Here is a 131152-nt window from a genome sequence, read left to right on the forward strand (position 1 = left end):
ACTATATAATGGTACTGTGAACAATTGAATGTACACTTTACATGACTGCATGGTATGTGAATATATCTCAATAAAAGTGAATTTAAAAAAAAGAGAGAGAAGAGTTACAAATTTTTAATCTCCAAAATGTGTACTTTCATACACAGTTTGCTCCCAGTGCTACTTCAGACCTCAAAAGGGAGTCATATGTCAAAGACTGCTCTATAATCTATATTCCTGTCGTTTGATCATCATTTTTTGGAGTTTTGTTTCTAATCCTTGTTTTTTAAACTTTCTTTTTAGTTACAAATATACAGCTCAAAATTTCCCATTCAACCACTTTCAGGTATATAATACATAAGTATTAATAATATTCACCAATATTCATTACTCCAACTTTTTCAGCACCTCAAGCAGAAACTCTGCACCCATTAGGCAATAACTCCCTCCTCCCACTCATCCACACCCCATTCCCTGCTAACTTATAATGGACTTTCTGTCTCTGTGAAACTTACTTTTTCTGAGTATTTCATATAAGTAAGATCTTACAGCATTTGTCTTTTTGTGTCTGGCTTATTTCACTTAATGAGATGTCTTCAAGGTTCATACATGTTGTAGCATGAATCAGAACGTCATCCCTTTTGTGGCTAAATAATATTCCATTCTACGTATATGCCACATATTTTTTATCCATTCATCTGTTGATGGACACTTGAGTTGCTTCCACCTTTTGGCTATGTGAATACTGCTGCTATAAACCTTGGTGTACATTTATGTGTTTGAGTCTTTGCTTTTAATTCTTTGGGGTATACACCAAGAAGTGGGTTGTTGTTTTTTTAAAAGTTGACTTAATTTTTGATCATTAATTAATGTTGGAAGAGAACATTTTCCATAATGAAAAATAAACTTAAGAATTAATATAGTCCTGTTTTGTAGGAGTTTTTAAATACGTTTTTTAAAAAAACAGCTAAAATGCTATTAATTGAACTACCCAGACAAAATGTGTGGGAGGCATTCTCTCTGAAAGCTGAATAGTTTGGGTTAGCAGCTTGTTCACCCTGGCCTTTTCAAACTTACTCTTATTTTTCATCAAAATTTCCTCTGTCAATTGGCAAACTTCAAAGTATTTTTTAAAAATTTCTATGGTGACAAATTGCAAACCAACCTAAAAAGGAGTCATGCTCTTTTTTCTCTCTACGTGTTTCTCTCTCACACTTTCCTGAGAAAAGGTCATGAATATTTCATCAAACACAAAAGAGAAGACTTCCATAAATATGCTCATTTTAAAAATTATAAACATTGATCTTTTATGCAACTGTTACTAAGTTCTTTTAATGGAGCACCTACTCAGGTCCTTTGTGACTCTGGTTTTCATAAGTTCTCTCTCCCCACATCTCCCCACAGGAAGAACATTTAGTTTCTCAAAGTCCTCACAGTTGAGTTCATAGGATTTGGAAGTACAGAAGCTTCTCTCCCCAGCAACTGCTAGTTTCCTAAATAGCTTTTCCATGATCACCTGATTTCCATCATCTTATATTATAACATTTCAGGGATACTTAATATTTCTCATTCCTGCCACTTACTGGGTTCCTTGGGCAAATTACTTAATCTCTGTGAATCTGTTTGCTCTTCTGTAATAAAGGAATAATAATACCTATTTTTGTGAGTCATTGTGGAGATTAAATATATAGGCAATAGATGGTACCTATTATTATTATTATTTGCCTTTAATATATCTAACTACCTTACTTTAATAGACAAGAGTGGTGCTATTTCAGTGAATTGTTAGAAACCTGAATAACGCCCGCTTCATGGGCCTCTAGGTGTGCTTGTCTTTTAGGCTGGAACAACCAGGCTCCCCATGAGGGAAGTCAGAAAACCTCTTCCCAGTGTCCTTAGCACCTTCAGGAATGACTTGCGCGGAGTGCTGGTGGGCCCAGGCCTCTGCCAGAGTCCCTTGGTGGTCAGTGGTCACACTGTGGACTGACTGGGATTGGACTGTCAGCGCCAACATTTACTTGTCATGCGACTATGACAACTAAGATTATTAAATCTCAATTTCCTCTTCTGTAAATTGGAGATGGACTGTACTTGTACTCCCTCCCTAGGGGTATTGTAAGGATTAAATAAAACAGTGTAGTGAAGCACTAACTTAGTGAAATTCAAGATTCTCAATATCCTTCCTGTTAGCCCCAGTCCAGGTGGTGGTCACATGAATCAAAAGTGACTCCTGCCAGGTTGTAGAGCTGCTGCCTTTTCATTCTTGGCAATTGCACCCTTTGACCTAGGGGTCAAGGCAACCCCACCATGACTTATTTCTGTTCTGAATATTAAAGCTTTCCTATACTGAATCCACTTAGATTAGACTTCTCCTCTGCCTGATTATCCAACAAGATAACCATTGTTACTGGTGCTCACTCACAAGTTTTTATGATATAAACACTGAATGGATTTGCACTATTAATAATAATAGCTATGACTTATTGAGAGCTTACTGTGTCAATCACTTTTCAAGCATTATCTCATTTAATTCTGACATTGACCTTATTAAGTGCTACCCCATTTTACAGATAAGAAAACTGAAGCTCAGAGAGGTAACCTTACTCAGGTTTACAAAGCTAGTAAGTGGTAGAGCCTGCATTTAAACTAAATAGTTTTAATCTAAAATGTGTAGTATAATATATGAGCTTTGTCAAAAGTTTAATTTTATACTAAATTAAAGTATAAAGTTAAATACTTTATAGATATAATTTGCCCCAGTGATGAAAGGCTTTTGGCTAGTGTGGTTGCTGGTTGCCTGCTGGTGCTTTGTGGGCACCCCATTGACTTGGTCCCAGGTGGGGACTTTGCCATCCAATTTTTCTTTGATCTCAGAAACTGGACCCAGCCAATGTAGTTTACATTAAAATCTTTCTACGGGAACCTGCAAAGAAAATAAATGGGAATTCTAAAAACTCAATGGTAATCTAGAGAATTACACAGTATTTAGAAAATAGGGCATTCTGTTAATCAGCTATTCAAGTTAAATCCTAGGTGTCAGTGTATGAATGGAATCTTAAATACCAATTTTCAAAGAATCTGCACATAAACTGGACATATTTTCAGCTTTTTTTTTTTTTTTGACAATTCAGAAGTCATGGGTTGTATCACAAGGTCCTTATGAGGCATATCAATCACACTGTAAACTACCTGTGAAGCAGACAAGTACAATTTAACTGGGATTTACCATTAAAACAACATTGGATTACAGAGTATTGCATTTGATTATAGGCTGAAAGTGTCCTAAATTTTTAGTTCCATATTTCATCCTACTTAAACCAGTCTCCATAAGAACCCCCAATAAGTGAAAACTTTGTGAATATTTATTTGTCTACAATAGTTTAGGTCAGATTCATTTGTGAATGTGTTCTTTTCCATTGTCTTAACCTTTGCAACTTTCCTTCAATTTGATACACTGAACTGTGGGTTTATAGTGTGGATTCAAAGGTAAGAACTGTGAACATAGACATGGGCAAATTGAAAAGTCACTGGGATCTGTCAAAAATTGGCTCAGGAGTCCTCAGGAGGAGCATCAGAGAATCTTCCTACACATCAGGGTCCCTCTTTTCTTTTCCCTTTTTCCAAGTGTTTCTTTGCTAATCCCAAAGAAACTCTCCTGCTTGTACTCTTTGGAGTATTTCTTCACAGGTCTGTTCTTTTACCTTTCTTAAGGTTGGATTTAGATTCACCAAGAGACTTATGTCCAAGTCATCACTTTCTCTATCCTACTTCCCTAGAGGAGGTCCTTGGTAAAACCAGCTCCAGCTCTCACTCTACCCCCAATGGACTGTGCCAGATCAGGGAGCCAGTCCTCTGGCAGGTAAGGCAATAGGAACCTCTACAGATACCTCTAGAGTATTGACATTCTGTCAACAATGTTAAACATATCTCCCATGTATCTAATGACTCTACAAGCACAAAGGTGATTCCTCACATCAGCACATGTATAGATTTCATTTGGTTACAGTATAAAATCTGCTTCTATCTGCCAGCCACATAGTTTATTGACCGTACGGATGGTCTTCTTACTGATCAAAATTATTATAGGCAGGAATGATGTGGAATTATAATTCAAACCTCAATGACCACCCACCTCTGATCAAGGAGTCCCTAATGGGTGGCCTCTGCTATATTCATTTCTGTGGAAAACAGAATTCTAAGGATATCCCCTGTGCCAGTTTGAATACATTGTGTCCCCCAAATGACATTATCTTTGATGTAATCTTGTGTGGGCAGACCTATCAGTGTTAATTAGACTGTAATTCTTTGAGTGTTTCCATGGAATGTGCCCCCCCCAACTGTGGGTGATGTCTCTGATTGGATAATTTCCATGGAGGTGCTGGCCCACCCTTTCAGGGTGGGTCTAAGTTAAATCACTGGAGCCATATAAAGGAGGAACTCAGAAGGAACTCAGTTCAGCTGAGAGTGACATTCTGAAGAGGAGCTACAGCCAAGAGGGACACTTTGAAGAAAGCACAGGAGCTGCAGATGAGACACAGTTTGAAGATGGCTGTTGAAAGCTGACTCTTGCTCCAGAGAAGCTGAGAGAGGACAAATATCCCAAGTGCAACTAAGAGTGACATTGTTAAGGAACTGCAGTCTAGAGAGGAACATCCTGGGAGAAAGCCATTTTGAAACCAGAACTCTGGAGCAGATGCCAGCCGTGTGCCTTCCCAGCTAACAGGGTTTTTCTGGACACCATAAGCCATCCTCCAGTGAAGTTACCCAATTGCTGATGTGTTTACCTTGGACACATTATAGCCTTAAGACTGTAACTGTGTAACCAAATAAACCCCCTTTCATAAAAGCCAATCCATCTCTGGTGTTTTGCATTCCGGCAGCATTAGCAAACTAGAACAGATTTTGGTACCAGGGAAGTTGGGTGCTTTTGCTGTCGAGTTTGCAAATACCAAACATGTTGGAAGGACTTTTTAAATAGATAAGGGGAATATTTGGGAAGAATTGTGAGGAGCTTAATAGAAAAGGCCTAAACTGCTTTGAAGAGACAGTTTGTGGAAATATGGACTCTAAAGATACTTCTGATGAGGACTTAAGCAGAAATGATGAATGTGTTGTTGCAAACTGGAAGAAAGGCGATCCTTGTTTTAAAGTGGCAGAGAATTTGGCAAAATTGAGTCCTGGTGTCAGATGGAAGGAAGAATTTGAAAGCGACAACCTGGAATATTTAGCTGAGGAGATCTCCAGACTATGTGTGGAAGATGTACCCTGGCTTCTTCTTGCAGCTTATAGCAAAATGCAAGAGGACAGAGATAAGCTGAGAAATGAACTCTTGGTTTCAAAGAAACTAGAAATTGCTGGCCTGAAAAACTCTGGGCTTCCAAGGGGTGGAATCCCAGAAGCTACAGCCCGATGTGAGGATGCAACCAAACATGGAACCCAGCCACCATTTCAGTACAAGTCAAGATTGGAAAAGGAGTTAAGCAGAAAGGATTTGTGGAAAGTCCTATTGTCTGATGGCTTTGATCCCTGTGTGCTTCATGCAAAGCCAACAGAATTTTTGTGAGATCTTTACAGACAGAGATGCTGCCCATCTGGACTGGAGGAGACAGACAAGGAACAAACTGAAGGAAAAATTTCATCAAAGACAGAGCCATGGAGGTTGAGGTCTGGAGTCAAGAGGTCTCAGGCTGGGAGAGCGGAGCAGCTCACATGCATGGAAAGGGTGAGTTTGCCCTGGAGGTCAAGAGTGGGCCTTCCACCTCGATGCTCAGGAAATGTTCTGCCATCCCAAGCCCCAAAGAGGGTGGAGCACATTCTCAGGGAATTGGGGAGAGCCTGGCTGCCACCACACTGTTCTGAAGGGGCTGAGCATGTGCCCGGGAGATGGAAGGGAATCTGGAAGCTGCCCTGATGTTTGAAGAGGGTGGGGCCAAGAAGGTGGTCTCCTCAATGTGTGGATATGTTGGAGCACTCACCCAAGCATTTGGAGAGGAAAGGGCTGCCTCAAAGGCCCTTAGGAAGGGTTAGACTCCCACTCTCTCAAGCCCCAAGGATGCAACATCATTCTGTAAATGACTCTCAGACTTTGAAATCTAATGGAGTTTGTCCTGCAGGTTTTAGGAACTGTTTTGGTCCTGTTTATCCTGTTTTCCCTACTGTTTCTCCTTATGGCAATGGGAATGTTTATCCTATGAATGTCCCTCCTTTGTATACTGGAAGCACATAATTTGTTCTAAGTTCACAGATCCACAGCTAAGGGAAAATTATGCCTTAGGACTGACCACACCTATAATTGATTTTGATGGGATCTTGTACTTAACTATCATTACTGAAATGATTTAAGTTTTTGTGATAATGTGATGGGGATGAACGTATTTTGTATTTGGAAAGAATATGTTTTTCTGGGGTCCAGGGGGTGGAATGTGCCTGTTTGAATGTATTATGTCCCCCAGAAAAAGCCATATCCTTTGGTGTAATCTTGCAGGGCAGACGTTTTAGTGCTGATTGGATTGGAATCCTTTGGGTGTTTCCATGAAAATGCACCCCACCCAACTGTAGGTGATAACTCTGATGAAATAATTTCCATAGAGGCATGGCCCCACCCATTCAGGGTGGGCCTTGATCAGTGGAGCCATATAAATGAGCTGACAAGCAGAAGGAACTCAGTGCAGCTGTGAGTGACATTTTGAAGAGGAGCTACAGCCAAGAGGGACACTTTGAAGAAAGCACAGTAGCTGCAGATGAGACACAGTTTGAAGATGGCCATTGAAAGCAGACTCTTGCTCTGGAGAAGCTGAGAGAGGACAAATATCCCAAGTGCAACTAAGAGTGACATTTTTGAGGAACTACAGCCTAGAGAGGAACGTCCTGGGAGAAAGCCATTTTGAAACCAGAATTTTGGAGCAGACACCAGCCACATGCCTTCCCAGCTAATAGAAGTTTTCTGGACACCATTGGCCATCCTCCAGTGAAGGTACCCGATTCCTGATGCATTACCTTGGACACTTTATGGCCTTAAGACTGTAACTGTGTAACCAAATAAACCCTCTTTCATAAAAGCCAATCCATCTCTGGTGTTTTGCATTCTGGCAGCATTAGCAAACTAGAACATCCCCCCAAGAGTATTCAACAAACACTAATATAGGTATTGCTGTAAAGGAACTTTGCAGATGAAATTAAGGATACAGATCTAAAATAGGGAGATTATCCTGGGTTATCTGGCAAACTCTACCTACACAACTGATCACTTAAAAGTAAAGTTCTCTCTCTGGCTGCAGTCATATAGAGATGCAGCCAAAGAAGAAGCAGAAAAGATGAGCCCAAAAGTGGCTGGGGGGCAATGTCAGAGAGACAAAGAGCATGATAAGGATCCAACTCACCGTTGTTGGATTTGAAGATAGAAGAAGGAAGCCATAACCCAAGGAATGTCGGTGGCTTCTGGAAGCTAAGAACTACCTTCTGTTAACAGCCAGCAAGAAAAAGAGGACATTAGTCCTACAACCCCAAGGAACTGAATTCGGCCAACAACCTAAATGATCCTGGAATTGTCCAAGAGCCTCCAGTAAGGAAAGCAGCTCTGCTGACACCTTGATTTTGGATTTGTGAGATCCTAAGCAGAGCGCACTGAACTTCTGACCTAGAGAATTCTGAGATAACAAACGGATGTTATTGAAGCTGCTATCATAGTGGAAATTTATTACAGCAGTGTACTTGGTTGAATAGTACCACCCAAAATTCATGTCCACCTGGAACCTCAGAATGTGGCTTTATTTGGAAATAGGATCTTTGCAGATGTAATTAATCAAGTTAAGATGAGGTTGTAGCAGATTAGGGTGGGCCCTAAACTCAATTTAAAAGCCAGGCCTAATCAGGGAAGGCAGCCAGGTGACATCAGAGTCAGAGATTGTAGTGGTGCAGCTGCAAGCCAAGCAACACCAAGTGTTGCAGCAACAACTAGAAGCCGGAGAAAGGCAAAGAAGGATTCTGCCCCCTGAGACTTCAGAGGGAGCATGGCCCCGCCGACACCTTGATTTTGAACTTCTGGCTGCCGGAACTGTGAGAGAACAAATTTCTGTTGTTTTGAGCCACTCCATTTGAGGTAATGTGTTACACCAGCCTTAGAAAACTAATAAAGGCAGTAATTGAAAATTAAATAGTTTCTCAAATAAAAATTTACTAATCTCCAGTTAGAACTTCATTTACTCCAAAATGCCCTATTTGGTTATTTTATTAAAGTTATCTTTGATCCGGTTTCTCACCTTTATACTCCCTTTCGCTAGGATACAGAAATGGGCCCAAAAAGTCCATATTTACTCTAAATTGGAAATCCATTTTCTTTTCAGGGGAAAGAGTCATATTGAACTCTAATTATGGGAAGTTTTTCTGCCATCTGCTCACTATTAGGCTACAGGAAAGCCATGTGGAGCAGAAATGTGTGCTGCATTCAACATAAAGCCAGTCGGTTTTGTGAGGCAAAGGAAAAGTTTTAAAATCCTGTCGAATGCATTTGACTCCCTGATTAGGCCTGGCTTTTATAGGAAAGAAACCCAATTTTAGAAATGACCTTTAGGTCACTAAGTTGAATGTTGGAAAGGATCAAATGCCTCATAAAAGTTCCAGGAATGTATACAATATCATTCTTATAAAAGCTTCCAGTGGAACTAAGTGAATTCCATCAGAAATGCCAACTAACAGGTATGGTAGACCTTAAGGAAGTCATGGTTTTTATCTTCAGCCATTTTTGTCAGTGCCTGGAAACCATTTTGACAACTGTGATGAGTCTAAACCATAGTACCTACGTGCGTCTTGAAAGAGCTTACCCAATATAAGAATGTAACAGGACTCACTTTACTGGAATTTATGCTGACATTGGCCACCTCTGGAAGTAGCAATAAGTATGAAAGCCTGCGGCCCCACAAGGACAGACTCACTGAGGAAGGGACAGATTTAGGAAAACAAATGGATGTGCTCTGGAACTGAACACAGCCTGCATTCCCACCACAATTTCTCTTTGTGATAATATCAATAACCATGGATAGGGAGACTTCCTGGGCTCTGAGCTGCCCTCCATCTGTTAAGGTGGAGCTGCTATTAGGCAAAAACAGTTTGAAGTGGGCATGGCCCTCAGTTTGGACATTCTGCATTTCTGTTCACCAGAACTGACTAGAAATTAACCAAACACACTGTTCTGGTTTGCTAATGCTGCCATTATGCAAAATACCAGAAATGGATTGACTTTAATAAAAGGGATTTATTAGGTTACCAAATCACAGTTCTAAGGCCATGGATGATACCTTCACTGAAGAATAGCCAATGGCATACAGAACACCTCTGTCAGCTGGGAAGGCATGTGGCTGGCATCTGCTGTTCCTTTGCTCCCAGGTTGCGTTTCAAAATGGCTTTCTCCAAAATGTCTCTGGGCTTGTCTCTCTTAGCTTCTCCAGAGCAAACTCAGTGCTAGCATCTCCAAATGTCTCCAAGCATCTGCTTTCAATGGCCATCTCCAGAATGTCTCTCCCAGCTGCTTTTGGAGCATTTTGTCCTCTCTTAGCTCCTGTGTGTCCTTAGCTTAGCATCTCCAAATGTCCATCTGCCTGCAATTCTGAGAATCTCTAAGCATCTGTAAGCATCAGCAGCATCTGGGTTTCCTGGCTGACCATATCCTGGGCATTTTTGTCTCTGCTTTCTGTGTGAGCTCCCTTTAAAGGACTCCAGTAAATTAATCAAGACCTACCCTGAATGGGCAGGGTCAAATCTCCATGGAAACATTTGATCAAGAGGTCACATCCTAATCAAAATATTAATGACACTGCTCCCACAAGATTGCAGTAAAGAATATGGTTTTTGGGGGGACATAATATATCCAAACTGGCAAACACAGTTTATATTTCATGTGCAGTTTTAAAAAGTAATCTCTATTGGCATGTGTTTTACTTAAAATCCTATTTTCTGAAAAAGTTGGGGGGAAAAAAAAAAAACTTATTGCAAAGAAGCAAAATCAGCCAATCACCTGTCAATGGACTAAGACTCTAAAATCTGGATTCCATTTAATTTCCTATTCATGTTCTAGAATATGAAACTGAACAACGCACAGACTTTGGGGGCTTAGGTTTACACTCTTATACTCTCCTTCTACCATTTAGATGGCAGATAAAAAATGTGGTTCTTGAGGGTCCAGACTTCCAAGTCAGAAAGATCCTGGTTCCAGTTCCAGCTCTGCCACTTAGTAGCCATGTGCCTTTGCATTACTTAGCCTTTCCAAATTCTAGTTCCTTTAACTTGAAAATGGCTATAATAATGATATCTATCTCATAAAGATGGTGTAATAACTAAATAACATAATAAGTTTAGCACAGAGCCTTGTACAGAGTAAGCGATCACAAATTTTAACTATTATTATTATTATAATATTAAATAGGACTGGCAGATACCTCCAGGTAACATATGCAACACATCTTTGTAAGGCATTCCAATTCCTTACCAACAGGTTTACATCATCAGAACCAAATGGTTCCCAAATAAAGTGCTTCACTCAAACTATTTCAAAAAAAGCAAGTCTCATTGGACACACACATTCTACCTCCATGACTTTGTAGTACTGACATGCCCTAACCTGTAAAATTGCCCTTCACTGCATGACTTCAAATAACAATGCTTTAAAAAGAAAGGAAAAGAGAGAGAGACAGTGACAGGTGAGAGAAAAGCAGTTAGTACAGGACCAAGCCGACAAACAGAGGGCAAACCAACAACATTTGTCATTGTCATCACCACCTGGCCTCATTTCTAAGGCTTAGAGGCCACTTTGGAAAGCTCTGTTGATTAATTGGGTTTCTGTCACCTGCGAAGTCCACAATAGTCAATCTGGAACCTGGATTGAACCCTGTAGTCCTGATGCTGATGCTAGGAGGAAGCTGCCTAAAAGCCAACAACAGCCAACACTAGGAAGACGACGAGGCGTCCCTGCAAAGTGCCGGCAAAGGGAGGACGATACCTATTCTCCAAGGACCGAGGCATTCTGTCTGAATCGGTCAAGGAGCTTTTCAGATAACCAAACTTGTCAAGCAAATGGAAACATAAAAAAGTGGTTTTATTATATCTGGGTTTGTCACTGGTGAGTGTAATCTCACACATATGTTGGCAAAGAGCACTACATTAAATAAGAAGCAAGAATTTCTTCTTTGCCTCCATTCTATAACTATGGGAAGCTAGACATAAGAATGCAGTGGATTGTTTACATAAACCTTCGTATGAAACCTCATATGTGCAAATCCTATATGTGGATTTGGACCCTGCCTCTGTGACCTTGATCTAGTTGATTACACTTCCTTGAGTCTCAATTTCTTCATCTCTAAAATAGTAATTTTATTCATATTCATTCATTTTGGAATATATATATACATATATAGTGGTAAAGAATTAAATGAGATCTTAAGTGGGAAAATGGGAAAGGCCCTGACTTTAGTAAGTTCTTAATAAATCTTCATGTCCTGCTTCATGTCTTATCCTGACTTCTACCAACACTTGATTATCCATCAGTTAATTACATAGGTAAAGGACTACACAGATTTTTTTCCTCACCCTCTGCTAGGTTCTTTAGGTTACTCCTGGCCAGAAGGTGAAATCAAAGAGTAGACTTATCAAGCATTTCTACAGGATATTATGAAAGAAAATTATTGGTATTGGGCTTAAATAAAATTTGTAAATTTCATTTCTCTAAATTTTCCTTGAATCCCATTAAAAACCAACCTAAATCTATCTTAGCAATATAGATATAAGGGTGATTATTATTCCTTCAGGATTCATTTGACTTAAAAACAGCAGAAATGATAGTATTTCAGTAGTGGGATCAATTTGAGTTAACTAACACCATTTTGGAATAATCATTGTGGTAGTTTGGTGCTGTTATGTACCCCAGAAAAGGCCATGTTCCTTTAATCCACTCCTGTGAGTGCAGACTGATTGTGGGTGGGACCTTTTGGTTAGATTATTTCAACTGAGATGTGACCCAGCCCATTCAAGGCGGGTCTAAATCCCCTTACTGGAGTCCTTTTTGAGAGGATAAAGGACAGAAAAAGCCAAGGGATCTTAGAGAAAAAGGCCCTGGAGGAGCTGAGAGAGGAAGTCACTGAAAGCAACGAAACCCTGGAGAGAAGGACAAGCAGACGCCGGCCATGTGCCTTCCCAAGTGACAGAGGTGTCTCAGATGCCAGGAGCCTTTCTTTGGAGAAGGCATCATCCTTTTGATGCCTTAATTCGGACATTTTCATGACCTTAGAACTGTAAATTTGTAAGCTGATAAATCCCCATTGTAAAAGTCAACCCATTTTTGGTATATTGCATTCCAGCAGATTTAGCAAACCAAAACCATAATTATTTTTAAAAAATATTTTCATATAACCTGAATTTCTTCTTTTACCTGACTTAAAACATTGTAATAACCAAATAACCAAATTTACCTTCTACTGCCATGGCCTTGAGAGTTACTCAAATGATATTTTTGTTCACAGGAGAGAATTAAATGGCCTCTGTCTAAGTGAGATATTATTCTAGTTAATTATTAGCATTAAAATTCCAATTTAGTGTTCAACACACTAATAGACAGCTGCTGTCACTGCTATGGATCAATGCCTTTGTAAAAGACAATCTCACACTAGTCAAGTATGAAATGATGTTGAAAGGTTGAATGAGCTCGTGGTACAGTGTGTGCCACGGTGTAAGGTCAGCACAGAATGAGGCCTACAGAGGTGATCTGGGGTAATGAAGTTCATTTCCATTCTGAAAATTGTGTCTATTAATAGCATTTATTGAACAAAACATAGTAAAGGGCACTCTGAGGGGTGTCGCAGGAAATAGAGGGGCTCTGGGTCCAAGGAGGACAGTCAGGGCACAGAAATAGGAATTAAGTGGAGAACAGTCTAATCAAGCAACATACAAAGATGCCTAGTTAAAAAGCTTCCCTCAGAGAGCCAGGCAAGATGGCGGCATAGAGAGGAGTGGAAGCTAAGTAGTCCCCCTGGAACAACTACAAAAAACCAGAAACAACTAGTAAATAATCCAGAATAACTGCAGGGGGACAAACGAGACCATCCACTCATCATACATCAACCTGATTTGGGAGGAATGCCCGAGATCACAGCGTAAAATCTGTAAGTAAAACCTGCGGAACCAGGTCGGGAGACCCCCTCCCCCATAGTCTGAGCTGCAAAGCCTTGTGGTGCCAGAGAGAAGCTCTCTCCCAGCAAGCGAATACAGCTCAGCTGAGCTCCAACTGGGGTTTTAAGTAGCGAGTGTGAACTGCTCACTACAGGTACGCATCCCCAAAAAACAGACAGAGGCTTTGGGTGACGACTGACCTTGGAGAGCCTTGGACTGGGTCTGAAGGGGGCTATCTATTTCTTTTTCGGCTCAGTGGAGAAAGCCCCAGCCATTTTCAGTTTCCAGGGCTGTGAAGCAGAGAAGGGTGGAGATAGCACAAGCAGAGAGAGAGACCACTGAAATGCTAATGACCTCCACCTGGGGGGTCTGTCTTCTCTAGGAGGAAAGGTGTGGGGCCCTTTCCATTCAGAACCAGACCCCAGAGCCTGGGGGAACACGGCCATACCTCCTCACACCAGTCAAGAATTATAGGCTAACAGGCGCCACCTGCTGGGCAGAAAAGCACAGAGACCTGAGGCATCAAAGGGTGGAGCAATTTTCTAAGACACACCCGCAGGGAAACCAGATACTGAATATTTCTTCCCTCCGGGACCTGAGCCTGTTCTGGTCTGAGAAAACCTGATTTGGATAACCAAGGAAACCATGCCTAGACAACAGAAAATTACAACCTACACTAAGAAAAACAAAGTTATGGCCCAGTCAAAGGAACAAACGTACACTTTAACTGAAATACAGGAATTTAAACAACTAATGCTAAATCAGTTCAAAAAGTTTAGAGAAGATATTGCAAAAGAGATAGAGGCTGTAAAGGAAGAACTGGACATGTATACGGCAGAAATCAAAAGTTCAAAAAACCTACTAGTAGAATCTATGGAAATGAAAGGCACAACACAAGAGATGAAAGACACAATGGAAACATACAACAGCAGATCTCAAGAGGCAGAGGAAAACACTCAGGAACTGGAGAACAAAATACCTGAAAGCCTACACACAAAGGAGCAGATGGAGAAAAGAATGAAAAAATATGAGCAACGTCTCCAGAAACTCAAGGATGAAACAAAGTACAATAATGTACATATCATTGGTGTCCCAGAAGGAGAAGAGAAGGGAAAGGGGGCAGAAGCAATAATACAGGAAATAATTAATGAAAATTTCCCATCTCTTATGAAAGACATAAAATTACAGATCCAAGAAGCGCAGCATACTTCAAACAGAAGAGATATGAAGAGGCCTACACCAAGACACTTAATAATCAGATTATCAAATGTCAAAGACAAAGAGAGAATCCTGAAAGCAGCAAAAGAAAAGCAATCCATTACATACAAAGGAAGCTTAATAAGACTATGTGCAGATCTCTCAGCAGAAACCATGGAGGCAAGAAGGAAGTGGTGTGATATATTTAAGATACTGAAAGAGAAAAACCACCAACCAAGAATCCTGTATCCAGCAAAGCTGTCCTTCAAATATGAGGGAGAGTTCAAAATATTTTCTGACAAACAGACAATGAGAGACTTTGTGAACAAGACACCTGCCCTACAGGAAATACTAAAGGGAGCACTACAGGGTGATAGAAGACAGGAGTGTGTGGTTTGGAACACAATTTTGGGAGATGGTAGCACAACAATGTAAGTACACTGAACAAAGGTAACTATGAATACGGTTGAGAGAGAAAGATGGGGAGCATGTGAGACACCACAAGAAAGGAGGAAAAATAACGACTGGGACTGTGTAACTTGGTGAAATCTAGAGTATTCAACAATTGTGATAAAATGTACAAATATGTTCTTTTACGAGGGAGAACAAGCAAATGTCAACCTTGCAAGGTGTTAAAAATGGGGAGGCATTGGGGGAGGGATGCAATCAGCATAAACTAGAGACTGTAACTAATAGAATCATTGTATTATGCTTTCTTTAATGTAACAAAGGTGATATACCAAGGTGAATGCAGATAAGAGGGGGGGATAGGGGAGGCATGTTAGACACTTGACATTGGTGGTATTGTCTGATTCTTTATTCTACTTTGATTTAAGGTTATTTTTCCTTTTGCTGCTTCCTAGCTGTCATTTTTTTTTGTTTCCTCTTTCTTTTGCCTCTCTACCTTCTTTGACTCTCCCTCCTGCCTTGTGGAAGAAATGTAGATGCTCTTGCTTAGTATGAGCAGAATGTTCAATTAGGATGAACTTAAATGTTTGGAAATGAACAGGGGTGTTGGTAGCAAGATGTGAGAAGAACTAACAGCGCTGAATGGTGTGTGAATGAGGTGGAAAGGGGAAGCTCAGAGTCATATATGTCACCAGAAGAAAGTTGGAGGTCAAAAGATGGAAATGTATAAAACCGAATCCTGTGGGGGGCAATGTCCATGATCAACTGTACAAATACTAGAAATCACTTCATGAACCAGAACAAATGTATGACAATACAATTAGAAGTTAATAATAGAGGGGCATATAGGGGAGAACTATATACCTATTACAAACTATATACTACAGTTAGTAGTATTTCAACATTTTTTCATGAACAGTAACAAACGTGCTATATCAATACTAGGAGTCAACAATTGAGGGGGGTTGGTTAGGGATAGGGGAGGTTTAGAGTTTCCTTTTCTTTTTCTCTTTTTTCATCTTTCACTTTATTTCTTGTCTGGAGTAATGAAAAGTTTCTAAAAATTGAACAAAAATTAAGTGTGATGGATGCACAGCTGTATGAGGGTACCCAGGGGCAAGTGATTGTACACTTTGGATCTTTGGATAATTGTATGGTATCTGAACAATCTCAATAAAAATGGAAAAAAAAAAAAAAAAAAGCTTCCCTCGACATTCAAAAGAATTTAGAGGGTCCCAGGTAAAAAGAAGGCAACAGAGATCAGAGGACTCAATCAGAAAAGCCTTTGAAGTTTGAGTAAAACTGAGAGGGAGGATTTCAGAAACAGAAATGGAGTAGATATAAATGCTTGAGACACGAATAAGCAACTTACAAGCAAAAGGAAATGTGCTGGTTTGAATCTATTATATACCCCAGAAAAGCCATATTCTTTTAATCCAATCTTGTGGGGGCAGACCTACTATGGGTGGACTTTTTGATTAGGTTGTTTCCATGGAGATGTGTCCCCACCTATTCAAGGTGGGTCTTAATCCTTTAAGAGAGCTCACAGAGAGAGAGAGAGGCTCAGAAAAGCTTAAGATACATAATCCAGAGTTTGCCCCCAAGAAAAGCTAAGAGAGAAGCTAAGACAGAAGCCCAGAGACATTTTGGACAAAGCCATGAAAACCAGCAACTAAACCCAGGAGAGGCCCAGCAGTCTCCAGTCATGTGCCTTCCCATGTGAGAAAGGAACCCCAGATGCCTTCGGTCTCTCTTTAGAGAAGGTATCGTCCTGTTGATGTCTTACTTGGGACATTTTCATGACCTTACAACTGTAAATTTGTGAACTAATAAACCCCCATTGTAAAAGCCAGTCCATTTCTGGTATATTGCATTTCAGCAGGTACAGCAAACTAGAACAGGAAGGAAATTAATTAGCTTCTGTGGAGTGTCTGTGTGAGAGAAATAACAAAAGGTTGGAATATTGGGGGGTTGAAGGAAATGTTCTATTTCTTGACTGTGATGTATACATTTGTCAAAAAGTGTATACATTTGTCAAAACTCATTGAGATATATACATACAATGGATGCATTTTTGATATGTTATACCTCAATTAGGTGGGCTTCTAAAAAAATAAATTAAAATTAAAAAAAATTAGAGAATTTATATCAACAGGGAATTAATTTCTACAAGTTTATCCTTTTTTTTTTTCTTTCACCAACTTTGAAATCAAACAGGGAGTTACTAGAGAGTATCCTTCTCAAACTTATGCTTTTGAAGTAGAGACACTTGTGAAAATCACACACTGTGAATTGGATAGAATTTAACTGTGTGCATATTTTTATGACCAATGGTACACTCAGTTTAGAATAGAGTAGTTTTAATTCTCAGCAGTTTATTAACTAGGGTGATGTCTTCTTTGTGACACATTGCACTGTGATGTATTTAGATCCTAAATCCTCAGTTATTAATTAATACAAAAGGCATAGATTATAAGCAAATACATTGCCTTTTCTGATACAAACTGTGGCAGGGTTGAAACCGTGGGCCACCAATCATCAGCATCAGCATCATTCAGTGTAAAGTGGGATGCAGCAGGTTTTAGAGAGTCAACACTCCCACTGCAATAACCAGAAGAGAAACAGACAAATTGCCAAATTTCATTTTAAGGTATCAGAATACTCTGGAAACAATGAGGTCTAGATGAACTCTAAAATCCAGGGTGGAAAAAACAATTCCTACGTGAGTTGACCATAGCCACCTATTTTCTTTCCTTGGGGCACTTGCCATTTCTGGACAAGAAGCCAGTGATTGAGCTTGGCCCAAGCACAGTAAAACCAGCAGAGCTTTTGGTGTTCACACAGATCTGGCAGAATGGAAACTAGAGGAGAAAATGCAAGGCTGGTTTTTACCATGGATCATTTGCTGTGTTCTAAGATAGCATGGAAGACTGAGGGTCCAGGGGCATTGGACTAGAAAGGCAGAGTGAAGTCTCTCACAGATACCTCTTGCTTAGTATTAAAGTTCCACTGAAGGTAAAGGGACTGCAACAATGTAACTAGTCTCCCCATGAAGAGAGTTGCCAGATTTTGAACCTACATGGGGCCAGAAGTTAAAGAGCTAACAGACCTCAAAACATTCAAAGGGTAGAAATTTCAGGATAAAGAGACAAAGATCTACCAAAAATCCTAATTAAAAGCCTGAGAAATAACAAAAATCAGAAGTGGATTAAAATTTATTCAAACTTCAACCTAGCCCTGACTCAGCCCAGTCCCTGGGTAAAGAACCAACACATGGAATAGAAGGGCAAAACTTACTTGACCTTGATATTTAATATAAATATAGACCACAAGAATAGGGCCTCTCGATCCTTCAGACCTTTTAGGTTTTAAGCAGGAGGTGTCAGAAAGTTGCCACAGGATAACTCACTCTATCTGCCTAATAGAGGAAAGGGGAAACCCTCTGGTGGAAGACATAATGCACAGCCTTTACAATTTTTTTAGACACAGTGACCAGTGTATGATAAAATAGGCAAATGAAGAGGCTGGGAAATGGGACTGATAATCAAGAGAAAAACATACAATAAATAACATACACACCAATGATTCAGATGTTAGAATAGCCAAAGACTTCAAAATAACTAAGATTAAAATATTAAAGAAAATACAGGAAAATATGGGCAAAATGGATGAAAAGATAGAAAGAATTTAACAGAAAATGGATTCTATTAAAAATGGACATTTTAGAAGAAAAATATACATTATCTAAAATTAAAAAGTAATTAGATATGCATAACAGTGGCCTGAAAATTACAGAATACAGAATTAGCATAAAGGTAGGTCAATATAAAATATCCCCCCACAAAAGCACAAAGAGAAAATAAAGAATGGCAAGAACACAACTGTTCTGGTTTGCTAATGCTGCCATTTTGCAAAACACCAGAAATGGATTGGCTTTTATAAAGGGGGTTTATTTGGTTACAAAATTACAGTCTTAAGGCCAGAAAGTGTCCAAGGTAAGACATCAACAATAGGGTACCTTCGCTGGAGAAAGGCCATTGGCATTTGGAAAACCTCTGTTAGCTGGGAAGGCACATGGCTGGCATCCATTTGCTCCCAGGTTGTGTTTCAAAATGGTGTTCTCCAAAATGTCAGCATCAGCTTTCAACAGCCATCTTCAAAATATCTCTCAGCTGTGCTGAGCTCCTTCTGTCTGAGCTTTTATAGGGCTCCGGTAAACTAATCAAGACCCTCGCTGAATGGGCAGGGCCACACCTCCGTGGAAATAATCTAATCAAATGTATTACTCACAGTTGGGTGGGTCACATCTCCATGGAAACAACTTAATCCAAAGATTTCAACCTAATCAACACTAATACATCAACCCCTACAAGACTGCATTAAACAACATGGTGTTTTGGGGGACATAATACACCCAAACCGGCACAACAAGAGAGTGTAAAAAGCACATGGAACACAGACAAAAGGTCTAATATGTGTGTATTTAGAGTCTTAAAAGGAGAGGAAAGAGAAATTGGAGCAGAAGCAATATTTGAAGTGATAATGGCTATGCACTTTCTAAAACTGATGAAAGATATCAATCTAGTAATTCAAGAAGTTCAGTAAACACCAACCAGTACAAAACAAAGAAAACCATGCTGGTACATTTTAAGGTGCAGAAAACCAAACAAAAAGAAAAATGAAATACATTGCAACTATATTATAACATTGTAATAATTATATTGACAGCTGAAATTTCAACAGAAACTGGAAGCCAGAAAACAATGAAATAACATCTTTAACATGTTGAAGAGAAAAAACTGCCAACCTAAAATACTATACCCAGTGAATATATCCTTCCAAAAGTAAAAGAGAAAAAAAGTGTTTTCTTCCAAATAAAAACTAAGGGGAACCTAAGATGGTGACTAGGTGAAACAGGGCAAAAAAACACCTCTGTGAAAAATACTAGATAAAAGCCAAAAAGTGACCCAGAACACCAGTTCCAGCAATGCTCCAGCCAGACAAGTTCTGCTAAATCCACAGGGACTGTGCATTTGGTGAAACTGGGGGTCTGCATTCTGAAACGAGTGAGTGAGCTGGCTGAAGGTCCAACAGCCGCGCTGAGGAGTGGGGAAACCATGGGTTGGCGTTTGGAGATGGACTAGTTCTTTAAAAAAAAAAAAAAAAAACGGGAGACGCTGCAGATACAGCAGTCAGAACCACGCAGTGAAGCAGAGCAGAAGTGAGCTGCGCCAATGCCTTGGTGTCTGGCTTGGAGGATAGCCCTTCCCACACCTGCTGCTGATTGTCTTGGGGCCAGGGGGGCAGAGGAAAGCCAAAAGGAGAAACAAACTGTGCCCCTTGCAGCCATCTCCCCAGCGGGCTGGGGACGCTCCTGCCCAGGGCCAGAACCATAACTCAGAGCCACGCCAAGGGTCCCAGTGTGACAGGGAATGCTTCCTGCAGCACCGTGCACACACCACAATATCAGCCATGAACAGTGGCCTTTAGTGCACCCACAGCTAATTGTCCCAGAGCTGGGAAGGTGGAGCTGTGCGAAAAGGGGGAAATTAACAAGCCCTATTCAAACATCTTTACAGCAGGCTGGGAATGCCCCTGCACAGCCTGGCGGCCCAGGGCTTCCCTGGAGGGCCAGTGCACACTTGTGATGTGGCACAGCCTTCCCTCGGGAGAGGTTTTGGAAGAGCACAGCTGAGAAGGGGGACCCACTCGGAAATCCCAGGGACCATACAACAATACCAAGGACTTGTAGGTCAGCGGCAGAGACAATCAGTGGCAAGACTGAAATGAAGGCTTAGACTCTTGCAACAGCCTTAAGTCTCTGGGAACACCTGGGAGGTTTGATTATTAAAGCTGCCCTGCCTCCCTAACCACCCAGACACACGTCCCACATTCAGGGTGGACAGCACCAACAACACACCCAAACTTAGTGCACCAATTGAACCCCACAAGAATCAGATCCCCACACACCACAAAGACAAAGTTGGGGAGAACTGACTTGAGGGGAATAGGTGACTCACGGACACCATCTGCTGGTTAGTTAGAGAAAGTGTATGCCATCAACCTGTAGATCTGACAAACTAGAGAGTGATATTTTCTATATGCTGAAAGAACCCTATCCAGTAAAGCAAATGCCAAGAGGCCAAAAACAACAGAAAATTTTAAAGCATATGATAAAACCAGATGACATGGAGAACCCAAACCAGAACACCCAAATCAAAAGATCAGAAGAGACACAGTACTTGGCGCAATTAATCAAAGAACTAAAGACAAACAATGAGAGCATGGCACAGGATATAAAGGACATGAAGAAGAGCATGGCACAGGATATAAAGGACATAAAGAAGACCCTATAAGAGCATAAAGAAGAAATTGCAAGAGTAAATAAAAAAAATAGATGATCTTATGGAAATAAAAGAAACTGTTAGCTAAATTAAAAAGATTCTGGATACTCATAGTACAAGACTAGAGGAAGCTGAACAACGACTCAGCATCCTCGAGGAACACAGAATGGAAAACGAAAGAACAAAAGAAAGGATAGGGTAAAAAATCGAAATGGATCTCAGGGATTTGATAGATAAAACAAAATGTCCAAATTTAATACTCATTGGTGTCCCAGAAGGGGAAGAGAAAGGTAAAGGTCTAGAAAGAGTATTCAAAGAAATTGTTGGGGAAAACTTTCCAAACTTTCTACACAATATAAATACACAAAGCATAAATGCCCAGCAAACTCCAAATAGAATAAATCCAAATAAACCCACTCCAAGACATATTCTGATCAGACTCTCAAATACTGAAGAGAAGGAGCAAGTTCTGAAAGCAGCAAGAGAAAAGCAATTCACCACATACAAGGAAACAACATAAGACTAAGTTGTGACTACTCAGCAGCCACCATGGAGGCAAGAAGGCAGTGGCATGACATATTTAAAGTTCTGAGAGAGAAAAATTTCCAACCAAGAATACTTTATCCAGCAAAACTCTCCTTCATATTTGAGGGAGAGCTTAAATTTTTCACAGACACACAAATGCTGAGAGATTTTGCTAATAAAAGACCTGCCCTACTTCAGATACTAAAAGGAGCCCTACTGACAGAGAAACAAAGAAAGGAGAGAGAGATGTAGAGAAATTTAGCAGACATATATAGAACATTACATCCAAAATCACCAGGACACACATTCTTCTATAGTGATCACGGATCTTTCTCCAGAATAGACCATATGCTGGGACATACAACAAGCCTCAATAAATTTAAAAAAAAAAAATTGAATTTGTTCAAAGCACATTCTCTGACCACAATGGAACACAAATAGAAGTCAATAACCATCAGAGACTTAGAAAATTCACAAACAACTGGAGGGTAAAAATGAGGGGGAAATGGAAACATTCCCAGATAATCAAAAGCTGAGGGACTTCATCACCAGTAGATGAGTCCTATAAGAAATGCTAAAGGGAATTGAACAGGCTGAAAGGAAGGGACACTAAGCAATTGACTGAAACCACATGAAGAAATAAAGATTTCCAGTAAAGATCACGTGGTAAATATAAATACCAATACTAGTGTATTTTTGATTTGTAATGCCACTGTTTACTTCCTACAGGATCTAAAATACATAAAATGTAATGATAAATCTGTGGTTTTGGACTCAATGTAAAAGATGTAATTTTTGACAAGAACTACATAAAAGAGGAGTATAGGAACATAGTTTATGTGTCCTATTGAAGTTAAGTTGGTATCAAAGAAAAACAAGATTGTTATAGATTTAAGATGTTAAATTTAAGCCTCACAGTAAACACAAAGAAATTATCAGAGAATATGACCATAGAGATGAAAAGTAGAGTAGGGGTTCCAAGAAGTGGGGGAAGGAGCAATGGGGAGTTAAGAAATGAGTGTAGGGTTTCTGTTTGGGGTGAAGGGAAATTTCTAGTAATGGATGGAGGGAAGGTAATGGCATTGCAACATTCTAAATGTGATTAATCCCACTAATGGAATGCTAGGGAGGGGGTGGAATGGGAAGATTTAGGCTGTATATATGTTTCTACAATTGAAAAAAAAAAAAAGTCTGAATAGATAATGACAATTAAATGCCAAGTATGATCCTGGATGGGATCTGAGGATGGAGGAGAGGAGGCTCAAAGGGACACAGTTGGGATATAAGAAAAAAAAAAAGGGAAATATAGAATGTAAGCTTTGTATCAGTGTTGAATTTCTTGAACTTCTTAGCTGTGCTTAATGGGTTTGCATAAAAGAATGTTCTTGTTCATGGGAAATGTATATGTGAATTATATTGTTTGTTCAAGGATGTGTGCAGCTTGCTCTCATATGTTCAGAAGACAGAGCAATAGATGATGGATGATAGGCAGGGAGGGAGGGAGGGAAAGAAAGAAATGGTGGTGTGACAGGATGTTAAAGTTGGTGGATTGGGGTATTGGGGGAGGGGGGTCAGGGTATGCTGGAGTTCTGTGTATGGGGTTTGTATTGTTTTTGCAACTGTTCCTGTAAGTTTGAATTTATTTCAAAATAAAATTTAAAAAAAATTAAAAAAACTAAGAGAATCAGTCACCAGCAGCCAGGCACTATAAGACATACTAAAGGAAGTTCTTGAGGCTAAAGGGAACAGTCCCAGATGGAAGCAGGTACTGCAGGAAAAATGAAGAAGAATAGAAAGGGCAAATATAAAAGTGTATTTTAGCTTAAAACAATACTGATAATGTCTTGTGGGGCTTATAACACATGTAAAAGTAAAAATATATGACAGCAATAGCAAAAAGAGCAACAAGTAATAAATGGAGTTTATTATAACAAATTATAACTTGTAATTTCTTGCATTGTTTGGGAAAAATGTAAGGGAGGTGTTCTATAATTAGTCAGGAATGTGTATTGAAATCTCTAAGGTAACTATGAAAACTTAATGCAAGAATGTATAATTAAAAGGCTAATAAGGCATAAAAAGTTAATAATTAAAGCTGGTTAATAGTCCCATCCCAGACCTAATGAATCAGAATCCATGGTGGCTGTCCCTAGAACCTGACTTTTTTTTAACAGTTCCCCTCCCAGGGGGTTCCTGACTTCAGCAGTTTGATAGCCATTGCAGAACTTAGCTGAAACACCCAGCAAATTCTTCATCTATAAATTGTTCATAATTGTAATTAAGTACCACATATCACAACTACACAAATCTATTCAGAGGTCACTGGAGAAAAATAAACAACCATAAGCATAAGTATTATCTAGAAATAAATACAAAGGAAGAGGGTGAATTTCCAGTGTCCAGTGTAGTGCTCTCAAAGGTACCTTCCACCTTACAACCCAGTAGAGGCAAACACATGAAGAAGAATTTTCCCATTATGCAAGGCTTTCCTGGAACGAAACCATTAATTCTATTCCAATCACAGACTGCCTTGAAGAAGGGAACCACAGCTGCTTCAAGGACAGGAATGAGGTCATCAGATTTCCTTCCTCAGCTTTGCATTCTGACAAGATGCCTGGGCCCAAAGAGTTTAGTTGATTGCCATTTTGACCAGAGTCATAGTAACTGCTCCTACTACTACCTCTGCTGCTACCTCTGTGCCCGCTGTGAAACAAACATTCGTTTAGCACTTTCATTTGTAAGGTGTATCTAAATACACAGTATTTCTTTACAGGAGTTCTAGGAAAAAGATACAATATCTTATTATTATTATCATACCCATGTTTATATATGATGAGGAAAATGCATCTCTAAATAAAGAGCCTATATATTAGCAGACTTCTTTGTTACAGTAACTAGCATTTTCAATTATAGTACCCAAAATTAATATGCTGCTGGCGCAATTATAAAACAATTTAGGCAAACAAATGTTATTTCCAAGTGTTATTCATCTTGCTCAATATCAAAAGCCGAAATCCAAAGACAAGAAAACATAATAAAAGATGGAAGTAAAGATTAGTGAAAGGAATTAAGGAGGATACATACAATAAGTACCTCAGTTTTTCATTCAATGAAGCTAGAACTATCTAAAATACACATAGGTTTATAATATGATGAGAATTGACACTTTTCACTTTAGAGATATACTACCAATAAAGTCAGCATTGAAAGCTGGGACATTTAGAAATTATTAGAAGACCACATGCAATATATGCATATGCAACATGCATAATATTCTTTGTGGCTGTCTATTTTAATATCTGTTTTCCCACTGTTAAACATAAAAGCAGCAGCCATGTTATTCATTTTTATCCCTAGTGCATAGCACAGCATCTGTTATGTATCAAGTTCTCAAAGACTATTTTCTCAATGAATAAAACTTGCCTAACTTTGCAGTGCAGTCTTAGCACCATTGTCTCACTATTGTTTCCTAATTGTCTTCTTAGTTTCTTTGAGGACAATGGCCATGCTTGTTGCTACCTCTGATTCCCCATCAGCTAGTACAGAACACAAAGTTGTTACTATAATAATTTCAGAGACCCATGAGTGGGTAGTTTCCAACTACATTATCATTGGTAATTCCAAGGAAAAGTAAAACTCATCTGCAAATAAAACTTTTTTTCTAAGAAAATATCTAATAATGATGATCATGATGCCATATACTAAATTATATATATAAGGCATATAATATGAAGGTGTGTTTAAAAATGATAGATATTTCAGTGGGTTTCCAAACGATAGAGAAGGCAGAGTAAAGAAGAAATAAAAAGAAAATAAGGAGACAATAGTGGTAATAGCTGGAGCAAATGCTTGATTTGGACAAACCACTATAAAAAGGATTTTTGCTTTTTAGATAAATGGGGACATTTGGATATGGACTGGTTATTAGATTCCAAGGAGTCATTGTTAATTTTGTTAGACAAAAATTGGCTAATGGTATCGTGGTTATACAAGAATATATCTATATTTTTAGATATGAAAACTGGAATATGTAAGGTGAAAAGACATGATGTCTGGGATTTACTTATAGTTAAAGAGGAGGTATGGTAAAAACTATTCATTGTTGAATGTGGATATAGATATGTGAGAGTTCTTCATTCTACCCTCTCCACTTTCATGCATATATGTCCATTTTCATAATAAAACCCCTTTTTAAAATACTAATGGTCAATCACATTTCACTTTGAATAGATTCCAAGAAACAGACAACAGAAAGAGAAAGGGATGTAAAATCACAGGAACAGGACTCAGGATCAGATCTAGCACCTCGGAGAAGTCACTCAACCTGAATCTGCACCTTCCTCATCTGCACAATGGAGATAAATAGTCACCAATCCATTTAAATGACTGGGTTACATACTTTTTAAACAAGCTAATGTATATGAAGAAACTTTGGAATAAAAGTTTTAAAAGTACTACATCACCTCAATAATAATGAATTAAGGCACAGCCCCCACCAGCTATATAATCCCTTTGTGCAGAACAGGAAGGGGGACCCTTCTAGGTGTTTGGATGATATAAAGACCCCCTCTAGGCTAGCATAGCCCCACAGTTGGGAGCAATGGTGCTTCTGGGTGAAGAAAAGGGTAAGGTTTGGTGGGCAGAGCACAGGCTGGATTTCTCACACACACACACACACACACACACACACACACACACACACACACACACACACAGAGTCAGTTTACAAGCTACCCAACTAGTGGCTCTAGAATTTAGTCAGTATCTTCCTTCCACCTGGGTAGAAACAGCTAATCTGAGCAAGAGACTTTGGGTGGAGTGAAAGAGGAGCAGGAGGATTTGGCAGTAGATGCCTTTCCGCTTGAGATGCCCCAAAGGGCAGTAATAGGCAAATTCATGGAATCTTTGGAGCCCTGGCCATTTGCAAAGCAGGTGAGAGCAAATACCAAGAAGTAAAAGCAGAGCTCGGAAAGGGAAAAGAGGAGGGTCAGCCACATGACCTTCGCCTCCTTCCTTCACGGTCTTGCCTTGGGCTGGTGCAAGCTCTTGCCCTTCTCCACACAGCACCGCTTTATTCTTGGAAGGTGAAAAACTGATGTGGACCAACAGACCAGACCCAGAAGCAAGAGAAACCATCTTGAGTAAGGTTTCTATTTCCCATTCTAAATGAACTTGCTCCAAATTACTAAACCCAAAGCCATTATCTCAACATCATAAACCTTATTTCTAATTAAGATGATCTATGCCTCTTTCAGCATTACACAGTCCAATTAGCAGGGAATAAGGTTATTCATATTGTGCACTGGCATACTAAAATTATTGTGGAACAAGGGAAAAATTACTTCAATTACATGCAAATATTAGTCTTCTGTCAGATTTGTTCTAAAATATGGGTTCTTCATGGTTCCACTTAATGGAATTACAGCTTCATTAAATACACTTGCTGGTAAAAATATATATATATTCTTTGGTATTTTAACAAAATGCCCCTCAATGTTTTTAAGTAGCAGCATGTATGTGCATCAGCTCTGAGTTTCACAATCTCTCATATCCCATACATGTTGTTTGCATCTAAAAATTCTTGTGACCTTATTACAGAAGGTAATTTTATCCCAGGGAGACACAAGAGACCTGGTATCACATAGTCTTTCCTATTTCTCCATAATGTAATTATTCAGTATTTTTTAAAAAGCACTATGCTTTTCATAGAAAGATGATTCTATTATGCCACAATATTAACTCTCTTCTAGACACTCAGACCAAATAAAAACTCAGGAAGATGGTATGTGGAAGTGCAGGGCTCTTGGGGAAACATACAGAAATAGGTTTGAATCCCAGCTCCACCACTGCCTTCTTAGTGACTTAACTTCTTTGGGTTTATACTTCGTCACTTTCAAAATGGGTTGATGAAGAGATTAAGATAAAATAATGCAAGCAAAACTCATGACAGAGAACAGGTGCTCAATAAATGCCAAATACCACCTTACTCAGTATCTAACCCATGATAGCGGCTTAATAAATATTTATACAATTCATTGCAAATGGGACTCCCAAAGATGTTTTTTCTAGTTATGTAAATCACAGATATTCATTCTAGAAGAGGTAGTTAAGGTTGAATCAGCAACAGGCTAAATAATAGGCAAAACTTCAAATAAGCCCGGTTGGGGATGAGGACTTCCTTGCCATTCCACAGTACTTCCGTATATCTGGGCTCTTTCCCCCACTCCGCAGAGGCTCCCAAAATGTTGCCCTTCATTGCTGTGCATTATAATCCCCAAGAAACCATAGGATTCACTGGGAAGCAATCTGGTTAAATCAGTTCTTATTTGGCAAAGACGGTCTAACCTGCCCAGGGATAATTTGCATTTTAAAGAAAGCCCAAGGTGTTAATTCCATTGGTAGAATATCAGGCAGCAAACAAAGCAGATCATTTCTTTTGCATGGGAGACGAACCTGGGGAAGAGGACAGGCTTAGGACCAGGACCGTTTAAATTATTAAAAATAAACTGCCCCTCCAGCCCTTATTGGCACAATGGGCAAAGTGGCTGCTCTTTCACGTGGTATCCTTTAGGGGGAGGGAGATTTTTACACTTTAAGTTCCCTTTCTTTTGTGATCCTTTGGCCATACTTTTTACTCCCCTAGAACCATCACTCTAAACCTAAGAAACGTCACAGTCAAAAGCACCAAAATCTAAGTTTTATCTCATAAAAAAACTTAAATGTCTTCAATAATTGGTCTTTTTTTTTCCTAAATGTGGGAATTTGTGACAAAAGAACATTATTTCCTCAGGTAAGAAATCATTATAAAATTAATTCAACGTCTAGAAACTAGGGATTGTTTGCATTATGATCATAGATATTTATTAGATGATGGAGAACAGGGCAAGCTCAGAATGGTGAAATCCACAAATAATTCCTGGATTTACTTTTTGCCATCTTTTTCAACCTGTCTCATCCAAAGTATTTTATCAAAGATGTTAATAAGCAATAAAGCAAACCAGTTTTACAAATAATAGAGAATAACACAACCCCCAAGTTGTTGTCAAGCATTATTATGACACCAACACTGGTAGAGATTTTAATGAGGAGAAAGGGGCTGGGGAGGAAGCCAGTTAGGAAAGGAAAAGTGTAAACAGAGAAAGTGGGAGACCAACAGACCTCGATAATCTATTAACTGAATGATTGATGAATAATTAATCATTTACTATTTTTCCCTAAAATAAAATCTTTGACCTTGACTTTTACAGTGGAGACAGTATTTTAATATCAATGATGTAGGAATATCTATTTCCATTTAAGATTATTGTTTCCTTTTGTTTTCCCTTAATGATTTTTTTTTTCTTTTATTTCTTATAGCTCAGAGCAGGAAGTTAACTGATAGAATAACTTAAACCAAAGTACTAGAAGACTTTGCTCAGGCTCATTTCTCCTTTAGATAAAGTTAGATGAGGATGTCAGAGGAAATGAACTTTTTGTAAATGCCAGCATTTCTTCTTGAAACATCACTCCCAGAAAAAAACACTGACTCCTCTTAAGCATAGTGAGAATGCTTCCTGAAAGCCTCTTCACACTGCACCTCAATTCCTGCCTCAGGGATGCCCTGTGGTAAAAGGAACGAGCATCACCAACACCCACGGCGCCTCGGAGTATGCTGGCGCCAGCCCCACCCCCACCTCAGGAGCTTTGAATGGCAAGAATGGCTTCCCAGGAAACTCGGTCTCTCAGAAACCAGGAGACCAGTTATCCCGGTTATCCTTCACGCTTGAGATACGCAGACAGAGCAGATGGCAGAGTCTAAGTCTTCACCTCCCTGGAGTTGGAGCATCACCTCAGGGGACCAGAGCCATCCCAGAACTGAGCAAGCTGAGCAGCCTCCCCAAGTCCTCCTCCTGAGCTGCTGTCCTCCTGAACTGCTAGAACCACCCATGACTGAACAGTTAGGTCATATCTTAGCATTCACTCTTACCACTTTGCTCAAACTCTTTTACTCCTCACATACCTCCATTCTCTTTTCCTTGCTAAGGTTGCAAACTAGTGTTTTTGAGTAAAGCTGAGTAGTTGGGTTGGACTTCTTCCCCTACGGGGCTAGTGAAGCCTCAGGAGTGGTGGCTTCCAGCCCTTCATCTCAGGTTGCCTCACCTTTTCCAACGTGTCTCTTACTGGTTTCCATAATAAATGTCTGTTATGCAACTACCTGCCATGCACTCTGCTTCTTGACTGGACCCTGACTAATGAAACTAAGTCTCAAAAATAGTTACTTGAGTGTTCCTCAGGTTTTGGCAAGTGTCTGAAAAATGGATGGTCTGGTCTGATCTCTGGACCCTTCCACAATGTCCTCTGAGGTTCCTTGTGTCCTTTCTGGCCTTTACGGGCATTGAGCTGGCATTTGCTATTGCAGTCCGTGATCTCAACCATTTGACTGCAGTTAACAGGTCCTCAAATTCTGCACTTATTCCTTCTGATCCCAAGCGTCTGCTGGCTCTCTGTTCTTGGACCATCTCCAAGTCCCCTCGCTGGGGCACACAGGGACACTGAGATCTCCTCCAGGCCACGGTTCCCCACAGCCTCAGGCTCATCTCCCCCTCTCTCCCCTTCAATCTCCACCCATTCTACTCTATTGCCCTTTCACCTTTTTAAAAAATATGGTGCCAATTTAAATGCAGGACTTCTAGAAGTTTGCAGCCTTCCCTAGGCCATGCTTATGGCAGTGGGCCACTATCACCAATTTCATTATGTCCCCTCATGTTTACACAGATGTTTCTATGCCTCAGCCCTCATCATGGCTCAACCGTAAGAGAGCGAGATAGAACAAGGATGCTGACATCTCATTTCCACCACCCCCTCTCCTGTCTATCCATCTCTTCTCTTCCTCAAATCAGAACTTACTTTTACATCTTCATCCTGTTTGTCAGGGACTTCCATATTACTTCCTCCTTCCCAATGTGTTATTTATACTCACTCCTTTCCTGGGAGTCATACTGGAAAAAAGGCAGTAGGAAAACATGATTCCAAGCTGGGGAAAGGACAAATGAAAAATACATTCATTTACTATTTTAACATATTATTCTCACTTCATGCCCCCTCTAGTAAACATTTGTACCCCCTCAAAAGACATTTACTCTTTCTGAGAAAGAGCTGGATCTCTGTTCTGTATTAATCCTCTAGGCCTGTGCCGTTCAATATGGTAGCCATTTGCAGTACATGGCACTGAGCACTTGAAATGTGGCTAGTCCAAATTAAAATATGCTGTGAGTCTATTAAAATACACACCAGATTTTGAAGACTTGGTATGAGGAAAGAATGTAATCTGTCTCATTAACAATTTTTATCTTGATTACATGTTGAAATAATAATATTTTGGATGTATTTGGGCAAAGAAAATTTATTATTAAAAATTTATCAGAAAATTTAAAAGTATACATGTGACACATATTTCTCTTGGTCAGAGCTGCTCTAAATTGCCAGCTTCATGAGACCAAGGACAGTGCTGCTTGTTGAGCATGTGCTCATGGCCAGTCTCTAGTGCATTTGTACCACATGGCCATACCAGCTGTTTACCCACATCATCGGTTTTGGTCAGTGCCCTGCCATCACAGGTGCTTCAATATATTTCATATCACCTGATCGTGTCCTAGCACAGCGCTGGCACATAATATTCATTGAATGAATGAACCAATGAGTGAATTGCCAGACCCCAGAAAAAAAAGTCTAACATATACAAGGAATGTCTGATCCAGGGGCCCTGCTGCTCATCTCATAGATACCAGGTGCACCATAAACTAAGGGTTGAAGGCTGTTTTAGAAATCCCAGTCATAGTGGTTCCTAGACCCCAAAAGGCAGATAAGACTAGATCAGATAGGTCCATAAGATGAACGACCACAAACAAGCCAAAAGGCCTGCTTCCTCCACATAGATAATACAGTGCACATCAAAGAAGAGTAGTGTGTTAGAACCCTAGTAACCAATCAGCTCAGAAGTTGATAAGCCCTCACCCACTCAAAGCACAGGATACCCGTCCCTCCCCATGTGGTTTTTTCTTTTAAAAAATGCTGCTCTCAGATAGAGAGCTGGAGCCATTTTCTTTCTTTCTTTTCGCTGGCTCCCACCTGCTTTCTTCCTCTAATAAACCTTAAACTCTCTACTTAAACCATGACTCGCTGCATTGTGTGGATTCCTGAATGACTCCGACCTAACATGAATGAAAACACAGGTGATGTTTCTAGTATCTAAAACTACTTTGCAACTCTGACATGATAGATGGTTACACAAATGCTGACATGCTAGCCAGATTTCCATTCTTCTCCTGTGATCAGGAAGACTAAGCAAGAGAGAGTGTCATATTAATGTCAAAGCACAAGCAATATAAAAGCCTCCAGCTCCAACTCTTTGGGGAGTCATTTAATTTCCTCTTTCAAATATGATATCAAATAAGTGGCAAGACTTAGTATGCATTCATTTTTGGAGGAGCAAATGGGGATGTTTCTCTAGGCACTCAGCAACAAATAAGCAAAGGGCAACTAAAGGAAGCCAACTAAAGGGAGACAGGCCAAAATAATCTAGTAACTAAACTGAGCCTGGACTAAGTGTCATGCCAAATGCTTTATTTACATAATTTCATTAAACCCACACAACAGACTCACCAGTAAATACTATCATTCCCATTTTACAAGAGGAAATTGAAGTTTCCTCTTGTAAAAAAAGAAAATTGGAATCTAAATTATTTGCCCAAGGTCAAACAGTTAGGGAATGATAAGCCAGAATTTAAAACCAGAGATTTGCTCTGAAGATACTTCAGCAGCCTCATGATCTTGCAGCTGGCCTTGAAGACTTTCTTTCACACTATAAATAGAAGCTGAAAAACCCATATTATTATTACTATTTATTACTATTATTATCCATGTCATTTGCCTGTCTATCTCCAGCAAGTCTACTCAAACTTATTGGGTTTTATATTCCTAGTATCTAACACAGGACCTGGCAGATAGTAGGAGCTCAAAAATATCTGTAATATGAATGAATGCAGTAGGCACTTGTTGACCACTTACATGCATTTTAAAAGAAATTAATCAATATTAAAGCCTTCACATCAGAGAAGGGAAGAGAACACTGACAAAAGAACAGGACTGGAAGTAGAATTTCTCTTTTCCACTTTTCAATGATAGACCCCAGAGAATAGTTATATTTTGGAGAATAAAATAGCACTCAGTGCCATGCTATGGATAGTTCTTACCCCTAGCTGCCAAGTTGTGCTTCTCTAAATATCCTTCTCTTCGTGGATCTCTCTCTGCTTCTAACTGTTTATGCTCACCTCTCCACTGGGTTCCCTTTTATATAGCTATTCCAGTTTTGCTTGGAGTTGTTTTGCTAAACTGGGAACTTTTTATTTTAATAAAATCTCCAAGGTAACCACATAACAGGTATTTTCAAATTAGAGGACTCCTAGACAGGCCGCTGGTGATGACAAACCTGGGGATAACTTCCACTCTTCCCTAATAAGGGGACTGGAAACCAACTGGTAGGTGGGCAAGCAGGACACCAAATTCCCATCTCCCAGCTGAAGTCCTGCGAAATTGTTTCTTGGCAAAAATCCTTTTGTTTCATTTACTTGACCTTATCTGTAGGAGGGGGAAGAACCATCAAATACTAACTTGAAGAATACTACGCAAAATAGTAAACACAAACATTAAGGAATAGCAGGCAGTATTTTTAATTAATTCATCTCTGAGAGATTCTACATTATCGTCATATTTCTAGAAAATAACATGTTGGTTTACAGCAAAAGCAACACCTCTAGGTTCAAAAGGCCCACCCACAACTGGAGGCCATCCTTTTTAATGTTTTCTCCACTCAACAACAAAAACTCAAATAATGAGAGGATAAGTGGAAAAAGATTCAGCAGCTAAACTGAAAATATTTCAATCCTCTCTTCACATATGACCCTTTCTGAAATTAAATATTGCAATGAGATAGCTCAAACATGGCTCAAATCCTGAATAATAACCCCCACTGACTCTACAAAGGGAGCCTTTAGGGGCAAAATTTTATATGTAATTTTGTATTTTTGATGTTTTATCGCCATCTTCTGGAAGAAAAACCTAAGAACACAAAGGGGGCGCTAGGCTTTCAGGCTTCTCGTGAAGATAATTTTCTTCAATTCTCATAAAAGCTAAGGACATTCCAAAGCCACCACCACAGTCCAAATGAATTAGCATAATGTGGGGCACTCGGGAAAGCTAAAAGACTGTTCATGAATACAGTGTCAGTTACTTGAGAATAAAGCTAACATCAAACCTCTGAGTAATGATCCTTTAGAATTGCCAATCCCCAGGGAAGGTCTGAGCGCTCATTAGTAAAGAGAAAAGAGATCCCCTTTCGCAAGGGTCAGGAGCAGTGCAGGAGCACAGAAAGATACTAAGACAATAATTTCCACACTGTTTTAAAATAATCATCCTTATCTTTGCATTTCAAGTCTTAGAATTTTGCGAAAGAGTTGTAATGATTTTAAAACATTATTAACGGGACTAGGAATTTTCCCGGATTAGCTCTTGTTTCCCCTATTAGCTCTTATTGGAGTTATTTACACCTTCGATGCAAACAATACCAAATGAATTGGAGAGTTTGACTTCTTACACAAGATTCCTAACCTTTATTTCACAAGGATAAGTTTCCACAACAAAAAGGATCCAGTGCAACACTTTCAAACATTATCTTAAAACACAATTTTATTTTTATCATTGTAATTCTTTTCCAGTGGTTTCCTTATGCAGTGAGTGAAAAGAAAAAGCATAGATAAGAAAACTGAAGTTCTCAGGAGTTAAACAGCTTGTTCCAAATCATAACAACAACAAAGCCTAAGGTCAACTCCCACTAATCATCACCAGGGAACCATCTGTTCTCTCTAAACATTTTGCCCCCTTCCTGCCCCACAGTCCTGACTCTCAGGGAGTTTTATGGTTTATACAATTTACCAATGTCCCAAAGGAGCCTGGTTTTGCTGATTTCCCTTCTGAATACCAATTATGCCAATTCGTAAAATACGGAACATGGGACACAGAATTTAGAAATTTAGACCTGGAAGGGATCTTTCTTTCATAAATGATAAAAAGTGATTTGCTGGCAATACCTGATGAGCTTGTTTCAGAAGATGGCTGGTTTGAGCACAGTGTTGAAATGTCACCCTTTCTCCCCTCACATTTATTCAGCTTCTCTTGAGGGATAAAAATCACTGTGAGAAACATCTTAAAGATATAATTCCTATCCCCAAGGAGCCAACTCTGCTGTCTGAATTTGGCTTCCCAAGCTACCAATAAACTGAAAGGAAAAGCATAATGCTCAAATAGTAAAGCTGACGTCTACAGTGAAGTCTTCCCCTTCCCTGTGCCCTGTGCTCTCTTTACAATGCATCTTGTGTAGCATGATATTTAGTAAAGCTTATTTGTAGCATCAACTACCACATGGGAACACTCTCCAAAGCTGATGGCCAAGAAGAGAGGCGACCTTGGTTTTTATGGCCAAACTCCTTCTTGAGGCAGGTTCCCTACCCACAGAAAAACAAAATATCAGCATCCCAGCCTCCTACTACACCCATGTTTAGCATCAGAAGTTCAATTTTCATAAATATCCAGAAAACTGAAAAGCTTCACTGGCATGCAACCAAACTTTCAGAATCCCTTAAGTGTATACCTAGTCTTTCCCCTCATTCTTCTTCCTCCATCACCAGGGACCATTGTTTGTGTTCAATCTTCAGCACTTTGGGATACTCTCCTGTTTATTCTCCAGCTATTTGCCAGCTGAACACTTGTTTGTGTTAAATCATAAATCCATACAGCTAAGACACTCAACCAAGAAATACGATCACACAGAACTATGTGGAAGTTCCCCAAAATGTGCCAGGCTCCCTGGGGTTTCCATGTTTCATACATGTTCTTGCTTCTACCTCAAATGCCCTCCCTTTGACAGTCTGGCTAATGCCTACCTGTTCGTTAAACATCAGCTCAGGAGCTGCGTCCTCTTCCCTCACCCAGGCATTCTGGACTCTGTTGCTTCTATGTTCCTACAAAACCCTATTTATACCTCCATCAGGCTGTCCATCAAATGTTAATAAAATTGTTTACTTGTTTTTCTCTTACCAGGTATAGGTTCTTCTGGGAAGGGATTACAGGTTTGACTCTGTATCACCAGCACTTACGGCTATGTTAAAATATAGCAAGTGCTCTGCAAATGTTTGTCCAGTGCATGACCATTCTGATGGCTGGGACACTGAGAAAGGATAGCACTATGGACAGCCAGGGCAATGCCTCCTAGACAGCTCAGAAGGGGAGAAAGGCATGACTACTTAACTTCTTCTCAGCCCCTCTCATCATTTATCTGGTATTCTAGACAGCCCCATTTCCTCATCAGCCAGTCTTTTTTTTTTTTTTTTTTTTTTGTATTCTTAATGTAATTTTATTGAAATATAGTCACATACCATATCATCACCCAAGATGCACAACAATTGCTCACAGTTTCATCATCTAGTTGTGAATTCAACACCACAATCAATTTTTGAACATGTTCATTTCTCCAACAAGTAAAAATGAAGAATAAAAATAAAAGAGAACACTCAAAGCATCCCATACGCCTTCTCCCCCTTCATTTACTTTTTGAAATTTTTAACTGAAATATATTCACATATCATACAATCATGCAAAGTATAAAACAGTTGTTCACAGTGTCATCATAGTTGTGCCTTCATCACCACAATCAATTTTTTAACATAATCATTACTCCAAAAAACAAAAACAAGAATAAAAGTAAATGTAAAAAGAACACCCAAAATATTCCACGCTTCCTTATCCATATTATTCATTGACTTTTTATCCCTATTTTACTACTCGTTTGTCCATACACTGGGCAAAGGGAGTGTGAGCCATAAGGTTTTCACAATCACACGGTAACACCATATAAGCTATATAGTTTTATGATCACCTTCAAGAATCAAGGATATTGGATTGCAGTTCAACAGTTTCAGATATTTCTGTCTAACTATTCTAATAAATGAAAAACTAAAAAGGGATATCTATATAATGAATACAAGTTACCTCCATTATGCCCTCCCAACTCCATTTGAAATCTCTCAGCCACTGAAACTTTATTTTATTTCAATTCTCTTCCTCCTTTTGGTACAGAAGGCTTTCTCAATCACACAATGCAGGGTCCAGGTTCATCCCCAGGAGTAACATTCCACATCGCCAGGGAGGTTTATACCCCTGCAAGTCATGACCCACCTAGGGAGGAGGGCAGTGAGTTTACCTGCCAAGCTGGCTTAGAGAGACAGGGCACATCTGATCAACAAAAGAGGCCCTATGGAGAGGCGGGGCAAGATGGCAGACTGGTGAGCTGTATGTTTTAGTTACTCCTCCAGGAAAGTAGGTAAAAAGCCAGGAACTGCGTGGACTGGACACCACAGAGCAATCTGTCTTTGGGCATACTTCATACAACACTCATGAAAACGTGGAACTGCTGAGATCAGCGAAATCTGTAAGTTTTTGCGGCCAGGGGACCCGCGCCCCTCCCTGCCAGGCTCAGTCCCGGGGGAGGAGGGGCTGTCAGCTCCAGGAAGGAGAAGGGAGAATTGCAGTGGCTGCTCTTATGGGAAACTCATTCTACTGATTCAAACTCCAACCATAGATAGACTGAGACCAGACACCAGAGACTCTGAGAGCAGCCAGCCCAGCAGAGAGGAGACAGGCATAGAAAAAAAACAACACGAAAAACTCCAAAATAAAAGCAGAGGATTTTTGGAGTTCTGGTGAACACAGAAAGGGGAAGGGCGGAGATCAGGCCTTGAGGCGCATATGCAAATCCCGAAGCAAGGCTGATCTCTCTGCCCTGTACACCTTTCCTTAATGGCCCTGGTTGCTTTGTCTATTAGCATTTCAATAACCCATTAGATCTCTGAGGAGGGCCGTTTTTTTTTTTTTTTTTTTTTTTTAAATCCTTTTTGCTTTTTCTAAAACAATTACTCTAAGAAGCTCAATACAGAAAGCTTCAAAGAATTGAAATTTGGGCACGTCAAGTCAAGAGCAGAACTAAGAGAGCTCTGAGACAAAAGGCAATAATCCAGTGGCTGAGAAAATTCACTAAACAACACAACTTCCCAAGAAAAGGTGGGTGTCCGCTCACAGCCACCATCCTGGTGGACAGGAAACACTCCTGCCCATCGCCAGCCCCATAGCCCAGAGCTGCCCCAGACAACCCAGTGTGACGGAAGTGCTTCAAATAACAGGCACACACCACAAAACTGGGCGTGGACATTAGCCTTCCCTGCAACCTCAGCTGAATGTCCCAGAGCTGGGAAGGGGGAGCAGTGTGAATTAACAGAGCCCCATTCAGCCATCATTTGAGCAGACTGGGAGCCTCCCAACACAGCCCAGCAGCCCATAACTGCCCTGGGGGGACGGCACTCACCTGTGACATAGCACAGTCATCCCTCAACAGAGGACCCGGGGTGCACAGCCTGGAAGAGGGGCCCACTTGCAAGTCTCAGGAGCCATACGCCAATACCAAAGACTTGTGGGTCAGTGGCAGAGACAAACTGTGGCAGGACTGAACTGAAGGATTAGACTATTGCAGTAGCTTTAAAACTCTAGGATCATCAGGGAGATTTGATTGTTAGGGCCACCCCCCCTCCCCGACTGCCCAGAAACACGCCCCACATACAGGGCAGGCAACACCAACTACACACGCAAGCTTGGGACACCAATTGGGCCCCACAAGACTCACTCCCCCACTCACCAAAAAGGCTAAGCAGGGGAGATCTGGCTTGTGGAGAACAGGTGGCTCGTGGACGCCACCTGCTGGTTAGTTAGAGAAAGTGTACTCCACGAAGCTGTAGATCTGATAAATTAGAGATAAGGACTTCAACTGGTCTACAAACCCTAAAAGAACCCTATCAAGGTCAGCAAATGCCACGAGGCCAAAAACAACAGAAAATTATAAAGCATATGAAAAAACCAGACGATATGGATAACCCAAGCCCAAGCACCCAAATCAAAAGACCAGAAGAGACACACCTAGAGCAGCTACTCAAAGAACTAAAGATGAACAATGAGACCCTAGTACGGGATATGAAGGAAATCAAGAAGACCCTAGAAGAGCATAAAGAAGACATTGCAAGACTAAATAAAAAAATGGATGATCTTATGGAAATTAAAGAAACTGTTGACCAAATTAAAAAGATTCTGGACACTCATAGTACAAGACCAGAGGAAGTTGAACAACGAATCAGTGACCTGGAAGATGACAGAATGGAAAATGAAAACATAAAAGAAAGAATGGGGAAAAAAATTGAAAAACTCGAAATGGACCTCAGGGATATGATAGATAATATGAAACGTCCAAATATAAGACTCATTGGTGTCCCAGAAGGGGAAGAAAAGGGTAAAGGTCTAGGAAGAGTATTCAAAGAAATTGTTGGGGAAAACTTCCCAAATCTTCTAAACAACATAAATACACAAATCATAAATGCTCAGCGAACTCCAAATAGAATAAATCCAAAAAAAACCCACTCCGAGACATATACTGATCACACTGTCAAACATAGAAGAGAAGGAGCAAGTTCTGAAAGCAGCAAGAGAAAAGCAATTCACCACATACAAAGGAAACAGCATAAGACTAAGTAGTGACTACTCAGCAGCCACCATGGAGGCGAGAAGGCAGTGGCACGATATATTTAAAATTCTGAGTGAGAGGAATTTCCAGCCAAGAATACTTTATCCAGCAAAGCTCTCCTTCAAATTTGAGGGAGAGCTTAAATTTTTCACAGACAAAGAAATGCTGAGAGAATTTGCTAACAAGAGACCTGCCCTACTGGAGATACTAAAGGGAGCCCTACAGACAGAGAAACAAAGACAGGACAGAGAGACTTGGAGAAAGGTTCAGTACTAAAGAGATTCGGTATGGGTACAATAAAGGATATTAATAGAGAGAGGGAAAAATATGGCAAACATAATCCAAAGGATAAGATGGCCGATTCAAGAAATGCCTTCACGGTTTTAACGTTGAATGTAAATGGATTAAACTCCCCAATTAAAAGATATAGATTCGCAGAATGGATCAAAAAAAATGAACCATCAATATGTTGCATACAAGAGACTCATCTTAGACACAGGGACACAAAGAAACTGAAAGTGAAAGGATGGAAAAAAATATTTCATGCAAGCTACAGCCAAAAGAAAGCAGGTGTAGCAATATTAATCTCAGATAAAATAGACTTCAAATGCAGGGATGTTTTGAGAGACAAAGAAGGCCACTACATACTAATAAAAGGGGCAATTCAGCAAGAAGAAATAACAATCGTAAATGTCTATGCACCCAATCAAGGTGCCACAAAATACATGAGAGAAACATTGGCAAAACTAAAGGAAGCAATTGATGTTTCCACAATAATTGTGGGAGACTTCAACACATCACTCTCTCCTATAGATAGATCAACCAGACAGAAGACCAATAAGGAAATTGAAAACCTAAACAATCTGATAAATGAATTAGATTTAACAGACATCTACAGGACATTACATCCCAAATCACCAGGATACACATACTTTTCTAGTGCTCACGGAACTTTCTCCAGAATAGATCATATGCTGGGACATAAAACAAGCCTCAATAAATTTAAAAAGATTGAAATTATTCAAAGCACATTCTCTGACCACAATGGAATACAATTAGAAGTCAATAACCATCAGAGACTTAGAAAATTCACAAATACCTGGAGGTTAAACAACACACTCCTAAACAATCAGTGGGTTAAAGAAGAAATAGCAAGAGAAATTGCTAAATATATAGAGACGAATGAAAATGAGAACACAACATACCAAAACCTATGGGATGCAGCAAAAGCAGTGCTAAGGGGGAAATTTATAGCACTAAACGCATATATTAAAAAGGAAGAAAGAGCCAAAATCAAAGAACTAATGGATCAACTGAAGAAGCTAGAAAATGAACAGCAAACCAATCCTAAACCAAGTACAAGAAAAGAAATAACAAGGATTAAAGCAGAAATAAATGACATAGAGAACAAAAAAACAATAGAAAGGATAAATATCACCAAAAGTTGGTCCTTTGAGAAGATCAACAAGATTGACAAGCCCCTAGCTAGACTGACAAAATCAAAAAGAGAGAAGACCCATATAAACAAAATAATGAATGAAAAAGGTGACATAACTGCAGATCCTGAAGAAATTTAAAAAATTATAAGAGGATATTATGAACAACTGTATGGCAACAAACTGGATAATGTAGAAGAAATGGACAATTTCCTGGAAACATATGAACAACCTAGACTGACCAGAGAAGAAATAGAAGACCTCAACCAACCCATCACAAGCAAAGAGATCCAATCAGTCATCAAAAATCTTCCCACAAATAAATGCCCAGGGCCAGATGGCTTCACAGGGGAATTCTACCAAACTTTCCAGAAAGAACTGACACCAATCTTACTCAAACTCTTTCAAAACATTGAAAAAAATGGAACACTACCTAACTCATTTTATGAAGCTAACATCAATCTAATACCAAAACCAGGCAAAGATGCTACAAAAAAGGAAAACTACCGGCCAATCTCCCTAATGAATATAGATGCAAAAATCCTCAACAAAATACTTGCAAATCGAATCCAAAGACACATTAAAAAAATCATACACCATGACCAAGTGGGGTTCATTCCAGGCATGCAAGGATGGTTCAACATAAGAAAAACAATCAATGTATTACAACACATTAAAAACTCGAAAGGGAAAAATCAATTGATCATCTCAATAGATGCTGAAAAAGCATTTGACAAAATCCAACATCCCTTTTGATAAAAACACTTCAAAAGGTAGGAATTGAAGGAAACTTCCTCAACATGATAAAGAGCATATATGAAAAACCCACAGCCAGCATAGTACTCAATGGTGAGAGACTGAAAGCCTTCCCTCTAAGATCAGGAACAAGACAAGGATGCCCGCTGTCACCACTGTTATTCAACATTGTGCTGGAAGTGCTAGCCAGGGCAATCCGGCAAGACAAAGAAATAAAAGGCATCCAAATTGGAAAAGAAGAAGTAAAACTGTCATTGTTTGCAGATGATATGATCTTATATCTAGAAAACCCTGAGAAATCAACGATACACCTACTAGAGCTAATAAACAAATTTAGCAAAGTAGCGGGATACAAGATTAATGCACATAAGTCAGTAATGTTTCTATATGCTAGAAATGAACAAACTGAAGAGACACTCAAGAAAAAGATACCATTTTCAATAGCAACTAAAAAAATCAAGTACCTAGGAATAAACTTAACCAAAGATGTAAAAGACCTATACAAAGAAAACTACATAACTCTACTAAAAGAAATAGAAGGGGACCTTAAAAGATGGAAAAATATTCCATGTTCATGGATAGGAAGGCTAAATGTCATTAAGATGTCAATTCTACCCAAACTCATCTACAGATTCAATGCAATCCCAATCAAAATTCCAACAACCTACTTTGCAGACTTGGAAAAGCTAGTTATCAAATTTATTTGGAAAGGGAAGATGCCTCGAATTGCTAAAGACACTTTAAAAAAGAAAAACGAAGTGGGAGGACTTACACTCCCTGACTTTGAAGCTTATTATAAAGCCACAGTTGCCAAAACAGCATGGTACTGGCACAAAGATAGACATATAGATCAATGGAATCGAATTGAGAATTCAGAGATAGACCCTCAGATCTATGGCCGACTGATCTTTGATAAGGCCCCCAAAGTCACCGAACTGAGCCATAATGGTCTTTTCAACAAATGGGGCTGGGAGAGTTGGATATCCATATCCAAAAGAATGAAAGAGGACCCCTACCTCACCCCCTACACAAAAATTAACTCAAAATGGACCAAAGATCTCAATATAAAAGAAAGTACCATTAAACTCCTAGAAGATAATGTAGGAAAACATCTTCAAGACCTTGTATTAGGAGGCCACTTCCTAGACTTTACACCCAAAGCACAAGCAACAAAAGAGAAAATAGATAAATGGGAACTCCTCAAGCTTAGAAGTTTCTGCACCTCAAAGGAATTTCTCAAAAAGGTAAAGAGGCAGCCAACTCAATGGGAAAAAATTTTTGGAAACCATGTATCTGACAAAAGACTGATATCTTGCATATACAAAGAAATCCTACAACTCAATGACAATAGTACAGACAGCCCAATTATAAAATGGGCAAAAGATATGAAAAGACAGTTCTCTGAAGAGGAAATACAAATGGCCAAGAAACACATGAAAAAATGTTCAGCTTCACTAGCTATTAGAGAGATGCAAATTAAGACCACAATGAGATACCATCTAACACCGGTTAGAATGGCTGCCATTAAACAAACAGGAAACTACAAATGCTGGAGGGGATGTGGAGAAATTGGAACTCTTATTCATTGTTGGTGGGACTGTATAATGGTTCAGCCACTCTGGAAGTCAGTCTGGCAGTTCCTTAGAAAACTAGAGATAGAGCTACCATTCGATCCAGCGATTGCACTTCTCGGGATATACCCGGAAGATCGGAAAGCAGTGACACGAACAGATATCTGCACGCCAATGTTCATAGCAGCATTATTCACAATTGCCAAGAGATGGAAACAACCCAAATGTCCATCAACAGATGAGTGGATAAATAAAATGTGGTATATACACACGATGGAATACTACGCGGCAGTAAGAAGGAACGATCTGGTGAAACATATGACAACATGGATGAACCTTGAAGACATAATGCTGAGCGAAATAAGCCAGGCACAAAAAGAGAAATATTATATGCTACCACTAATGTGAACTTTGAAAAATGTAAAACAAATGGTTTATAATGTAGAATGTAGGGGAACTAGCAGTAGAGAGCAATTAAGGAAGGGGGAACAATAATCCAAGAAGAACAGATAAGCTATTTAACGTTCTGGGGATGCCCAGAAATGACTATGGTCTGTTAATTTCTGATGGATGTAGTAGGAACAAGTTCACTGAAATGTTGCTATAGTATGTAACTTTCTTGGGGTAAAGTAGGAACATGTTGGAAGTTAAGCAGTTATCTTAGGTTAGTTGTCTTTTTCTTACTCCCTTGTTATGGTCTCTTTGAAATGTTCTTTTATTGTATGTTTGTTTTCTTTTTAACTTTTTTTTTCATACAGTTGATTTGAAAAAAGAAGGGAAAGTTAAAAAAAAAATAAATAAATAAAAAAGACAAACAAGGAAAAAAAAAAAAAAAAGATGTAGTGCCCCCTTGAGGAGCCTGTGGAGAATGCAGGGGTATTCGCCTACCCCACCTCCATGGTTGCTAACATGACCACAGACATAGGGGACTGGTGGTTTGATGGGTTGAGCCCTCTACCATAAGTTTTACCCTTGGGAAGACGGTTGCTGCAAAGGAGAGGCTAGGCCTCCCTGTATTTGTGCCTAAGAGTCTCCTCCTGAATGCCTCTTTGTTGCTCAGATGTGGCCCTCTCTCTCTGGCTAAGCCAACTTGAAAGGTGAAATCACTGCCCTCCCCCCTACGTGGGATCAGACACCCAGGGAAGTGAATCTCCCTGGCAACGTGGAATATGACTCCCGGGGAGGAATGTAGACCCGGCATCGTGGGATGGAGAACATCTTCTTGACCAAAAGGGGGATGTGAAAGGAAATGAAATAAGCTTCAGTGGCAGAGAGATTCCAAAACGAGCCGAGAGATCACTCTGGTGGGCACTCTTACGCACACTTTAGACAACCTTTTTTAGGTTCTAAAGAATTGGGGTAGCTGGTGGTGGATACCTGAAACTATTAAACTACAACCCAGAACCCATGAATCTCGAAGACAGTTGTATAAAAATGTAGCTTATGAGGGGTGACAGTGGGATTGGGAATGCCATAAGGACCAAACTCCACTTTGTCTAGTTTATGGATCGATGTGTAGAAAAGTAGGGGAAGCAAACAAACAGACAAAGGTACCTAGTGTTCTTTTTTACTTCAATTGCTCTTTTTCACTCTAATTATTATTCTTGTTATTTGTGTGTGTGTGCTAATGAAGGTGTCAGGGATTGATTTAGGTGATGAATGTACAACTATGTAATGGTACTGTAAACAATCGAAAGTACAATTTGTTTTGTATGACTGCGTGGTATGTGAATATATCTCAATAAAATGATGATTAAAAAAAAAAAAAAAAAAAAAAAAAAAAAAAAAAAAAGAGGCCCTATGGCTATGACTGTTAGGCACAATTATGAGTAGGCTTAGCCTCTCCTTTGCAGTAACAAGATTTATAAGGGCAAGCCCCAAGATCAAGGTCATCAGCCAGTCTTAAAACCACCAAGAATAAAACTTTGCTTGAAGCAGGTTACCACCCTGCAAGTTTTCCAGGTGTAAGAAAGGGTTAAGTTTAGCTTTCACATAAAGGCAACATGGAATACGGAAAATGGAGGCTCAGCAGCAGAACTGGCTTAAACTGGCCCTATGGTAAAGGGAAGGAGAGAGAGAGAGCCATGACATAAACCTAGAACCAGTGCCGGCTCCTTATATGGGAAAAATAACCAGGGTTACTGGAATGTAAAGGGATGTGGGGGTATAATCAAAGATGGGAACTCTCGGCGAGAAATTCCAAGTAGTTAACTCTCTCTGCTAGGCTGTACAATTCAAAATCCCAAAGGTGGGCTAGTTAGCTCTCTCAAATAGACTGTACCCTCTAGAGTATCCAGCCAATGGAGAAACAGGGGAGGGACTTGTGTGTTAGGCCTAGGATATACAATTTTGCTGTGTTCTATTGTTCCAGGCGCCTGTCACATTTCTGGCTGTGCATCCATTCTTGCAAGATTGTGAATAAGTTCTTTCTCCTCCACAATTGTGCGAGCATTTATTACAGCATTATTTCCAACACAGGCTCCTGTGGAGAACTGCCGACCCTCTCTAAAGTCCTACAATGAATAGGCCACCCCTACCCATTTGCCCAGTTCCCTCTAACATATGGGCGTATAGTTGACGCTCATGTATTGTATGAGTCTGAATTTCTTAATGATGGACTCAGCACAGACATCAGAATTTGCCTTCTCATCCCAACTCAACTCACTAAAAACCCAGGCTTCACTATTTTTTCTCCTGAAGTCATCTTTGTTGTATATGGTGTTCTGTTTCCTAAGCAGAAATTAATTAATCACTTCATATTTTAAAATTGTCACTCATTCTGTGAAGGTGCCATTACTATAACCAGAGAAAAAGGATATTCAGACACATCCCTAACTGCCCATATAACAGAGGGAAATAACTCCCAATAAGGTGCTTTGGTGTCATTATCAGAAAGAATACCAGGCTGGGTGGAATATGGACTTTATATATAGTTTCCAATATTACTTCCTATTTCAATATTCTAGATTATGAAGTTAAACGCTTACTCCTTTTACCTAATGTTTGATGATTTACAGAGATTTGAGATATAGAAAGGACAGAATGTCAACATGTATTCTATTTAAAATGCCAATTTTTGCCTATTCCTCACCAACAATTTATTCAAATCTTCCCTCTTGCAGGAAGCCTTCTTTTATAATCTCCAAGTAATTATATTTTACTCTCTATACTCTCAGCCCTACACTTTTTCCATACTATAATAATAGATGATAAATAATAAATAAATAACAAGAAAATAATAAACATATTAATAAATAAATTAAATTATATATTACAATTATAAATAAAATTATAAATAAAATTAATAAATAATATTTGTCCATTTCTTACCTACCCTCCCTTCCTCACTCTCACCCCCAGTCTCACGTGCCATCACTCAAGCAGCAGGAGCAGTTTTCTATATGTACTGTTCCCAGTCACAGAAGCCATGGCTTTCAACTGTGAGAAACAGGAAATTGAGAAATAAATGGCTTTTTGTTTTGTTTTCTTATTGTTTGGAAGGAGAGTTGTTTTTTTTTGTTTTGGTTTTGTTTGGTTGGGTTTTGGAAGGGGGGAGTTGATTGTTTTGTTTTTTCTTGTTTTGTAGTTTTAGTTTTAAAAATCTGGGCCTTAAAAATCTAAAGCCAAATTCTAGAAGACTTTGAGCACAGACTTTATACAATAAACCTTACAGTGTGATGCTATGAGCTGCTTTATTACCCCCCAAATAATGTAAGAGTTTTGGATAGAAATCAGACAAAGGAAAATCAGAGAGGATGTGACCAGGGTAATGGGTCCCTGGGAAAGGCCCAGCTCACCACCTGCTAGGCTGATTCCTGGGAGAGGGGTGGCAGGACTGTAGAAACTGCAGTGGAAACCCTGGGAAAGTTTGAGGGGATCCTGGAGCAGAAGGAACAGTTCCCAGCCTCTCCGAGTATTGTCCGGAAGAGTGTAACTCTTGTGGAGAAGCCCCACATTTGACCTGGCAGCAATAGATGAGGAACATGTGCAGGCTATTGGGTCTGAGGGAAGTCTCCAAGTCCACACTCTGGGTTCTCAAGCCTCCAAAGAAGGGCACAGAAGTGGCCGAGAACAGGCGAGCAGCCCGTAAGGGCCTCCAAGGGGATGCCAAGTGAACAGAGTGGACACGGTAACCAGACGCCGGAGCAGGATCACAGTCAACTCGAGGGACGGAAAGGCTGGAAGGGCTGACACCCAGGGGCCAGGTGGAGTGAGCCCATGACCAGGCGTCCTCCTTCCAGTGCCAGGACACGCATAAGCACCTAAGGTTATGGGCCACCTAAGACACCTGTGAGAAGGTAGAGAACTCTGAGACAGTGAGACTTAAACCAGAAGAGTCTAAGTTACCTTGAATTGGAAAAAACTGAATTTTCTATTACTCAGGGGAAATGGAAGCTTCTGAGCTAAACTGACTTCAATTTTAATGAAAGAAATACATCCTTTTTCATATCCAAATCCTTACCCAATAAAAATTAAAACCCAAAACACTATCATTCATTCATTCATCCAAATTTAAATATCTATTCCAAGCACTGTGCTGAAAACAGGAAATATAAAGAGAAATACATGTGCTCTGTCTTGAAGAAATGTGTGGTTTGGTGCAGGAGTCCCTACAGTTACCTGTGACCAGTACTGTAATAAAGGTAAATGTGTTACTTTTCTGAGGATGCTGTAACAAATTACCACAAATCTGGTGACTTAAAGCAACAGAAATCTCTTCTCTCACACTTCTGGAGGCCAGAAGCTGAAAACCCAGGTGCCAGCAGGAGCAGGCTCCCTCTGAAGGAGAGGTTCCGTCCCTTGCCTCCTTCAGCTTCTGGCAGCCGTTGGTGGCCCTTGAGCTGTGGCCACGTCACTCCAATCCCCGACTCCATGGTCCCATACCCTCCTCCTCTTCGGTCTGTCAAGTCCCCCTCTGCCTTTCTCTCATAGGGACACATCGTCAGGTTTTCAGCCTCCCCAGACATCCAGGATGATCGTCTCATTTCCAGATACTTAATTACACCTGCAAATACCCGTTTTCCAAATAAAGACAGATTCACAGTCTCCAGGAATTAGGGTGTGAACTTATCTTTTTTTTTTTGGGGGGGGGGTGCATTATCAGGGCAAAGACACCATTTAGCTCCCTGTAGCATAATACAGCAGCTCCATGTATGGCATCTAACTCTGTCTGAGGGAGAAAGGTAGTTTTCACAAAGCTGGGTCTGGAGGGATGATAGGAGTCTGAAATATGTTGTTGTAAAAAAAAGACATTCTACCTAGAGGAACTGCATTGACAAAAGAATGAAGGTGTTAAACGGAATGATGAGTATCTTGGTATTATCAGGACTTAGGTAAGTTGGTCATATGTCCAAGTTTGCCTAGGTGATTCCCAGTTCACATTTCTTGTCCAGTGTCCCCTCTGGTTTAGTGTTTTGTTCTGGATGCTTCAGAACCAGCATGGGTTTGGCAGAACTCTACTGTGTACTTCCAGCCTCTGCTGTGGTCACCTCTTAGACCTGTGTGAGGTGCATGGGCAGTGAGCAGAGTTCTTGCTTTAACGCATGGTTAAGTCTAAAAGACAACCAGCAATACCCACTCTCTTTGTCTGACACTCCTGGCACAAGGTAATCAGCACTTCCCCTTCAGGGACATTGTGCAAGTTACTCGAATTAAACAAGCAACAAGGAGAGATTCCTGGTGGTAGGTGGTGGTGGGAGAAGTACTCTGCATTTTTGTGCTTGTCAACTGCTTAGTTTACCGGCCAGTTGTACCCTGGCTCATGACGCAACCCTCAAAAGACATGCAGCCACCAAGGTCACAGAGCAAGTAGAAAATATGGCAAATTTAGGTTAGGTGGATATGAAATATGGGTGGGAAATAGAGGCTGGACAATCCTTCCAAAGAACCCATTTTGCAGTGGAATTTTTAATGAACATTTATTGTATATAATAAATTCACAGCTCTTTCTCTTAATATCTGGAAATGCCATTTTAATTTTTTTAATAAATCCTTTCAACAACAAATTCCAAAGGGGAGAGCTCATATTTAATGGGAAATCAATTACTGAATTTTTATTTCTAAAGAAATTTGATGATGAACATATAAATTGCACAAAAGGTTTTTTGACATTTTACCATCCTCTATGGGGACCATCAGAAGATGCATCTCTGCTGAAGAAACCTCAGCATGCCCTTCGAAAGTGAATATTTTAATAAGACTGTGCTGGACAAAGACAATTTAACACATGCTACTACAGAAGAAGGCTTGACATAGCACTTTGTGAAGCGTTAATTTTCATTTAGATAAAAGGACCATTATTATAAAGGGAACTTTGCTTATTTTCAATTCCACATTTTCTTGTGCCCTATATAAAAAGTTAAGCAACAACAATTAATGGGTTCCCTTCATCAGCAAAAGAATTTCACAGTTAAATGGTATCAGTTTTACATCACAGTTATCAGAGGCTTCAAATAGAACACCCATCAAGTTAATTCCAATAATGCTTTGAGCTTTTCATGCAATTCAGAGAATTAAAGTAAACCACTTGGAAGTTGCCTCTGTCAAAGGTGAGACATCTGACATTACTATGGATGCTGTTATAAATTCAGTTTAAAGGTTCAACACTGAAGACAAATTTTTACAGTTATAATACATCTAAAAATAATACAAAGTTTTGGTAGAGCAAAACTATCTTAGTTTCCAGGATGCTATGACAAATACCACACACAGTGTTGGCTTAAACAATGGGAATTTATTGATTCACAGTTTCTGTGGCTTCCGAGGTTTCCGAGGCTGGCCATCCTTTGCGTTCCTTGGCTTTCTCATCACATGATCATGTCGTCTCCTTTTCCTTCCAGGCTCCAGCTGACTTCCTGCTTCCAGCTCCTCCTTTTCTCTCTACATCTGAATTTCATTCAGCTTTTAAAGGACTCTGATAATATAGATTAAGGCCCAACCTCATTCAGTTGGCCTCAACTAAAAATACCATCTTCAAAAGGTCCAATTTACAATGGGTTCACAGCCACAGGAATGTATTAAGATTAAGAACATGTTTTTTTCCTGAGGTACTTAACTTAATTTGCCACAACAACACTGTGATAAAAACAATATTTACTAGATTAAGAAATCCACAGAGCAGAAAATATATAATTCATACATAATATGTAAATCTGTCTTAAATAAGTTTCCATATTCTGTCAATCAAAATAGGGTTACTTTTACATATGTGAAGCAGATGATGTTTAATTAAAAAACTTTTCAGCATGGCACTGTTTTCTCTGTTTGCTGCCTGTTATCAATTGAGTTTTAGAAATACACATCCTTCAAATAAATTACTTTTTAAATGAACCTAAGTGGCCTACAATGGTATTGGACCTTTTTGCAAATAAATTCTCTGAATTTTGGTTGCATTTATTAGAAATCATTGGAATCCTTAATCGGAGCATTAAACAAATGGAAGACCAAAAAACTTCAGTTTTTGAAGCTTTTATGGAATCACAGTAATTAAAACAAAGCTTACAAGCAGAGAGGTAATTAAATTTGTCTTTACAAAAGCAAGTAAGGAAATAAATTTAACAACAAAAATTCAAATGGTATGCAAGATTTAATTTCAAAATCCTACAATTACACTTTAGAATATTTCAACTTTGGGAAAACTTTTTTAATGGAACTCCTATTTTTAATTGGATAAATTGACATTCTGTTACAGAATAGAATGGAATGCCATTGAGAGGCCTATACTTTTGCAGCATGTAAATTTCGTGAAACATTCCAAAAAATCATAAAGACGTTCTTTTTAATGAATTTTTTCTTATAAAAATATTTGTCCAAAAAAGGTATTTTGGATTGAAACAAAAAGTACCTGCAAAGATATCTAGGCTGAAACATTAACCCATTTCAACACATAAAAAATTAGAATTACAAATATCCTCCATTTAGCAGAATTTGTTCTGAGGTTACTAATCACCTCAGTACTTGCAGTCTTCAGAAAAAAAAGTCAGTTGAAGGAGACAATAATTTACAATTTATCTGCAACTTTGAAGAAGAATCTAGACAATTCCATGGAAAATTTTTAAAACATATTGAAAAACAGTATTGTTTACTCAAAAAAGAAAGAGAGAGAGAGAAGCAGCACAATGTCTTGTTCTTAGAGATAGATACAGCTAAGAAACTAAAGAACAGTAGTATGATTCAAGGATAATTACTATGCTTATGTTATTTTTAAATAATATTCAGATAATCAATATTAAGAAGTTTATCTGATTTACTACACAAAGACATTATTTTTATATTTTTAGGAAGATTTTCTTTTAATGTAGTTTTTTTTACATTTTGTTAACATATATCTGTATTTTCTTTAATTCATAGTCATTCTCAAGTACAGAAACAGATTCTGCTACAGTATCTAGTTCCTCTCCACTACTTAAATTACTTGTTAGCACCATTATGTATTGCCTTGTGTATTTATATTCCTACAGCAGTAAAACTAGAAAAACATTGCATTTACAGATTTGTATAATTGGCATGAATAGAATTGCAAAAGTAGTTACATGACAAAGGCTTACAAAATTTTAAACCTTCATATTCCGGAAACAAGATTTGCCATTTAATAGTAATCATAGTCTTTCAACCAGAGGATGTTCCTTAAGGGGAAAACTCAGGTTTAAACCCAAACATACCTATATCGATCCTTGGGAGCAGTTTAAGAACTTAAGGCTGAAAGTCCCACATTGTGCTTGTCATCAGCCCACTGTTTTCCTGCCTGGTAGGCTCTGGAAGTGACTATTCTACCACTTTGTGCAGTCGATTCTGAATGCTATATCCACTGAACCCAGGGTCACCAATCAGTACTCAAGTTTTGTAGGGTCAAAAGCACTTCTTCAGCCATTGAGGAAGACTGTCTGCAAGGTCTTCATCATAAAACATATCGCCAAGAAGAATAAGGTCCCACTTGCCTTGCTCTTAATCAAAAATGTTTGGGGTTAAAATGGGAAAAGGATTCAGCTGGTTCAAGTCACAATTTACTGTAATAGCCATTCCTGCAAGAGGCCCATGTCGTTGGCCTAGATCCTTGATGCCCCACTTGATACAGATCAAAAGTGGTGGATTCTCTGCCCAATGTGCTCAAGTGACCAATTTCTGAGACACCACTGTTTCAAAGAGAGAAAGAGTTTACTGCTAGGCATGAAGCAAAAGATCAGATGGTCTATCAGCCTAAAATATGTCTCCCCAAGCTCCAGAAATTCTGGTAGTTCTATGATATCAAAAGATGGGCAGGTTTTAGGATAATGAGCACAATGGCTCCAGATGATGTAATTAGAGGTGATCTAATTTAAGAGCATGCACAGGTTGATTACATGCTTAGTCAGAGAACATATGTAAGAAAATGGCAGCCTTATTATGATGATGGGCATGATTTTTAGCATTTTAATGAGGTCGGTTAAAGTTTAAAGTTTAAGCTACTGCACATGTCAGGCGGGCCCATTTTGGTTAGATCCAGCTTCGGTTATCAAGACAACTTTAGAAGTGGGTTGGGTTAGTTCCTGGTTGACCCAAGGCCCTTGATTAATAAACCTTACTGGCTGTTTTTAGTGATCATAAGACTCTAAAGTTGAAAAACTGGATAAGTGAGTACAAATGAGGGTCAGTCACAAGGTTTTTATAATCACAAGGGCACAAGATAAAGTCTATACAACTGGATTACAGTTCACAGATTTCAGGTATTTCCCTCTGTCTATTCTAATCTACCAAAAAGTAAAAGGGAATATCTGTATAATGATTCAGTAATCTTAATCATTCCATAAATCTAACTTCTCAGTTACACACTCATTTTAGCAGCAATAGCTGTAGCTCCACCTCCACTCCCAAGATCTAACACAGATTTTCCTCTGACAGTGTGGTGTCAGGATTATCTAAAAGATATCTGGCTCTGCTAAGATCACACTCGGAAGCTAGAGCAATGCAAGGCAGACAGGCACCTGTGCAGCTCATTTCCACACGTTCTTTACCACGGTGCCTCAGGCTCCCCAAGGCAGAGAACTTAATATAGTGTGTTTTTGTTGTCTGTGAACAATTCAGATTGTTCACATTCCATACAATTATCCAAAGATCCAAAGTGTACAGTCAGTTGCCCACGGTACCATCATACAGCTGTGCATCCATCACGACAGTTAATTTTTGTTCAATTTTTAGAATATTTTCCTTACTCCAGAAAAGAAATAAAGACGATGGAAAAAAAAAAAAAGGAAACTCAAATCCTCCCACACCCCTAACCACCTTCCCTCCATTATTAACTCATAGTATTGGTAAAGTACATTTGTTACTGTTGATGGAAGAATGCTAAAATACTACTAACTGTAGTATATAGTTTGCAATAGGTATACTTTTCTCCCTATATGCCCCTCTATTATTAACTTCTAGTTATAGTGTCATACATTTGTTCTAGTTCATGAGAGAGATTTCTAATATTTTTACAGTTAATCATGGATGTTGTCTACCACAAAATTCACTGTTTTATACATTCCCATCTTTTAACCTCCAACTTTCCTTCTCATGACATACGTGACTCCAAGCTTCCCATTTCCACCACATTCACACACCATTCAGCACTGTTAATTATTCTCACAATGTGCTACCATCACCTCTGTCCATTTCCAAATGTTCACGTTCCCCCTAGTTGAACATTCTGCTCATAATAAGCAACTGCTCTCGATTCTTTAGCCTCATTCTATATCCTGGTAACTTATATTTCATGTCTATGAGTTTACATATTATGATTAGTTCATATCAGTGAGATCCTGCATCCTTATGTTCTGACATATTTCACTCAATATAGTGTCCTCAAGGTTTCTTCATCAACCCATTTTTTTAAGATGGTTTTGTTCACACACCATACATTCCATCCTAAGTAAACAACCGATGGTTCCCTATACAGTCATGTATTTATGTATTCACCACACTCACCAGTATCTATATAAGGACATCTCCATTTCTTCCACAAAGAAGCAGGAAGAGTTAGAGAAGGTAGAGAGACAAAAGAAAAAGAAAAACAAAAGAGGAAAAAAAAACATGACAGCTAGGAAACTACATAAGGAAAGACAGTATTAAACTAAAGTAGAATAAAGAGTTACACAGCATCACAATGCCAAGAGTCCCATACCCTTCCCTATGTCCCCCTCTTATATGCATTTAGCTTTGGTATATTGCCTTTGTTACATTAAAGGAAGCATAATACAATGTTTCTGTTAATTATAATCTCTCATTTGCATTGATTGTATTTTTCCCCAGTACCACCCCATTTTTAACACCTTGCAAGGTTCTCCTTCACATAAAAACATATTTGTACATTTTATCACAATTGTTGAGCAAGCTAGGTTTCACTGAAATATACAGTCCCAGTCTTTCCTCTTTACTTCCAGTGTCCCATATGCTCCTAACCTTCCTCTTTCAACCAGACTCACAGTCATCCTTCTTCAGTGTACTTACTTTGCTGTTCTACCACCACCTAAAATTGTATTCCAAACCTCTCACTCCTGTCTTTTCCTGTCCATCTGTAGTGCTCCCTGTAGTATTTCCTTTAGCACAGGTATCTTGTTCACAAGCTCTGTCATTGTTTGTTTGTCAGAGAATATTTTAAACTGTCCCTCATATTTGAAGGACAGTTTTGCCAGATATAGGATTCTTGGTTGGTGGTTTTTCTCTTTCGGTATCTTAACCACTTCCTTCTTGCCTCCATGGTTCCTACTAAGAAATCTGCACATAGTCTTATCAACCTTCCTTTTTATGTGATGGATTGCTTTTCTCTTGCTGCTTTCAGGACTTTCTTTGTCTTTGACATTTGCTAATCTGATTATTACGTGTCTTGGTGTAGGCCTATTCAGATCTATTCTGTTTGGGGTACGCTGCACTTCTTGGTGCTGTGATTTTATGTCTTTCATAAGAGATGGGGAATTTTCATTGATTATTTCCTCTATTATTGCTTCGGCTCCTTTTCCCTTCTCTTCTCCTTCTGGGACACCCATGATATGTACATTCATACATTTCATGTTGTCATTCAATTCCCTGAGACATTGCTCATATTTTTCCATTCTTTTTTCTATCTGTTCTTTTGTGTGTAGGATTTCAGTTGCCTTGTTCTCCGGTTCCTGAGTGTTTTCTTCTGCCTCTTGACATCTGCTGCTGTATGTCTCCATTTTCTCATTCATCTCTTGTGCTGTGTCTTTCATTTCCATAGATTCTGCCAGTTGTTTTTCTGAACTTTCGATTTCCACCTTATATTCACCCAGTGTTTTCATTATACACTTCATCTCTTTTGCCATATCTTCCCTAAACTTTTAAAATTGATTTAGCATTAGTTGTTTCAATTCCTGTATCTCAGTTGAAGTGTAAATTTGTTCCTTTGACTGGGCCATAACTTTGTATTTCTTAGTGTAGGTTGTAGTTTTCTGTTGTCTAGGCATCTGCTTTCCTTGGTTACCCCAATCAGGTATTTCCAGACCAGAACAGGCTCAGATCTCAGAAGGGGGCAATATTCAGTATCAGGTTTCCCTGAGGGTGTGTCTTAGAAGATTGACACACCATGTGAGGCCTCAAACTGCTGTGCTTTTCCTAACCTGCCCTGCAGGTGGTGCCTGTCAGCCTGTTGCTCTTGACTGATGTAAGGAGGTGTGGTCCCCTTAGTACTTAGTTTCTGTTTTGCCTGTTTTCCCCCAGGCTCTGGGGTCTGGTTCTGAATGGGAGGCCAGTAGTAGGGCTGGGCACCACCTCCTTCTCTTAGGGAAGATACACCCCCTAGGGAGTTATCTTATGCATCTGAATTACTCCCTTGTCTCTCTGACTCTGTTAGCTCCACCCCTGTCTGGGCCAGAGCGCTGTGAACTGAAAATGGCTGAGGCTCTCTCCACTGAGCCACTTGGGATGACAGAGAAAAAGGGGCAGAAAGCCCCTTTTCAGGGCCGGTCCACACTCCCTTCTCCCCCCCCCCCCCCCCCCCCCAGTTTCACCTGCTGGCCAGAGATAGCACCTGGTCCTCTGTGCTCCCTCTCCTGGCACAAAGAAGTCCTCCAGCTCTTTAAGGTCAGTCATCACTAAAAGCCTCTGTCTGCTTGTTGGGGATTTGTAGCTTGTATTGAGCAGTCCATGTTTGCTAATCAAAACCCCAGTTGGAGCTGGACTGAGGTTATATTTGCTTGTTCAGAGAGTGCTGCTCTCTATCACTGAGGTTTTGCAGTTCAGGCTGCTGTGGAGGGAGGAGGCTTCTGGCTCAGGTGGACAGTCTTTACTTACAGATCTCATGCTGTGATCTCAGGCATTCCTCCCAATCCAGGTTGGTGTATGATGTAAGTCACATTTGTCTCCCCGCAGTTATTCCAGATTATTTACTAATTGTTCCTGGTTGTTTATTAGTTGTTCCAGGGGAACTAATTAACTTCCACTTCTCTCTATGCCACCATCTTCTTTCTCCTAATATAGTTTTTAATAGAACTTTTTTGCAGGAACTATTTTGACAACTTTGTTGGTCAATAGGTAAGTATTTCAAAAATTATTTGATTTTAATTATTCTTAACAATCTTTCTTACTCCCAAAAATGTCCCACTTTGGTTAGTAAATTAGATTCTCACCTGAGCTCAACCTCAGCACAAACAGTGTGGCAGCACATGAGGGCTAAGGCAGCTTTTTAGGCCACACTAAGAGATCTGATTATATGTTAACAGCTTGAGGAAGAGGCAGAGTACGACATGAGAGGAGTAGGTGGGCAGGACAGACAAGGTGTCAAGATCCTAACCCCACTCCAAGCAGAGCAGCTCAGCTTATAGCTGTTTTACATATTGGATTTCCATGTAAGCTTTGATTTGAGGAAATGGTTCTATAACTAAAAATAACACTGCTGTAGGCAATGGTAATCAGGGAAGAATTTTAAGCAAGGAAGTAACATGCTCAAGTTTGCATTATTTAAAATGTCACTTGGCAACAGGCATGAGGATAGACACTTATGAAAAGTAAACACCTGGAAAACTAAACACCTGGAAATGTGCCTTTAGCATATGCACATTGAGATTTAATGTTGTGCCCTCATTTGGTCTTTTACAAAAGACCAAAAATCCTGTTTCCAAGGTCCCTTGTATAAGGATCTACACATTCAATTGTGATTATAATTCCATGAGAGGGAAGATTCTATCTTTTCAGACAATCTAATTTGCTTTCAATTACAAATCAACAAGAATCATATTACATAATGCGTTCCTTTTTTTTGCCATAGCTGCTCGGGTGCTCAGAATTAAATTATATGTTTGACTGTAGCAACTAATATAATCTAGATATTTGTGATACAAATTTTTCCTGTACTTTGTCTTTGTTTGTTTTTTTTTTATTACCATTTCAAATGACCCTTAAAGGTCCTGAATCCAAACCACAAATAATAACTATAATGGGAGCTAACATTATATGGGGCTTATATGTGCCAGGCAATGTTCTAAACTCTTTACATGTTTAGATGTCACTGAAACTAAATATGGAACTATCTCTGCCTTTGGGATTAGTGAATTTATTTATAAAACATAGGTGTCATCAGATAACATCCATTTCCCTTTATCACCTGTATAAGTTTGCTAATGATTTCAGTACTTGAAACCCACCAAAGCATTGAAAAGCTGTAGCCAATTTCAAAAAATCCTTCACTCCAATGAATTAAAAACCAAACCACAAGAGAAATTACCTTTCAGATTTTCAACTCCCTCTTCTGTAAAATAAATATAAAAATAATGATACATAACAAGGTTGTAGGAGGTTCTAATGATGAAAAATGATGTAAAATCATGTTGTAATTTTCAATGTGCTATACAAATGTTATATACTGTCATTTTGCAAAAGAATCAATGAGAAGTTTTTAATTTTTATCTTACATCTCTGTGCTGGTTTGGATCTATTATGTCCCCCAGAAAAGCCATGTTCTTTAATGTAATCTTGTGTGGGCAGACTTATTAATCTTTATTAGGGTGTGAAATTTTGATTGAATGTTTCCATGTAGATGTCACCCACTCAACTGCAGGTGAGAATTCTGATTGTATTATTTCCATGGAGGTGTGGCTCCCCCCATTCAGGGTGGATCTTAATTAGATCACTGCGGTCCTTTAAAGAGGGCTCACACAGAGAGGACAAAACATCCCACGAGAATCTGAGAGAGACATTTTGGAGAGATGCTAAGAGCCAACACAGACTGTGATGCTTGGAGATGCTTGGAGAAGCTTGGAGATGCAGATAAGAGATAAGAGATGAAGCCCAGAGTTTTCCCTGAAGAAGTTAAGTGAGGACCCCTAGAAGCTTAGAGAGAAATGCTCTGGGAGAAAGGAGCAAAGATGCACAGGAGCAGAGAGAAAGGTGCACAGAGGAGAGAAGACAGAAGCCAGAGACATTTTGGAGAAAGCAATTTTGAAACACAACCTGGGAGCAAAGGACAAGAAGATGCCAGCCACATGCCTTCCCACCTGATAGAAATGTTCTGGACACCATCAGCCTTTCTTCAGTGAAGATATCCTCTTGTTGATGTATTAGTTTGAACACTTTTATGGCCTCCAAAGTGTAAATTTGTAACCTAATATATCCCCTTTGTAAAGCCAATCCATTTCTGGTATTTTGCATAACAGAAGCTTTAGCAAACTGGAACAACCTCCCATGCAATACACCAGCAAATCAATCCCCAAAATCTGTCCAAACTTTGATCACTTTTCAGTACCCCACTATGCTGGTTTGAAGCTGTTATGTACCTCAGAAAATGCCGTGTTCTTTTAATCCATTCCTGTGAGTGAAGACCTATTGTAAGTAGGACCTTTTGATTAGGTTTTTTTCTCAATAGAGATGTGACCCACCCAATTCAAATGGGTCTGAATCCTTTTACTAGTGTCCTTTTTGAGAGGGTAAAACAGAAAAAGCCCAGAAAGCACAGAGAGAAACACCCAGAGAAGTTTGGAGGGAGCTTGGAGAGAGAAAAGCCCAGGATAAGCTAAGAGAGGACCTACAGATGCTCAGACAGGAGGCCATGGAGCGAGGAGCTGAAAGCAATGAAATGAAGGAATAGCAAACACCAGCCACATGACTTGTTATCTAACAGAGGAACCCCGGATGCCAGCAGCCTGTCTTCAGAGAAGGTATCTTTCTCTTGAGGCCTTAATTGGGGCATTTTCATGGACTTAGAACTTTAAATTTGTAAAATAATAAATCTCCATTGTAAAAGCCAACCCATTTCTAGTATACTGCATTCTGGCAGCTTTAGCAAACTGAAACACACATCATGGCCACCCTGGTCCAGGCTACCCTCATGCCTCACTAGGACCATTGCCACAGCCTCCTAATGGGTGTCCTGCTTTGGACCCTTCTCCTCCATAAGCAAACAGATTGATTCTTCTAAAAATGCAATGCAGCCCTGAACAAGAAGGTGGTGGGAGAATCTTCTGGGCTCTGTCCACCAACAAAAGCTTTGAACAGCCAATAAGAACTGGTAAAACATCTTTCTCAGGGCTCCAGGAAACAGTTAAAGGACTTCAGTAGTAGGGCAAGTGCTGAATCAAGGAAAATGATTCTAAAAGTAGTAGGATCTTGTGGTGCCCTGGCTGGCCCCTTCCCCACCACTCACTGGCTTGGTGGAGAGCCTACCCATGCTCCCTGGTCCCAGTTCCAGAGTGAGCAGAATGGCTCTCTGAACCTGCTGAGAGCATGTGGCCCAATCTGTGTGGTGATGGCCTAAGGGACTCACTGTTCCAGAACTTGTGTTGCATGTAGAAGGCAGCCCAGAGAGTTCTCCTACAGAACGCTGTGGGAGAGCAGTCAAGTTGTGCTGCCTAGGGCAAGGAATTGCTGGTTTTAGGAACTACAGTCTGTGACAGGGACATTGAGAAAACTTTTTCTTAAGGAAGAGGGGACATTCGTAATCAGGTAAATGGTGGGGGGTGGGGCACAGTTCCTAGGGCCACACACACATGCTCCAAATAGGATACATGGGCAAAAAGGAACAGGAAGATCCCTATGGTTTGGGTTGAAGCTATTCTCATACAACCCATTGTATGGATATGCCCTAAAGGAGAGCACTGCAAAGATTGGGAAAGTTGTTTTCATTTTTGCCTTCTTTTTTTTTCCTTAGCTCCTGGCATACACAGTCACAACACTAGCTGGATACAAGCTTAAGGAACAGACACCACTGAGTCTAAATTAGAGCAATAACATATTAAAATATAGAAATGTACAGGTTAAAAATACAGAGAAACAGGAAGCAATGCCCAGGCAAAGAAGAAGATTAAAGCATTAGAAACCATCAACAAGGAGGACCAAGACCTGGGACATACCAGACAAAGACTTTTAAAATATGACCCATAATATGCTTAAAGAGCTAAAGGAAAAAATAGACAAAAAATTAAGGAAATCAGGAAAACTGCAGATGAACATAAACAGAATACCAATAGAAAGATGGAAATTACAGAAATGAACCAAATAACTGAAGACCACAGTAACAGAACTTTCAAATTTCTCAGATGTGTTCAAAAGCAGATTGGAGCTAGCAGAATGAAGAATCAGTGAACTTGAAGGTAAGACAATGGAAATCATTCAGCCTGAGGATTAAAAAGCAGACAGAATGAAGAAAAGTGAACAGAGCCTTTGGAACCTGTGGGACCCTATCAAGCATACCAATATACACATTATGGGAGTTCCAGAAGGAAAAGAAAAAGAGAAAGGAGCAGAGAGAATATACAAGGGAAATAATGGCTGAAAATTTTCCAAATTGAATAAAAGACATGAATGTACACATCCAAGACACTCAACAAACTCCAAACAAGATAAACCCAAACAGACCTATGCAGTGGCATATTATAATCAGTCTGTCAAATGCCAAAGATAGAGAATTCTGAAAGCCACAAGAGCAAAGCAATGTGTGACATACGAGGGAGCCTCAATGAGATTAAGTGCTGATTTCTCATCAGAAACCACAGAGGCAAGAAAGGCAGTGGAATGATGTATTTAAAGTGCTGAAAGCAAAAATTAAAAATGGCCACAAAGAATTATATATCTGGCAAATCTGTCATTAAAAAATGAGGGTTAAGACATTCCAAGTTAAACAAAAGCTGAGGGAGTTTGTCACCAATAGACTGACCCTACAAGAGATGCTAAAGAGAATTCTGTAGGTTGAAAGAAAAGGACAACAGACAATAGATTGACGCCACATGAGGAAATAAAGATCCCCGGTGAGGGTAATGACAAGGCTAAACATAAATGTCAGTACTACTGTGTTTTTGGTTTGTCTCCACTTTTCAATTCCTGTAGGATCTACAAGGCAAATGCATAAAATGTAATGATAAATCAGTGGTTTGGGACTCAATGCATAAACATGTAATTTGTGATAAAAACCATGTAAAGGTTGGGGGATGGTGGTACATATGAATATAGTTTGTATATACTATTATAGTTAAATTGGCATCAAAGCAAATGAGATTGTAATAGATTTAGGAGGTTAAATTTAAGACCCATGGTAACTACAAAGAAAATATAAGAAAATATGTAAGCTCATAGAAAGAGAGACACTAGAGAACAGGTTGCCAAATGCAGGTGGAATGGGGAGTTAATGCCTAATGAACATAGACTTTCTGTTTGGGGAGATAGGAAAATTTTAGTTATGGAAGGTTTGGTAAGGCTATTGCAATACTGAGAATGTGATTAATCCATTGAATGGCATGCTTGGGAGTGGTTGAGATGGGAAAAATATATATTGTATATTGTATACAGTATATATGTTTCCACAATTAAAAATAAAGAAATAATAACTAGAGACAATGTAATGCACTATCCTGGGTGGGACCTAGTAAGGGAGGAGAAAAGGCTCAAAGGAATATTATTGGGAAATATGAAAAAATTGGAATATGGACTATAGGCTTTATATCAGTGTTAAATTGCTTGATCTTGATAACTACACTCAGGGTGGGTACATAATTGAATATCCTTGTTCTTAGGAGATGTATATGGCAGTATTACATGTTCAAGGAGCATGCTATATCCAACCTACACTCAGATGTTCAGAAAATGGAAGATAGATAGATAGATAGATAGATAGATAGATAGATAGATACAGCAAATGTGGCAGAAAGTTAAAAATGGTGGAGCTGAGTATCTGGGAGGTGGGAGTAGGGGTGTGGTGGAGCTTCTGTATGGGGTTCATATTATTTTTGTAACGGTCTTTTAAGTTTGGACATATTTCAAAATAAAAAGTTTTTTAAAATACAATGCAGATCATACCACTCCTTTGCTCAAAACCCTCTGTGGTAAGCAGAATAATGGCCCCCACAAAGATCTCCACATCCCAACTCCTGGAATCAGTGAATACCTTGCACGGAAAGAAGGGCTTTGCAGATATGCTTATGTATCTTAGCATATTGAGATGGGGAATTTATCATTGACTTGTGGGGTGAAATCATAAAAGTCCTTGTAAGAAGGAGGCAGGCATGTCAGGGGCTGAGAAGGAGGGGTGACAATGTAAGGTAAGGTCAGAGAGACACTGTTGCTGGAAGGAGGCCACAAGCCAAGGCAAGTGGGTGGCCTGTGGAAGCTTGAAACATCAAGGAACACATTCTCCCCTAGAGTCTCCCCAAGGAATGCAGGGCAAACATCTTCACTTTAGCCCCAGATTTCTGACCTCTAGGAATAGGATACATTTGTGTTGTTGTAAACTGCTAAGTTTGTGGAAATTTGTTACAGCAGCAAGAGGAAAGTAATATACTCTCCAAAGGCTCACCATACCCTCAGAATAAAATCTGAAGTCCTCACCACAGCATACCATCTTGCAGCTTCACACTTCCTCTCTGATTTTATCTCCCATTACTCTTCCCCTCACTGTCTCAGTCCCAGCCACACTGGCCTCACTGCTGTTCCAAGAATATCCTGGCTCTCTCTCACCACAGGGCCTTTGCATTTGCTGCTTCCTCTACCTGAAATGCTCCTCATCCTTGTGTGCTCCCTCACCTCCTTCCCTCTGCTTATATGTCACCTTCCCTCTCTCCTTCCCCGCTTTATTTTTCTTCCCAGCCTTTCTCACCCCTTGACATGTTATACATTTGTGTGAATTTGTGATCATTCTCTCCCCTTGCCAGAGTGGCTTGGCTCACTCCCATGTCCCACTGCCTGTGACAGTGCCTGGCACGTAGGGACTGCTGATTGAATGAATTATTCAAAACTGCTGCTATGTTGTGCTTCTGAAGTTATTTCCACTTAAACTTTTCAGCCTCTTTGTCTCTGAGCAAACAAACAGTGAATCCACTAGGCTCACCCCATGTGGCTCTTACAAAAAGTAAACTGGAAGAAGGTGAGTTCACAAGGCAGGCAGCAGCACAGACCTCCTACAAACTTCAGAAACATCCAAACCGGAGAATCAAGAGCACCATGAGCAGTAGTTCAGAGGCAGACTGCTCCTGACCAGAAGAAACAGTCAGGTTGTAATGACAGCTCTGGAATTATAATTAATCTCAAAAGCCTGGCTGGGCAATTAAACATAGTTTGGAACTAGATGTTAAAATATTTTAACACACTATCACACAGAAGTAATAAAAGGGGGGCAGGCTTTGGTCATTTATAAGTAATGCAAAATTAATCATAGTCTTCAAAAGCTCTCCCCTTTATCACCTTAGATTTAATCAATAGAGTGTGATTATGGGTGACCTCATATGTAATGGAAATTACAGTTTGGGTGGATAGGCTGGAAACTGCAGCTGAAAGAACACCATTTCTCAATCCCTTGCTGCTATGATGTTTTCCTTCAACCTAAAGTCAGATCATGCTCCACATGTGAATGCAGGTGGAAATATAAGGGCTTTTGCTTTTATTTTTGTTTAACCATAAAAATCATTAACTGTATTTTTATGTTGATCTGTATCACCATACCCATAGGCTTAGGACTTAGAAAGCCAAACATAAACAAAGGACAGAACAGATATATCTCTAGCTTAAACAGAATGTCTTCAGCTGCTTACCATTTGTGGACATGTATCATTTCAATAAATATTATAGAATGTAGAATAAATTCATCTCACATCTTGGAAGAGATTTCCATATTCCTCAAATCATCAAATTTTAAGCTGCTATTGTAAGGGGAGAAACCCTTATGGCCTTCCTACATACACCCAAGGGAAGAGTTACAGCTAATCTGATTGGTCAGAATCCAAGATAATCATGGAGTAAGTTTATTAATGGTGCATTAAATGTAAATAGCTATTTGGCCTGCACAAATCTTAGCTCCCAGTTATTCTCTATCGCAGGAATATTCACTGAGTCAGGGCTACCGCTGGGACCCAGAGGTCTCACTCTTTCCAAATGCAGGCTTCAGCCTGTTAGTAGCTGATGAATTTCTTCTACCACAAGTTCAGGAAGGGATAGTAAAAGATTGCAAAATTTAAATATAATTGAAGGAAGCAAGGAGGTCACATTTAGACTTCAAACCTAATCCTAGAACCCCTTCAACTTATACCATTGGAATACTGGCCTGGTCTCCTCAATAATGAAGTAGACTTTTGTTTCTCATCTGCTCTTGGAACTTATCTCTCTCCTGAAGTTTTCTTGGGTCTCTCTTAATAAATACTGTTAAAACTCTGCCTTTTTCTCTCTCAGGGTTTCCTGGGTCCCTCTTGCCTAATATGATTAAGACTCTGCCTTTTACTATCACTAGACTATATAATTTCCCCCAATAGTGTAAGGGAAGAGATAGATAAACTTTGAAATGACCCACTGGGTTCCTTAATGAGCTCCATGAACACACTGTCATTGCACAATCTGGCCATCAGTTGGGCTCACTCATCAAATACCCCACTATCTTAAATTTAAATTCCATAAAATTACATTACAGCAAAATTACATGTGCTTGCTGCTTGTGAACAGTCAAAACTGTTCATGTGAAATGCAAGAACACGAAGGATCCACTGTTTTATTTTCAAAAACGTTGACATTCTATAGATTCCTGCAGCTGGGTTATGTCGCTGTTAAAAGCACAGGCTGAGGAGATAGGCAGAATACTGGATCCATCATTCACAAAGCATGTGGTCTTGAGCGGATTCCTTAAGACTTTGTGTACTCTGTAAAGGGAACAATGATAAAATTTACCTGATAGGATTTTTGTGACGATTAAATAAAAGCACTTGCACAATGCCTGACACATAGCATGCACTCAGTAAATGTTAGCAGTGATTGATATATTGTTACTATTATTATTTCCTTACCAAATGAATCTCAGCAAATATGGTAATGATAAAGACAACAATATTCTTTAAATATTACCATAATTTAGAAATGCATGAAAAGCTAAAGCAATCTTGTAGTTTTACATGAGGAAATAGCATATATGCTATACAAAACAACCAACCAGTCATTATGACGTGCTCTCCACTCCAACATCCTACTCCAAAATCTCAGAAAGAAAAAAGTATTAACTGACTGAAATGCACTAGAATATGAAGCATGCAGACCTGTGCATTAGTTTTCTATTGCTGCATAACAAATCACCACAAATTTAGTGCCTCAAAACAACACAAATTTATACTTTCACAGTTTCCAAGGGTTAGGAGCCCAGGTACAGTTAGCTGGGTACTCTCTTTAGGGTCTCACCAGGCTGAAATCAAGGTATCAGCTGAGGCTGTGATCTCATCTGAGGCTTGAGGGTCCTCTTCCAACCTCACTGGTGTTGGAAGAATTCAGTTCCTTTCAGATGTAGGGCTGAAGTCTTCATGTTATTGCTGGCTCTTGACCAGGAATTACTCTCAGTTACTAGAAGACATGTGTAGTTGCCTGCCACGTGGTCCCCTCCATAGGCAGTTCATAACATGGTTGTTTGCTTCTCTGAGGCCAATAGGAGATTCTCTGACTTCTAGACTCTCTTTTAAAGGGCTCACCGGATTAGTTCAGTCCCACCCAGGACAATTTCCTTTTGATTAACTCAAAGTCAACTGATTAGGGACCTTAATTACATCTGCAAAAATCCATTCACCTTTGCCATATAACATAACCTAATCATGGGAGTGGAACCCTTCATATTCACAGGTCTTACCACACTCAAGAAAGGGATCACACAGGGCATGTATACTACGGGATGGGAACCTTGTGAGCCATCTTACAATTCTGCCTGCCACAACCTGGAATAAAATACTAAAACTGTAAAACCCAGTTCACAGATTTGTTTATTGTATGATAGTATAAAAAATTACCTTATATTTAAATGAAAATTAAAACCAAGAAATAATAATAATAGGCTCTGGAACAAAGTGGACTGAACACATACATTTATGCCTTCTCTGTCCCCCAAATGCACTTAAATGAGAGTAAAATAATTTAAAAGTTTAAATCTTTCAGGACAAGGTGAAGATGGATAACAAATGCTCACAAATATTTACAAGATGGAAAATGGATAGAGAGACCTCATTGAATGGCCTGGTAGATGAGAGAAAATGGAAACTAAATACTGGCAGAGGCAGATAACAACAAACAGCAGAACTCCAGAAAGATCCAGGGATCAGAAGCTCCAGTGACCTTGAAAGGGTGAGGGTTAAAAAATGGAGAAGTGGCTGCAAGTCTGTAAGAAGATCATTTACACTCTGAAGTTTCCTCTCTCACCCCATATAGTGAAACAGCTAACATTTTCAATACCAGCACATGTTGGGATTTAGTCTCTGGATAAAGTAAACCAAAGAGATTCTGGACACAGGGATAGCAGGAAAGTTAAATGAAAATTTACACTGCTTCCATTAAGATGTCTTCTTTCCATCTCTGCTCTAATATTATTCAAAATTCTGAGAAAAAATTAATTTTTATTATAAAATTCTATACTTAGCCAAGCTATCCATCAATTATAAGGACAGCTGTGCTGGTTTGGATGTATTATGGCCCCCCAAATGCCATTATCTTTGATGCAATCTTGTGGGGGCAGATTGATTAATCTTTGTGATTAGGGTGTGACCTTTTGATTGGCTGTTTCTATGGAGATATGACCCACCCAGTTGTGGGTGATGACTTTGATTGGATAATTTCCATGGAGGTGCTACCCCACCCATTCAGGGTGGGCCTGAATTAAATCACTGGAGCCATATAAATGAGCTGACAAACAGAAAGAACTCAGTGCAATTGTGAGTGACATTTTGGAGAGCAACTGAGAGTAACATTTGGAAGAGGAGCTGCAGCTAAGAGAGGACAAAGCACCCCAAAAGCAGTGTTTTGGAGAATGCCATTTTGAAATACAACCTGGGAGCAAGCAGATGCCAGCCACGTGCCTTCTGAGCTAACAAAGATTTTCCGGATGCCAATGGCCATCCTTCAGTGAAGGTACCCTATTGTTGATGCCTTACCTTGGAAACTTTATGGCCTTAAGACTGTAACTGTGTAACCAAATAAACCCCCTTTATAAAAGCCAATCCATTTCTGGTATTTTGCATAATGGCAGCATTAGCAAACTGGAACAACAGAATAAAGGCATTTTAATAGTATATAAAGCCTTAAAAAGGAAGGATGTGGGCCACCAAAATGAGACAGTAGGCCATCTGAGAGGAAGAAATTGGGCAAAAGAAATAGGAGATCTAACATAGGAAAGAGGCAAAGGGATTTCCTAGAATGACAGCAAGGAAATCCTTAGACAAAAGTTTGAAAGAGCAAGCCTAGACTGCAACAGGAAAAGGCAAATGGATGACCTTATATGGTCAACTGTATTGAGAATGGTTCTACAGTACTAACAGTAATGAGTTCAAAGAAATCTAAGCAATCTAAAAGAACTAAGCAATTATTAAATCCAGGAAAAGCCAAGGCTGTACAAGAAATGCATATAATCATCGGGAACTACAGGGTTTGAAAGTAAATAATAATTACACATCCTAATTAAGTATATGGAATATTAATTCCACCAAAAGTTGTGATGTATTGTTTTGGGAAGATAATGGGAGGGAAAGTGTGCTTGTGGTGTGGGGTGGCTTAGAGATGCTAAATCCACTTCTCTCCTAGTAAGAAGTTGATAGGTGTGGTAGTTTGAAGCTGTTATGTACCCCAGAAAAGACCATGCTCTTTTAATCCATTCATGTGGATGCAGACCTATGGTAAGGGGGAACTTTTGATTAGGTTATTTCAATTGAGGTGTGATGCCCCTCATTCAAGGTGGTCTTAATCCTTTTACTGGAGTCCTTTACTAAGAGGATAAAACACATACAGAAGTTCAGAAATGAAATTAAGAGAAGTTCAGAGAGAAACACCCAGAAAAGTTTAGATAAAAACCACAGATGGAGAAGCCAGAAGCTGAAGCAATGACACCCTGGAGAGAAGGATCAGCAGACATTGGCATGTACTTTGCTATCTGACAGAGGAGCCCAAGCTCACCAGTAACTGGTCTTCAGAGAAAGTATCATCCTGTTAATGCCTTAACTGGGACATTTTCACAGCCTTAGGACTGTAAATGTGTAGGCTAATAAATCCCCATTGTTAAAAGCCAGTCCATTTCTGGTAGATTGCATTTCCTCAGCTTTAGCAAACTGGAAAAATAGGGAATGTCTGAAATGAGATAATCAGGAGATTGCAGGTTAAGCATGTTAATTAGAAGTCTGGAAGTAAATATTAGAAGAAAGATTCAAAGGTCAGATATTCTGGGGTAGGAAGAGGTGGAGCCAAAGGCTGATGCTTTTATTTTAAGATTTATATATTCTTTGCCCTTTTGAAATTATCTATATGTATTACCCCAACAAAAAAATATAATTCATTTAAAATATTTGAGACAAAGAGGGAAAAAAATTAAAAATATATGACAGCACCAACTCAGGTAGAAATATACATAGATATTTACCTCTTGAACATCTCAAAGAACACTATGCCAGATGAAAGTGGGCATTTCCCCGTATTACTAATGTACTAAACATGTTACAATGTGCTTAACTACCATGTGCCAGGTCATGAAGATACAAAGATGAATAAGAGTCTGGTTTTATCCTCATAAAGCTAGCAGTCTAGGGGAAAATAAACATAAAGAACTGTAGTTTAACAGGATAGGCACATAAATTTATATAATTTTTTAAAAGTTCCTAAGAAATTCTCCCTAACTACTTTTATTCTGTTTATCATATAAGCATACTCAAATCTTTGCTGTCTCAAGCAGAACTGTATGACCCTAATATCTCTCTCCTCCCATTTTAGCTTAGTTCTGGCTAATTTTTATAGTCTGTACTACCTATTTCAAATTTTCCGTATCACATTTGCTCTCATTGCATCTAACTTTTGCACTGATAACTAACCCTATTCATCATACTGTCAAATCTTTTAGCATTTTTCATACCTTTTCTTACTGACAGCTCTGTTACCATTTGACAGGTTGAGCAGTTGTTGATTCATATAACTCACTCCCCTTGTGGCTTCAGTAACATCATTCTCTCCTGGTTTGCTTGTGAAATCTCTGGCCACTGAATCTTCTTCGACCAGCCAGTGAAATATTAGGGTTTCCTAAGCTTTCATGCCTCTTCTCACTGTGCACATTCTCTGGGTGTCTCCATTCTAACCCAATGACTTCAAATAATTACTCCAAGGTGACTTTCAATGACTTCTCTCCTGGGCTCAACATTCCTGATTGCCTATGCTACCTGAATGTCCCACAAGTATGCTTTGCAAGACCTGCTCTTCCCCCTGCACTCCCCTCCAGTACAATGGCACTACCATCTATGTAATCATTCATGCTAGAAACCTGGGAATCATCTTCTAAAACAATTTTTACCCATTTCCCTATAGGGTTCCGTAAAGTCCCTTCTCATTTCTCACTTGGGTATGCCCACCTCCATTCCTACTGCCATCACTCTAATTCAGCCTTCTGTGTTTTTTTAAACTGGCCTATTCAAATTGACACTTGGGTGGTTTCTTGCCTATCCATCCTTCCACACCCTGTACTCTAGCTGTCTCTTCCATTCCTCCATGCCCTTTGCCATGCTGCTCTCCTCTTCCCTTACTTCCATTATCCACCTGACAAGATCTTGTTGTATGGGTTAAGATTCTAGTAGCTGTGAGTGAGAGAAAAGCCAAGTCAAGCTGGCTGAATTGTATAAAGGGGATTGATTGACTTATGGAGATGAACTTCCAGAGGTAGGTTGGCTTCAGGCATAGCTGGATTCATGACTCTGATTCTGTCATTGGGATGCTGTTTTCTCTCCACCTCCGTTATTATCCCTGCTTTTTGACATATGTTAGCTTAATTCTCAGGGCCAATGCTGTTGCAAATGGTTGTGATAATTCCAACCTTAAAGTCCTACTAGAATGAGAGAATATCTCTTTCCAGGCATATAAGCAGCTCTGATTGACGTCAGTCATGTGGCCACCCCTGAACCAATTGCTGTGTCAAGGGAAATGGAAAGCATTTATTGACTTGGGTCTGAGTTACATCTTCCATTTGTCACATGAGCCTATTCCATTGCTCCATCAGAACCACAAGGACTTAGAATGGTGGAAGAAGGGATCCCCAGATGAAAACCAGAACTGTTACAATAAGTAGAGCAATTGGCTGCTAGATAGCTAAAACACATTATCCACTTGTGTTAGGGTTCTCCAGAGAAACAGAACTGACAGAGTATGTATGTGAGTGTGTGTGTGCATGCACGTGTGTGTATGAATATATTATATAAATGTAACTATCAAGAGATTTATTACAGGAATTGTCTCATGTGACTATGGGGATTGGCAAGTCTGAATACCATAGGGAAGGCCACAAACTGGAAACACCAATAAAGGTGAAGCTGAATTCCCCAGGAGAAGTGGGCTGGCTAAAGTAGAGGCAGGAATTCTTTCTGACTTCTGAAATCCTTGGTTCTGGCTTTAAGACCTTGTTCTAGTTTGCTAATGCTGCCAGAATGCAAAACACCAGAAACAGATTGGCTTTTAGAAAAGGGGGTTTATTTGGTTACACAGTTACAGTTTAAGGCCATAAAGTGTCCAAGGTAATGCATCAACAATCAGGTGCCTTCACTGGAGGATGGCCAATGGCGTCTGGAAAACCTCTGTTAGCTGGGAAGTCACGTGGCTTGTGTCTGCTCCAAAGTTCTGGTTTCAAAATGGCTTTCTCCCAGGACATTCCTCTCTAGGCTGCAGTTCCTCAAAAATGTCACTCTTAATTGCTCTTGGGGTGTTTGCCCTCTCTCAGCTTCTCTGGAGCAAGAGTCTGCTTTCAACGGCCATCTTCAAACTGTCTCTCATCTGCAGCTACTCTCTCAGTTTCTGTGCATTCTTCTAAGTGTCCCTCTTGGCTGTAGCTCCTCTTCAAAATGTCACTCTCAGCTGCACTGAGTTCCTTCTGTTTGTCAGCTCATTTATATGGCTCCAGTGATTTAATTTAGACCCATCCTGAATGGATGGGGTAACACCTCCATGGAAATTATCCAATCAGAGTCATCACCCACAGTTGGGTGGGGCGCATCTCCATGGAAACACTCAAAGGATTCCAATCTAATCAGCACTAAAACGTCTGCCCCACAAGATTGCATCAAAGAATATGGCTTTTTCTGGGGGACATAATACATTCAAACTGGCACAGACCTTCAACTGATTGGATGAGGAGACTGCCCTCATTACTTAGGACAATCTCCTATATTGATTGTGGATATAATCAGCTGTAGATGTAGTAAACTGATTATAGACACAAATTCATCTACAAATACCCTCACAATAACAAATCAGTCTAGTGCTTTCTTGAACAAACAACTAGACACCACAACCTAGCCAAGCTGACATGTGAAATTAACCATCACACCATTACATTATTTTTTTTAAAGTCTCAGCTTAAGCATCCCCTCTAGACAGAGCTTTTAGAGGGCAGGAACTATATCTTATTCATCTTTATACCTTAATGCTTTAAACATTTTAAGTACTCAAAAAATATGTGTTGAGTGGGGAAAAAAAGTCTAAGGAAAAACAATAGAGTCTGCAACTAACTGCTAGTGGAAGTTGGGGAAGGTTTCAAAAAGGAGGTAGTACTCAGGTCTTGAGAGATAAATATGAGTGCCCCAGAAGGGCATCAAAAAGAAGTACTAACTTGCACATAGACCTGAGAGCACAGAGACCTGCAGGGAACATTTAAGCCCAAACCATGTAGATTAGGAGACAAAATGGTGGGAGATAGAACAGGAAACAGAGGTTGGGACCAGCTTGAGAAAAAACAAAAAAAACACAAAAACTTAAGGATTTTCTTGGGCAACAAGCAACCATTGCAAAATTTTAAGTGAGGGATTACTGTAATTGAATATTTACTTTAGAAGGCCAACATTGATTTCTTTCTTTTATAATCTATCCTCCCCACTGCTGTGAATATCAAGAAATCCAACTGGGAGACTGTTTACCTAATCAGGCCAGAGAATATGTGGGAAGTCAAAAGAAGAAGTATTTTTTAGGAGGTAATATTAAGAATTGATAATGATTACATTCATTTAGGATAGAAGCATGAGAGAATATAGGAGACTACTAGATTGTCTGGCCAGGTAGGTGGCAGTGCCAATAACAAAGATAAGGAACAGAGAAACAGGAAGGCATTCTGAGATATACCTCTTCTTCTCCCTTTGTTTTTCTGTGCTGTGCTGTATTATGCTTTGCTTTGCCTTTTTCAATTCAAAAAAACATTCAGCCTAATTGATGTACCACCCAATTAGGCAAGATCTTCCTCAAATTTATAGCACAGCCATCTTTCCAAGACTCTAAGGGCAAAGTCAGCATGATGTTTATAGAGATCTGTAAAGAGGGGTGTGGGTATAAATATACATGCATGGAGTTGTAATTTGCCCCAGGGGAACATGTTGGGGAAAAGGGGATTAGAGAAATCTAACAATAAGGCCAAGTTCTTGCAATGGAGAAGGGGGTGGAAAAAAGCAGCAGGGAAGAGTTCTAGTCCTGGAAAGACTGACAGTAATTGCCTTTTTGTTATTGGCAGGATATTGTATTTGAAGGTTCTCATCTGACAGGGTACTCTGGGTGCTATATCAATAGTAGGGATTTTAAAGCACATTGGGTAGAAACAGTAACTTCCAGCTTGGAGTCAGTGAAAACTGATCCCCAATATATATAGGGGAATGTCACTCATGGTATAATACTCTTAAATGTTCCCCTGGCAACAAGATTTCCCTCTCGACCATTTTATACCTAATAGTATCCTGTTGGTTACAAGTGCTCCAAAAGAGTTATTCATGGTAAAACCCAGGGAGTGGGGCTTCTGGAAGATGGCGGTTAGGAGAGACAGGACATAAAAACATCCCCATGAAAAATACTAGATAAAAGAAAGTGACCCAGAACACCAGTTCCAATGATGCACCATCTGGACAAGGTCTGCTAAATCCAAGGGACCATGCACTTGGTGAAACCAGGAGTCTGCATTCTGAAACGAGTGAGTGAGTCTGTTGAATAACCGGAAGTCACGATGCAGTCTGTGGAAACTGTGGGTTGGCGTTTGGAGGTGGACTAGATTTAAAAACCCAAAAGCAGCTGCAGATACAGCAGCAAGAACTGCACAATGAAGCATGGTGGGAAGTGCATCCCCACAACCTGTGGGCAAGCCACAGTATCTGGTGTGAACAATAGCCTTTCATGTACCTGCTGCTAATTGTCTCAAAGCTAGGATGGCCAAGGCTAGCCAAAAGGGGAAAATAACCACACCCCATATAGCCATCTTCCTGGTGGGCTGGGAACACTCCTGCCCAGTGCCAGCACCACAGCCCAGAGCTGCACCAAACAACCCAGTGTGATGGAAAGTGTTTCCAGCAACACATGCACACACCACATATCTGGAGTGGACAATAGTCTTTTGCACACCTGCAGCTAATTGTCCCAGAGCTAGGAAGGTGGAGGGGCAAAAAGGGGGAAATTGACACGCCCCATACAGCCATCCTTTCAGCAAGCTGGAAATGTCCCTAATGGCTCTGTGGCCCAGAACTTTCCTTGGGGGACAGCACTCACTTGTGATGTAGCAGTCTTCCCTCAGCAGAGGCCCTAGGAGGGCACAGCTTGGAAGAGGGACCCACACAGAAGTCCAAGGGACCATACACCAATACCAAGGACTTGTGGGTCAGCAGCAGAGACAAACTGTGGTGAGACTGAACTGAAGGTTTAGACTCTTACAACAGCCTTAAATCTCCAGGAACACCTGGGAGGTTTAATTATTAAAGCTGCCCTCCCTCCCTAACCACTCAGACACATGCCCCACATTCAAGGTGGACAACAACAACTATACATACAAACTTGGTGCACCAATTGGAACCCCACAAGATTCAGACCCCCACTAACCACAAAGTTGGGGACAACTGGCTTGAGGGGAATAGGTGGCTCGCAGATGCCTCATGATGGTTAAATAGAGAAAGTGTACACCACCAAGCTGTAGATCTGACAAATTAGAGATAAGTGTTTGAATAAGTCTACATATCCTAAAAGAAAACTATCAAGTTAAGAAAATGCCAAGGACAAAAAAAAAAAAACACAAAATTTTAAAGCCTATGAAGAAACCAGACAACATGGATAACCCAACCCCAAACACCCAAATCAAAAGATCAGAGGAGACACAGTACTTGGAGCAATTAATCAAAGAACTAAAGACAAACAATGAGAGCGTGGCACAGGATATAAAGGACATGAAGAAGACACTAGAAGAGCATAAAGAGGAAATTGCAAGAGTAAACTAAAAAAAAAAATAGATGATCTAATGGAAATAAAAGAAAATGTTGACCAAATTAAAAAGATACAGAATGTCAGTATTAGTGCATACAGCCACTGTCAAAAAAAACAGCTGAAAAAGAGCCCAGACTTCAATTAGTGATATGAATGAAGCAGGTCTGGTTAAGACCAGGGCAAGCCAGGCCAAAGGGTAAAGGTTGAAACTGATTGTGTTTTAAAACTTCAACTTCCATATGAGACCAAGGGAAGAGATATCTATTTGGTGCAGGATCTAAATTTTCTAAATGGTACAACTCTACAGTCGATTTGTTCAAACACTACAACTGCATGGAAATTTGAATAGGAAGTGAGATACGGTAGGTTAGTATAGGCTGGAGTGAAATAGTGACACATCCCAGGCTAATTTGGGCAGATAATAAAAAATATATTTACAGCCTCCCCCTCCCCAGCCCCGAGGATCTGGGGGAAGGTGCAGATGTGTTGGACATCCTCACCTGGACTGGTGTTGATGTTGTCACAAACATTGGGACTGGCGGTTTGATGTGCTGAGCCCTCGATCATGGGACTTGCACTTATGAAGCTTGTTACTACAAAGGAGAGTCTAAACTTGCATGTAATTGTGCCTAAGAGTCTCCCCCTGAGTACCTCTTTGTTACTCAGATGTGGCCCTCTATCTCTCTAACTGAGCCACCTCGACAGGTGAACTCGCTGCCCTCCCCCCTATGTGGGACCCGACTCCCAGGGGTGTAAATCCCCCTGGTAATGCAGAATATGACTCCCGGAGATGAATGTGGACCCGGCATCGTGGGACTGAGAGGATCTTCTTGACCAAAAGGGGGATGCAAAATGAGACAAAATAGTTTCAGTGGCTGAGAGATTTCAAATGGAGTCGAGAGGTCACTCTGGTGGACATTCTTATGCACTATATAGACGACACCTCTTAGGCTTTAATGTATTGGAAGAGCTAGAAGTAAATACCTGAAACTACCAAACTCCAACCTAGCAGTCTGGACTCCTGAATACAATTATATAATAATGTAGATTACAAGGGGTGACAGTGTGATTGTGAAGACCTTGTGGATCACACCCCCTTTATCTAGTGTATGGATGAGTAGAAAAATGGGGATAAAAACTAAAGGACAAATGGGGTGGGATGGGGGGATTATTTGGGTGTTCTTTTTTCACTTTTATTTTTTATTCTTATTCTGGTTCTTTCTGATGTCAGGAAAATGTTCAGATATAGATTGTGGTGATGAACGCATAACTATGTTATCATACTGTGAACAGTGGATTGCATACCATGGATGATTGTATGGTGTGTGAATGTATTTCAATAAAACTGAATTTAATAATAAAAAAAGATACTGGATAATCATAGTACAAGACTAGAAGAAGCTGAACAGTGAATCAGTGACCTTGAAGATGACAGAACAGAAAATGAAAGAACAAAAGAAAGAATGGAAAGAAAAATAAAAAAAATTGAAATGGACTTCAGGGATATGATAGATAATATAAAACATCCAAATATAAGAGTCACTGGTGTTCCAGAGGGAAAGAGAGGGTAAAGGTCTAGAAAGAGTATTCAAAGAAATTGTTGGGGAAAACTTCCCAACCTTCTAAACAACATAAATACACAAATCATAAATGCCCAGTGAATTCCAAATAGAATAAATCCAAATAAACCCACTCTGAGACAGTCTGATCAGATTGTCAAATACTGAAGACAAGGATCAAGTTCTGAAAGTAGCAAGAGAAAAGCAATTCACCACTTACAAAGGAAACATCATAAGACTAAGTAGTGACTACTCGGTGGCCACCATGAAGGCGAGAAGGTAGTGGCATGACATATTTAAAATTCTGAGAGAGAAAAATTGCCAACCAAGAATTCTTTATCCAGCAAAGCTCTCCTTCAAATTTGAGGGAGAGCTTAAATTTTTCACAGACAAATGCTGAGAGAATTTGTTAACAAGAGACCTGCCCTACTTGAGATACTAAAGGGAGCTCTACTGACAGAGAAACAAAGAAAGGAGAGAGAGATATAGAGAAAGGTTCAGTACTAAAGAGATTCAGTATGGGTATGTTAAAGGACATTAAGAGAGAGAGGGAAAAAATACATTTGACAGACATAAACCAAACAATAGGATGGCTGATTCAAGAAATGCCTTCACAATAATAATGTTGAATGTAAATGGATTAAAATCCCCAATTAAAAGATATAGATTGGCAGAATGGATCAAAAAATATGAACCATTAATATGTTGCCTACAAGAGACTCATCTTAGACACAGGGACACAAAGAAATTGAAAGTGATAGGATGGAAAAAATATTTCTTACAAGCTACAGTTAAAAGAAAGCATGAGTAGCAAAATTAATCTCAGATAAAATAAACTTTAAATGCAAGGATGTTATGAGGGACAAAGAAGACCACTACATACTAATAAAAGGGGCAATTTAACAAGAAGAAATAATAATCATAAATGTTTATACACCCAATCAAGACGCCACAAAATACATGAGACAAACACTGGCAAAACTGAAGGATGAAATGGATGTTTCCACAATTATTGTGGGAGACTTCAACACATCACTCTTTCCTATAGGTAGATCAACCAGACAGAAGACCAATAAGGAAACTGAAAAGCTAAACAATCTGATAAATGAATTGGATTTAACAGATACATATAGAACATTATGTCCAAAATCACCAGGTTACACATTCTTCTCTAGTGCTCATGGAACTTTCTCCAGAATAGATCATATGCTGAGACATAAAACAAGACTCAATAAATTTAAAAAAAAATTGAAATTATTCAAAGTACATTCTCTGACCACAATGGAATACAATTAGAAATCAATAACCACCAGGGACTTAGAAAATTCACAAATACCTGGAGGTTAAACAATACACTCCTAATCAGTGGGTTAAAGAAGAAATAGCAAGAAACATTGCTAAATATACAGAGATGAATGAAAATGAGAACACAGCATATCAAAACCTATGGGATGTAGCAAAAGCAGTACTGAGGGGGAAATTTATGCTGCTAAATGCATACATTAAAAAGAAGAAAGAGCTAAAATTAAAGAACTAATGGAGCAACTGAAGAAGCTAGAAAATGAACAGCAAACTAATCCTAAACCAAGTAGAAGAAAAGAAATAACAAGGATCAAAGCAGAAGTAAATGACATAGAAAAAAAAAAACAAAACAATAGAGAGAATGAACAACACCAAGGGTTGGTTCTTTGAGAAGATCAACAAGATTGACAAGCCCCTAGCTAGACTTGCAAATCAAAAAGAGAGAAGACCCAAATAAACAAAATAATTAATGAGAGAGGTGATATTACTGCAGATCCCAAAGAAATTTTAAAAATTATAAGAGGATACTATGAACAACTGTATGCCAACAAACTAGATAATGTAGAGGAAATGGACAATTTCCTAGAAACATATGAACAATGCAGACTGACCAGAGAAGAAATAGAAGACCTCAACCAACCAATCACAAGCAAAGAGATCCAATCAGTCATCAAAAAGATAGACCCCCAGATCTACAGCCAACTGATCTTTGATAAGGCCCCCAAAGCCACTGAACTGGGACATAACAGTCTTTTCAACAAATGGGGCTGGGAGAGTTGCATATCTATATCCAAAAGAATAAAAGAGAACCCCTACCTCACACCCTACACAAAAATTAACTCAAAGTGGATCAAAGACCTCAATATAAAAGACAGTATCATAAAACTCCTAAAAGATAATGTAGGGAAACATCTTCCAGACCTTGCATTGGGCAGTCACTTCCTAGACCTTACACTCAAAGCATAAGCAACAAAAGAAAAAATAGTTAAATGGAACTCCTCAAACTTAGATGTTTCTGTACCTCAGAGGAATTTGTCAAAAAGGTGAAAAGACAGCCAACTCAATTGGGAAAAATTTTTGAAAACCATGTATCTGACAAAAGACTGATATCTTGCATATATAAAGAAATCCTACAACTCAATGACAATATACACACAACCCAATTACAAAATGGGCAAAAGATTTGAAAAGACAGTTCTCTGAAAAGGAAATACAAATGGCCAAAAAAACATATGAAAAAATGTTCAGCTTCACTAGCTATTAGAGATATGCAAATTAAGACCACAATGAGATACCATCTCACACCAATGAGAAGGGCTGCCATTAAACAAACAGGAAACTACAAATGCTGGAGAAGATGTGGAGAAATTGGAGCTCATTCATTGTTGGTGGGACTGTATAATGGTTCAGCCACTCTGGAAGACAGTCTGGTAGTTTCTTAGAAAGCTAGATATAGAGTTACCCTTTGATCCAGCATTGCACTTCTGGTATATACCCAAAAGATCTGAAAGCAGTGACACCAAGAGATATCTGATGCCAATGTTCATAGCAGCATTATTCACAATTGCCAAGAGATGGAAACAACCCAAATGCCCTTCAACAGATGCGTGGATAAATAAAATGTGGTATATACACACGATGGAATATTATGCAGCAGTAAGAAGGAATGATGTCATGAAACATATGACAACATGGATGAACCTTGAAGACATAATGCTGAGTAAATAAGCCAGGCACAAAAGGAGGAATATTATATGCTACCACTAATGTGAACATTGAAAAATGCAAAATAAATGGTTTATAGTGTAGAATGTAGGGGACCTAGCAGTAGAGAGAAATTAATGAAGGGGGAATGATAACCTAATAAGAACAGATAGGTTATCACGGGTAAATTCAACATTGTGGGGATGCCCAGGAATAACTATGGTTTGTTAATTTCTGATGGGTATGGTAGGAACAAGTTCACAGAAATGTTGCCATATTAGGTTATTTTCTTGGGGTAGAGTAGGAACATGTTGGAAGTAAAGTAGTTATTTTAGGTTAGTTGTCTTTTTCTTATTTCTTTGCTTCAATTTGTTTGAAATGTTTTTTTAATTGTATGTTGTCTTAAATTTTTTTATATAGTTAATAGTTAATTTAAAAAAGGAAACAATGAAAAAATATGCAAAGCCCCCCCTGAGGAGCTGGGGGAAATGCAGGGGTGTTGGGCTTCCCCACCTCAGTGGTTGCTGATGTGCTCACAGACATAAGGGACTGGTGGTTTGATGGGCCGAGTTCTCTATCATGGGACTTTCCCTTGGGAAGACTGTTACTGCAAAGGAGAGGCTAGGCCTGCTTATAATTGTGCCTAAGTGTCTCCTCCTGAATGCCTCTTTGTTGCTCAGATGTGGCCCTCTCTTTCTAGCTAAGCCAACTTGTCAGGTGAAATCACTGTCCTGCCCCCTACATGGGATCTGGCACCCAGGGGTGTAAATCTCCCTGCAACATGGAATATGACTCCCGAGGAGGAATCTAGACCTGGCATCGTGGGATGGAGAACATCTTCTTGACCAAAAGGGGGATGTGGAATGAAATGAAATAAGTTTCAGTGGCTGAGTGATTCCAAAAGGAGCCAAGAGGTCACTCTGGTGGGCACTCTTACACATAATATAGATAACCCTTTTTAGGTTCTAAGGAATTGGAATAGCTAGTTGTATCAAACTACAACCCAGAACCCTTGAATCTTGAAGATGATTGTATAACAATGCAGCTTATGAGGGGTGACAATGTGATTCCGAAAGCCATGTGGATCACACTCCCCTTTGTCCAGTATATGGATGGATGAGTAGAAAAACAGGGCAGAGGGCAGAGGTGTGGAACTAAAGGAAGAATGGGGGGAGACTATTTTGGTGTTCTGTTTTTACTCTTGTTTTTTTTATTCTTGCTTTCACTTTTTCTGGTACAAGGAAAATGTTAAAAAAAAATTGATCAGGGTGATGAATGAACAACTATATGATGGTAATGTGATCAATGGATTATATACTTTGGATGATTGTATGGTATATGAATAAATTTTAATAAAAAAAAAGAATTTAACCCTCCCCCCCAAAAAAAAACAGGGAGTGTAGGGAAGTGGACACTCTCTAGACTGCGAGTTCAGGTGTAAATTTGTAGTCATTTATATTTTGACCATATGTATTAAAAAGCCTACATATGTGCATAAACTTTTCTTCAACAATTCCATTTTCAGGAAGTATTTCAGCAAGTGTGCAAATATTTACTACATTATGTCCAAAATATTCCTTATCATGAAGAAATATTGGAAATAACCTAAATATTCAATAATAAGGACATTTAGGTGATTTTCAATATAATAGATCTCAGACAATGAGTTTCAACAAAATATTAAAGTGAAAATGTAAATGTATATGTATTGATATGACAGGAAATTCTTTCCATTTTAACATGTAAAACATATTACAGAACGAAGGCTATAGTCTACTGCTGCTTCTTGAAAGAGAAAAGTGAATTAGAAGAGTAATTGTATACATTAATCAGAGTATTCCTCACCCCTACCCTGTAACTGTCTCCCACCAAACTGTGAAATGTAGGGGAACCATAACACTAGGAAAAGTTTCACAATAGACCAAGAAAGAAATGAGAGACACAAGAAATTCTTGTTTCCTATATTCAAGAGTCAAAGGTTGATGTGTGAGAAAGTAAAGATTTAAAAATGGACATGAGGTGGCAGAACCAGTTTTTCCTGTCCTAGTCATGCTGAGAAGGAGAGAGGATTCAAGTAAGATTTAAAAGTGAACTAGACTGCCCTCTAGCCCTCCACACCCACCCTGTAACCCTCATAATTGACCATCACTGGGGCTGAATCTTGGAGGTGGACATTTGAAATGGTGGACTCCCTCTTATGTTTGGGGATCTGACAGTAGAGTGAATCTGCTCTGCTTTCCATTGGAATTTTGGAAGTCCTCAGTGTCACAGATGAAATGAATCCACAAAGGCAAGGAAGAAACAGTAGCATGGAGACCAGTCCCAAGAAGGCCAGGGACTGACCCCAATCCAAGTTTCCCTCATCAAGGAGCACCGTGAGAGGGCATCCAAGGACTGATGTCAGAGGCTATCATCTGTGAGCCCCAAGAGAAATAAAATGTCAATGGTTGGCCCAGGGTCTTGCAGCCTGGATGAAGGGACACTAAGCAGAGAGATGAGGGGGTGAATGGTCCCCACAGGGGATTACATGACACCCAACTGTGACTAGCCAGATTGCTATAGAGGATGGAGAGAAGCAGGGAGAAGGCACACTCACTTCCTGTAAACCAGTCTTAATGTGACACACCTCATCTCTGTTCATATTCTCCTACAGGAGCTAATCACATGGCCACACCTGGCTGCAAAGAGGAATGAAAATGGCACATGACTGGTCAGCTGCCTCCCAAGGGACAACTCAATGCTTTGGAAAGAGGAGCACACATGTTTTGCCTCTGTCACAGGATTAGCTTACACCCTTTTGAAAAAGCTTCAAAATTTAGAAAAAAGAGTATAAAATGTTCTAGGAACAATGAAAGTGAGTTCATGTATAAACTATGGAAGCTTGACATATATGTAAGAAAACAGTAATAGCAAATTAATACCAGTTTTAAATGTACAGTAGCAATTTAATCTTTTTTTGGCACTAAAATGAAGTCAAATATTGGAACTTGATATGTGGATCACAGAACTGAATATTTAATCTTTGCCTATGAGTTGCAGTCTGCAAACCAAATTTAGCAACATTTTTTTATCTATACTTGGTATCATTATATTGTGCAGGAGGTGCAAACCATTAAACCATTTTCTCAAGCCTGTAATTCTACTCCTAAAAATTTATCCTAAATGCAAAGCCCCTCAAAAAACAGAACATAGGGAAAGTTCTATCTTTTGCTTTCCAATTTGGATGCCATTTATAGTGGTACTTTGGTACTCATCATTAATTGGTTCTGGAAGGTGCACTGAGTACCAAAAATGATGAGCAGAAGACAAATTTTTCCCATAACGAAATACTGTAAACAAATTTAATGTGTTCCCAAACCAAAGACAATGAGATTTTTAAGGCAATATGTAAAAAGATATGGTTGTATATCATTACTTTACATGAGAAATAATCCTAAAAATTAATAAATACTTAGATTAAATAAAATAAAAACTTCACTTTACCTGTACTGAGAAGAGTCCATGGCCTAATGGGATGGTGGGAGGAGAGTGGTGAGGAGGAGAGGGTACATGGAGTGTTGCTTGGAAAGAGAGTCCCCCTCCAATAGGGGGCACTTGCACTTTAGGCATTCTTTCTCTTTTCTGCCTTTTTTTCAACTTGCATCACAGGCTCTGACACACTTTGTCACTAACACTAAAAACTTATCCAATGAGGACTGCTTCTTTTTTTCAGAATTCCTCAAAAATGTGAAATTCTTTGGTCAGTCAATAAATTCACATTTCTGCTTGTCAGAGCTTTGCCAGATGGTACTTCTCCATAAAGTTTTGAACTGCTCATTTTGCACACATTTCTTTTTTAAGGAACTGGGGACATCTTCCCATATCTCCTCCTGACCTGAAGAAATCTCTTCAGCCACCTCTTGTTGCTGCTCCTTCTGTAGTTCCTGCAGCTCCTCAGTGCTGAGCTCTTCACGATGTTCCTCCACTAACTCCTCAACATCAGCCTTTTTTATTGCTTCTTTATTCTTGATGATGGTGGGGACCCTTGTTTTAGGCATCCTGTATTCCCTAACAAGATCAGTAATGTGAATACCACTCTCGTATTTGCCTATTATTTCCTTTTATTTGCTCAATGGTGGTGTGAAGTAATTTTCTTTTCTGCTCAGCACTATCAGTGCTCATTTTCTTAAGAGCTATGATGAGAAAAAAAAGCACAAAAATACACAAAATGACCACAGAAGCTAAGATAAGACTGCAAGGGGATATGCACTGGGCAATAGCTACTGCGTGACTAATGCAGGACCCTTTGTTTTGACTGGAAAAGGTAGTGAGTCATGAGGCAACTGATGCTTGCATGTTGAGTGCCAAACAAATGACAAGTACTGGGACAAAACTTTCACATCAAATATGTCGAGTACCAAATTTGATGAGTTTCAAAGCAGTCAAGTACTGAGGTACAACTGCATTGCTTTCTCTTACCTAATTGCTCTGGCTAGAAGTTCCAGTATAGTATTGAATAACAGTGGTGACAGTGGGCATCCTTGTTTTGCTCCTGATCTTAGAGGGAAAGATTTCAGTCCTTTGCCATTGAGTATGATATTAGCTGTGGGTATTTCATATATGCCCTTTATCATATTGAGGAAGTTTCCTTCTACTCCTAGTTTTCTAAGTGTTTTTATCATGAAAGGATGCTGGATTTTGTCAAATCCCTTTTCTGCATCAAGTGAAATGGTCATGTGGCTTTTCCCTTTTGATTTGTTAATGTTTCCCTTTTGATTTTTCCCATTTGATTTTCTTGTGTTGAAACACCTTGCATACCTAGAATAAAACCCACTTGGTCATTGTGTATAATTCTTTTAATGTGCTGTTGGATTTGATTTGCAAGTATTTTTGTTGAGGATTTTTGCACCATATTCATTAGAGAGATTGGTCTGTAGTTTCCTTTTCTTGTAGTATCATTATTGGGCTTTGGTAGTAGGGTGATGCTGGCTTCATAGAATGAATTGGGTAGTGTGCCCTTTTCTTCAATTCTTTTGGAAGAGCTTGAGCAGGAATGTTATTAATTCTTCTTGGAATGCTTGGTAAAATTAGCCTGTGAAGTCATCTGGTCCTGGGCTTTTCTTTATCGGTAGGTTTTTGATGACTGATTCAATCTCTCCCTCTGATTGCTGAGGTCTTGTATTTCTTCTTGAGTCAGAGTAGGTTGTTCATGTGTTTCCAGAAGTTATCCATTTCATCTAAGTTGTCTAATTTGTTGGCATACTGTTGTTCACAGTGTCCTCTTATGATCTTTTTTATTTCTTTGGGGTCTGTGGTAATGATGCCCCTCTCATTTCTGATTTTATTTGCATCTTCTCTCTTTTTCCCTTTGTCAGTCTATTTAAGGGTTTGTCAATTTTATTGATCTTCAGAAAGAACCAACTTTTGGTTTTATTTATTCTCTCCATTGTTTTTTTATTCTCCCTTTCATTTATTTCCTCTATAATCTTTGATTCCTTTTTATGAGCCAAATAACATGGGTTGTCACTCTCCTCTATAAAGTTTCAGTTCAGTTAGATTATTTCAGTCTTATTATAAAATTATGGAATTTTAAATATAAACACCATTCCAAATTACTTTACTATAAGTATTAAAAAGCCTAATATTAAATATACATTTTCACTGTTGTTTCCTTGAAGGAAAAATCAAACTGAAAAAGCAAAATCTATATAGAGAGATTTATAAAGTAGACTAACTGTCAGAACTTTATAAGCATTCTGACATAGTCCTCAGAGTTTTCTAGGCTTTGAAATATTATATCCATATTATATAATTATGTCCTGGAATTCCTTTATTTAGAAATTTTATCTAGAAATTTATCTAGAAAACATGATTTTGACTAATTTAAAATCAGCTATGTCACATATTAAATAACATTTTCTTCCACTGTCATTTTTATGAAAAGCAAAGTAATTCCAAAAGTTTAATACCTTTTGGGTGGCATAAATTATATCTGCTGCTTATTTTTAGTGAAAACTCCTTTCTATCCCTATTAATTGCTTCAGTTCCCCCAAGGTTAATTAAACCCATTTAGCTATTTGGTTGTACATTCCCACACCTAATGCTATTATTGCAAGTCAACAAAATAAAATGCTGACAAGTTCATTTTTATAATCTATTTATTTATGTCTATTGAGGGGTTCAAAAATTTTATAGCCCATACCTCACTGAACAACATATGAAAAGAATTCATAACTCTTTTCTATCAAGGGCCTCAAGCCCACAGTGGCAAAAGAATCAAGAGGAAAGCCAAAGCAAAAATAGTTTAATTTCTACCACCACACCCCCCACCATCAAAGATACAACACTCAAGTGTGTTTAAAATATCAAGAATGAGAAACATGAAATTTAATCCAAAAAAATATAGTGCAATGCTTTTGTGTATCCATATTTTGACTGTTGAGAGCAAGTCAGGAAAAGATGATAGCTGGACCAGGGTGGTTGTAGGGGAGGGCAAGGGGAAGAGTGAGTGAGGCCAGGACATGGTTTGGCTTGAAAGGAAAGAGAAAAGTAAAACAGAAAAGGAACACACAGACAAAGGTAGTCTCAGGGCAAAAGAAAGCCAAAACGACCCCATGAACCAGTTCATTTTAACATAGACATTTTGACACATCTGAATCAAAGACTTATCAAAAATGTATAAATCTATGTTTTTAAATTACCAAATAGTATGCACAAAACAGAAATTACTGGCCTTTACTGCATCCATTAACTCAAATCTGATTATAGGAGACTTTTATTTTCTTTAAGCTCTGTATCATTTGGATTTTTATATTTGTTCCAGTTTGCTAATGCTGCCATTATGCAAAATACCAGAAATGGATTGGCTTTTATAAAGGCATGTGGCTGGCATCTACTGATCCTGGGTTATGTTCTGGCTCCTCTCTCAGCAACTTTTCTTTCTTCAAAATGTTGTTTTTGGGGTGTTTTGTCCTCTGTTAGCTTCTTTGGAGCAAACACTGGGCTAGCATCCCCAAAGTGTCAGCAAAAGTCTGCTTTCAGCAGGCATCTCCAAAATGTCTCTCTGAGCTGCTCTGAGGTCCTTCTGTTTGTGAGCTCTTTTATAGGACTCCAGTGATTAAATCAAGACCCACACTGAATGGGTGGTGCCACACTTTCATGGAAATAATCTAATCACAGTTGGGAGGGTCACATCTCCATGGAAACAACCTAATACAAAGATTCCAACTTAATCAACACTGATACCTCTGTCCCTACAAGATTGCATTAAAGAACACCACATTTTGGGGGGGCATAATTAATCCAAACTGGCACAATATTATATGTTTTAACAATTATTTTTTGAAAACTAATTAATTTAATCTGTTAAAACTGAGTTAGCTTCTAAGGATGCTTCAATTCTATTCCTAAAACATATTACAAAAGAGTTTTTGTATATTAAAAATAAAATATGTGTATAGCTTAAAGAAACAAGGTGTCTGTTGGAAAGTTAAGAATACATTGCCATCAAGACTTGAGAAAAAATGGATCATATTGTGGCCTAGATATCCATCTCCCACCTTTTCCCTGCAGGGTGTAGGAACATCAAAAATAGCATAATCATGACACCTATGATCTAAACTCCATTTCATGATTTTCAGATTGAAAAAAAGAATGTTTCCTTATTAAGTAATTATTTATTAATAAAAGTACATTAACTTTAAAAGAGAAATAAGGTAATTCTCAAAAAAAATCAAGTTATAAAAGAATGATCAGAAAATGCACACTCTTTGCCTATGAACAATGGTTATCTGGCTCACCTCCATAGTGGTTCTCACCCCCACTCATTTCTAGTGAGGCAGAATGGACAGTTTTAGCACTGGAAGACAGAGGGGAACATAGTAAAGAAGGAGTGAAGGAGAAACTACAGAGACCATCTGACCCCACCATCTTGATTCATAACCCAAGGATGGCAGTGATGATGTGGTAAGGCTCAGTACCTTATGACATGAGGACATTTTGCCATGGCTAAAACAAATCAAAAAAGAAAAGAACAACTGGCTTACAACTTACTTAATAATTTACTTAAAAAAAAAAAAAACCTAGAAATTAAATATGTTTTCTTTTCTTTATTTCTGGTTTGTTTGGGCCACATCAAAATGCCCTCATATCATTAGTAATGAGGATATTCATTGTAGCAAAGTGTGAAATAGCAATATGTTGGAAAAAACTTCAACACAGGACTCATGATATAAATGATGGGAACTCCATACAATTAATATTATTATGGAGTACTGGAAAAGAATGAAGCATCCTTATTTTTACCAACATGCAAACTTCTCCAAGCTATATTGTTAAACAAAAAAAGTAAGGGCAGTATGCCATCATTTGAATAAAGAATATTTACAAATATGTTTTATGTATAGACAACTTCAAAATGAGACTCACGAAATGGTTAACTGTAATGCCTCCAAGAAGAGAAAGTAGGAAACAGGGATGGAAGGGAAGTTTAATTTTTGCCATATGCCATTTTTAAAATCTGTTAACTCTTTTACCATGTATATGTATTGTCAATTCAAAAGAATAATTAATAAATTTTTAACATTGGTCCCATGTAAAGACAGCAGCCTCAAAGTGGCCCTGTCACAATGTTCCTGACACTAAAATGACTACCAAGGGGCAAAATGGCAGAGTGGTAAGGTGTGCAATTTTGTTATTCCTCTAGGACAGTAAATAGCCAGGAACAGTATGTAACAGCAGTTTGGGGGATTTCTGTGGCCAACACACATCATACACCAATCTGGAATGGGTGGAATGGCTGAGATCACAGTGAAGAATTTTAAGTTTCCCTGGTCAGGGGTCTGGCACCCCTCCCCGACAGCCATGGCAGACTTTCTTGGAACTGGTTCCCTGAGGGAAAGGGAAAGAGTTTGTGCTGGGAGCAAGGAGGGGGTCTCAACCCGGTGCCAATTGCAGAATTAATTATCAAATTCACACTGCTGAATAAAAGCTCCAAGCACAGAAAAGCCAAGAGCAGGCATGAAAGGAACCTGGAGGATTTGGTCCAGCAGAGAGGAGGCGGGGCTGACAACAAAACAAACAAACAACAACAACAAAAAAGGAAAACACAGACTTATGGAGTTGGAGGTATTCAGAACACTGGAGAAGGGCTGGGCTTCAAGAAAAAGGGGTACGTAGAAATGGGTACCAACTCTACTCTTGCTTGCAAACCCAGGGAGCTGGGGTCTGACTCTGAAAAGGATTGTTTATTTTTTTCTTCTTCTTCTTTTCTTTCTCTCCAACTCTTTATTTTTTTACTTTTCAATAGCTCATCAGAACTGCTGGAAGGCTTAGGCATCAGCACTGCCCCAGGCAAGGGTGGAATTAAAGTTGTCTGAGAGTAACTATTCATGTGAAATAGATAATAGCCTAAAGGGTATATCTTTAAATAGTCTATACTGGGACTGACAAAACCCTGGGGGTGGGGAAAGGCTTTGAAAAGGGATTTCATTTTTTTTTTAACTATTCTAGGTAGCTCATTACAGAAAGTCTCAGATACTTGCAATTGGCTGCTGAACCCAGGCCAGGGCAGAACTAAGATAGGTCTGAGAGACAAAGCAATAAGTCTAGTGGGGGAGATAATCCACTAAAGGACATAACTCCCCTAAGACAAGGGGGCCTGGGGCCCAGCTCAACTGGTGGCCCTTCTGAGAACTAAGACCTAGGGGATGGATAACAGAAACAGCTTGAGTTAGCCATGCCCCCATCAGGAAGAGGGTCTATGGAGAATTAAAGGCACTGAACCTCATCCACCAGTGGGGAGCTGTGGACTGACAGTGCCACCTGCTGGACAGGAAAGCAAAGCACTGAGTCTAGAGGCTTCACAGGAGGGTGTGACAACCTGCAGGGTCTCATTCTGAGGGAAACATGATATGGAGTACATCCTCCTCCTGAAACTTGGGCCTGTCTGGACTGTGAAAATCTGATTGGGGAGACTCTCTCACAAAAAGATTACATACAGGCAAGGCAAGAACTAGAAAAACCAGAGATGAAAAATTCTGATCAACTAAATAGAAGCTATGTTAGAAGTCTAGAAAAATTTGAAGTGAATGCCAAAAAACAGATGCAGAAAAAAGACAACCAACAAGAAAACCCTAGGTAAAAGAGCAAAAACAAGCTCCAGAATAAATCTGATGCCTGGATAGGTAAAAATAATGAGCCATACTAGGAAACACGAAAATATGGACCAGCCAAAGGAACAAACTACAACTTCAACTGAGATACAGGAATTGAAAAACTAATTAAAGATGTTCAAACAAATCTCCTAAATGAAATCAATGAGCTGAAGAAAAATGTGGCAAGAGATGAAGGATATAAAGAGAACACTGGATGACCGTAAAGAAGAATCTGTAAGCTTGAAAAAGACAAATGGCAGAACTTATGGGAATGAACAGCACAATAGAAGAGATGAAAAACACAATGGAGACATTCAACAGTTGACTTGAAGAGGCAGAAGAAAGGATCAGTGAACTGGAAGAAAGGACATCTGAAGTCATACCCTCAAAAGAATAGATAGGGAAAAGGATGGAAAAATTTGAGCAGGGTCTTAGGAACTGAATGACAACATGAAGCACATGAATATATGTGTTACGAGTGTCCAGAAGGACAAGAAAAGGGAAAGGGGACAGAAAGAACAATAGAAGAAACAATCACTGATAATTTCCTCTTATGAAAGACATAAAATTACAGATTCAAGAGGTGAGGCATACCCCAAAGAGAATAGATCCCAATAGACCTACTCCAAGACACTGATCAGATTGTCAAACATCAAAGATAAAGAGAAAATTCTGAAAGCAGCAAGAGAATAAGTGATCCGTCACATACAAGGGAAGCTGGATAAGACTATGTACAGATTTCTCTGCAGAAACCATGGAATCAAGAAGGCAGTGGTATGATATGTTTAAGATACTGAAAGAGAAAAACTGTCCTTCAAAAATGAGGGAGAGATTAAAGTATTTGGAGACAAACAGACATGGAGAGAGTTTGTGAGAAAGAGACCTGCACTACAAGAAATACTAAAGGGAGTGCTACAGGATGATAGGAAAAGAGATGAGAAACAGGTTTGGAGAGGAGTGTAGAAATGAAGAATATTAGAAAGGGTAAAATGAGAGACAGAGAGAAATAAGATATGACACATGAAATCCAAAAGACAAAATGGTAGAAGAAAGTACAGCCCTTACAGTAATAACACTAAATGTTAATGGACTAAACTCCCCGATAAAAAGACATAGACTGGCAGGCTAGATTAAAAAATAGGACCATCTATATGCTGTCTACAAGAAACTCACTTTAGACACAAAGACAAAAACAGAATGAAAGTGAAAGGTTAGAAAAAGATATTTCATGCAAACAGCAACTAGAAAACAGCAAAAGTACCTATAATATCAAACAAATTAGACTTCAAATGGAAAACAATTAAAAGAGAAAAAGAAGGACACTATATATTAATAAAAGGGACAATTCTTCAAGAAGGCATAATAATCATAAATATTTATGCACCAAGCCAGAGTGCCCCCAAATACATGAGACAAACACTGACAACACTGAAAGGAGAAGTAGATACCTCTACAATAATTGTTGGAGACTTCAATACACTGCTCACTCACATCAATGGATAGAATATCTAGACAGAGGATCAATAAGGAAACAGAATGTTGAATTCTATGATAAATGAACTAGACTTGACAGACATTTATGGGACACTACAACAACAGAAGCAGGATACACATTCTTCTCAAGTGCTCATGGATGATTCTCTAGGATAGACCACATGTTAGGTCACAAAGTCTCAACAAATTTAAAAATATTGATATTATATGTGATGGTTAGGTTCATGTGTCAGCTTGGCCAGGTGGTGGTACCCAGGTGTCTGGTCAAGCAAGCACTGGCCTAACCATTGCTATGAGGACTTTTGTGACTGCTTGATAAACTAGAAGGCAGGTTTGTTAAATCATCAGTAAATTGGCTGCAGCTGTGACTGATTACATCAATGAAGGGGTGTCTTCCACAATGAGAGAATGCAGTCAACTGGATTTAATACAATCAGTTGAAGACTTTTAAGAGAGACAGATAAAGGATCTTCACTTCTTCTTTGGCTGATCAGTGAAGCATTTCCTGAGGAGTTCACTGAAGTTGCCAGTTCATTTCCTGAGGAGTTCATCGAAGTTGTCAGTTCACTGCCTAACGAGTTCATTGAACTTCTTCATTGGAGTTGCCAGTTTGCTGCCTGCCCTATGGAATCTGGACTCATGATACCCACAGTTGCATGAGACACTTTTATAAATCTTATATTTAGAGATATCTCTTGTTGATTCTGTTTCTCTAGAGAACCCTAATAGATTATACAAAATACTTTCTTGAATCACAGTGGAGTGAAGTTGGAAATCAATAACAGGCAGGAGTTCAGAAAATTCACAAATATATGGAGGCTAAACAACACACTGTTAAACAACAAGTGGGTTAAGGAAGAAATTACAAGAGAAATTAGTAAATACCTCAAGGCAAATGACAATGAAAACACAACATACCAAAAGTTATAGGATGCAGCAAAGGCAGTGCTGAGAGGAAAAATTATTACCCTAAATGCCTATATTAAAAGAGAAGAATGAGCAAAAATTGAGGAATTAACTGTTCACCTGGAGGAACTAGAGAAAGAACAGCAAACTAACCCCAAAGCAAACAGAAAGAAAGAAATAAAAAAGATTAGAGGAGAAATAAATGAAATTGAGAACAGGAAAACAACAAAGAGAATCAACAAAACCAGAAGTTGGATCTTTGAGAAAATCAATAAAATTGATGGATCCTTAGCTAGACTAACAAAAAAAAGAGAGAGAGAGAGAGAGCAGATGCAAATAAATACAATCAGAAATGGGAACCGGGACATAACTACTGACACTGCAGAAATAAAGGAGATAATGAGAGGATACTATGAGCAACTATATGCTAACAAACTAGACAACTTAGATGAAATGGACAACTTCCTAGAAAAGCATGAACAACCAACATTGACTTGAGAAGAAATACATGACCTCAACAGACCAATCACAAGTAAAGAGATTGAGTCAGTCATCAAAACTCCCAAAAAAGAAAAGCCCAGGACCAGACGGCTTCACATGTGAATTCTACCAAGCATTCAAGAAAGAGTTAGTACCAATTCTGCTCTAACTCTTCAAAAAAAAATTGAAGAGGGATAGCTACCTAACTCATTCTACACAGCCAACATCAGCCTAATAGCAGTCAGACAAAGATATTACAAAAAAAGAAAATTATACACCAATCTCTTTAATGAATATAGTTGCAAAAATCCTCAACAAAGTACTCACAAATTGAATCCAGCAGAACATTAAATATATTATACACCATGACCAAGTGGGATTTATTCTAGGTATGCAAGATTGGTTCAACACAAGAATATCAATTAATGTAATATACCACATCAGTAAATCAAAGCAGAAGAACCACATGATCATCTCAATTGATGCAGAAAAGGCATTTAACAAAATTCAACATCCTTTCTTGATTAAAACACTCAAAAGCATAGGAATAGAAGGGAACTTTCTCCATATGATAGAGGCAACATATGAAAAACCCACAGCTAACATCATACTCAATGTGCAAAGACTGAAATCTTTCCCTCAGAGATCAGGAACAACACAGAGATGCCCACTGTCACCATATTTATCCAACATTGTGCTGGAAGTTCTAGCTGGATCAATTAGGCAAGGAAAAGAAATAAAATTCATCCAAATTGGAGATGAAGAAGTAAAACATTCACTCTTTGCAGATCCAATATGTAGAAAATCCTATACGTAGAAAATCCAGGAAAAAATCTACAGCAAAGCTATTAGAGCTAATCAATGCATATAGCAAAGTTGCAGGGTCCAAGATCAACAAACAAAAATCAATAGTGTTCCTATATACAAGTAATGAGAAACAGGTGGAGGAAATAAAAAAAAAAAAATTCCATTTACAATAGCAACCAAAGAATCAAGAATTTAGGAATAAACTTAACCAAGGCCACAAAAGTCCTTTACACAGAAAACTACAAGAAACTGCTAAAAGAAATCAAACAGGATCTTAAAAAATGGAAGAACATACCATATTAATGGATTGGAAGACTCAATGAAGTTAAGACGTCAATTCTTCCTAAACTGATTTGTAGATTCAATGCAATACCAATTTAAATCCCAACAACTTACTTTGCAGAAATAGAAAACCCAATAACCTAATTTATTTGGAAGGGCATGGTGCCCTGAATAGCCAAAAATGTCTACAGAAAGAGGAATGAAGTGGGAGATCTCATACTACCTTTACATATAGGATTTTCTACATATAGGATCTGCAAAGAATGAACGTTTTACTTCTTTCTCTCCAATTTGGATACTACAAAGCTACAGAAGTCAAAACAGCATGGTACTGGCAAAAGACAGAAACACCAACCAGTGAAACTGAATTGAGTGCCCATAAATAGATCCTCTCATCTATGCACAATTGATCTTTGATAAGGCACTCAAACCAGTGCAACTGAGATAATAGCAGCCTCTTCAGAAAATGGTGTTTGGAGAATAGGATATCATATCCAAAAGAATGAAAGAGAACTCTTGTGTCACACCTTATACAAAAATAAACTCAAAATGGATCAAAGACCTAAACATTAGTGCTAAGATCATAAGACTTTTAGAAGAAAATGTGGGGAAATTTCTTAAAGATCTTGTGATAAGAGGTGTTTTCCTAGACCTTACACACCCAAAGTGTGAGCAATGAAAGAAGAAATAGACAAATGGGATCCCCTCAAACTTAAACACTTCCGTACATCAAAGGACTGCCAGAAAAGTAAAAAGGCAGTATATGCAATAGGAGACAGTATTTGGAAAGCACATATCAGATAAGGGTTCAATATCCAGAATATATAAAGACAACCTACAAATTAACAACAAAAACACAAACAACCCAATTTAAAAATGGGCAAAAGACAAGGACAGACACTTTTCTGAAGAGGAAATACAAATGACACAAAAACACATGAAAAGGCCCTCACTCTCAAAGCTGCCACCCAGCACCCCCTCACGCAACCAGGCCGTCGTGTCCCCACCCGAGGATGCCCACCCCCACAGCCGGCTCCTTACCCTCACCGCCCACCACCCCACCCCAGCACTACCCTTCACAGCAAGGGTTCCTCGCTCCCAGCGCGGGGCAGCCACCCGACCGCCCCCTGCGGCCTGAGCCCCGTGCTCCCGGCCCAGAAACACCTTCCAACCCCTCACACTCACCTGCACCTGCAGCGGCCTGCCGCTGGGCACCACTGTCATGTCAGAATCCCGGTTAGAGGGCTGCCCATCTCCCAGGGTGCCAGTGCCCTGCGCCATCTTCCCGCAGCGTGCAGATTGAGGAAAATTTGCATATCTTTGATGAGTTACGACAAATGCATACATCCATGTAATGAAAACTCCTCTCAAGATGCAGAAAATTACCATCTATTCAGACCGCCAAGACCCCTCTAAGTAAATCCCTACCCCACCCCTTCATAGATTTGTTTTGGTTTGTTCTAGAACTTCATATAAATGTAATTATTCTGTATGTATTCTTATGGATAAAGCTTCTTTCACTTAGTTTAATGTTTTTGACATTCATTGTCAAAATGTACATCAATAGTTTATCGCTTTTTATTGCTGAGTAATATTCCATTTTATGAATATACCAGTTTATCCATTCTACTGTTGATGGACATCTGAGCTGTTTCCAGTTTGGGGCTGTAATGGTTAAGTTCATATGTGGACTTAGCTAGGTTATGGTGTCCAGTTGTTTGGGTAAGCAAGCACTGGTCTGATTGTTACTGTAATGATATTTTATGAATTTAAATTGTTAGATTTTTTATTGCATCTATGGCTGATTACATCTACAATCAACTGAGGAGATTTCTTCAACAATGAGAGAAGTCTCATCCAATCACTTCAAGGCCCTAAAAGGAGAAGTGATGATTTCAACAGTCAGAAGGAAGAATTCATCTCTAATTCTGTAAGCCAGCTTCTACTGGGGAATTCATCAAAAACTTTGATCAGAGTTCCCAGTTTGTGGCCTGCCTAAAGAATTTGGACTTGCCAATTTCCACAGTCATGTGAGACAATTCCTATAATAAATCTCTTATTATTTACAGTTAAAAAAACATATGAAAAGATGTTGAACTTCACTGGCTATTAGGGAAATGCAAATAGTCAAAACCACAATGAGACATCATCTCACAACTACTAGAATGGCCATTATCAAAAAAAAAAAAAAAGAAAAAAAGAAAACAGAAAATTACAAGTGCTGGAGAGGATGTGGAGAAAGAGGCATACTTATTCACTGTTGGTGGGAATGAAGAATAGTGCAGCGCTCTGGAATGCAATGTGATGGTTCCCCAGGAAGCTAAGTATAGAACTGTCATATGATCCAGCAATTCCACAAATGGACATTTGTATACTGATGTATATAGCAGCATTATTCATGATTGCCAAGAGAAGGAAACAGCTCAAATGTCCATCAACGGATGAGTGGATAAACAAACTGTTATATACATATAATAGAATATTACACAGGTGTAAGACAGAACAAAGTCATGGAATATATAACAACATGGATGAACCTTGAGGACATTATGTCGAGTGAAGTTAGCCAGAAACAAAAGGACAAATACTGTATGGTCTCTCTAATATGAACTAACATTAATGAGCAAGCTTTGAGATAAAACTGAGAACACAGATTATCAGGAGATAGAAAGAGGGTAGAGATCAGGTATTTGATGCTGAGTGAGTATAGAATGTTCAACAGGATTGACTGTATAGATCCAGAAATGGATAGCACAATACTCTGTGATGGTAGCACAAAATTGTGAGTACACTGAACAAAGATGTCTGTGAATAAAGCTGAGAGAGGTGCAATAGGGGAATGTATGACACCAGAGGTAAAGATAGATGATAAAGACTGGGACTGTATAACTTGGCAAAAACTACAGTGGCCAATGACTGTTGCTAAATGTACAAATATAAAAACATTTTTACATGTGGGAGAACAAATGAATGTCAACCATCCAGAGTGTTGAAAAAGGAATGGTATTTGGAAAAAATATATAATCAAGGCAAACTGGAGTCTATGGTCAACAGTAACATTGTAATATGCTTCCATTAAATGTAACGAAGGCAATATACCAAAGCTAAATGTGTATGAAGTGGGATATAAGGGAAGAGTATGGGATTCTTGGTAGTGGTGTTGTTGTCTGACCTTATTATTGTATTGTATTGTATTGTATTTTTCTTTTATCTTTTTTATTATTTAGAAAAACTTTTTGGAGTAATGAATGGGTTCAAGTGCTGAGTGTGGTGATGAATGCACAACTATATGATGTTACTGTGAACAACTGATTGTACACTGTGGAAGTTTGTATGGTATGTGAATATTTCTCTATAAAATTACAGGGGGAAAAATAAACAGAGGGATACAAGTGCTGGAGAAAACATGGAGAATGGGATGTACCTATTCACTGTTGGTGGGAAAGTAGAATGGTGTAGCCCATCTGGAGGACAGTGTGGTGGTTCCATAAGAAGCTAAGCATGTGGGTGCCATAATGACCTGCAACCTCATTACAGGGTATATACTTGGAAGATCTGAGAACAGGGACACCAATGGACATTTGCACACTGGTGTTTATGGTGGCAGTATTCATGATTTGCAATGGATGGAGGTGGCCTAAGGGTACATCAACTAGTGAACAGAATGGTGAACTGTGGTGTATGCATACAATAGAATATTGAGCAGCTGCAAGAAGGAATGAAGTTGTGAGACACACAATTAGGTGAATGGATCCCGAGGACAGCATTTTAAATGAAGTATGCCAGAAATGAAAAGACAACCATTATAATGCCTCACTAATATGGACTAACTATAATGTGTAAACACTGGAATTGAATGTTAGAGCATAGGTTGGCAGGGTGTGCTGGTTTGAGTGTATTATGTCCCCGAAAATGCCATTATCTTTGATTTAATCTTGCGTGGGCAGATGCTTCAGTGTTAATTAGATTGTAATTCTTTGAGTGTTTCCATGGAGATGTGCCCCACCCAACTGTGGATGATGACTCTGATTGGATAATTTCCATGGAGGTGTTATCCCACCCATTCAGGGTGGGTCTAAATTAAATCACTGGAGCCATATAAATGAGCTGACAAACAAAATGAACTCAGTGCAGCTGAGAGTGACATTTTGAGGAGCAGCTACAGATAAAAGGGACACTTTGAAGAACACACTGGAACTGAGAGAGGATCTTCAGCTTACAGAGACATTTTGGAGACAGCCTTTGAAAGTAGACTTTTGCTCCAGAAAAGCTGAGAGAGGACAAATGCCCCAAGAACAACTAAGAGTGACATTTTTGAGGAGCTGAAGCCTAGAGAGGAACATCCTGGGACAAAGCCATTTTGAAACCCAAACTTGGAGCAGACATCAGCCACGTGCCTTCCCAGCTAACAGAGGTTTTCCACTGCCAATGGCCATCCTCCAGTGAAGGTACCCGATTGTTGATGCATTACCTTGGACACTTTATGGCCTTAAGACTGTAACTGTGTAACCAAATAAACCCCCTTTTATAAAATCCAATTCATTTCTGGTGTTTTGCATTCTGGCAGCATTAGCAAACTAGAACACAGGGGAACACTTATTGTAATGGTCCCTAGAGTGTAAGCTGTTACAGCAGTCACATCAATTCCTGAGTTGTAATGGTTATCTCTACATTCTGAGATGCTGAGCTCTTTGTGTATAACCTGGTTGGTCTCTGGAACTCTGGGTATCTGTATGACACCTGAAACTCAGAGCTAGAGCTCAGCAGCTATGAAAGTCAGTATTACCTCATACCGCAACTGCCTAAAAAAAAGTTGAAAAAGAGTTCAGACTTTAATTTGAGATATAAATGAAGTGGATCTGATTAGGACTAGGGCAAATCAGGCCAAAGGGTAAAGGGTGATATTGACTGTGTTTTAAAATTTCAACTTCTGTGTGAGACCAAGGGAAGAGATGTTTACTTGTTGCAGGATCTATATTTTCAGTAGCACACTAAATAATTTAACTTGTACAGTCAGTTTATTCAACCACTATAATTACATGGGACTTTGACTAGGAAGTGTGATCTGGTAGGCTTGTACAGGTTGGTGTGAAATCCCAAAACATCCCAAAGTAATTTGGGCAGAGAATAAAAATGTATTTGCAGAGTCCCCCTGAAGAACTGGGAAAAAATGCAGAAATGTTGGACTTCCCCACCTGGGTTATTACTGATATTCTCACAAACATTGAGGACTACTAATTTAGTAGGCTGAGCCCTCGATCTTGGGTCTTGACCTTATGAAGCTTGTTACTGCAAAAAAGAGGGTAAACCTACCTATAATTGTGTCTGAGTTTCCCCCAGAGAACCTCTTTTTTGCTCAGACATGGCCTCTCTTTCTCTAAGCCCACTCAGCAGGTAAACTCACTGCCCTCCCCTGCTACATGGAACATTACTCCCAGGAGTGTAAATCTCCCTGGCAGTGCAGGACATGACTCCCAGGGATGAGCCTGGACTCAACATCATGGGATTGAGAAAATCATCTTGACAAAAAGGGGGAAGCAAAATGAAACAAAATAAAGTTTCAGTGGCTGAGAGATTTCAAATGGAGTTGAGCGGTCACTCTGGAGGGTGTTTTTATGCACTATATAGATATCCCTTTTTAGTTTTTAGTGTATTGGAATAGCTAGAAGGAAATTCCTGGAACTGTCGAACTGAAACCCAGTAGCCTTGATTTTTGAAGACAAAAGTGTAATTATGTAGCTTACACAGTATGACTATGTGGTTGTGAAAACCTTGTGGCTCACACTCCCTTTATCCAGTGTATTAACAGATAAGTAGAAAAATGGGGACAAAAATCAAATGAAAAAGGGTGGGATCAGTGGGATGGAATGCTTTAGGTGTTCTTTTTACTTTTATTTATTTATTTTTTGGAGTAATGAAAATGTTCAAAAATTAATTGCAGTGATGAATGCACAATTATATGATGGTACTGTGAACAATTGATTGTACCCTTTGGATGATTGTATGGTATGTGAATATATCTCAATAAAACTGAATTTTTAAAAAAAGAAAAAAATGACTACCAAAATGAGTGTGTCCAAAGATGACATACTTGGCACCACCTTCTGGAATGTCCAGACAAAGAAATTATTCATTCATTTGTTCACTCACTCACTCACTCTTTCATTCAACAAATATTTGAGTGTTTACAATATGTTTATTATACCTTAGGGATACAACAATAAATCATCAGATAAAATTGCTGCTCACACAGAGCTCATATTCTATAGGGGAAGATAGTTAAGAAACATACAAATACATAGTTAAATAATACATTTGAAGGTAATAAATGTTACTGAATTTAAAAAAAGGGTAATGGATATTGGGAGGGGCAAGATTGGTGACATTTGAGCAAATTCCTTGAAAAAGGAGAAGGAGTGAGCCGTGTGATATCTGTCAGAGACAAAACACTCTGGCGAACAGTCTTCTAGGCAAAAGGAAGAGCCAATGGAAAGGCCCTGAGGCAAAAATATACCTGGCTTGTCCCCATATTAGCTAGGAGGCTCAGGTAGCTGTAGCAGAATGAATAACAGAGTAGTTGGAGATGAAGTCAGAGAGGTGACAGTGGCTACAATACAGAGGGCCTTAGAGGTTGTATATAAGGACTTTGGCTTTTCTGAGTAAAATGAAGAGCCAGTGGAAATTTTTGATTTATGGAATGTCATGATCAGATTTACTTTCTAATTGGATCACTCTGACAGCTCTGTGGCTCTGCCGAGGCAAGCTGTAGGAGAGCAAGTGAGGAAGCAGCAAGAATAGTTAGGAAGCTATTGCAATAATACAGGTCAGAGATTATGATAACCTGCACTAGATTGGTAGCATGAAGATGTTGGAAAGTGACCAGAACTATGGATAAGTTTTGGAAGTAGAGCATACAGGATTTCCTCACAGACTGTATATGGTGCAGGAGATAAAAGGAGGAATCAAAAATGACTTCAAGATTTTGGGCTTGAATAACTGGAAGGAAAAGGTTATTATTTACTAAGATGAAGAATGCAGATAGAGCAGTTATGGAGTAGAGGGCCAGGAAGTCAGTTATAGATCTGTTAAGCTTGAGATACTTATTAGACAACTGTATTATTCAAGGTTATCAAGAGAAACTGAACCAGCATATACATATACACATACATACACACAGACACACACATGAGGTTTATAATAATAATTGACTTACATGACCGTGGGGGCCAGCAAGTCCAAACTCCATAGGGAAGGCTGCAAACTGGAAACTGCAATAAAAGTGATGTTGAAGCAATTTGTCCAAATTCCCCAGGGGACGCTGGTTACTTGGAAATTCCAGCAAAAGCCAACAATGCTGAAGCTGAGTCAGAAATTTGTCTTCCAACTTTTAAGATCTCCAACTGATTGGATAAAAAGACTCCCCATATTGCTGAGGGCAATCTCCTTTGTTGCTCATGGAGGCAATCAACTGATTAAAGATGCAATTCCATCTGCAAAATACTCCCATAGTCACAAGCAGACCAGTGCTTGACCAAGCAATTGGATATCATAACCGAGCCAAGGTGATATATTAACTTAACTATCACAACATCCCAGTGGAGATGTCAAGTAAGCAGTTGGATATATTGGGCTCGAGTTCAGGGGAGAGGTTCTGACTGGAGATATTAAGTTGAGAGCTGTCAGTATATAGATAACATTTAAATCCAAAGGAGATGAATGAGCTCACTTAAGAGAGTGAGCATAGATAAAGAGAAAAGATTCAATGTGTTAGTCCTGGGGTGCCCCAATATTAGGAAGTCAAGGAGAACAGGAGCAATAACAGAGGGAAACAAGAAGGATGCTGATAATGTGTTCTTTCTTGACCACAGTGATGACTACATGGGTGTATTCACTTCTCAATAATTCATTGAGCTGTATACTGATGATTTGTGTTCCTTATTCTGTGTGTGTTATTCTTCAATAAATTTTTAACTCACCTTCCTAGTCTTTCATGTATTTGTTATTTCTCCTTGGAATCTTAAAGACATGAATCTCTTCAGGAAATTTTAACAAAGGTGCAGTATACCTAGGATCAGAACTCTTCCTTTCCATTAAGCAGCAGTCAGAGGGAAGGCTTATTGCTAAAATTATGCACATATAAAGCATATAGCACTCCAGTTGTCTTCAGCACTCTTCTTCCCCAATCCTTATGGGATTGTTAAACGTAAGTCACACCTAAGCCCTATAATTTATCATGAACCATCTAATGGCATTATGGTCATAGTTAGAAATGCTTGTTATGTGATCAAGAGAGGATGCTGGGCATTCTGTGAAGCCTTGGGGAGTTATGTCATTCAGCCTAACTTCCTCTCTTGTCCACACCAAGCAAGTGATGAATACATCTAATCTAAATACCTTTTTAAATGCTGTAGTAGTTTGAAGCTACATGTTTCCCAGAAAAACATGTTCTTAAATTTAATTCCTGTGGGTATGACCCCATTGTAAATAGGACCTTTGATGAGGCAACTTCAGTTAAGGTATGACCCACCTCAATCCTATTACCGGAGTTCTTGATAAGCAGAGTGAAATTCATATATAGAGAGAGAAATCCACAGGATGCAAGAAGCTGAGCCCAGAAGAAGAGGGGGAGACCAATAGATGCCACCATGTACCTTGCCATGTGACAGAGGAACCCAGGGGCTTCAGCAGCCAGCCCCAGAACACGGTCTTTGGGAAGAAAGCATCACCTTGATGAGCCTCTATTTGGACTTTTTCCCAGCCTCAAACCAAGAGCAAACAAATTCCCATTGTTTAGCCTGTCCCATTTCATGGTATTTGAGCAGCCTAGGTAACTAAAACAAATGCTTAGATCCTACTTGAAGCTAGCAACTTCAGATAGCCCAAAATACTTTGGGAATTCCAGAATTTCACCTATCTTTTCATTTCCTTAACCTGGTCCATAGGTCAATCATTTAAAGTACTTGTAATTCTCCAGGCTAATCCATGATGCCTGTCCATCCAAACTGCTCCTTTCCCCAAAAAATTTGTCTCCCAATAACTGTCTGTTGCTCCTCTAACTCAATATTTATTTTATAGACAACTCTATAAACTCTTATATAAATTTACTTTTTAAACAAGTATTAAACGGGGGCTAAAACACAAACAAATGGACAGGAATTCTGGCTACAGTAAAGTGAGGAGGCTGGCAAGTTCTCTCCTCAAAAAACAACCATAAACCTCAACAAAATTGTCAAACATAACCATTTCAGGGCTCTGGAAATCAACAAAAGGAAAACAACTTGAGAAACATTTATTCACAAAAAACCGCTGAAGTTCAGGTAAGAACTATAGGAGTCTGTGGTATACTGACTGGAGATGCTTTCATCACCCTATTTCCCCTAGCTCAGTGAATTCCATGGTTCTACCAGGATGGCAGCAGCAGTGAAAACAAGCAGCTTTATTTCCAAAGGGAGTTTGAAGCAGAGGGCAAGACTCACACCATAAGGCATTGCAAGTAAAAGTTGCAAACTTGGGAGGAAATGACCACGGGTAGTCAGACTGATTAACAAGGAAGTTAACAGGGAGATCCTGGAAATGAAAGAGCCAAAAGGGACTAGCTAGGCTCTCCAGACATTTCTGGTTCACTTGGGAAGCTGCTGGATATACAGGAGACTGAAAAGGGATTGCTGGAAGGTAAAAGCAGGGATATATGTGAAAACTGCCTGAAATTTGAATGTGCTTACAAATCTACAGATCCATCAACAAGGTTGGAAGCCTTACTGGCATGAGATGTTTGTGTACAACCTCTAAATAATGATTAGCTAACCTTTAAACTTTTCAAATATAATATAACTCTATCAATCCTTACAAAGCCAGATTTAAATATTAAAAATATAATAATAAACTACAAAAAGAGTGCATGTGAATGTTGAGAGCAGCATTACTCGTAACAGCTAAAAAGTGGAAATAACTCAAATGTCCATAAAGTATTGAATGATAAACAAAATGTGATATGATTATCAGTGAAATACTATTCAGCAGTACAAAGGAACAAAGTACTCATACATGGATGGACCTCAAAAAAAGTACACTCAGTAAAAGAAGCCAGAAAGAAAGAATACATATTATATAGTTTCATTTATATGAAATGCCCAGAAAAGACAAACTTACGGAGAGAGAAAGTGGATTAATGGCTTCCAAAGATTGGAGGTGGGAATGGGGAATGATTGTAAATGGGCATGCAATTTCTTTTGGGGGAGATGAAATGTTTAAAAATTAGATTGTGGTGATGGTTGCAAAATTCTGTAAACATACTGAAATGCCTTGAATTGTGCACCAAGTGGGTGAATTTTAAGGTATGTAAATTATACTTCAATAGAGTTGTTAATGTTTTTAACGTATAATGATAATTTTTAAAAACTGACCAGAAACATCAGCAGTTATACACCACTGGCTAAAAAATTCCATTCCACAGATTAAGTTCAACATTTAGTAAACACAATAACAACAAACTGCAACTACAACAACCCTAAAAAAAATCAAAATCTAGAACTTCTACAATATAATATCAAAAATGTCCAGTTTTCAATAAAATATTATGAGATATGCAAAGAAATAAGAAAGTATGACAAATACTCATGGTGGGAGGCTATAAATAGAAATGACCTCTGAATAGGCCCAGATGTTGAATTTAGCAGAGGGAGATTTCATAGCAGCTATTTTAAATATATTCAAAGAATTAAAAGAAAATATGTCAATGACTCAACAAATAGGAGATTTCAATTAAAAAAATAATAACTGTAAAAAAGAAAAAATGGAAATTCTGGAGCTGAGAATTAAAATAACCAAAATAAATATTTTTAGATGGGCTTAATGACAGATTCTAAAAAACAAAATAAATAATTCATGAACTTGAAAATAAAGCAATAGAAATGATCCAATCAGAAGAAGAGAGTGAAAAAGATGGAAGAAACTTGAACACAGCCTTAGAAATCTGTGTGACAATATTGAGACTAGCAATATTCATGTACTGGGGTTCCCAGGAAGAAAGAAGAAGGAAAAAAATATTTGAAGAAAGAACAGTCAAAAACTTCCCAACTTTGATGAAAAATCTACAGAATCAATAAACTCAGTGAACTCAAGTAAGATAAATACAAGAGATCCATATCCAAATGATTGAAAAACAAAGACTCTTATCATCAGCTAGAGAAAAATGACTCAACACATACAGGGGAAAAATAAAATTAAGGCCTAACTTCTCATTAGAAACAATGGGAAGGCAGGGCAAGATGGCAGAGTGATGAGGTTTAGGTTTTAGTTACTCCTCCAGGGCAGTAGGTAGAAAGCCAGGAACTGCATGGACCAGACACCAGAGAGTAATTTGACTTTGGGCATACTTCATACAACACTCATGAATGTTTGGAACAGCTGAGATCAGTGAAATCTGTAAGTTCGCATGGCCAGGGGACCCATGCCCCTCCCTGCCAGGCTCAGTCCCATGGGAGGAGGGGCCATTGGTGCTGGGAATGAGGAGGGGGAACTGCAGTTGCAGCTCTTATTTGAAAACTCAGACTGCTGATCCAAATTCCAAACATAGATAGACTGAGATCAGATACCAGAGATGGGAGCAGTCAGCCTGGTGGAGAGGAGATAGAGCTAGCAAAAACAGCAAAAAAAAAAAAAACAAGAACCCAAAAATAAAAACAGAAACTTTTTGGAGCTCTGGTGAACATAGAACAGAGAAGGGCTGGGCTCAAACAGAGTCAGGCTCATATGCAAACCCAGAGGGCAAGTTTCTTTGTCAGAAAAGCCAGTTTCTCTGCTTTCTTGATTGTTCTTTAATGGCCCTTATCTTCTTGTCTCTTAGCATTTCAATACCGATTAGATCTGCAAGGAGGGCCCTTGTGTTTTTTTTTTTTCTTTTTATTCTTTTCTCTTTTTCTAAAACAATTACTCTATGAAGCCCATTACAGAAAGCCTCAAAGACTTGCAATTTGGGTCCAGACAAGAGCAGAGCTAAGGGAGCTCTGAGACACAAAGCAAAATTCACTAAACACCACAACTTCCAAGAAAAGGGGGGTGTCCGCTTACAGCCATCTTCCTGGTGTACTGGGAATGCTCCTGCCCAGTGCCAGCACCACAGCCCAGAGCTGCCCCAAACAACTCAGTGTGACAGGAAGTGTTTCCAACAACACATGCTCACACCACAATACCTGGCATGGACAATAGCCTTTCCTGCACCCTCAGCTAATTGTCCCAGAGCTGGGAAGGTGGAGCTGTGTGAAAAGGGGGAAATTAACACACCCCATTCAGCCATCTTGTTAGCAGACTGGGAATGTCCCTATACAGCCCTGCAGCCCAAAACCTCCCTTGGGGGATGGCACTCACCTGTGATGTAGCACAGTCATCCCTCAGCAGAGGATGTAGGAGTGCACAGCTTGGAAGAGGGAACCACTCACAAATTCCAGGGACCATACTCCAATACCAAGGACTTATGGGTCAGGGGCAGAGACAAACTGTGGCAAGTCTGAACTGAAGGATTAGGCTATTGCAACAGCTTTAAATCTCCAGGAATACCTGGGAAATTTGATTATTAAAGCTGCCTCCCTCCCTAACCACTCAGATACATGCCCCATTTGCAGGGCGGGCAACACCAACTACACATGCAAGCTTGGTGCACCAATTGTACCCCACAAGACTCACACCCCCACACACCACAAAGACAAAGTGGGGGAGAATTGGCTTGAGGGGAATAGGTGGCTCGCGGATGCCACCTGCTGGTTAGTTAAAGTGTACTCCACGAAGCTGTAGATCTGACAAATTAAGAGATAAGGGTTTGAATCAGTCTACATATCCTAAAAGAACTCTATCAAATTAAGCAAATGCCAAGAGGCCAAAAACAACAGAAAATTTTAAAGCATATGAAGAAAACAGACAATATGGATAACCCAAGCCCAAACACCCAAATCAAAAGATCAGAGGAGACACAGTACTTGGAGCAATTAATCAAAGAACTAAAGACAAACAATGAAAGCATGGCACAGGATATAAAGGACATGAAGAAGAGCATGGCACAGGATATAAAGGACATCAAGAAGACCCTAGAAGAGCATAAAGAAGAAATTGCAAGAGTAAATAAAAAATAGATGATCTTATGGAAATAAAAGAAACTGTTGACCAAATTAAAAAGATTCTGGATACTCATAGTACAAGACTAGAGGAAGTTGAACAGTATATCAGTAATCTAGAGGATGACAGAATGGTAAATGAAAGAGCAAATAAAGAATGGGGAAAAAAATCAAAATGGACCTCAGGGATACAATGGATAATATAAAATGTCCAAATATAAGACTCATTGGTGTTCCAGAAGGGGAAGAGAAGGGTAAAGGTCTAGGAAGAGTATTCAAAGAAATTGTTGGGAAAAACTTCCCAAACCTTCTAAACACCATAAATACACAAATCATAAATGCCCAGTGAACTCCAAATAGAATAAATCCAAAGAAACCCACTCTGAGACATATTCTGATCAGACTGTCAAATAAGAGAAGGAGTGTGATGGTTAGGTTCATGTGTCAACTTGGCCAGGTGATGATACCCAGCTGTCTGGTCAAGAAAGCACTGGCCTAACCATTGCTGTGAGGACACTTGTGGCTGGTTAATAAACCAACAGGCTTGTTTATTAAATCATCAGTCAATTGGATGCAGCTGTGACTGATGACTCAGTGAAGGGTGTGTCTTCCACAATGAGAGAATGTAGTTGGCTGGATTTAATCCAATCAATCAGTTGAAGAATTTTAAGCCAGACAGATAGAGGATCTTCTTCTTTGGTTGCCCAGTGAAGCATTTCCTGAGTTCGTCAAAGTTGCCAGTTCATTTCCTGAGGAGTGCTTTGAACATGTTCATCAAAGATCCCAATTCATTTCCTGAGGAGTTCGTCGAAGTTGCCAGTTCATTTCCTGAGTTCGTCGAACATCTTCATTGGAGTTGCCAGTTTGCTGACTGTCCTATGGAATTTGGACTCATGCATACCCACAGTTGCATGAGTCACTTTTATAAATCTTATATTCATAGATATCTCTCATTGATTCTGTTTCCCTAGAGAACCCTAACTAATACAACTTGGTACCGGGAGTGGTTCTTGAGAAACAGAATCTTAAAGTGGGCTTTTACAATTTGTTTTCTACTGTGATTAGATTCAAAGGCACTAATGACCCCATTTCCAATAATCAAGAGGGCACTGACAGTCCATGGAATGAGTTGGCAAAGGAGATATGCAAAATAGCACTGTTTGATTCTCTTAATCATACTCTTGTATGAAGCAAGGCTCTGGGTGACAGTGTTTTCAATACTGTTCTAGTTTGTTAATGCTGCTGGAATGCAAAGCACCAGACATGAATTGGCTTTTATAAAAGGGGTTTATTTGGTTACATAGTTACAGTCTTAAGGCCTGTGCCAGTTTGAATGTATTGTGTCCCCCAAATGCCATTATCTTTGTGGTCTTGTGTGGGGCAGACCCTTGGGTGTTGGTTGGATTTGCTTGGAGTGTGCCCCACCCAGCTGTTGGTGATAATTTTGATGAGATGTTCCCATGGAGGCGTGGCCCCACCCATTCGGGGTGGGCCTTGATCGGTGGAGCTATATAAATGAGCTGACTCAAAGAGGAAAGAGAGTGCAGCTGGGAGTGATGTTTTGAAGAGAAGCAAGCTTGCTGGAGAGGAACGTCCTGGGAGAAAGCCGTTTTGAGGCCGGAGCTTTGGAGCAGATGCCAGCTGCCTTCCTAGCTAACAGAGGTTTTCCGGAGGCCATTGGCCATCCTCTGGTGAGGGTACCCGATTGCTGATGTGTTGCCTTGGACGCTTTGTGGCCTTAAGACTGTAACTGTGTAGCGAAATAAATCCCCGTTTTATAAAAGCCAATCCATCTCTGGTGTTTTGCATTCTGCAGCATTAGCAAACTAAGACAGATTTTGGTACCAGAAGTGGGGTGCTTTTGCTGCTGAGTTTGCAAATACCAAACATGTTGGAACAGCTTTTTAAATGGATAAGGGGGAATTTCTGGAGGAGTTGTGAGGAGCGTGATAGAAAAGGCCAAAACTGCTTTAAAGAGACTGTTTGTGGAAATATGGACTCTAAAGATACTTCTGATGAGGACTTGAGCAGAAATGATGAATGTGTTGTTGCAAACTGGAAGAAAGGTGATCCTTGTTTTAAAGTGGCACAAAATTTGGCAAAAGTGAGTCCTGGTGTCAGATGGAAGGAAGAATTTAAAAGTGACAACCTGGAATACTTAGCTGAGGAGATCTCCAGACTATCTGTGGAGGATATACCCTGGCTTCTCCTTGCAGCTTATAGTAAAATGCGAGTGGAGAGAGATAAACTTAGGACTGAACTCTTGGGTTCAAAGAAACCAGAAGCTGATGGCTTGGAAAATTATGAGCTTCCAGGGGGTGGAATCCCAGAAGCTACAGCCCAACGTAAGGATGTAACCAAACATGGAACCCAGCCACCATTTCAGTACAAGCCAAGATTGGAGATGGAATTATCCAGAAAGGATTTGTGGAAAGTCCTATTGTCTGATGGCTTTGACCCCTGTGTGCTTCATGCAAAGCCAACAGAATTTTTGCGAGATCTTTATAGACAGAGCCATTGCCGGTCTGGACTGGAGGAGACAGACAAGGAAAAAATTAAAGGAAAAATTTCTTCAAAGACAGAGCCGTGGAGGTTGAGGTCTGGAGTCAGGAGGTCTAGGGCTGAGAGAGCGGAGCAGCCCACACGCAGGGAAAGGGTGAGTTTGCCCTGGAGGTCGAGGGCGGGCCTTCCACCTCGTTGCTCAGGAAATGTCCTGCCACCCCAAGCCCCAAAGAGGGTGGAGCACATTCCCAGGGAATTGGGGAGAGCCTGGCTGCCACCACGCTGTTCTGAAGGGGTTGAGCATGTGCCCCGGAGATGGAAGGGAATCCAGGAGCTGCCCCGATGTTTGAGGAGGGTGGGGCCGAGAAGGTGGTCTCCCCAATGTGTGGATATATTGGAGCACTCACCTAAGTGTTTGGAGAGGAAAGGGCTGCCGAAAAGGCCCTTAGGAAGGGTTAGGCTCCCGCTCTCTCAAGCCCCAAGGATGCAACGTCGTTCTGTAAATGACTCTCAGACTTTGAAATCTAATGGAGTTTGTCCTGCAGGTTTTAGGAACTGTTTTGCTCCTGTTAACCCTGTTTTCCTTACTGTTTCTCCTTATGGCAATGGAAATGTTTATCCTATGAATGTCTCTCCTTTGTATATTGGAAGCATATAACTTGTTCTAAGTTTACAAATCCACAGCTAGAGGGGAATTATGCCTTAGGACTGACCACGCCTAAATTGATTTTGATGGGATTTTGTACTTAACTTTTGTTACCGAAATGATTTAAGTTTTTGTGATATTGTGATGCAATGAATGTATTTTGTATTTGGAAAGATAATGTCATTTTGGGTTCCAGGGGGTGGAATGTGCCAGTTTGAATGTATTGTGTCCCCCAAATGCCATTATCTTTGTGGTCTTGTGTGGGGCAGACCCTTGGGTGTTGGTTGGATTTGCTTGGAGTGTGCCCCACCCAGCTGTCGGTGATAATTTTGATGAGATGTTCCCATGGAGGCGTGGCCCCACCCATTCGGGGTGGGCCTTGATCGGTGGAGCTATATAAATGAGCTGACTCAAAGAGGAAAGAGAGTGCAGCTGGGAGTGATGTTTTGAAGAGAAGCAAGCTTGCTGGAGAGGAACGTCCTGGGAGAAAGCCGTTTTGAGGCCGGAGCTTTGGAGCAGATGCCAGCTGCCTTCCTAGCTAACAGAGGTTTTCCGGAGGCCATTGGCCATCCTCTGGTGAGGGTACCCGATTGCTGATGTGTTGCCTTGGACGCTTTGTGGCCTTAAGACTGTAACTGTGTAGCGAAATAAATCCCCGTTTTATAAAAGCCAATCCATCTCTGGTGTTTTGCATTCTGCAGCATTAGCAAACTAAGACAAGGCCATAAAGTGTCCAAGTAAGGCATCAACAATTGGGTACCTTCACTGAAGGATGGCCAATGGTGTCCAGAAATCTTCTGTTAGCTGGGAAGCCATGTGGCTGGCATCTGCATCAAAGTTCTGGTTTCAAAATGGCTTTCTCCCAGGATGTTCCTCTCTAGGCTATGGTTCCTCAAAAATGTCACTCTTAGTTGCACTTGGGGCATTTGTCCTCTCTTAGCCTCTCCAGAGCAAGAGTCTGCTTTCAACAGCCATCTTCAAAATGTCTCTCATCTGCAGCTCCTGTGCTTTCTTCAAGGTGTCCCTCTTGGCTGTATCTCCTCTTCAAAACATCACTCACAGCTGCACTGAGTTCCCTCTGCCTGTCAGCTCATTTATGTGGTTCCACTGATCAAGGCCCACCCAATAGGTGGGCCAACACTCCATGGAAATTATCCAATTAGAGTCATCACCCACAGTTGGGTGGGGTGCATCTCCACAGAAACACTCAAAGAGTTAGAATCTAATCAACACTGATAACATCTGCTCACACAAGATTACATCAAAGATAATGGTGTTTGGTGGACACAATATATTCAAACTGGCACAAACACCTTCACAGAGTTTTGCAGAATTAAGAGGTATAATGATGTTGTCTGGCTGCTCTTAGATACATTGGATAAAGTTGTAAGGGAAAGGGATGAGCTAAAGTCATCAAATTTAAAACTTAAATGTCATATGACAGATGTAAAGGTTTCTATGTGTGCCCTGAAAGAAAATCTTATTTCCTGTGCCCACAGACTTGAAATTTCTGAAAACCAGACACAGACTCTCATTGTGTGAGTAGCAGATTTACGACATAAACTAAAATCTCAACCTCTCAGAGTGTCTGCTGTTAAAGTAAAGGCATTGATTTGAAAAGAATGGGATCCTGAAACTTGGGATGGGGACATATGGATTGATAATAATGGCAGTGAGGACATTGGAACCCTGGATTCTGCTGAGTCATTGTTATATTTACCTGTAGAGGGCTGTCCTGAGGGAATAGTTTCCCCACCTCCAGTCTGTCCTAAGGAGCTTGCCATCCAACCTCCACTTAAAGAGATTAACCCTTCAGTATCTGCTAATCCTGTAATCACCTCCCCTGAGTAAGCAGCCCTCAATCCTCTGTCTGGAGAGATTAATCCTGTTTTAAGAGATGAAAATGCAATAGAATGCCTTATCCACTGTCATGGTATGCCACACAGCATTGCTTCTGGCCAAAGAATCCACTTCACAGCAAATGAAGTGAGGGAATGGGCACATGCTCATGGAACTCTCTTGTCTTACCATGTTCCCATCATCCACAGGCAGCTGGATTGATAGAATGGTGGAATGGCCTGTTGAAGATCCACTTACGGTGCCAACTCAGTGGCAATACCTTACAGGGCTGGGGCAGTGTTCTTCAGGAGGCTGTGTATGCGCTGAATCAGCATCCACTCTATGGTGCTGTTTCTCCCATAGCCAGGATTCATGGGTCCAGGATTCAAGGGGTGGAAACAGGAGTGGCACCACTCACTATCACTCCTACTGATCCACTAGGTAAATTTTTGCTTCCTGTCCCTGCAAGCTTAAGCTCTGCTGGTCTACAGGACTTGGTTTCAAAAGGAGGAGTGCTTCCACCAGGAAACACAACAATAATCCCACTGAACTGGAAGTTAAGACTGCCACCTGGCCACTTTGGTCTTCTTATGTCTCTGAATCAACAGGCAAGGAAGGGGATTACTGTACTGGCTGGGGTGATTGATCCTGACTATCAAGGGGAAATAGCACTACAACTATACAATGGAAGTAAAGAAGAGTTTTCCTGGAATACAGGAGATCCCCTAGGGCATCTCTTAGTACTACCATGCACTGTGATTAAAGTCAATGGAAAACTGCAACAACTCAATCCAGGCAGGACTACCAATGGCCAAGAAACTTCAGGAATGAAGTTTTGGGTCACCCCAACAGGCAAAGAACCATGGCCAGCTGAAGTGCTTGCTGAGGGTAAATGGAACATGGAATGGGTAGTGGAAGAAAGTAGTGATAAATATGAACTATGGCCATGTGACCAGTTACAGAAATGAGGACTATGATGGCATGAATATTTCTTCTGGTTTTGTTATGAGTATACTTGTATTTGTCTGTAAAACAAATATCTCTGCTTTCTTCTCTGTCTTATCCCCTTATCATGTGGCATAAGCTGTACTGCTTCATTTTGCTATATTTAAGCTAAAGGAAATCAATTTTAAGAGTTAATGTCACCCAAGGACTTGCAGCCTATTCTGGAGAGATTTAGTGTGTTTCAGGTTGTACACTGTACAGCGGAGTATTGTTACGTGAAATACATGTCTGTTATTGTTCTCTACTTAGAGATAAAGCATGGTTTTAGGTAATGCATATAACTGCCAAGTTGACAAGGGGTGGACTGTGATGGTTAAGTTCATGTGTCAACTTGGCCAGGTGATGATACCCAGCTGTCTGGTCAAGAAAGCACTGGCCTAACCATTGCTGTGAGGACATTTGTGGCTGGTTAATAAACAAACAGGCTGGTTTATTAAATCATCAATCAATTGGATGCAGCTGTGACTGATGACTCAGCAAAGGGCATGTCCTCCACAATGAGAGAATGCAGTTGGCTGGATTTAATCCAATTAATCAGTTGAAGACTTTTAAGCCAGACAGATAGAGGACCTTCTTCTTCAGCAGTCCAGCGAAGCATTTCCTGAGGAGTTCATCGAAGTTGCCGGTTCATTTCCTGAGGAGTTCATCGAACATGTTCATCAAAGATCCCTGTTCATTTCCTGAGTTCATCGAACATCTTCATTGGAGTTGCCAGTTTGCTGACTGCCCTATGGAATTTGGACTTGTGCATACCCACAGTATCTTATATTCATAGATATCTCTCATGGATTCAGTTTCTCTAGAGAACCCTAACTAATACAAGGAGAAAGTTCTGAAAGCAGCAAGAGAAAAGCAATTCACCACTTACAAAGGAAACATCATAAGACTAAGTAGTGACTACTCAGCAGCCACAATGGAGGCGAGAAGGCAGTGGCATGACATATTTAAAACTCTGAGAGAGAAAAATGGCCAACCAAGAATTCTTTATCCAGCAAAGCTCTCCTTCAATTTTGAGGGAGAGCTTAAGACTTTCACAAACAAATGCTGAGAGAATTTGCTAACAAGAGACCTGCCCTACTTGAGATACTAAAGGGAGCCCTACTGACAGAGAAACAAAGAAAGGAGAGAGAGAGATGGAGAAAGGTTCAGTACTAAAGAGATTCAGTATGGCTATGTTAAAGAACATTAAGAGAGAGAGGGAAAAAATATATCTGACAAACATAAGCCAAAGGATAAAATGGCTGATTCAAGAAATGCCTTCACAGTAATAACATTGAATGTAAATGGTTTAAACCCCCCAATCAAAACATATAAATTGGCAGAATGGATCAAAAAATATGAACCATCAATATATTGCATACAAGAAACTCATCTTAGACACAAGGAAACAAAGAAATTGAAAGTGAAAGGATGGAAAAAATATTTCACGCAAGCTACAGCCAAAAGAAAGCAGGAGTAGCAATATTAATTTCAGATAAAAGACACTTTAAATGCAATGATGTTATGAGAGACAAAGAGGGCCACTACATACTAATAAAAGGGGCAATTTAACAAGAATAACAATCATAAATGTTTATGCATCCAATCAAGCTGCCACAAAATACATGAGAATAACACTGGCAAAAGTAAAGGAAGAAATTGATGTTTCAACAATAATTGTGGGAGACTTCAACACATCACTCTCTCCTGTAGATAGATCAACCAGACAAAAGACCAATAGGGAAATTGAAAAGCTAAACAATCTGATTAATGAATTGGATTTAACAGACATATATAGAATATTACATCCCAAATCACCAGGATACACATTCTTCTCTAGTGTTCATGGAGCTTTCTCCAGAATAGACCATATGCTGGGACATAAAAGAAGCCTCAATAAATTTAGAAACAATGGAGGTCAGAAGATAACAGAATGACATATTCAAAGTGATGAAAAACTGTCAAACTACACATAAAAAAAAAATCAGAAATGAAAGGGAGGACATTGCTAATGACCCCACAGAAATAAAAAAGATTATGAGAAAACCAACAAATGAGATAACCCAAATGAAATGGAAAAATTCCTAGAAACTCAGTTTTAGTTTCCTGGGCTGCTCAAGCAAACACCAATGCAATGGTTTGGCTTAAACAATGGAAATTTGTTTGCTCACAGTTTTGAAGCTAAAAGAAAGTCCAAATCAAGGCTTCATCAAGGTGATGCTTTCTTCTCAAGGACTGGCATTCTTGGGCTGGCTTGCCTGCTGGTGATTGTTGGTCCTTAGTTTGTCACATGGTGAGGCACATGGTGGCATCTCCTGGTCTCTCCCTTCTCTTTCGGGTTCCATTGGTTTCAGCTTCTGGCTGTTCCCTCTGTGGCTTTGTATCCCTTTGAATTTCATTCCACTTATAGAGGACTCCGGTAATAGGGCCAAGACCTATCCCGATTGGGCTGAGACATATCTTAACTGAAGTAACCTCATCAAAAGGTCCTACTTACAATGAGTTCACACCCACAGGAATGGATAAAATTTGAGAACATATTTTTCTGTGGTGTATACAGCTTCAAACCACCACACACACAAACTACTTCCACTGACTCAAGAAGAAATAGAAGGTTTCAACAGACCAATAAAAAGTAGATTGAATCAGTAACCAAAATCCTCCCAACAGAAAAGTCTGGTTGACCAACATGGTGGCATAAGATGCTTTAGGGTGCCCTTCTCCATTACAACTAGGAAAAACTGGCAGAGCTATCTCCCTCAGAATTCCAGAAAGCACTTCAAGGGTTTTATTAACAGGATGAGTGCCCATCTCCTAACCTCAGAAGTTGAATTTTCACCCCTTAGCTCAAGGCCAGCCTCTCTTCCAGAGCGCAGCTCCCTCCAGCGTTTCCTGAAAATTGGCAAAAGTGGTTACTCCTTCCCCTTTTCAATACCACCTCTACTGTGTGAATCTCAGCTGGACTCAAACATATGCTACAGTCTCATCTAAAAGATTTTAAAATGTTTTTATTGCCTCTTCCCCTGTTTATTCAGACTTAGATTTGCTTTCCCAATATCTTACCTTTTTTCCACTTCTCAACCTTTTCTAATGTGTCTTTCATACCTCTATTGATGAACATAGCAAAACAGTTTCAGTGAAGTCTTAAATGCCAAAACATGGCCCTTGGGTCTTTTTCTTATTTGAACTCATTGATAATAAATACTGTTGGTCAATTCCTCCTTGAAGCTAACTGCTGCCTTGGCTTTTAGGACATTCTTGTCTTCAGGGAATTTCCTTAGACCTGTAAGCCCATTTCATCTGTTTCTGTTCCCTTACATATTGTTCACCAGGGCCTTCTGCCCTCATTTCTTGTGTATATTCCTTCCTGGGTCATCTTATCCATTCTCACAGTTTGCTTGTTGACTTCTAAATCTGTATATCTAGCCCAATCCAATCACCAGCTTAACACCCTGTTAAAAATCTCAGGCATAGCATATCTAAAATGGAACTTATCATCTTTCTTAGTTTTTCCTGCCTTGTTGTCTTTGCTGATGACACTCCATTTATCTAGTCACTCAAGCTGAAAATCTGAAAGCCTCACTTAGCATATCAAGTTCAGTGGCAGAATAGCATAAAGAATAAGAATTCTGCAGCCAGGCATTACTGAGTTTGAATCTCAGCACTTTAAATACAATGTCTCACTGCCTTCTTGTCTCCATGGTTTATGATGAGAAATTGAAACTTAATCTTATTGGGTCTCCATTGTACAGAACATGTTGCTTTTCTCTTGCAGGTTTTAGAACTCCTTGTCTTAGGTATTCAGTGATTTTAACTATTATGTGTGTGGATGTGGTTCTCCTTTAGTTTTTCCTGTTTTGTGTTTGTTGAACTTCTTGAATGTGCATATTCATATCTTTTGTTAAATTTGGAAGTTTTCTATCACTTTTCCTTTTGCCACATTCTATCTTCTCCTTCTGGGACTCCCATAATGCATATATTGGTATGTATGATGGTGTCCAACAGGTCTCTTATGCTCTTTATACTTTTTTTAAAAAAAATTATTTTCCTGCTCCTCAGCCTGAATCATTTCAATTGTCTAGTAAAGTTAACTGATTCTTTCTTTTGCAAGCTCCTATCTGATGTTTAACCCTCTATGGAATATTTCATTCAGTTACTGTGGTCTTTTAACTCCAGTATTTCTTTTTGGTTACTATTAAAAAATTTTCTCTCTCTATTGACATTATCATATTGTTCATTTACTGTATTCCTTATATCATTTGGTTCTTTCTCCATATTTTCCTTTATATCCTTGAGCATATTGAACATTGTTTTTTTTTATAATTTTTTTAATCTTCATTTTATTGAGATATATTCACATACCACGCAGTCATACAAAACAAATCGTACTTTCGATTGTTTACAGTACCATTACATAGTAGTACATTCATCACCCAAATCAATCCCTGACACCTTCATTAGCACACACAAAAAAATAACAAGAATAATAATTAGAGTGAAAAAGAGCAATTGAAGTAAAAAAGAACACTGGGTACCTTTGTCTGTTTGTTTCCTTCCCCTATTTTTCTACTCATCCATCCATAAACTAGACAAAGTGGAGTGTGGTCCTTATGGCCTTCCCAATCCCATTGTCATCCCTCATAAGCTACATTTTTATACAACTGTCTTCGAGATTCATGGGTTCTGGGTTGTAGTTTGATAGTTTCAGGTATCCACCATCAGCTACCCCAATTCTTTAGAACCTAAAAAGGGTTGTCTAAAGTGTGCGTAAGAGTGCCCACCAGAGTGAACACTCAGCTCCTTTTGGAATCTCTCTGCGACTGAAGCTTATTTCATTTCCTTTCACATCCCCCTTTTGGTCAAGAAGATGTTCTCCGTCCCACGATGCCAGGTCTACATTCCTCCCCAGGAGTCATATTCCACGTTGCCAGAGAGATTCACTCCCCTGGGTGTCTGATCCCACGTAGGGGGGAGGGCAGTGATTTCACCTTTCAAGTTGGCTTAGCTAGAGAGACAGGGCCACATCTGAGCAACAAAGAGGCATTCGGGAGGAGGCTCTTAGGCACAACCATAGGGAGGCCTAGCCTCTCCTTTGCAGCAACCGTCTTCCCAAGGGTAAAACCTGTGGTAGAGGGCTCAACCCATCAAATCACCAGTCCCCTATGTCTGTGGTCATGTTAGCAACCATGGAGGTGGGGTAGGCGAATAACCCTGCATTCTCCACAGGCTCCTCAAGGGGGCACTACATCTTTTATTTTTCCTTGTTTTTCTTTTTTTTTTTTTTTTTTAACTTTCCCTTCTTTTTTAAATCAACTGTATGAAAAAAAAGTTAAAAAGAAAACAAACATACAATAAAAGAACATTTCAAAGAGACCATAACAAGGGAGTAAGAAAAAGACAACTAACCTAAGATAACTGCTTAACTTCCAACATGTTCCTACTTTACCTCAAGAAAGTTACCTAATATAACAACATTTCTGTGAACTTGCTCCTACTATATCCATCAGAAATTAACAGACCATAGTCATTCCTGGGCATCCCCAGAACGTTAAATAGCTTATCTGTTCTTCTTGGATTATTGTTCCCCCTTCCTTAATTGCTCTCTATTGCTAGTTCCCCTACATTCTACATTATAAACCATTTGTTTTACATTTTTCAAAGTTCACATTAGTGGTAGCATATAATATTTCTCTTTTTGTGCCTGGCTTATTTTGCTCAGCATTATGTCTTCAAGGTTCATCCATGTTGTCATATGTTTCACGAGATCGTTCCTTCTTACTGCCGTGTAGTATTCCATCGTGTGTATATACCACATTTTATTTATCCACTCATCTGTTGAAGGACATTTGGGTTGTTTCCATCTCTTGGCAATTGTGAATAATGCTGCCATGAACATTGGCGTGCAGATATCTGTTCGTGTCACTGCTTTCCGATCTTCCGGGTATATACCGAGAAGTGCAATCGCTGGATCGAATGGTAACTCTATATCTAGTTTTCTAAGGAACTGCCAGACTGACTTCCAGAGTGGCTGAACCATTATACAGTCCCACCAACAATGAATAAGAGTTCCAATTTCTCCACATCCCCTCCAGCATTTGTAGTTTCCTGTTTGTTTAATGGCAGCCATTCTAACCGGTGTTAGATGGTATCTCATTGTGGTCTTAATTTGCATCTCTCTAATAGCTAGTGAAGCTGAACATTTTTTCATGTGTTTCTTGGCCATTTGTATTTCCTCTTCAGAGAACTGTCTTTTCATATCTTTTGCCCATTTTATAATTGGGCCGATTGTACTATTGTCATTGAGTTGTAGGATTTCTTTATATATGCAAGATATCAGTCTTTTGTCAGATACATGGTTTCCAAAAATTTTTTCCCATTGAGTTGGCTGCCTCTTTACCTTTTTGAGAAATTCCTTTGAGGTGCAGAAACTTCTAAGCTTGAGGAGTTCCCATTTATCTATTTTCTCTTTTGTTGCTTGTGCTTTGGGTGTAAAGTCTAGGAAGTGGCCGCCTAATACAAGGTCTTGAAGATGTTTTCCTACATTATCTTCTAGGAGTTTTATGGTACTTTCTTTTATATTGAGATCTTTGGTCCATTTTGAGTTAATTTTTGTGTAGGGGGTGAGGTAGGGGTCCTCTTTCATTCTTTTGGATATGGATATCCAACTCTCCCAGCCCCATTTGTTGAAAAGACCATTATGACTCAGTTCAGTGACTTTGGGGGACTTATCAAAGATCAGTCGGCCATAGATGTGAGGGTCTATCTCTGAATTCTCAATTCGATTCCATTGATCTATATGTCTATCTTTGTGCCAGTACCACGCTGTTTTGGCAACTGTGGCTTTATAATAAGGTTCAAAGTCAGGGAGTGTAAGTCCTCCCACTTCGTTTTTCTTTTTTAGAGTATCTTTAGCAATTCGAGGCATCTTCCCTTTCCAAATAAATTTGATAACTAGCTTTTCCAAGTCTGCAAAGTAGGTTGTTGGAATTTTGATTGGGATTGCATTGAATCTGTAGATGAGTTTGGGTAGAATTGACATCTTAATGACATTTAGTCTTCCTATCCATGAACATGGAATATTTTTCCATCTTTTAAGGTCCCCTTCTATTTCTTTTAGTAGAGTTATGTAGTTTTCTTTGTATAGGTCTTTTACATCTTTGGTTAAGTTTATTCCTAGGTACTTGATTTTTTTAGTTGCTATTGAAAATGGTATCTTTTTCTTGAGTGTCTCTTCAGTTTGTTCATTTCTAGCATATAGAAACATTACTGACTTATGTGCATTAACCTTGTATCCCGCTACTTTGCTAAATTTGTTTATTAGCTCTACTAGCTGTATCGTCGATTTCTCAGGGTTTTCTAGATATAAGATCATATCATCTGCAAACAATGACAGTTTTACTTCTTCTTTTCCAATTTGGATGCCTTTTATTTCTTTGTCTTGCCGGATTGCCCTGGCTAGCACTTCCAGCACAATGTTGAATAACAGTGGTGACAGTGGGCATCCTTGTCTTGTTCCTGATCTTAGACGGAAGGCTTTCAGTCTCTCACCATTGAGTACTATGCTGGCTGTGGGTTTTTCATATATGCTCTTTATCATGTTGAGGAAGTTTCCTTCAATTCCTACCTTTTGAAGTGTTTTTATCAAAAAGGGATGTTGGATTTTGTCAAATGCTTTTTCAGCATCTATTGAGATGATCAATTGATTTTTCCCTTTTGACTTGTTAATGTGTTGTAATACATTGATTGCTTTTCTTATGTTGAACCATCCTTGCATGGCTGGAATAAACCCCACTTGGTCATGGTGTATGATTTTTTTAATGTGTCTTTGGATTCGATTTGCAAGTATTTTGTTGAGGATTTTTGCATCTATATTCATTAGGGAGATTGGCCGGTAGTTTTCCTTTTTTGTAGCATCTTTGCCTGGTTTTGGTATTAGATTGATGTTAGCTTCATAAAATGAGTTAGGTAGTGTTCCATTTTCTTCAATGTTTTGAAAGAGTTTGAGTAAGATTGGTGTCAGTTCTTTCTGGAAAGTTTGGTAGAATTCCCCTGTGAAGCCATCTGGCCCTGGGCATTTATTTGTGGGAAGATTTTTGATGACCGATTGGATCTCTTTGCTTGTGATGGGTTGGTTGAGGTCTTCTATTTCTTCTCTGGTCAGTCTAGGTTGTTCATATGTTTCCAGGAAATTGTCCATTTCCTCTACATTATCCAGTTTGTTGCCATACAGTTGTTCATAGTATCCTCCTATAATTTTTTTTAATTTCTTCAGGATCTGCAGTTATGTCACCTTTTTCATTCATTATTTTGTTTATATGGGTCTTCTCTCTTTTTGATTTTGTCAGTCTAGCTAGGGGCTTGTCAATCTTGTTTATCTTCTCAAAGAACCAACTTTTGGTGATATTTATCCTCTCTATTGTTTTTTTGTTCTCTATGTCATTTATTTCTGCTTTAATCCTTGTTATTTCTTTTCTTGTACTTGGTTTAGGATTGGTTTGCTGTTCATTTTCTAGCTTCTTCAGTTGATCCATTAGTTCTTTGATTTTGGCTCTTTCTTCCTTTTTAATATATGCATTTAGTGCTATAAATTTCCCCCTTAGCACTGCTTTTGCTGCATCCCATAGGTTTTGGTATGTTGTGTTCTCATTTTCATTCGTCTCTATATATTTAGCAATTTCTCTTGCTATTTCTTCTTTAACCCACTGATTGTTTAGGAGTGTGTTTTTTAACCTCCAGGTATTTGTGAATTTTCTAAGTCTCTGATGGTTATTGTCTTCTAATTGTATTCCACTGTGGTCAGAGAATGTGCTTTGAATACTTTCAATCTTTTTAAATTTATTGAGGCTTGTTTTATGTCCCAGCATATGATCTATTCTGGAGAAAGTTCCATGAGCACTAGAAAAGTATGTGTATCCTGGTGATTTGGGATGTAATGTCCTGTATATGTCTGTTAAATCTAATTCATTTATCAGATTGTTTAGGTTTTCAATTTCCTTATTGGTCTTCTGTCTGGTTGATCTATCTATAGGAGAGAGTGATGTGTTGAAGTCTCCCACAATTATTGTGGAAACATCAATTGCTTCCTTTAGTTTTGCCAGTGTTTCTCTCATGTATTTTGTGGCACCTTGATTGGGTGCATAGACATTTACGATTGTTATTTCTTCTTGCTGAATTGCCCCTTTTATTAGTATGTAGTGGCCTTCTTTGTCTCTCAAAACATCCCTGCATTTGAAGTCTATTTTATCTGAGATTAATATTGCTACACCTGCTTTCTTTGGCTGTAGCTTGCATGAAATATTTTTTTCCATCCTTTCACTTTCAGTTTCTTTGTGTCCCTGTGTCTAAGATGAGTCTCTTGTATGCAACATATTGATGGTTCATTTTTTTTTTGATCCATTCTGTGAATCTATATCTTTTAATTGGGGAGTTTAATCCATTTACATTCAACATTATAACCGTGAAGGCATTTCTTGAATCAGCCATCTTATCCTTTGGTTTATGTTTGTCATATTTTTCCCCTCTGTCTATTAATATCCTTTATTGTACCCATACCGAATCTCTTTAGTACTGAACCTTTCTCCAAGTCTCTCTGTCCTTTCTTTGTTTCTCTGTCTGTAGGGCTCCCTTTAGTATCTCCAGTAGGGCAGGTCTCTTGTTAGCAAATTCTCTCAGCATTTGTTTGTCTGTGAAAAATTTAAGCTCTCCCTCAAATTTGAAGGAGAGCTTTGCTGGATAAAGTATTCTTGGCTGGAAATTTTTCTCACTCAGAATTTTAAATATATCGTGCCACTGCCTTCTTGCCTCCATGGTGGCTGCTGAGTAGTCACTACTTAGTCTTATGCTGTTTCCTTTGTATGCGGTGAATTGCTTTTCTCTTGCTGCTTTCAGAACTTGCTCCTTCTCTTCTGTGTTTGACAGTGTGATCAGTATATGTCTCGGAGTGGGTTTATTTGGATTTATTCTATTTGGGGTTCGCTGAGCATTTATGATTTGTGTATTTATGTTGTTTAGAAGATTTGGGAAGTTTTCCCCAACAATTTCTTTGAATACTCTTCCTAGACCTTTACCCTTTTCTGCCCCTTCTGGGACACCAATGAGTCTTATATTTGGAAGTTTCATATTATCTATCATATCCCTGAGGTCCATTTCGATTTTTTCAATTTTTTTCCCCATTCTTTCTTTTATGCTTTCATTTTCCATTCTGTCATCTTCGAAGTCACTGATTCGTTGTTCAACTTCCTCTAGTCTTGTACTATGAGTGTCCAGAATCTTTTTAATTTGGTCAACAGTTTCTTTAATTTCCATAAGATCATCCATTTTTTTATTTAGTCTTGCAATGTCTTCTTTATGCTCTTCTAGGGTCTTCTTGATTTCCTTTGTCTCCCGTACTATGGTCTCATTGTTCATCTTTAGTTCTTTGAGTAGCTGCTCTAGGTGCTGTGTCTCTTCTGATCTTTTGATTTGGGTGCTTGGGCTTGGGTTATCCATATCGTCTGGTTTTTTCATATGCTTTATAATTTTCTGTTGTTTTTTGGCCTCGTGGCATTTGTTGAACTTGATAGGGTTCTTTTAGGATTTGTAGACTAACTGAATTCCTTATGTCTAATTTATCAGATCTACAGCTTCGTGGAGTACACTTTCTCTAACCAACCAGCAGGTGGCGTCCACGAGCCACCTTTCTCCACAAGCCAGTTCTCCCCTGCTTAGCCTTTTTGGTGAGTGGGGGAGTGAGTCTTGTGGGGTCCAATTGGTGTACCAAGCTTGAGTGTGTAGTTGTTGTTGCCTGCCCTGTATATGGGGCGTGTTTCTGGGCAGTCAGGGGGGGGGGGTGGCTCTAACAATCAAATCTGCCTGGTGATCCTAGAGTTTTAAAGCTGCTGCAATAGTCTAATCCTTCAGTTCAGTCCTGCCACAGTTTGTCTCTGCCACTGACCCACAAGTCCTTGGTATTGGCGTATGGCTCCTGAGACTTGCAAGTGGGCCCCTCTTCCAGGCCGTGCATCCCGGGTCCTCTGTTGAGGGTTGACTGTGCTATGTCACAGGTGAGTGCCGTCCCCCCAGGGCAGTTCTGGGCTGCTGGGCTGTGTAGGGAGGCTCCCAGTCTGCTGAAATGATGGCTGAATGGGGCTTTGTTAATTCACACTGCTCTACCTTCCCAACTCTGGGACAATCAGCTGAGGTTGCAGGGAAGGCTAATGTCCATGCCCAGTTTTGTGGTGTGTGCCTGTTATTTGAAGCACTTCCGTCACACTGGGTTGTCTGGGGCAGTTCTGGGCTATGGGGCTGGTGATGGGCAGGAGTGTTTCCTGTCCACCAGGATGATGGCTGTGAGAAGACACCCCCCTTTTCTTGGGAAGTTGTGGTGTTTAGTGAATTTTCTCAGCCACTGGATTATTGCGTTTTGTCTCAGAGCTCTCCTAGTTCTGCTTTTGACTTGACCTGCCCAAATTGCAAGTCTTTGAAGCTTTCTGTATTGGGCTTCTTAGAGTAATTGTTTTAGAAAAAGAAAAAAGGATTAAAAAAAAAAAAAAAAAAAGGGCCCTCCTCAGAGATCTAATGGGTTATTGAAATGCTAAGAGACAAAGCAACCAGGGCCATTAAGGAAAGGTCCACAGGGCAGAGAGATCAGCTTTTCTTCGGGATTTGCATATGCGCCTCAGGGCCTGAGCTCGGGCCTGAGCTCTGCCCTTCCCCTTTCTATGTTCACCAGAACTCCAAAAATCCTCCGCTTTTATTTTGGAGTTTTTCGTGTTGTTTTTTTTCTATGCCTGTCTCCTCTCTGCTGGGCTGGCTGCTCTCAGATTCTCTGGTGTCTGGTCTCCGTCTATCTATGGTTGGAGTTTGGATCAGCAGAATGAGTTTCCAATAAGGGCTGCCACTGCAGTTCTCCCTTCTCCTTCCCGGAGCTGACAGCCCCTCCTCCCACGGGACTGAGCCTGGCAGGGAGGGGCGCGGGTCCCCTGGCCACAAAAACTTACAGATTTCACTGATCTCAGCAGTTCCACGTTTTCATGAGTGTTGTATGAAGTATGCCCAAAGTCAGATTGCTCTGTGGTGTCCAGTCCACGCAGTTCCTGGCTTTCTACCTACTTTCCTGGAGGAGTAAATTACAAAAAATAGCGGCAATCCACTGTGTTACACTGACGAGGATTCTGGGAATTTAGTCCTGGAGCTGCGTCTGTTCCGAGACACTTCCGCCGCAGGAGTGAACATTGTTTTTTAAAAGTCTTTGTCCAGGATGTCCAAAGTGTGGTCTTCTTCATTGATAGTTTCTGGATTTTTATCCTCTTCCTTTGGATAGACCATAATTTCCTCTTTGTTTGTCTTGTAATCTTTTGTTGCACACTCCACTTTTAATGTGTTGAAGTATTAATGCAAGGATTTATTTCCTGAACTGTCTGTTCTCTATGTTCGTATCCAGATAATGATATGACAGAGATTACCTGAGTGCCAGGAGCTCACAAAAACAAACCAATGCAAAAAGACACCTTTTAAAGTTTTGGCAATTTGGCTTTGCATTGGCTGTTACTCTCTGTCAGAGTTTGCTGTTCTATCAAGAAGATCAGCCTGAGGTGAATGTGAAATGCAGGGTGTGCCAGTTTGAATGTATTATGTCCCCCAAACACCATTATCTTTGATGTAATCTTGTGTGGGCAGATGTTATCAGTGTTGATTAGATTGTAATTCTTTGAGTGTTTCTTTGGAATGCACCCCACCCAGCTGTGGGTGATGACTCTGATTGGATAATTCCATCGAGGTGTTGCTCCACCCATTTGGGGTGGGTCTGAGTTGAGTCACTGGAGTCATATAAATGAGCTGATGGACAGAGGGAAGTCAGTGCAGCTCTGAGTGACATTTTGAAGAGGCGCTATAGCCAAGAGGGATATTTTGAAGAAAGCACAGGAGCTGCAGATGAGAGACAGTTTGAAGATGGCTGTTGAAAGCAGACTTGCTCCGGAGAAGCTAAGAGAGGACAAATACCCCAAGTGCAACTAAGAGTGACATTTTTGAGGAACTGCTGCCTAGAGAGGAACGTCCTGGGAGAAAGCCATCTTGAAACCAGAACTTTGGAGCAGATGCCAGCCACGTGCCTTCCCAGCTAACAGAGGTTTTCCGGCCACCATTGGCCATCTTCTAGTGAAGGTACCCGATTTCTGATGACCTTGGACACTTTATGGCCTTAAGACTGTAACTGTGTGACCAAATAAACCCCCTTTTATAAAAGCCAATCCATTTCGAGTGTTTCACATTCTGGCAGCATTAGCAAACTAGAACACAGGGTCCTTTCTCTCTGTTCTGAGCCTGTATCTTGTCTTGGACTTGTCCTTGCTGATGGCCTTAGGAATCACCCTTTTGCAGAAATTTGGATGCCCCTGTACTTTATATGAAATAGCTTTCTCCCCCTTCTGGGAGCTCTATTGCATGACTTAAAGCAGGCAACCCTTTGCTCCAGGCTGATTTGACTGAATTGTTTCTTACACACCTTCAACTATGAACAAGCTGCTTCTGCCTGCAGAATAAGTTCTGGGATGGTGAGCCAGAAACAAGTTTCCTGGTTCAGTCTTGTAGACTGCCATATAGGCACCCCACAGTACACATATTGAAGTTACTCTTCTCCCTCTGGAACAGGGCCAGGCACCCACAGTGGGAATGCTGGCGGGGTCTAACTCACATTCAGAGGGGCCAACAAGGGTGCCACAAGCTTTTAAAGCAGTGTTTTCTTGATTTGGCACTCACCCTGTTAATAAAACTGTTGAAATGCTTTCTGGAATTCTGAGGGAGACAGCTCTGCCAGTTTTTCGTAGCTGTAATGGAGAAGGGCACCCTAAAGCATCTTATGCCACCATGTTGGTCAACCAGACTTTTCTGTTGGGAGGATTTTGGTTACTGATTCAATCTACTTTTTATTGGTCTGTTGAAACCTTCTATTTCTTCTTGAGTCAGTGGAAGTAGTTTGTGTGTGTGGTGGTTTGAAGCTGTATACACCACAGAAAAATATGTTCTCAAATTTTATCCATTCCTGTGGGTGTGAACCCATTGTAAGTAGGACCTTTTGATGAGGTTACTTCAGTTATGTCTCAGCCCAATCGGGATAGGTCTTGGCCCTATTACCAGAGTCCTCTATAAGTGGAATGAAATTCAAAGGGATACAAAGCCACAGAGGGAACAGCCAGAAGCTGAAACCAATGGAACCCGAAAGAGAAGGGAGAGACCAGGAGATGCCACCATGTGCCTCACCATGTGACAAACTAAGGACCAACAATCACCAGCAGGCAGCCAGCCCAAGAATGCCAGTTCTTGAGAAGAAAGCATCACCTTGATGAAGACTTGATTTGGACTTTCTTTTAGCTTCAAATCTGTGAGCAAACAAATTTCCATTGTTTAAGCCAAACCATTGCATTGGTGTTTGCTTGAGCAGCCCAGGAAACTAAAACTGAGTTTCTAGGAATTTTTCCATTTCATTTGGGTTATCTCATTTGTTGGTTTTCTCATAATCCTTTTTATTTCTGTGGGGTCATTAGTAATGTCCTCCCTTTCATTTCTTATTTTTTTTTATTTGTAGTTTGACAGTTTTCAACACTCTGAATATGTCATTCTGTTAACTTCTGACCTCCATTGTTTCTCATGAGAAGTTAGCCCTTAATTTTATTTTTTTCCTGTGTGCATTGAGTCATTTTTCTCTAGCTGATAAGAGTCTTTGTTTTTCAATCATTTGGATATGGATCTCTTGTATTTATCTACTTGAGTTCAGAGTTTATTGATTCTGTAGATTTTTCATCAAAGTTAGGAAGTTTTTGACTGTTCTTTCTTCAAATATTTTTCTCCTTTCTTTCTGGGAACCCCAGTACATGAATATTGCTAGACTCAATATTGTCACACAGATTTCTAAGGTTGTGTTCAGAAGTTTCTTCAATCTTTTCCACACTTTTCTTCTGATTGGATCATTTCTATTGCTTTATTTTCAAGTTCATGAATTCTTTATTTTGCTTTTTAGAATCTGCTGCTGAGCCCACCTAAAAATATTTATTTTGGTTATTTTTTCAGCGCTAGAATTCCCATTTGTTTTTACAGTTAATATTTTTTAATTGAAATCTATTTGTTGGGTCATTGTCATTATATTTTCTTTGAATTCTCTGAATATATTTAAAATAGCCGCTATGAAGTCTCCCTCTGCTAAATTCAACATCTGGGCCTATTCAGAGGTCATTTCTATTTACAGCCTCCCACCATGAGTATTTGTCATACTTTCTTGTTTCTTTGCATATCTCATATTTTATTGAAAACTGGACATTTTTGATATTATATTGTAGAAGTTCTAGATTTTGATTTTTTTTAGGGTTGTTGTAGTTGCAGTTTGTTGTTATTGTGTTTACTAAATGTTGAACTTAATCTGTGGAATGGAATTTTTTAGCCAGTGGTGTATAACTGCTGATGTTTCTGGTCAGTTTTTAAAAATTATCATTATACGTTAAAAACATTAACAACTCTATTGAAGTATAATTTACATACCTTAAAATTCACCCACTTGGTGCACAATTCAAGGCACTTTAAAATTCTGTTTACAGAATTTTGCAACCATCACCACAATCTAATTTTTAAACATTTCATCTCCCCCAAAAGAAATTGCATGCCCATTTACAATCTTTCCCCATTCCCACCTCCAGTCTTTTGAAACCATTAATCTACTTTCTCTTCCCTAAGTCATATATGTCCTGGACACACGACTTCTTGCCCTATGCTTGTGCCGTGTCTGTTCCCACAGCAGAGAGTAGACAACCTTCTTAGCTTAGGCTGGTCCTGATTCCTACACCAGGCACCTCCACTATGTATCACAGAACCTGGTCTTTCCCCTATTATAAGACTACTTAATGGTAATTATTCAGTATCTGTTTTCCTACTCTCCCCAGTGTCAAGCACATAGTACTAAAGAGTAGGAGGTGCCAAGGGGAGAAAAAAAGGTTATTCGTTTTGCCTTTAATTTGACAATCCTTTTACAAGGAACGGAGGCATGGTAGTAAAAAATAATTAGGGAAGAGAGGGTACAGGTTTTGCTGGTTTTTATGAGTCTTGACATGTAGAGCTCTGTGAGCAGGGGCTATGGCAATACACAGATCAGCAGCAGTGTTCTCACCTAGGCAGCTGATGTAGTCATTCAACTTTATACCTGAAAATTAATGCTAACACAAATTTCTAAATCTTTTAAACAGATTTTGAAGACTGAATTATTTTCAGCCACAAAACAAAAAAAAACAAAAAAAAACAAAAAAAAACCTGAATATGTATGTATATAGTGATGTGCTCAAAGGTCCCAAACTCAGCTTTCTGGACTCACATTCCTGACCAATGAGCCTAACTAATATCCAACATTATGCAAAAGGCAAGTAACTTTTATCTCTACTTAACATAGTTCTCCCAAGTGGAACTGAAATGGTTCAGAAGCTTGGAAGAACCAAGCTTGTTAGTTTTGAAACAAAACTAGAGGTCTTGTTTCAACGAATGGGCAATTTGTCATTTTTCAGCCTTTTCCCTACTACCATGCACAACTTTAAAATCTCACAAATGGGTATCAAGATTCATACAGAAGCATTTTATGAACAAAATTTCAGAAGAATAACAAAACCCTTCTACAGTCTGCCTTTGATAGTTTTCAAATTTCAAATTACCTTTGATTTGGAATATACAAAGTGTCACAATTTGGCACGTCTTTAAATATCACAGCTAAACAGGTATTGGGAAACAAGTCATTAGTTCAAGAAAGTGAATTAATGGACAAACTGTTCTCATGAAGAGAATGCAAATTAATAATTTGGAAAGTCCATTTATTCAGCCTTCCTTTGAATTCAAGTAAAATGCACTAGTTGTCATGAGTACTGCTCCTAAACCATTTTATATACCAAACAGCCTCATACATAGTAAGTAGCTCCTTTAAACTCAGGTTTGGTGAACCAAAGAAAGATACAAATGGTAAATATTAAGATACTTCCTAAAGGCCATCCATTTAAATCAGTGTAGGTAACATTATATGTAGCAAACACTTTTCACTATATCACAATGGTTCTAATTAATTGGAAGAAAACAGATTAGACTCGGTACTTAGGAAGATGAAAAACTGCCTTTATGAATGGTTGAAAATGTCTTGTCCTTGTAACTAAGAGGTTTCTATTTATCTTCTCCAAAGAAATACATATATAGGATCTCATTTGGGTGCTAAAAACAAGAGGAAAAATCTTTCTAATAAATGATGATTCTCAGCTGGGACTTTTCCTCCTTCCTACAGGACATTAGAGAATGTCCGGAAATACTTTTGGTTGTCAAAACTGGGATGAGGAAGCAGTACTACTGTCATCTAGTGGGTAGAGTCCAGGAATGCTGCTTATATCCCACAATGTACAGGACAGCCCCCCACCCCCACCCCCACAAAGATTATGCAGTCCAAAAATGTCAATAGCAACCCTGCTCTAAAATGATATACATTTTTTGCTACTGACACACATTCTGGAGGAAAGCATGAATTTTATTTCTAGAATAAGGAACCAGAAGTTTATTTCCAAACTTTTCAGTAAAGCCTAACTTAGTTCACAGATGGTTATATTTCAAGCAAATACACATCTTAACATGTCTTTTTAAAATATCGTGCTAGGATTCTAGCTAGCTAGCATCACACACATGCACTGCCCTTACCTAATTAAGTAGTTGGGTTTATATCCAGTTTAAAGGTGAAGTATCTGTGAAAACACTTAACAGGGTTTCACAGGCTACTTTATAAAACAATGGGCTATCATGGTATTGTGTAACTAACCAGTTGTAGAGTATTCTACAGTAAAATCACTCAAAATGCATCAACCCTTAGTAACAGATAATAGCTAACTACTCTTAATACCAATACTCGTTACTCTGGGAAGAATTTCTTTTCAAATATAAAGTTTTTCCTCTTCTAACATCTCGGCAAAATAATTTAATTTACCAAAATTATCACTGATAATTACCTGAGATCAGAATTAAAAGGTATGAAGAGATCAGTGTGTTAAGACTCCAAGAACAGAAAGTCATCTACTAAAAGTCATTCTGAAACCTCACACACACTGACATTATGAGGGTCTAACAAAATTGTATGTACTATCCCCCTTGGTAGTTTTAATTAAAGTTGGCTTTTTATCCTTTAAAAAAAAAAAAAATCCCATTTTGGTTTTAGACCTCTTTCCTAAAATACAAAGAACAAAAACATGCTGCTGAAAAACCTTGCCCTAACAAGTGTTAACAAAATCTTGTTTTTCTAGTATTAATAGGAAAATAAGCAACTATTTTGTAAGGGAAAAATACGTAATTTAATTTTTTTTCTTTTTAAGAAAATGGTCTTATCTGGTGAGCTTTTGGCAGCTTGCCACCAAACACTTCCACTGTTTCATTTTTGCAAAGGTATTGTAGGAATTTTATTTAATTAACTAGAAAGTCAGTTAAAGCCAGAATACCCTTTTTTCAAACAGTCAATTAACTGTTATGGTATTGTCAATTTTCCATTCCCTATAGGGATAATAAGATTTTAAAAACGGGTATGAATCTGGAGTTGCAGTGGTTTGAAAATTAAGATTCAATTTAAGGTAGAGCTAGAATCCAAAATTCACTTGAATTTTTTAAGCTCTTTAATAAATAACAAAATATTCACTAAGCACAACATATCTAAAGACTGGCAATTAATTTTAATGATATCAATTTTTTAGTAAAATTTAAGGTGGGGACAAAGTGTC

General features: G+C 39.3%; 1 pseudogene; it reads right to left on the bottom strand.

Annotated features, from left to right (window-relative positions):
* Window positions 1-51712: 51712 nt before the first annotated feature.
* On the bottom strand, window positions 51713-94610 carry LOC119542659 (annotated as a pseudogene).
* Window positions 94611-131152: the final 36542 nt, after the last annotated feature.

This window comes from Choloepus didactylus, chromosome 8, assembly GCF_015220235.1.
Source record: "Choloepus didactylus isolate mChoDid1 chromosome 8, mChoDid1.pri, whole genome shotgun sequence".
In the NCBI taxonomy this organism is placed as follows: Eukaryota; Metazoa; Chordata; class Mammalia; order Pilosa; family Megalonychidae; genus Choloepus; species Choloepus didactylus.